Below are 144,179 nucleotides of genomic sequence, written 5' to 3'. Positions count from 1 at the left end.
CTTCAATGGGGTTCGGGTTCGGGACGAAGTTCGGATCGGGTTCGGATCCCGAACCCGAACATTTCCGGGATGTTCGGCCGAACTTCTCGAACCCGAACATCCAGGTGTTCGCTCAACTCTAGTGACTACCTCTTGAAGCTCATCAAGAGAATGCCAAGAGTGTGCAAAGCAGTAATCAAAGCAAAAGGTGGCTACTTTGAAGAACCTAGAATATGACATATTTTCAGTTGTTTCACACTTTTTTGTTATGTATATAATTCCACATGTGTTAATTCATAGTTTTGATGCCTTCAGTGTGAATCTACAATTTTCATAGTAATGAAAATAAAGAAAATTCTTTGAATGAGAAGGTGTGTCCAAACTTTTGGTCTGTACTGTAGTTGTAGTCATACGTTAGTATTCCTAGTATATAGTCTTAGTTATACGTTAGTGTTCCTAGTATATAGTTGTAGTCATATGTTAGTATTCCTAGTATATAGTCGTAGTTATACGTTAGTGTTCATCGTATATAGGCCTTATTTGACTATTTTTTATGTACAGATTTTGAAATTTATACCTGTTCCTTTCATGTCTTTATATTACCAGTTGAAGAGGTCAAGAATAGTTGGCGGAGCTGCCATGACCAGTTCCGCAAAGAAATGAAACACCGTGGGTGGAGCGGGGCTGGTCCTCCCAAGAAAAGGCCCTATCTTTTCCAGGAGCAACTGATATTCCTGCGCGATGTCATGGATCTGCGTCCGTAAGTCCATTTAACTGATACTGAAATGGTCATTGGAGTTATATTTATGGTATGGACATCTAGGTTACAGATATAATAGGGTCAACACACATGCTTTATGAGACATGCGATGCTAACTAAATGCTAATAAATGCATTATGCAATAGCTTATCTATGCATTTTACTTAAAGATAACATGATGATTATAGACATTCAAGTTAAAGAGTGTGTGTGTTATTCCTGCTACATCTGTACTTATAATGTAAATAAGGGCTCTTTCACACTTGCGTTGTCCGGATCCGGCGTGTACTCCACTTGCCGGAGGTACACGCCGGATCTGGAAAAACGCAAGTGAACTGAAAGCATTTGAAGACGGATCCGTCTTCAAAATGCTTTCAGTGTTACTATGGCAGCCAGGACGCTATTAAAGTCCTGGTTGCCATAGTAGGAGCGGGGAGCGGGGGAGCGGCATACTTACAGTCCGTGCGGCTCCCGGGGCGCTCGCCCCAGAGTGACGTCAGAGCGCCCCAGGCGCATGGATGACGTGTACATGCGATCACGTCATCCATGCACCTGGGGCGCCCTGACGTCACTCTGAAGCGCCCCGGGAGCCGCACGGACGGTAAGTATACTGCTCCCCCACTCCCCACTACACTTTACCATGGCTGCCAGGACTTTAGCGTCCCGGCAGCCATGGTAACCATTGAGAAAAAGCTAAACGTCGTATCCGGCAATGCGCCGAAACAACGTTTAGCTTAAGGCCGGATCCGGATCAATGCCTTTCAATGGGCATTCATTCCGGATCCGGCTTTGCGGCAAGTGTTCAGGATTTTTGGCCGGAGCAAAAAGTACTGCATGCTGCAGTATTTTCTCCGGCCAAAAAAGTTCCGTTCCGGAACGGAAGACATCCTGATGCATCCTGAACGGATTTCTCTCCATTCAGAATGCATTAGGATAATCCTGATCAGGATTGTTCCGGCATAGAGCCCCAACGACGGAACTCTATGCCGGATCCGGCCAACGCAAGTGTGAAAGGGCCCTAAAGTAGTGAAATTGCAACATATGCTTTTTTATTTTATAATTTTTTTAGAACTGAGGGCAACCTAGAGGAGGAAGGTGATGAGTCGGCCCGCACCATTCAAGTGCATGTGAGGAGGACACCACATCAGCACAGCATGATAGTGGAGCTGGACCAAGCACAGCACCATCAAGGCCTCCTGCAGCATCTGGTGCCGATTCCCCCCCCCCCCCCCTCTGGCTCTACCCGGCAGGGCCAGACAATGGTCAATGCCTCCTGCCGAATCCAAGATTAATATGCAAGTTCTAGATTATTTATCTAGAGCACGGCAGGAGGATCATCATGACATGTTTGCCCGTAGTCTGGCCAATTTTATGCGTCAGCTACATCTAGATCGACTTATGAGAATGCAAACTGCTATTGAAATCGTTTTGGAGGTAGCTAATCACCCACAAGAGCCAACAGAAATGTATGATGCGCTCGAAAGCCTGTGCTGTCATGGGAACATGTTTAGCCCCCACCACCCCCCAGGTAGTCAGCCCTCACAGGGCCCCCAACACTTTCCTCCCCAAAGAGATCAGTATGGGCCACCAATTGCGCCATATGTGCCCCAGTATCAGGGGGAACCCAGCTATAGTCCGCAGGGCCCATCGTCCAGTCAACATGGCCCTAGCCAATACTCTGGGCCCCCTTCCCAGCAACATTTTTCAGGCCCTCATTATCAGGGACCCTCATCCAGTCAACCTGGCCCTAGCCAATACTCTGGGCCCCCTTCCCAGCAACAAATTTCAGGCCCTCATTATCAGGGACCCTCGTCGCCATCAAGGCGTTATGTAAATTTATAATTTATATTGGTTTACAGATTTTTTTTTACTTTGAAAAGCCAGAGTATATTTAAATATAGTGTGCAATAAAACACTTTTATTTTTTAAGTTTATAATTGTTAACATCTGTGTTTATGTTGCAGCAACACACACAATACAATATAGATTTATGATTTGTGTAAAACATCATTAGCCACAAAAGAGCCATACATTTTTAATTTTGTAATCACAATCAGTAAACACACATTAATGTATCGGATTTTCAGGTCCTAGATTAAAATGTTTAGAAAACAGATTTATGGACATCATGCTTTAACCACTTCAGCCCCGCTAGGTGAAACCCCCTTCATGACCAGGCCACTTTTTACACTTCGGCACTACACTACTTTCACCGTTTATCGCTCGGTCATGCAACTTACCACCCAAATGAATTTTACCTCCTTTTCTTCTCACTAATGGAGCTTTCATTTGGTGGTATTTTATTGCTGCTGACATTTTACTTTTTGTTATTAATCAAAATGTAACGATTTTTTTTGCAAAAAAATGACATTTTTCACTTTCAGCTGTGAAATTTTGCAAAAAAAACGACATCCATATATAAATTTTTCGCTAAATTTATAGTTCTACATGTCTTTGATAAAAAAAAATGTTTGGGCAAAAAAAAAATGGTTTGGGTAAAAGTTATAGCATTTACAAACTATGGTACAAAAATGTGAATTTCCGCTTTTTGAAACGGCTCTGATTTTCTGAGCACCTGTCATGTTTCCTGAGGTTCTACAATGCCCAAACAGTAGAAAAACCCCACAAATGACCCCATTTCGGAAAGTAGACACCCTAAGGTATTCGCTGATGGGCATAGTGAGTTCATAGAACTTTTTATTTTTTGTCACAAGTTAGCGGAAAATGATGATGATTTTTTTTTTTTTTTTTTTTCTTACAAAGTCTCATATTCCACTAACTTGCGACAAAAAATAAAAAATTCTAGGAACTCACCATGCCCCTCACAGAATACCTTGGGGTGTCTTCTTTCCAAAATGGGGTCACTTGTGGCGTAGTTATACTGCCCTGGCAATTTAGGGGCCCAAATGTGTGAGAAGAACTTTGCAATCAAAATGTGTAAAAAATGCCCTGCAAAATCCGAAAGGTGCACTTTGGAATATGTGCCCCTTTGCCCACCTTGGCAGCAAAAAAGTGTGACACATCTGGTATCGCCGTACTCAGGAGAAGTTGGGCAATGTGTTTTGGGGTGTCATTTTACATATACCCATGCTGGGTGAGAAAAATATCTTGGTCAAATGCCAACTTTGTATAAAAAAATGGGAAAAGTTGTCTTTTGCCAAGATATTTCTCTCACCCAGCATGGGTATATGTAAAATGACACCCCAAAACACATTCCCCAACTTCTCCTGAGTACGGCGATACCACATGTGTGACACTTTTTTGCTGCCAAGGTGGGCAAAGGGGCGCATATTCCAAAGTGCACCTTTCAGATTTCACCGGTCATTTCTTACACATTTTGATTGCAAAGTTCTTCTCACACATTTGGGCCCCTAAATTGCCAGGGCAGTATAACTACGCCACAAGTGACCCCATTTTGGAAAGAAGACACCCTAAGGTATTCCGTGAGGGGCACTGCGAGTTCCTAGAATTTTTTATTTTTTGTCACAAGTTAGCGGAAAATGATGATTTTTTTTTTTTCTCTTTTTTCCTTACAAAGTCTCATATTCCACTAACTTGCGACAAAAAATAAAAAATTCTAGGAACTCGCCATGCCCCTCACGGAATACCATGGGGTGTCTTCTTTCCAAAATGGGGTCACTTGTGGCGTAGTTATACTGCCCTGGCAATTTAGGGGCCCAAATGTGTGAGAAGTACTTTGCAATCAAAATCTGTAAAAAATGACCGGTGAAATCCGAAAGGTGCACTTTGGAATATGTGCCCCTTTGCCCACCTTGGCATCAAAAAAGTGTCACACATCTGGTATCGCCGTACTCAGGAGAAGTTGGGGAATGTGTTTTGGGCTGTCATTTTACATATACCCATGCTGGGTGAGAGAAATATCTTGGCAAAAGACAACTTTTCCAATTTTTTTATACAAAGTTGGCATTTGACCAAGATATTTTTCTCACCCAGCATGGGTATATGTAAAATGACACCCCAAAACACATTGCCCAACTTCTCCTGAGTACGGCGATACCAGATGTGTCACACTTTTTTGCTGCCAAGGTGGGCAAAGGGGCACATATTCCAAAGTGCACCTTTCGGATTTTGCAGGGCATTTTTTACACATTTTGATTGCAAAGTTCTTCTCACATATTTGGGCCCCTAAATTGCCAGGGCAGTATAACTACGCCACAAGTGACCCCATTTTGGAAAGAAGACACCCCAAGGTATTCCGTGAGGGGCACTGCGAGTTCCTAGAATTTTTTATTTTTTGTCGCAAGTTAGTGGAATATGAGACTTTGTAAGGAAAAAAGAAAAAAAAAAGAAAAATCATCATTTTCCGCTAAATTGTGACAAAAAATAAAAAATTCTAGGAACTCGCCGTGCCCCCCACGGAATACCTTGGGGTGTCTTCTTTCCAAAATGGGGTCACTTGTGGCGTAGTTATACTGCCCTGGCAATTTAGGGGCCCAAATGTGTAAGAAGTACCTTGAAATCAAAATGTGTAAAAAATGGCCTGCGAAATCTGAAAGGTGCCCCTTTGCCCACCTTGGCTGCAAAAAAGTGTCACACATCTGGTATCGCCGTACTCAGGAGAAGTTGGGGAATGTGTTTTGGGGGGTCATTTTACATATACCCATGCTGGGTGAGAGAAATATCTTGGCAAAAGACAACTTTTCCCATTTTTTTTATACAAAGTTGGCATTTGACCAAGATACTTTTCTCACCCAGCATGGGTATATGTAAAATGACACCCCAAAACACATTCCCCAACTTCTCCTGAGTACGGCGATACCAGATGTGTGACACTTTTTTGCAGCCTAGATGCGCAAAGGGGCCAAAATTCCTTTTAGGAGGGCATTTTTAGACATTTGGATCCCAGACTTCTTCTCACACTTTCGGGCCCCTAAAAAGCCAGGGCAGTATAAATACCCCACATGTGACCCCACTTTGGAAAGAAGACACCCCGAGGTATTCAATGAGGGGCCTGGCGAGTTCCTAGAATTTTTTTTTTTTTTGCATAAGTTAGCGGATATTGATTTTTTTTGTTTTTTTTCTCACAAAGTCTCACTTTCCGCTAACTTAGGACAAAAATTTCAATCTTTCATGGACTCAATATGCCCCTCACGGAATACCTTGGGGTGTCTTCTTTCCGAAATGGGGTCACATGTGGGGTATTTATACTGCCCTGGCTTTTTAGGGGCCCTAAAGCGTGAGAAGTCTGGAATATAAATGTCTAAAAATGTTTACGCATTTGGATTCCGTGAGGGGTATGGCGAGTTCATGGGAGATTTTATTTTTTGACACAAGTTAGTGGAATATGAGACTTAGTAAGAAAAAACGAAAACAAAAACAAACAAAAAATTTCCGCTAACTTGTGCCAAAAAAAATGGCTGAATGGAGCCTTACCAGGGGGGGAGTGATCAATGACAGGGGGGTGATCAATGACAGGGGGGTGATCACCCATATAGACTCCCTGATCACCCCCTGTCATTGATCACCCCCCCCTGTAAGGCTCCATTCAGACATCCGCATGATTTTTTTACGGATCCATGGATACATGGATCGGATCCACAAAACGCATGCGGACGTCTGAATGGAGCCTTACAGGGGGGTTATCAATGACAGGGGGTGATCAGGGTAATCACCCCCCTGTCACTGATCACCCCCCCTGTAAGGCTCCATTCAGACGTCCGCATGATTTTTACGGATCCATGGATACATGGATCGGATCCACAGAACGCATGCGGACGTCTGAATGGAGCCTTACAGGGGGGTTATCAATGACAGGGGGTGATCAGGGTAATCAGGGTGATCACCCCCCTGTCACTGATCACCCCCCCTGTAAGGCTCCATTCAGACATCCGCATGATTTTTTACGGATCCATGGATACATGGATCGGATCCACAAAACGCATGCGGACGTCTGAATGGAGCCTTACAGGGGGGTTATCAATGACAGGGGGTGATCAGGGTAATCAGGGTGATCACCCCCCTGTCACTGATCACCCCCCTGTAAGGCTCCATTCAGACATCCGCATGATTTTTTACGGATCCATGGATACATGGATCGGATCCACAGAACGCATGCGGACGTCTGAATGGAGCCTTACAGGGGGGTTATCAATGACAGGGGGTGATCAGGGTAATCAGGGTGATCACCCCCCTGTCACTGATCACCCCCCCTGTAAGGCTCCATTCAGACATCCGCATGATTTTTTACGGATCCATGGATACATGGATCGGATCCACAGAACGCATGCAGACGTCTGAATGGAGCCTTACAGGGGGGTTATCAATGACAGGGGGTGATCAGGGTAATCAGGGTGATCACCCCCCTGTCACTGATCACCCCCCCTGTAAGGCTCCATTCAGACATCCGCATGATTTTTTACGGATCCATGGATACATGGATCGGATCCACAAAACGCATGCGGACGTCTGAATGGAGCCTTACAGGGGGGTTATCAATGACAGGGGGTGATCAGGGTAATCAGGGTGATCACCCCCCTGTCACTGATCACCCCCCTGTAAGGCTCCATTCAGACATCCGCATGATTTTTTACGGATCCATGGATACATGGATCGGATCCACAGAACGCATGCGGACGTCTGAATGGAGCCTTACAGGGGGGTTATCAATGACAGGGGGTGATCAGGGTAATCAGGGTGATCACCCCCCTGTCACTGATCACCCCCCCTGTAAGGCTCCATTCAGACATCCGCATGATTTTTTACGGATCCATGGATACATGGATCGGATCCACAGAACGCATGCGGACGTCTGAATGGAGCCTTACAGGGGGGTTATCAATGACAGGGGGTGATCAGGGTAATCAGGGTGATCACCCCCCTGTCACTGATCACCCCCCCTGTAAGGCTCCATTCAGACATCCGCATGATTTTTTACGGATCCATGGATACATGGATCGGATCCACAGAACGCATGCGGACGTCTGAATGGAGCCTTACAGGGGGGTTATCAATGACAGGGGGTGATCAGGGTAATCAGGGTGATCACCCCCCTGTCACTGATCACCCCCCCTGTAAGGCTCCATTCAGACGTCCGCATGATTTTTACGGATCCATGGATCCATGGATCGGATCCGTAAAAATCATGCGGACGTCTGAATGGAGCCTGACAGGGGGGTGATCAATGACAGGGGGTGATCAGGGAGTGTATATGGGTGATCACCCCCCTGTAAGGCTCCATTCAGACGTCCGCATGATTTTTACGGATCCATGGATACATGGATCGGATCCGTAAAAATCATGCGGACGTCTGAATGGAGCCTGACAGGGCGGTGATCAATGACAGGGGGTGATCAGGGAGTGTATATGGGTGATCACCCGCCTGTCATTGATCACCCCCCTGTAAGGCTCCATTCAGACGTCCGCATGATTTTTACGGATCCATGGATACATGGATCGGATCCGTAAAAATCATGCGGACGTCTGAACGGAGCCTGACAGGGGGGTGATCAATGACAGGGCGGTGATCAATGACAGGGGGGTGATCAGGGAGTTTATATGGGGTGATCAGGGGTTTATAAGGGGTTAATAAGTGACCGGGGGGGGGGGGTGTAGTGTAGTGTAGTGTGGTGTTTGGTGGGACTGTACTGACCTACCTGAGTCCTCTGGTGGTCGATCCTAACAAAAGGGACCACCAGAGGACCAGGTAGGAGGTATATTAGACGCTGTTATGAAAACAGCGTCTAATATACCTGTTAGGGGTTAAAAAATTCGGATCTCCAGCCTGCCAGCGAGCGATCGCCGCTGGCAGGCTGGAGATCCACTCGCTTACCTTCCGTTCCTGTGAGCGCGCGCGCCTGTGTGCGCGCGTTCACAGGAAATCTCGCGTCTCGCGAGATGACGCGCCGATGCGTCCAGGAGGAGAAAAGCAACCACCTTCCGGACGCATCGGCGCGTTAGGCGGTCCGGAGGTGGTTAATACACATATATACATAACATGTTAGACATACCAAAATGTACTCAAAGTACACAATATAAACATTATTTCTAATGGATGTTATTCGCTCTTACACATATACTCATATTTGGTTACTAATGAGAATGAGACCCACCTATTATACTTGACAAATTGTGAAATTTAAAAACATGCATTCCTTTGGTAAGCAGCACTACACATGCCTTGATGACCACATTGACATTTTGTGGTGCCAGCTGTATTGCTGACTGGAAAACCCGCGATTTATTAGAAAAAATACTGAATGTGCACTCCACAAACCTTCTGGCTCTACTTAACCGATAATTAAAGTTGCGCCTCTTGGCATCCAAACCGCGTCGAGGAAAAGGACGCATCAGGTGGCTAGAAAGGGCAAATCCCTTGTCCCCTACAACCACATAAGGAAGGTTTGCTGGCTGTGGTACGTCCAGTTGGTGGGACTGAAGCCAGAGACCCATTCTGGAAGCCCTGAAGATGCGAGCATCTGCAGAACTTCCATAGGACCCAATATCTACAATTATAAACTTGTAGTTTGTGTCAGCCAAAGCCAACAAAACTACAGAGAAAAACTTCTTATAATTATAGTACTGGGACCCTGAGTTCGGTAGCTTCTTAACCCGTATGTGCTTCCCGTCAAGGGCACCAATACAATTTGGAAATTGAGCCCTCTCCTGGAAGCCATGGACTATAACAAGCCACTGCTGCCTGGTTGGTTGTGGCAGCACTGAAGCCTTCAGTGTCAACCAAATGGCGGCACATGTAGCCTGTACCATGCCAGCAATTGTGGAGGTGACCATTCGAAAATCAAAATGTAACAACGAAAAATAATTTCCAGTCGCCAGATATCTGTAAAGAAAAAAGAAATATTATTAAACACTTTCATAGCATATGTTTATAAATCTAGCACATTACTTGACATTATTTAATGGCGATGTGGCTGGTAAGTCTAAATGAAACAAGCACATAGTGGTATATATTTTAAACCTATGCTTTATATTCTTAGATTAAACTAAATAAGGAATAGCATTTAGCTTCATAAAGTTCTAGACAATTAACATATACACACACAGGTGAAGTGTCCTCATCATTACAGGCTGCATTTGAATTATTAACCCCTGCGGAACTGGATTCTGGTGTGACTATTCTAACCACACACAGTTTATCAATAAAAATAAATGAGTTTAAATACAGGTCTACTAAATTTACGTACTTAGGCATATAAGATGAAAAGTTTTGAACACATAGGCCATTGACCTAACAACTATGTATTTGACAGGGTGTCATTCAAGTATTAGTCAGAGAATATATGTAGTCTTACCTTAAAGTAATAATAAGCCGTTCTTCAGGTGACACACTCCGCCTCATATTGGTGTCCTGGAAAGTTAAGGAAGGCCTCACCTCCTCCAACAGCTGATCAAACGTAGACACCGACTTGCGGCAATAATTGAAGAACTTTGGAGGGTGCGCACGGAGATCAGCGTACAAGCCAACAAAGAGACCTTTGCTGGACCGCTGCAAAACTATAGGATGCACCCACATACGCTTCCTCCGCGGCTCCTCCTCAATCATTTCTGGCTTCTCTCCAAAACAGCGGGAGACCAGCCAGTGCAAAAAGACATGGTCAGTTGATGACAGGGTGAAAGTGGACATCCTGCAAAGGATAATCCAATAACAAACACACACACACACCAACCACACAAAAACCACTCCACAAAAAAATTGAGCTGTCCAACAAAACACTGCATGCTGGGGGTATTTATATTGTGTTTGCAGTTACAGGTGAATCTAGTAGATGGATCTGATTTTTTTCACGCAAGTGAAAAACGCATGCCATCCGCATGTCACGCGCGCGAGACGCAATTGCATACTAAACAGCACTCGGATGAAAAATCGCAAGCTTTTCGCTGAACGCACCCTGAAAGCATCCGGCCAAAAAACATGACGCCCGTGTGAAAGAGGTGTTAGATCAAGATTATAATTTTTTATTTTTACGTATTTTATGTTATTTAAAGTCATTTTCCTATCCACATTTGTTTGCAGAGCACTTGCCATGCTCTTAACCAAATTTTGATGCAATTACATTTTAGTGTTCAAAAGTTGCCTTTAATGCGGTTCGGGTTCGGGGTCAAGTTCAGGTGCCGAACTCGTCGAACCCGAACATCCAGGTGTCTGCTCAACTCTAATCACGGGTAATGGGGAATTAGGGTTCGATGCCGGATAGGGAGCTTGAGAAAGGGATACCACATCCAAGGGAGGTCTATGGCTGAAATCTGATTGGCTGTTGTTACCTTGCACCTTTTTTTCCTAATTGTGAACCACTCAGAGAGGGTGGGTCAAGTTATTGAAACAGAGGAATGCAAGGAAGGCAGCAGGTGCGCAGCAATTACCCACTCCTGACTCGGGTAGGTAGTGACGATAAATAACAATACAGCACTCCTAAGCGGCTCTGTTATTGGAATGAGTACACTTTCCGTTAACGAGGATCTATTGGAGAACAAGTCTGGTGCCAGCAGCCTCCACAATGTTCACCCAGTGTGCCATCATGGTGAGGATTGTGTTGACCAGACTCTTGGCTACTGAGACTGGACTTGTAGGTGAGGGCCCGCTGCCACTTTGCTGACTCTAGATAACTTCTAGGAGATCGAACGTCCCTGTGACGGAAACGATCCATTCTGATGTCTGCCCTATCAACTTTCAATGTTCTTTTCTGCACCTATATTGGTGATCACGGGTAATGGGGAATCAGGGTTCGATGCCGGAGAGGGAGTTTGAGAAAGGGATACCACATCCAAGGGAGGTCAATGGCTGAAATCTGATTGGCTGTTGTTGCCTTGCCACTTTACTTTCTTAATTGTGAACCACCCAGAGAGGGAGGGTCAAGTCATTAAAGTACAAGAATCCAAGGAAGGCAGCAGGCGCGCAGTAATTACCCACTCCCAACTCGGGGAGGTAGTGTTGATAAAAAAACAATACAGGATTCTTAAGATGCCCTGTTATTGGAATGAGTAATAAAAAATTACAGGGAATGTCACTGTGGTATTTTGGAGGAGAAAACGTTATACAGGAGAGGCCCTGCTGCCGCTTTGTTGACTTTAGATAACTTCTGCCTGATCGCAAGTCTCTGTGACGTCCACAATCTATTTTGATATCTTCCCTATCAACTTTCGATGTTCTTTTATGTGCCTAACATGGTGACCACCGGTAACGGGGAATCATTGTTTGATTTCAGAGAGGGAGCCTGATAAACGGCTACGGTACTACTTTAAAGCAAGGCAACATGAGTTGCGGGCCTGCAGATGAGCTGACCCTGTAAAAGATTTGAGTTGCGGGTCTGTAGATGAGCTGACCCAGTAAAAGATTTTAAGTGCGGGCCTGCTGGTGGGCTGACCCTGTAAAACATTATATGCAAGGGCCTGAAGTTGAGCTGGCCCTGTAAAACATTATATGCCAGGGCCTGCAGTTGAGCTGACCCTGTAAAACATTATATGCGAAGGCCTGCTCCTGAATTGACCCTCTAAAACATTAGGGGCGTAGGCCTGCTGGTGAGCCGACGCTCTAAGGCTACTTTCACACTAGCGTTCCGGTGTCCGCTTGTGAGCTCCGTTTGAAGGGGCTCACAAGCGGCCCCGAACGCATCCCTCCAGCCCTAATGCATTCTGACAGCGTTCAGCCTCCTCTCCGCTCAGCAAGCGGACACCTGAACGCTGCTTGCAGCGATCGGGTGTCCGCCTGGCCGTGCGGAGGCAAGCGGATCCGTCCAGACTTACAATGTAAGTCAATAGGGACGGATCCGCTTGAAGATGACACAATATGGCTCAATCTTCAAACGGATCCGTCCCCCATTGACTTTCAATGTAAAGTCTGGACGGATCCGTTCAGGCTACTTTCACACTTAGAATTTTTTTTACAGTATATTGCAGACGGATCCGTTCTGAACGGATCCACCGTCTGCATTATATGAGCGGATCTGTCTCAGACGGATCCGCTCTGAACGCAAGTGTGAAAGTAGCCTAAGACATTGTATTTAAAAAATTAGAGTGGAGGGAATATATGCAATCTGGATGATGAGGAGGAGAAAACAAGATTAAACCATATACTCTTTTTTTGTGGTGGAAAAGGTGCATGGGAATACACTACAGTAGATTGAGTACATTATAAATGATAGATTGAAATTGCCTTTTTATGTTCATCATCAGCTCAGCTCTCCTCTGGTGGAGTTGAGAAGTCAGGGGCAATCCAGGCCTTGTTCATTTTTATCTGAGGCAACCTGTCAGCCCGTGGGCAAGTGGATACGCTTATCTGTTATAATGACACCAGCAGCACTAAATACACACTCAGGCAAAATGCTGGCGGCAGGGCAGGCCAGCACCTCCAAGGCATAGAGCGCAAGTTTGTGCCACGTGTCCAGCTTGGACACCCAGTAGTTGTAAGGCACTGAGAGATCATTTAGGACGCTGACACGGTCTGCTATGTACTGTATTCCTTCATCATCTTCCAAAAAGTTTTCCTCCTTGTACCACTAGGCCGTGATTCAGGGTGAGGTTGCTGGCGGGATGTCATGAAAAGTGTCCCATGCCTTGGAGAGTGTTGCCCTGCCTTTGTTGGAACTGCTGTGTGTTCCCCTTGTCTCTCTTCCTCGGTTGCCTAAGGAAGTATGGACTCTGCCGCCAGCGTTATCAGATGGAAAATTTTGGAGCAATCTCTCAACAAGTAACTTCTAGTATTGCACCGTTTTACTCATCCACCACAGGAATGAGAGATGAGAAGTTATTTTTGTAGCGGGGGTCGAGAAGGGTGAACACCCAGTAATCCGTGTTGTCTAAAATGCGTATAACGCGAGGGTCGCGGGAAAGGCAGCCTAACATGAAGTCAGTCATGTGTGTCAGAGTACCAACAGGCAAGACGTTGATTAGTTAAGTTTGCCCTAAAGAAAAGTTTTCGGATGGCGTACTGTATATGTCACAGAAAGCCACACACTATGGACCGTAGATTAGGCCCAGATTATTGGAATTTGCAATATAAACTAAGTTTTAGGATGCAGGACAGTATATGTCATAGAAACACACAGAATATGGACACTATATTAGGTCCAAATTATTGGAATTTTCCCTAAAGAAACAGTTTTCGGATGCAGGACAGTATATGTCACAGAAACCCACAGAATATGGACACTATATTAGGTCCAGATTAGTTAAATTTGCCCTAAAGAAACTGTTTTCGGAAGGCGTACTGTATATTTCACAGAAAGCCACACACTATGGACACTAGATTAGGCCCAGATCATTTAAATTTACGCTAAAGAAACAGTTTTCGGGTGGAGTACTGTATATGTCACAGATGTGTATTACACGCACACACTAAAGAGACAGTAGATGAGGTTTGGCCCCTGATTATTAAAAATTTATGCCAAAGAAACAGTTTTTGGATGGCCTACTGTATATGTCACAGAACGCCACAGAATATGGACACTATGTTAGGCCCAGATTATTGAAATCTGCGGTACAGACACTGTTTTCTTATGTAGTTTATATTTATATTTTTCACTATATCTGGGCCTGACAAACACACAAGGTGTTGAATCGCAGTTCACACAATTCACGGATTACACCACTGACAGCAAAAATGTAGACAGATTGTGGGAGAAAAATTGTTTTCTGTATTTTAATTTTTTTCTCTATATGTGGGCCTGACAACCACACAAGGTATTGAAGCGCAGATCACACAATTCACAGATTACACCGTCAACAGCAAAAATGTGGATTATGGGAAAAAAAAATATTATTTTCACTAATATTCTTCCTATCTCTGCCCCTGACACACAGAAGGTATTGCTGCACAGATGTCACAAGTCAATGCAGACACCTTCTATATAGCAAAAGAATTGCTCTTTCGCAAAGTATAAAAAAAAAAAAAATCAAGTACAACTTTGCACAATTAAATTGCTGCCAGCAGACACAAAAGTCCTTAAAAGGACTTTTGGGTCTTTGAAACGTTATTCACTGGAAAATATTGTGATCACAATCTCCCTACACTATCTGTCCCTTCCTAAGAGCAGCTCTCCCTGACTCGGAATGAGGCAAACTCGCATTATCGGGTGCTATATAGCACCCGATGACGTGTTCCGGCCAGCCAATCACTGTAATGCCAGTAGCCAACCAATTTATGGTTTGTTCGTGACGCCAATTGCAGCTTGCGCAGGTACTGTAGCAGGCCCCTTTAAGATATTATAACTCACGTACCAGGTGAGGAATGCCAGAGGGGGATAATGTCTCTATGTAGTGTCAACGGTGTCTCCTAACTTGGTACGGCTGGACTCCTGGATCCTGGCTCACTTGCAATAAAATGAGTGTTGTTAATAGGAGTAACTGAGGATTTTGGTAGCAGTAAATGAGATCCAGACTGGCAATATAATCCAACTTGTCTTTACTGAATGGCAGCTTTAAATCCATACAAGTTACAGCAATAGTCTTGGGTCCCAGCAGGTATAGGCAATGTATGGCAGGGATCAGTATCTCTTCTGCTTCTATACTATGTGCCTGGGGAATCTGGCAGGTATTTATCTTCTGCTCTGTCTGTCTTCTGCTTGTAATGGGCCAGACTAGCTGAGGAGGAATTTGGCTTCTCCTGGACTCTGGATATGTACTCACAGCTTGGCTCACAGGGAATGCTTCTTCCTGGAGGCTTTTCTTGTCAACCAGCTGAGGCTGATGGCTCAGGCTGGGAAGAGTGATCTTTGCCTCAGCCGAGGCTGGATCCTAGGTTGAGATCCCTGTTTCTGGGAGCTCCTACCAACACAGCCTTCCCCAAGAAGGGAAGCTGGTACACTAACTAGAAATTTCTTTCCTCCCCATGAGGCAGGAAATGGGAACATTCCACACCTCCTCAAAGAGGGGGGGAGCTAGATTGGAATGTACTATTCCAGTCTAGATATGATAAACTGAACTAAACACATTGCTGCCACCTACTGGTGAACATGAAAATCACAGCAACTTTATGAAACAGGTATAGAAAATGCACATAATGGAGAATGCAGTGTTAGATGACAATAAATATACACCTGACATGTTTTAGCAGGGAAACAGAGTTTAGTAACATACTCTAGGATGTTACAATAGCACATACATATCATAAAGGTATCGAACTAGCTAGTGATATAGAATTATTTCACTGCAATTTTCCATGCAGTACTGCTATCGCGGTTTACCAAAAAATGAATACATACATACAGAGATCAATTTTCTGCTTGTTGTTTCATCTAGAGCTTATATGATTTGCATTCATTGTTCGTCATATGTCTATTACTCTGCTTATTCCCTAAGGCTAAATCATAGATCAAATATCTGTATTGGATGTCTAATCTACAGTAATCACATTCTTGGTGAGGCCTGGATGATCATTCGTGCAGTCCTATCATATTATGTAATCCATACAAATTTTAGACATACATATATAATAAACATAAAAAATATATATTAATATAAAAACTTGAAAGTTGATAAAAAAAAATTAATGCAATGGAACTTGTGTTTTCATACAGATAAAACCCATATATAAATGAGTAGAGATATATGTTTCATAAGTAATATACAGACAGGGAATTTATACCTATGTGGCTTACTTTTAAGGGATTTTTTAGGTGTGGGAGATGCAGCAATTGCCGCCTCACAAAATTTCCAAAGAAAACCACATACATTCAGTCCACCCAAAATTCCTTTACATTTATGATAAAGGATGGCCTGACATGCGATTCAACGGATGTAATCTATCTGCTTAAATCTCCCTGCCGCAGACAGTATATAGGCAGGACGAAGAGATCCCTCAAAACAAGAGTTTACGATCATATAGCTAAAATTAAAAAGGGTTTTGAATCACATACAGTATCATCACATTTTAAGATTTTTCAGAACAGTGATCCATCCTTGTTTTTTTTATTTTTTAGATTAATGTTTTATTTTCCAAAATACAAAAAGACAAATACATTAATAATAATGAACCGTCCAAAGGGCCCATGTTAAAACTATATCATATGTTAACATTCTCCCTTTGGATTAACATTCACATTAAACTTTTACCCCAATACCAAAACCCACCCCGTTGAGAAGAGAGAGAGGGAAAAAAAAAAAAAAAAAAAAAAAAAACATGTTAACTCAAACTTCTCGGCCCTGATTCAACCATTTCTTCCAAATGTTATCAATTTTTCTCTGTCTGTCACTCAATCTCTCTGTAACCTGTTCCATTCTGATCAGATTGAGCACAGCTTCCTGCCACTGTCCTGCTGTAGGGGGATCTTTATTTATCCATTTTCTGAAGTATCAACAATCTGGCCTGGAATAATACTTTATTCAACACCTCCCTTAGTTCTCTGTTTAGCCTAAGATGTGCAGTAGCACCCAGTATACAGACCATGGGGTCCTCCAAAACTTGAATGCCCAAAAATAGTGAGGTCGTCTCTACAATCTCCTTCCAATACCTCATCAATCTTGGGCATCTCCAAAAGCAATGTATAAGATCCGCCCTCTTACCCCTACATTTAGGACACTTATCCGAGGTTCTAACCCCAATTTTCTTTAGCCCCCAGGGAGATCGATGTAATCTATGGAGTATAAAAGATTGCGACATTTTATGTGAAGCCCTTTCTGAAACCCTAATATAACTTCTAAGGGCATCGTTCCATTTTTCCTCCGTAAAAAATAGGAGATCTTTTTCCCAATTTCCTCTAGCTGATATTATAATCCCTTCTTTTTTTGCCTCCATCAAATACCGTATCTTTTTTTCGTAGCTCCTTTTTCTTCCCCTCCATTAGTGAATTTATATATTCTATTTGATTGTTCTTTTCTATATTTATTTAAATTGACTGGTATCCTAACTGCATTTTTTAGCTGGAGATATTTAAAGCTATCTTTTTGAGGGATCCCAAACTCCATTGTCAAGGAAGAGAAGTCCTTCAAATTATCCCCCTCAAATATTTGTACTAAATATTTTACCCCCTTTTTTTCCCAATCTATATAGGATTTGATCCTTTGCACTTCCCTTAGGTTTATATTTTTCCAAATAGGTGTGTAGTGCAAATAACCCTTAATATCCATAATTTTTTTAAGTTCCACCCCCATGTGTTTCCCATTAAATTAATTATATTATTTCCTGTGCTATTTTTCCCCAATGTTCCTGACTCCAGAATCTCTAAATAATTTGTGTCCCCAATCCACCCTATTTTTATTAACTTCTCCCTCCCCACCATTCCTTTTAACGTTCCATTTATCTGAGTATATTGTGTTATTAAATAATAAAAAAAAACAATTTGGAACTGCTAAACCACCATCTCTTACTGGAAGCTGAAGAACCTCTCTCCTTAACCTGGGAGTATTACCTTTCCAGATAAACTCCCCCATTAAACTATCTAGCAACCTGAAGAGTTTTTTCGGCAGCCACATTGGGGAATTTTGTAGGACATATAATATTTTGGGAAGGAAAATTATTTTTATTAAATTCACTCGGCCCTGTATTGACAGTGGTAATTTTTTCCAAATATGTATTTTGGGTCTAAGTTCTTTTATTAAAGGGAGTATATTTAGTTTCTCATAATCTTGAATATTTGTAGAAATCTGTATACCCAAATATTTGAAGCTCTCCTGTTGTTCAAGCACATGCACCCTTGTAGAATTCTGTGCTAACCCCCTCCCCAATAACATCATATGGGACTTCTCCCAATTTATCTTTAACCCTGAAAAAAAAAAAAAACTTATCTATTATATCTATAACTCTATTAAACTCATCCGCTGTATTGTGCAAAAATAATAAAATATCATCGGCATACATTAATAATTTTTCCTTTCCATCCTTATACTTAAAACCATTATATTCCCTATTATTTCTTATCAAACATGCCAAAGGTTCTATTGCAATGGCGAATAATAATGGGGAGAGAGGGCATCCCTGCCTAGTGCCCCTATAAAGGGCAAAGGGCAGGGACAAGCTCCCATCCACCATCACCCTAGACCTTGGGTTGGAGTATATGAGTTGGATCCATCTTATGAATCCCTCCCCTATGCCAACCCTTTTCAATACTGTCCATAAATACTCCCACTCAATAGAATGGGAGTATTTACGGACAGTAAAGCTTTTTCAACAGCTTCTATTTTATTTGCCTCGATATTAAGATACAACCTTCTAATATTTGCGTATATAGTCCTTCCAGGTATAAAACCTGTCTGATCTTCTTGGATTATACCTTTAATCACCTTAGAAAGCCTACCTGCCAAAACCTTTGCTAGAATCTTCACGTCGTATTCAACAAAGATATTGGTCTATATGAGCCGGGATCTATATGTTCTTTACCCTTTTTAGGGATCAATGTTATTATTGCTTCTTTCATTGATTCTGGTAGATCTCGATTTTTTTGGGCCTCACACAATGTCGCTCTCAGTTCCGGTATTAATACCTGCGAGAAGGTTTTATATATTTCAAAGGGGAGTCCGTCACACCCTGGTGATTCTATTATTCTTAATTGCCCCTATACATGTTTTTCCTTTCTGATTTTTAACTATACCTGCTAAGATCTTTCCAACCTTTCCTCTCTCCGAAGCCAACTGGAACCCCTGGAAGAACAATTCCTTCCTTGTTTTATCCATATAATGTATTTTTAATTTTTAATGTTCTTGCTCCCATTTCTTCTTGTTATTTCCAGTCGGATTCATTACACATATTGATCTTGCTTCTTCTAGGTTTTTTTCCAATAGTTTACCCTTTTCTTTAGTGATTTTGTTATAGTAGTTCACCTTTTTAAACAAACATCCTCTCAAGTATGCCTTCGCCGTATCCCACACTATAGATCTTTTAGCAGACCCATTATTTTCTGAAAATTTTTTTTTTTAGTTCCAGCCCTATACTCTCTACCTCTGGGATATATGTTAACCAATGTTGATTGAACCTGAACAATGGCAAGTTTTTCTTCTTGTTCAGATCCAGATCCATTACAATGGCACTATGATCGGATAGAGCCATAGGTAAATACTTTATCTTTATCCCGGTTTGGGTCATTACATTTTTATTTCCTAGAACCATGTCTATTCTTGACCAGGTTTGGTGTGTTTTAGAGTAACAGGAATACATTTTTTCCTCTGTATTTAAATGACGCCAGACATCAATCCAGTTGAACTTCAAGACCGTTTTGCAAAAGTCTACATTTTGTATTCTTCCCCCTCCGCCAGAGACTCTGTCAATGAGTGGATCCATTACAGCATTATAGTCTCCTGTCACAATCATAATACAATCCTGTCTATTCAGCATAAATCTATGCAACTCATACAACACTTCTGACTTTTATGGTGGAGGAATATATACATTTGCGATTACCATTCTAACACCTTCGACATTACAATGTAAAAACAGGTACCTGCCACAGTCGCCCGCCTCACAAGTAACACATTCAAATTTCATCTTTTTATGCACCAAAATTGAAACCCCTCTGGAATAGGTAGTATATACCGAATGATATCCCTCAACTATCCATCCCTTCTCCATCCATATGAGGGACTCTTTAACTAAATGTGTCTCTTGGAGGCAGACGACGGCCGGCAAGAACCTCCTGATCCACTCAAAGACAGCATATCTCTTTGTCCTTTCCCGCAAACCTCTCACATTTAACTAGACAAACCTAACCATCTAGCGGAGGGGGAAGAAAAACAAACAACACCCCTCTCTCCCTTCTCCCCTCCACCCCCCCTTCTGAGTAGCTCCCCTGCCACAGGTCCGCAGACAAGGCAGCTCCATTACTCAGCATACTGGCTCCCCAACCTCCCCTGTACCCTACCTACTGTCCATCCTATCTAACCACTCCTCTTCATCCGCCGGTGTCTGAAAAAATTCAGCCTTTCCTTTGTATTCCACTCTTAACTTTGCAGGAAAGAGTAAACTATATTTCAAACCTAGTTCCCTTAATCTCTTTTTTACACTTATATACTCCTTCCTGTGAGCATTGGTGTCTGACGAGTAATCTGGGAAAAGTCTTATCTTCACCCCGTGTATTTGATGCTTATCAGAAACTCTGGCATCTGCTAGTATTGCATCCCGATCCTTGGAAAGTAGACATTTCACCAGCATATGTCTGGGGTAATCACCCGGGACCCTTTTTTTTTCCAGGAACCCTATGTGCTCTTTCAATAGCAAACATGGGAGACAGAATACCCTCAGTACAATTTCCTTTTATCCATCGCTCCATATAATCGATGCTGTTGTTCCCCTCCACATCGTATATATGTCCGCCTCGATCTATCTTCCTGATATATTATTTTTTTCTCCATCTTGGTATTTGCCTCTCTCAAGCCTAACACCTCTTTCTGTAACTTCTCTACCGAGTGCTCCAAAGCCGGAATCCTTTTTTCCATCTCGTGTAATCGCTCCCTTATTTTCTCCATATCCCCTCGAATTATACTAACGTCAGCTTGTACTGCCCCGATCTGGATCACTATACTCCATTATATTTTCCGTCCTAGAAACGGTCTGAAATATATCCTTCACCATCTTTACATCCATCTCTGGGGCCGGCTCGAGCGTACCTGGACCTCCCATAGCACCCTCATTTGCATTCTCCTGTGTCATAGTATATACTTCCGTGTCTGTCCTTTTTTCCCTTTGTAGAAGAGTAGTGGCTGGGGAACCAGGAGTCAGGTATTTACTTAGATTATGTTGTTTTTGCCCAGTCTCTACACCTGTTATTGATCTCCTAGTACTGGAATTAATGGGAGCACGCTGGTCATCTTTTTTCTTTGAGGGCATCTTTATATCTATATATGTGTATATAATATACACACATCCATATATTTTCCTCCTTTCGTCTTCTATCTCCCCTCCCTTCCACCTCCGTTCTACCTCTCTCCTCTTTCACCCCCTCCCCCACTCTCCTATCTCCTACCTCCCCCCACCCCAACTCTATACATCTCGTTCTCACAACTACTTCAATTATTCTCCCAACACTTCACTTAAATCCAAATTACAATTGCACCCCAGATAGAGGGAAAGGGAGAAACAAACAAGAAAAAAAAAAAGAAAAAAAAAGAAAAAAGAACCTCTATAGATATAGACGCCAAAGTGATACCAGAGATAGTCCGGGCAGTTCATCCAATCGCTCACCTCATACGTCGTGTTTTTCTCAGGCTACAAAAAAAAAAAAGAAAAAAAAAGAGGGACACACACCCGAGACAAAACAGTCCAGTTATTAAGTTGTTAATATTATAACAGTTCACACAGTCCACGTATCATGTAGTAGAGATGAACCAGAATCCCATGCTTGTTATCACTTGAGGACACGTACATAAGTTGGTTAATATAAGAAACGTTATGTCTTAGTAAATCCAAACATTTAGATGGTGTTAACAGGGGTTAGACCACATCGTGATTTTCTCAAGTTGTTTTCACTCGCAAGCAGGTACAAAAATTAGTTAATACAGGCAATATTAGTTCTTAGTAAGTCCAGACAATTAGATGGTGTTAGAAGGGGTTAAACCACCAAGATGTTTCTGTGTTTTTTTTTTTCCTTTTTCCCTTTCTTTTCCCAGGGGACTTATAACAAAAACCAAAGACCTGATACAGTACCAAGGTAATTGTATCACATCACTGTCCACCTAGTATGTCAGGCTAAGGTACCAGTGCCAGCACATCTTCACCCCTCACATCTATTTTACCCCCACTTTACTTTCCAGTGGGCGATTTTATTTCTTTTTTCCCCCTCTTTACAATACGCACTGGCTTCCTGGTGTCTTCAGTAACCCCTTCACCACATCTGTGATGGTACTTCTGTCTGTACCCAGCCTTGCTTTCCTCTAGCCTATAGAACACACGTTGGTAAAGAAATTTAGTGCCATACACCTGTCGCACTTGGGACTGAATTGTGCATAGGTACCAGCCCCCACACGGTACCAGCCCCTACTACAGTACTTCACGCTGCCAGCCACGGCAGGCCAGCTCTTATTTCAACAGGGCTCTCACCCCTCCTTGTCTCCAGTATCGGCGCTCTCACCGCCTCGGTGTCGGTACCCTCCTTAGCTGGCGTGGCGCACCGGGTCTCATCCCATCCAGCTCTCCCACCTCGGGATCTCAGTGTCAGCGCTCTCACCACCGCAACTTCAATACCTTTGGTGACCTTGACTGGCACAGTACCGTTAATAATCCGGCGTTCTCATATCCTGCGGGCGGCAACTCACATGCGGCGGCTAGCGAGCTAGCAAACCACACACCCAACGGACGGACGGACCAGCAGGGCAGGGGGGGCGGAGCCTAGCGTCCCGCATCAGACGCTCGCATGCTTCCTATGTTGATCCATCCTTGTTGAAGTTTGTGGCTTTTGAGAGGGTAAAGAAGCCATGGAGAGGCGGTCACCATATCGCCAAAATGTCACAAACCGAATCAAGGAGGATCTTTGAATTTAACACTATTATGCCACATGGTCTAAATGCCAAATTTGAATTGTTCGTTTTTTTGTAACCATAAAGGGGTATTTGTCTGGTGGTAATGGGGCATCGAGTGTCAGGCTGTTTACCAGCACCTCAATCCCCTTTTTCTACCAGCCCACTACCACCCATCATCACCACATGGATTACCGGCATTCTATCTATGATGACTCTTGCAACATATATTCATCCATACTACCACATAGGTATAAATACCCTGTCTGTATATTACTTATGAAACATATATCTCTACTCATTTATATATGGGTTTTATCTGTATGAAAATGCAAGTTCCATAAAATTCCATTTAAATATTTTATCAATTTTCAAGTTTTTATATTAATATATATTTTTTATGTTTTTTATATATGTATGCCTAAAATTTTAATGGATTATATAATATGATAGGACTGCACGAATGATCATCCAGGCCTCACCAAGAATGTGATTACTGTAGATTAGACATACAATACAGATATTTGATCTATAATTTAGCCTTAGGGAATAAGCAGAGTAATAGACATATGACGAACAATCATTCTTTGAGGGCTAAGTTACTCCGATATGGTGAATGCAAATCATAAGCTCTAGATGAAACAACAAGCGGAAAATTGATTTATCTCTTTATGTATTCATTTTTTGGTAAACTGCAATAGCAGTACTGCACGGAAAATTGCAGTGAAATAATTCTATACCACTAACTAGTTTGCTACCTTTATGATATGTATGTGCTATCTATTAACCCTTTTAATAGTATCTAGGACTCTATGATCATCTACATTATAATCTATTGTATATATTGAGGTATGACTTCTTCAAATGCTTTTTAGTGCCCTTTGGTTACTGTATCTAAAAGCCATTACACTATAATAACCTTTTGGGATATTCCAGAGACAAGTCATATCGGAATGGGCTAGCTCTGGTTCTGATTTTCAAGCATCCCTCCAGAAAAGAGACTCCTCCCTATTAGGGAAAAACCTCTATAAAAGAAGACATTTCTCATCATGTTGCTGACCACTGAGGAAGGGGCAAGTTCAGACCCCTAAACACGTCTGGCTATAGCAGCTAATATACCCAAGGGATCCCACAGATAAAAACATAGAAACATAGAATGTGTCGGCAGATAAGAACCATTTGGCCCATCTAGTCTGCCCAATATACTAAATACTATGGATAGCCCCTGACCCTATCTTATATGAAGGATGGCCTTATGCCTATCCCATGCATGCTTAAACTCCTCCACTGCATTTGCAGCTACCCCTTCTGCAGGAAGGCTATTTCATGCATCCACTACTCTCTCAGTAAAGTAATACTTCCTGATATTACTTTTAAACCTTTGCCCCTCTAATTTAAAACGATGTCCTCTTGTAGCAGTTTTTCTTCTTTTAAATATTCTTTCCTCTTTTACCTTGTTGATTCCCTTTATGTATTTAAAAGTTTCTATCATATTCCCTCTGTCTCGTCTTTCTTCCAAGCTATACATGTTAAGGTCCTTTAATCTTTCCTGGTAAGTTTTATCCTGCAATCCATGTACCAGTTTAGTAGCTCTTCTTGAACTCTCTCCAAAGTATCAATATCCTTCTGGAGATATGGTCTCCAGTACTGAGCGCAATACTCCAAATGAGGTCTCCCTATACACCCAAGCATTCTGCTAGCATTTCCTGCTGCTCTATGACATTGTCTGCCTACCTTTAAGTCTTCTGAAATAATGATCCCTAAATCCCTTTCCTCAGATACTGAGGTTAGGACTGTATCACTGATTTTATATTCTGCTCTTGGGTTTTTACGTCCCAGGTGCATTATCTTGCACTTATCAAAATAAAATTTTAGTTGCCAGATTTTTGACCATTCCTCTAGTTTTTCTAAGTCCTTTTCCATTTGGTGTATCCCTCCAGGAACATCAACCCTGTTACAAATCTTTATGTCATCAGCAAAAAGACACACCTTACCATTGAGGCCTTCTGCAAATTCGCTGATAAAGATATTAAACAATATGGGTCCCAGAATAGATCCCTGAGGTACCCCACTGGTAACAAGACCTTAGTCTGAATATATACTTTTATCTGCACTGAAAAATAAAGTTAACATTTTCATAGAGCTGGACCCTTTTCTCTTTTTACTTGGTCTGAATATAGTCCATTGACTACAACCCTCTGTTGCTTGTCCCTCAGCCACTGCCTAATCCATTCAACAATATGGGAGTCCAAGCCCAAAGACTGCACTTTATTGATAAGCCTTCTATGTGGGACAGTATCAAAAGCCTTACTAAAGTCTAGATAAGCAATGTCTACTGCACATCCTCCATCTATTATTTTAGTCACCCAATCAAAAAAATCAATAAGATTAGTTTGACATGATCTCCCTGAAGTAAACACATGCTGTTTTTCATCTTTCAATCCATGGGATTTTAGATGTTCCACAATCCTCTCCTTAAGTATGGTTTCCATTAATTTCCCCACTATTGATGTCAGGCTTACTGGCCTATAGTTGCCCGATTCCTCCCTACTACCTTTCTTGTGAATGGGCACAACATTTGCTAATTTCCAATCTTCTGGGACGACTCCTGTTGCCAGTGATTGGTTAAATAAATCTGTTAATGGTTTTGCTAGTTCACCGCTGAGCTCTTTTAATAGCTTTGGGTGTATACCATCAGGCCCCTGTGACTTATTTGTATTAATTTTCTTATCTGGCTACGAACTAATTTTTTTATATGGCTACGAAAGATCATATGTGGCTACGAATATTTCAAATATTGTAGTGTTTCTAGTGGAATAGGCGCGCGCCTAACTAATACAAACCTTGGAAGCAGACCCAGCCTCTGTAACCTCCCCATCTCCGATCACGTGTACAGATCCCGATCACGTGACTGGGGATAACGTGAACAAGGCAGAAGGTCATTGATACTCTACTCTGGCGTCCGACCGCATACAGACCTGACGTTCTAGGAGAAACCGGATTGGACCACACAACTGCTGGAGGGGTAAAGTACAAAGTTATCTGCGCACAAGTACTTATATCTATGCCCTATTTGAGTACCGTATGCTCAGTACAGTTTATGTTTGCAACGGAGCAATGACATATGAGGAGCAGGCTGCAGCGACCCCTATCCGTTACTAACATTACCCTACATCAAGGGTGGTAGCGTCACACGGACATCTTATACTTGGAGTTTCTGGTTACGCCTGTCATTGCGGACTTATTCTAACTTATATCCCTAAGGGATTCTGAGCTCTAACAACCAGTCTCCTACGTTGTCTTAACACTAGGCACATACAGTGAGTGTCCTTAGTCGTATTATATGTATTTTACATTTATTTAGTATATTATATGTATTTTATCTTCCTTTGGCGCCAATATATGTGTGATTTAATGTTTTTATAATATCGTATTGATAAATAAATCCACTACTGCACAATATTTTGTCCTATTGGTACCAGGTAGTTTAGTGCCCCCTACTATATTTATATTCCTTTCATAAAAATATGGCTGGTGTTTTGTTATTAAAATACTCACACTATATGTATCAAAGAGGATTTAAAACTCCAGGTCAATGGTAAGTGATAGATTTATTCAGTGTGGGCAGCAATCTTTCAGGAAAGCAATAATGTCCAATGAAGTGGACAGTTTAAAAGATTAATGTACATGTCGATGGCAAGTGCATTAACTGACCACACTGTCCTAAAAATGCACTCTGATATATACCCAGTAGCCTTGCTCCTCATCTATCATGTCATACAGTATTTCTCCATGTAGCCTTTTCTTTTCTAAAGCCACCTTGTACTGGCTACACTCTGCACAATAAGCAATGCACGCTTTTATTAAAATGTACACATGACATACATAAGAATATTTAATTCCATAGATTTGGTATGTCAGAAAATTAGGAAAATTCTTCTTCTTCTAGCTCTGTCATTGAGCTTCAGTAGCAATTAGAAATATCGCTTTTAACAGAATATCCAGTCCAACACCAATAGCAATAGTATGTCATCATAGCATGGTTGAACGTTTAAAGAAAACAGATGCAGCTCTTTTTCCAAAATTAAAGAACTGTGGGGTAGATTTACTATTTCAAATGTGTCAGAATTCTGGATCAGATTGTGACATATTTCTGGGACACATGACTTAAAACATATTTAAGGGTTTAATACATTTTATCTGCCATGCTTGGCAAGAAGCAAAGCTTAGCAGAAAGTGAGTGAGACTTGCCAGGACAGTCCAGTGGCTAAAGATGCAATATATGTGCAACTTGTCCCAAAAAAGGAGAGACAACCAGGTTCCCCTAAAAAAAAAAGTGATGGCCTTTATTCTTTAAAGAGATAAAATATCCAATCACACAGTACAGACATACAGCGTTAGCATCTACTCCTTTCGGAACTTAGAGTGTGACCCTTACACATGACAATGCTGTGTTAACATTACTGGAGGTAATTTATCATTCTGAAAGATGCCTACATTAGGCGTATTTTAGGCACAGATTGTGGCGCAAGAGCTAGTTGTGCTGCAATCTGTGACTTCTCCCAGCTCACGCCAGGTCTAAAATTGTGGGTGTGGCATGAGGAACAGGGTCAGCAGACTTTGCTCATTTACCACTTTCTGCGCCTGTAGGAAGCTATCTTACGTTTAGAACTGGCGGAGAATCCGACAAAGTTATGAAGAGGCCGGCGCCTCTTCGTAACTTTGGAGGAACCACAGACAGCTTAGGGGTAATATATACAGTAGAGACCAAAAGTTTGGACACACCTTCTCATTCAAAGAGTTTTCTTTATTTTCATGACTGAAAATTGTAGATTCACACTGAAGGCATCAAAACTATAATTTAACACATGTGGAATTATATACATAACAAAAAAGTGTGAAACAACTGAAAATATGTAATATTCCAGTTTCTTCAAAGTAGCCACCTTTTGCTTTGATTACTGCTTTGCACACTCTTGGCATTCAGTTGATGAGCTTCAAGAGGTAGTCACCTGAAATGGTTTTCACTTCACAGGTGTGCCCTGTCAGGTTTAATAAGTGGGATTTCTTGCCTTATAAATGGGGTTGGGACCATCAGTTGCGTAGTCCTACTGAATAGACTGTTAGAATTTGTATCATGGCAAGAAAAAAGCAGCTAAGTAAAGGAAAACGAGTGGCCATCATTACTTTAAGAAATGAATGCCAGTCAGTCCAAAAAACTGGGAAAACTTTGAAAGTGTCCCCAAGTGCAGTCACAAAAACCATCAAGCGCTACAAAGAAACTAGCTCACATGCGGACCGCCCCAGGAAAGGAAGACCAAGAGTCCCCTCTGCTGCAGAGTATAAGTTCATCCGAGTCACCAGCCTCAGAAATCGCAGGTTAACAGCAGCTCAGATTAGAGACCAGGTCAATGCCACACAGAGTTCTAGCAGCAGACACATCTCTAGAACAACTGTTAAGAGGAGACTGTGTGAATCAGGCCTTCATGGTAGAATATCTGCTAGGAAACAACTGCTAAGGACAGGCAACAAGCAGAAGAGACTTGTTTGGGATAAAGAACACAAGGAATGGACATTAGACCAGTGGAAATCTGTGCTTTGGTCTGATGAGTCCAAATTTGAGATCTTTGGTTCCAACCACCGTGTCTGGGCAACGCAGAAAAGGTGAACGGATGGACTCTACATGCCTGGTTCCCACCGTGAAGCATGGAGGAGGAGGTGTGATGGTGTGGGGGTGCTTTGCTGGTGACACTGTTGGGGATTTATTCAAAATTGAAGGCATACTGAACCAGCATGGCTACCACAGCATCTTGCAGCGGCATGCTATTCCATCCGGTTTGCGTTTAGTTGGACCATCATTTATTTTTCATCAGGACAATGACCCCAAACACACCTCCAGGCTGTGTAAGGGCTATTTGACCATGAAGGAGAGTGATGGGGTGTTGCGCCAGATGACCTGGCCTCCACAGTCACCGGACCTGAACCCAATCGAGATGGTTTGGGGTGAGCTGGACCGCAGAGTGAAGGCAAAAGGGCCAACAAGTGCTAAGCATCTCTGGGAACTCCTTCAAGACCATTTCAGGTGACTACCTCTTGAAGCTCATCAAGAGAATGCCAAGAGTGTGCAAAGCAGTAATCAAAGCAAAGGTGGCTACTTTGAAGAACCTAGAATATGACATATTTTCAGTTGTTTCACACTTTTTTGTTATGTATTTCCACATGTGTTAATTCATAGTTTTGATGCCTTCAGTGTGAATCTACAATTTTCATAGTCATGAAAATAAAGAAAACTCTTTGAATGAGAAGGTGTCCAAACTTTTGGTCTGTACTGTATATATATAATGAAAAATCTGAGACACACAGATATTAAGGCATTGAAAAGGATATTGCACTCAGAGAGTAGTTGAGGAGCGGTGTAGCTGACAGGATTGCAGAGCGCATCTGACTGAAACAGTGTGAGAAAAAAGGGTGCGCAGGCTGAGGACCAACCAGCGCTTGCTCACTGGAAAGAATGGAGCGGTGAGGTTAAGCGAAAGTAAACTGACGTCGCTATGGAGGTAAGGTTAGAAAAGGAAAATGTATGGAAAAAGAGGGGTGTATGGTTGGGAATATCGATAAATAAACTCCTCACAGTATATATAGAGAGAGAGATTTGTGAACAGATAGTGGGTCAATAAATATTCAAAAAAAAACATGGAATATTTATTGACCCAAAAAACATTTGAATGAGAAGGAGTGTCCAAACTTTTGGTCTGTACTATATATATATGAGAGATGGGCATATCTGTACTATATATATATATATATGAAGATAGGCAGTCTTTTGGAAATATACAAAATACAGAATTAAAAATCCAGAATAACATAAGAATAATTGTATTGCAGAGTAGTTTTTTTACGGTGGCCTCCCCCTCTAATGGGGGGACTGACCCGTATTACACATTGGGCTACAAATGATGTAGTGTCTCGTTTATGAACCGTGGAAAAGTATAAGGTAGCTGTGGATACATTTCTGGTACGATAGTGAGGGATGTCAGACAAATGTTTCCTTATATGTGTCTTGATGTAATTTGTACTGCAACCAACATATTGCAAGGGACATACACTGCAAGTTATTAGATATAGTGCATATTCAGTATTTAAACCTGAACATTTTAGTAAAAGTTCGGGTTCGGGTTTGGCGATTTAATGGCGCTTATTGAAAGGCTACAGACCAGCCAATCAACAAGCGTTTAACTCTGTGCCCTCAGAAGTCATCACAGCCATGCCTACTAATGGCATGGCTGTGATTGGCCAGTGCAGCATTTGACCCAGCCTCTATATATTTTCAGTTTAAATTAAAAAAAAATTGGGTGTGATGTACCACTGCTATACCTAGTAGACAGTTAAAAAAAAATTGTCAGTTACATTTTCTGATGAAATTCAACAATTTTTGGGTGTGATGCACCACACATATACCTATTAGACTGGTAAAAAAATAATAATTGTCAGTTACATGTTCTTGTGAAATTCAACAATTTTTGGGTGTGATGTACCACTGCTATACCGAGTAGAAAGGTAAAAAAATAATAATAATAATTGTCTGTTAAATTTTTGGGTGAAATTCACCAATTTTTGGGTGTAATATACCCCACCTCTACCTAGTTGACAGCTTAATAAATTTCAATAATTTTTCTTTAACATTTTCGGGTGACAATAAACATTTTTTTTCTGTCATAGACCCCTGCTCTACCAAGTAGATAGGTTTATAAATTTCTCACATTTTTCTGTTACATTCTTGGGTTGACATTATACAATTTTAAACGTGAATAAACTCCTGCTCTGCATAGGTGACAAGGAATAAAATTTTATAAATTCTTCAGTAACTAATGCGAGCCACATCCTTTCATTCAATGCTTAAACTTAAAAAAGTTGTCACACTTTTATGCTTTAAAAATTTCTCCCATTATTCAACTCTATCATTTTAAATTTGAAAAAATGAATCCTCCCTTGAATGTGGTCTCTCTTTCTCATGCTCCCTCTCCAGCGTGGAACCCTGATTCCCCGCCACCCGTGATCACCATTGTAGGCGCAGAAAAGAACATTGAAAGTTGATAGAGCAGATATCAAATTGCGACATGGTGGTAGTAAGTTTGCACACGCCTACACGAACTGACTGACAGGGGTCATCCCCTGCAACTTCTGGGTCTCCAAATTGGGCACATGGACTGAGCTTGCCCTTTACTCCTTGGAGGTGCTGGTCTGCCCTGCAGCCAGTGTATTGTCTGAATACACACGACTGTGCTAAAATTTAAAACCAAAAACCAGTGTAGGCTACCTTCTCCTCCACCGCCGCTTCCACTTACACCGCCACATCCACCTCCTACTCCATATGGACCTCGCCCTCCTAGATCAAGATTATATATTTTTTATTTTTACCTATTTTATGTTATTTAAAGTCATTTCCCTATCCACATTTGTTTGCAGAGCACTTGTCATGCTCTTAACCACATTTTGATTCCATTTGCAGCCCTCTAGCCCTTTCCATGACATTTTTACAGCCATTTTAGTGCTCAAAAATTCGGGTCCCCCCTGACTTCAATTGGGTTTGGGGTCAATTTCGGGTCAAGTTCGGGTCCCAAACATCCAGGTATCCGCGTATCCGCTCAACTCTATTAACGAATATAGAGAATATAGCGCTATATTCGTTATCTTCTTCAATTCTAGATAGCCAACCAATAGGAAAGTTGCCTTATACAGTTAAACGTGCAATACATGATTAATTAAATCACATATTATTCACGATAAATAGAATAATGATGAATATTCTATTTTGGCAAATATAAGGTGAGTATTGAATCGAATATTCACAAAATATTGTGAAATCGAATATGGCACCTCCCGCTCATCACTAATCATGTCACCTTAAAATGTTTCTCATGATAAAATTAATGCATTCCTTTTAAGATTTTATGTGTGAAACCAGTCTTCCCAAACCCTGCTCTCCTAGCTTTTTGAAACATGCTGTCTTACAGAATTTCCAACAGCTGAAGGTGGTACAGTGCTCATCTATCCACTGTATGGAAATCTAATTTGCAGTACAAAATACAAATCTTTTAAAAAGACCAACCCTTTGAGAAGACTCCACCAAGAATTATTTTTCTGTAATAGATTTTCAATTCCTTTGTCTTTGAGATGTTTTGATTGGTTTTCTCAAAGAGGTTTTACTGTATTTGCTAAATACAAGCAGCCATGCCTCAGTGAATGATCTCCACATCTAATCTTATTATAAATAACCGATTCAATTTTTTTTCCCCACATTTTGTCAATGGAAGCAAAAATGTACCTACCTTACTTGTCTTCACAGGTTCTCGGCGGCACTGAAGATTTTAATACATCTATATAACATTGTGCTATATATAACATAGCAAAAATTAATTGGGGAATAAAACTTCCACAGTTTCAACAGTAATTGGCGTTCAGTTCTAGATAGTTATTAACAGTATTTATAGTCCCATAATTCTCACCTTTTAAAATCATAATGACTTATTAATTACCTAAATGTGATACTGATATTAGTGCAAACCATAATTCTTAAGATACTTCCACACCTTTTGTAATGCTGAGACATAGTATTATTTAACTAGGGGCAAGCTGAGCCGATTGATATATAGATTTGTGGAAAAAGATTCATACATTTATACATTTACATTCCTGCTCATACTGGACTTTGAAGTCAAGGAGGAGATCCCAATAGTGACTGACATCCTTCCCTCTATGACAGTTGTTAATCACTGATAGGACAGCCTCCTTCATTTCAAAGTCCAGAATGATCAGGGGTAGAAACATATAAAATACAGGATATAATGAATTTTTTCTCACAAAACTATATATCAATCCGCTCAGCCCCTCCTTCTCTATTACATGCTGCCTGCAGCACAAACACCTTGTTCAATGAGCAGGATTCTCTTTAAGTTTAAGCATGTGGATATCATCAGTCGAAAGTCCTTCAGGGTACTTCAGGATGCTTAATTTTTTATTCATTGACCCATTGACTTGAATGGACATGTCTTGCATGAAAAATGGGTGAAGATAGAACATGCTGATATTTTCCTGAATGGAGAAACCCACTGATCTTGAGGGGTCAGTGTTCAGTCTGAATGTTATCCGTTGTAAAAACAGATAGAACCAGGACAGAAACATCACCCATGTAAAATGATACCGCTGTGCTGGGATAACATAATGGAAAAGACTCATGAGCTCTAAGAGGTGACAGCAGGATTAGGATGGCAGTAGCAAAATAAAAATGATGTGATCCTCATGTAGTACTACAGATAACAGTCTAAGATTGTGATGACAGATTTCCTTTAAGAACCAATTTTCTTCATCTCATTCCAAACAACCATAACTTTTATATTTTTATATCAATTTAGCTGCATGAGGGCTTTTGTTTTGCAGGACAACTTGTATTTTTCAAAGGCACCATTTTGAGTACACAATATATCTATTTTTCTTTTTTTAGAGAGGCAAAAAACAGCTCTTGTTTTTCTTTGTGGTTTTCACCATTGTTTATAGTGCAATAAAAATAACAACTTACTGTATATTTTTTCTACAGGTCAGTACAAATATGTCAATATTAAATATGTACAGCAATGCTGGAAAATTCACGAAAGTGCTAAAGGTAGATAAAGATAATCAAATCAAGCAAATAAGTCAAAATATATTACACTTGGTCATTTATTTATTGTGAAAAATTATCCAATATCATATGTCTGTGAATGTAAAATGTATGAGACCTTTAGGATTAGATAATTTGAAGGTGAAATTAGAGTCAGGTATTTACAATAAATCAGACGAAAATCAGGTGTCAGTCGGCAACCTGTTTTATTAAAAGAACAGGGATCTCTTAGCTATGATGTCACAATACAATATAGCCTTCATGTTGTGCGACACATGACGGCCTGTAGCCCCAGCATTATGCTAGAGATGTCCCGAACTATTCGTCGGCGAACATAGCTTGTTTGCGTTTGCCGCAGCAGGCGAACATATGCGATGTTCGGTCCGCCCCCTATTCGTCATCATTGTGTAAACTTTTACCCTTTACCTCACAGTCAGCAGACACATTCCAGCCAATCAGCAGCAGACCCTCCCTCCCAGACCCTCCCACCTCCTGGACAGCATCCATTTTAGATTAATTCGGAAGTTGCATTCTTAGTGAGAGGAGGGGCAGTGTAGCTGCTGCTGATTTAATAGGGAAATCGATAGCTAGGCTAGTGTATTCAGTGTCCACTACAGTCCTGAAAGACTCATCTGATCTCTGCTGTAAGGACAGCACCCCAAAAAGCCCTTTTTAGGGCTAGAACATCAGTCTGCTTTTATTTATTTATTAATTGCAGTTGCCTGCCAGCATGTGTGTCAGGCTCACAGTGTATATGTGCCCAAAAAAAAAACTAAAAACTTTTTTGACTGTAATAGAATAGCAGTCAGTTGCCTGCAAGCGTGTGTGTTTCAGGCTCTGCAAGTGCAGAGTGCCACCAGTGCAACTCCTATCTGGTGTCACAGTATATTACATAAAAAAATTAAAATCATTTTGACTGTAATTGAATAGTAGTCAGTTGCCTGCAGGCGTGTGTGTTTCAGGCCCTGCAAGTGCAGAGTGTCACCTCACCAGTGCAACTCCTATCTAGTGTCACAGTATATTACATAAAAAAAAAAAAGTTTTGACTGTAATAGAATAGCAGTCAGTTGCCTGCAAGCGTGTGTGTTTCAGGCCCTGCAAGTGCAAAGTGTCACCTCACCAGTGCAACTCCTATCTGGTGTCAGAGTATATTACATTTAAAAAAAAACAACAACAATTTGGACTGTAATAGAATAGCAGTCAGTTGCCCACTTGCCTGCAAGCGTGTGTGTTTCAGGCCCTGCAAGTGCAGAGTGTCACCAGTGCAACTCCTATCTGGTGTCAGAGCATATTACATTTAAAAAAACAACAATTTTGACTGTAATAGAATAGCAGTCAGTTGCCTGCAAGCGTGTGTGTTTCATGCCCTGCAAGTGCAGAGTGTCACCAGTGCAACTCCTATCTAGTGTCAGAGTATATTACATTTAAAAAAACAAAACAATTTTGACTGTAATAGAATAGCAGTCAGTTGCCTGCAAGCTTGTGTGTCAGGCCTACAGCGTCTACTCTGTAGACGGGGGGTGGTGGTTGGGCATCTTCCACTCGTCAGGTCCTGACCACAAGTGTTAAGGCTGGCCGCAGGCTAGCCTGGATTTGTGGGAGGGGCCATTACCTGTCTTAAGCGGTCCGCCTCTCCCAGGCAGCACGTCTGCATTCGGACGTCCCCTGCCCACCCATTCCCATTCTTCATTCAGTCATTCAACCATCACATTCAGGGTATGCCCCCTTTTTCAGGCATACCGACCTAGTGAGGCCAAGGCACACCTCAGGCCAATTAGGTAGGGGGGTGGTGGTTGGGCATCTTCCACTCGTCAGGTCCTGACCACAAATTACATTTAAAAAAACAAAACAATTTTGACTGTAATAGAATAGCAGTCAGTTGCCTGCAAGCTTGTGTGTCAGGCCTACAGCGTCTACTCTGCCAACTTCTGCCAGTGCACAGTGCCACTGGTGTCACAGTAGCTTGCACCCATAGTACAACTAAACTAATCTAAAAAAAATGACAGGCAGAGGCAGGCCACCCCGCAGGGGCCGTCGTGGTCATGGTGCTGTGATTCCCTTTGGCCCTAGAATAATGCCCAGTGTTCAGAGGCTGTTGACTGGCTAACACAGGACACCCAATCTTCTACAGCTTCCGCTCGGAACCTTGACGCTCCATCCTCCTCCAGCTCAGCTTCGGGGCACCTCTCAAGTTACCACTCGCCCGCCTGCAGCCACCACCAACACCAACCACAGCTGCTTTACTTGATCTGTCAGAGGAGTTATTTACACATCAGTTGGAAGAAATGAGTGATGCGCAACCATTATTGCCAGAGGATGTAGATAACAGGGATATGTCTCAGTCAGACAGTATTACACACATGGACGTACGGTGTGATGATGATGCTGGTTCCTTTGCTGAGTTGTCAGATACAAGTGAAGCGGTTGATGATGACGATGTGCCCATGGATGTCACGTGGGTGCCCACTCAAAGAGAAGAAGAACAGGGGGAAAGTTCAGATGGGGAGACAGAGAGGAGGAGGAGACGAGTTGGAAGCAGGGGGAGGTCCTCGCAAGGAGCTAGTGGCACAGTCAGACAGCATGTATCGGCACCCGGGGTCAGCCAGACAGCACGCCAATCAACGCATGCTGTTGCCAACACCAGAATGCCGTCATTGCATAGCTCAGCAGTGTGGCATTTTTTTTGTGTGTCTGCCTCTGATAACAGCGATGTCATTTGCAACCTGTGCCAAAAGAAACTGAGTCGTGGGAAGTCCAACACCCACCTAGGTACAACTGCTTTGCGAAGGCACATGATCTCACATCACAAACGCCTATGGGATCAACACATGAGTACAAGCAGCACACAAACTCAAAGCCACCATCCTCCTCCTGGTCCAGCATCTTCAGCTATGTCAACCACTGCTGTCCTCCTTGCCCCCTCTCAACCATCCTCCACTCGGCCTCTCGCCTTGAGCAGTTCCTGCTCATCTTCCCACAGCCAGGTGTCTGTCAAGGACATGTTTGAGCATAAGAAGCCAATGTCACAGAGTCACTCCCTTGCCCGGCGTCTGACAGCTGGCTTGTCGGAACTCTTAGCCCGCCAGATTTTACCATACAAGCTGGTGGAGTCTGAGGCCTTCAAAAAATTTGTAGCTATTGGGACACCGCAGTGGAAGGTACCCGGCCAAAATTTATTTTCACAAAGGGCAATCCCCAACCTGTACTCTATTGTGCAAAAGGAATTCATGGCATGTCTGGCACACAGTGTTAGGGCAAGGGTCCATCTGACTACTGATACCTGATCTGCAAATCACGGTCAGGGCAGGTATATCACCTACACTGCGCATTGGGTAAACCTGCTGATGGCTGCCAAGCATGGAATGCGTGGCTCTGCAGAGGAGTTGGTGACACCGCCACGACTTGCAGGCAGGCCTGCTGCCACCTCCTCTACTCCTCTACTCTATCATCTTGCTCCACATCAACTGCACCCCCCCAGCTCCCCAGGGGCTATTCCACATCCCAGATACGACAGTGTCACGCCGTCTTGGGGGTGACTTGCCTGAAAGCAGAGAGTCACAACGGACCAGCACTCCTGTCCGCCCTGAACGCACAGGTGGATCAGTAGCTGACTCCGCACCAACTGGAGATTGGCAAAGTGGTGTGTGACAGAAGCATTGAATTTGGGCAAGTTGACACATGTGCCGTGCATGGCACATGTGTGTAATCTGATCGTACAACGCTTTGAGCATAAGTACCTAAGCTTACAGGACGTCCTCAAGCAGGCCACGAAGGTCTGTGGCCATTTCAGGCGTTCCTACAAGGCCATGGCGCACTTTTCAGATATTCAGCGGCGAAACAACATGCCACTGAGGCGCTTGATTTGCGACAGCCCAACACGTTGGAATTCAACACTCCTAATGTTCGACCGCCTGCTATTTGTATGACCGGGTGCTAGGACAGCCTCTGCATAGCTGGGAATTTTTTTGCCACGTTAGCCTACTTTCACACTAGCGTTCAGAGCGGATCCGTTCTGAACAGATCCGCTCATATAATGCAGGCGGTGGCTCCGTTCAGAACGGATCCGTCTGCATTATATTTTATAAAATTTTCTAAGTGTGAAAGTAGCCTGAGCGGATCCGTCCAGACTTTTACATTGAAAGTCAATGGTGGACGGATCCGTTTGAAGATTGAGCCATAGTGTGTCATCTTCAAACGGATCCGTCCCCATTGACTTACATTGTAAGTCTGGACGGATCCGCTTGCCTCTGCACGGCCAGGCGGACACCCGAACGCAGCGTTCAGGTGTCCGCCTGCTGAGCGGAGCGGAGGCTGAACGCCGCCAGACTGATGCATTCTGAGCGGATCCGCGTCCACTCAGAATGCATTAGGGCTGGACGGAAGCGTTCGGGTCCGCTTGTGAGCCCCTTCAAACGGAGCTCACAAGCGGACAGCCGAACGCTAGTGTGAAAGTAGCCTTACTGGATGCTCATGCGCAATGCCTGTAGGCTCATGCGTCCTTTTGAGGAGGTGAAAAACCTAGTCACTCGCACCGAAGGCACCATCAGGCACCATCAGCGACATCATCCCACTTGTGGGGAATGTGGGGCTGTACTAATGACAGAACGTACCTGAAGACATGGTGGTGAGGTGGATGTCAGACCCTGAGCGCGAGACCACCATGTCTTCAGGTACGTTCTGTCATTAGTACAGCCCCACATTCCCTATAGGGTACCCCTATATATATTCATAGTGGGTCCCTCTGATCTAGGCGCATGTCATCTTTGTGATTTAGACAGTGATTCTTACCTGGGACTGTTTATTATATCTGTAGTCCAGGCACTTAGGCATTTTGGTATGTGGGTGATTGCTCACGGGTTACCAGGCATGGTCTTTTTGTACTCTGTGTACATAGCCTTATGAGGGCGACCTTTTTGTGTCACACTGCCTTGGTCATCCTTGAGCTTCACGCCTTGATTTATAGGCTGTACTTACCTGTGCTTTACATTGCACAGATATCTTGGTGGTTTTTTGGTGCCATTGGCCCTGCGCTTCTCCGTAAACTGTATACCATCCTGTCGTTTCCCCATATGTTGTATTTTATTAATAAATTACATTTTGATACATTACTTCCACTTGTTTGTTTTGGTCTAATGTCACAGCACAACAGGAATCTAACAGGGGAAGAGGTGAAAGTAATCCTCCTCCTACCACGACCACGCCAGCAAGGACAGGATGCTTTACAGACGTGTTGTTGATGGAGGACATGCAGAGCTTTTTTAAGTCCTACGCATCGCCACAGCCCTTCGGGGTCCACCTTCAGAGAACGACTCGAACGATAGGTAGCCGACTATCTCGCTTAACTGCAGATATCGACACTCTGAGTAGCGATGAACCCCTTGACTACTGGGTGTGGCCTGAGCTATCCCAATTTGCAATACAACTTCTGGCCTGCCCAGCTTCAAGTGTGCTGTCAGAAAGGACCTTCAGTGCAGCAGGAGGTATTGTCACTGAGAAGAGAAGTAAAAAAAGTCTAGAATACCTCACCTTTATTAACCGCCTCCGGACCGCCTAACGCAGGATCGCGTTCCAGAGGCGGCAGCGCTAGGCACAGTCACGCATATTCGCGTCATCTCGCGAGACGCAATATTTCCTGTGAATGCGCGCACACAGGCGCGCGCGTTCACAGGATCGGAAGGTAAGCAAGTGGATCTCCAGCCTGCCAGTGGCGATCGTTCGCTGGCAGGCTGGAGATGCAATTTTTTTTAACCCCTAACAGGTATATTAGACGCTGTTTTGATAACAGCGTCTAATATACCTGCTACCTGGTCCTCTGGTGGTCCCTTTTGCTTGGATCGACCACCAGAGGACACAGGCAGCTCAGTAATAAAGTAGCACCAAGCACCACACTACACTACACCCCCCCCCCCCCACTGTCACTTATTAACCCCTTATTAACCCCTGATCACCCCATATAGACTCCCTGATCACCCCCCTGTCATTGATCACACCCTTGTAAGGCTCCATTCAGACGTCCATATGTTGTTTTACGGATCCACGGATACATGGATCGGATCCGCAAAACACATACAGACATCTGAATGGAGCCTTACAGGGGGGTTATCACCCCCCTGTCATTGATCACCCCCCTGTAAGGCTCAATTCAAACGTCCGTATGTTTTTTACGGCTCCACGGATACATGGATCGGATCCGCAAAACACATACGGACATCTGAATGGAGCCTTACAGGGGGGTGATCAATGACAGGGGGGTGATCACCCCATATACACTCCCTGATCATCCCCCTGTCATTGATCACCCCCCTGTAAGGCTCTATTCAGACGTCTGTATGTTTTTTACGGATCCACGGATACATGGATCGGATCCACAAAACACATACGGACGTCTGAATGGAGCCTTACAGGGGGTGATCACCCCATATAGCCTCCCTGATCACCCCCCTGTCATTTATCACCCCCCTGTCATTGATCACCCCCCTGTAAGGCTCCATTCAGACGTCTGTATGTTTTTTATGGATCCACAGATACATGGATCGGATCCGCAAAGCACATACAGACATCTGAATGGAGCCATACAGGGGGGTGATCACCCCCCTGTCATTGATCACCCCCCTGTAAGGCTCCATTCAGATGTCCGTATGTTTTTTACGGATCCACGGATACATGGATCGGATCCACAAAACACATACGGATGTCTGAATGGAGCCTTACAGGGGGGTGATCAATGACAGGGGGGTGATCACCCCATATAGACGCCCTGATCACCCCCATGTCATTGATCACCCCCCTGTCATTGATCACCCCCCTGTAAGGCTCCATTCAGATGTCCGTATGTTTTTTACGGATCCACGGATACATGGATCGGATCCTCAAAAATGGAGCCTTACAGGGGGGAGCCCTACAGGGGGGTGATCAATGACAGGGGGGTGATCACCCCATATACACTCCCTGATCACCCCCTGTCATTGATCACCCCCTGTCATTGATCACCCCCCTGTAAGGGTCCATTCAGACATCCGTATGTGTTTTACGGATCCGATCCATGGATCCATGGATCAGCAAAACACATACGGACGTCTGAATGGAGCCTGAAAGGGGGGTGATCACCCCATATACACTCCCTGATCACCCCCCTGTCATTGATAACCCCCTTGTCATTGATCACCCCCCTGTCATTGATCACCCCCCTGTAAGGCTCCATTCAGACGTCCGTATGTTTTTGCGGATCCGATCCATGGATCCATGGATCCGCAAAACACATACGGACGTCTGAATGGAGCCTGACAGGGGGGTGATCACCCCATATACACTCCCTGATCACCCCCCTGTCATTGATCACCCCCCTGTCATTGATCACTCCCCTGTAAGGCTCAATTCAGACATCCGTATGTGTTTTGCGGATCCACGCATCCATGGATCGGATCCGCAAAACACATACGGACGCCTGAATGGAGCCTTACAGGAGGGTGATCAATGACAGGGGGGTGATCACCCTATATAGACTCCCTGATCACCCCCCTGTCATTGATCACCCCCCTGTAAGGCTTCATTCAGACATTTTTTTGGCACAAGTTAGCGGAAATTGAAAGAAGACACCCCAAGGTATTCCGTGAGGGGCATATTGAGTCCATGAAAGATTGAAGTTTTTGTCCCAAGTTAGCGGAAAGGGAGACTTTGTGCCAAAAAAAAAAAATTCTATGAACTCGCCATGCCCCTCATTAAATACCTTGGGGTGTCTTCTTTCCAAAATGGGGTCACATGTAAGGTATTTATACTGCCCTGGCATTTTAGGGGCCCTAAAGCGTGAGAAGAAGTCTGGGATCCAAATGTCTAAAAATCCCCTCATAAAAGGAATTTGGGCCCCTTTGAGCATCTAGGCTGCAAAAAAGTGTCACACATCTGGTATCGCCGTACTCAGGAGAAGTTGGGCAATGTGTTTTGGGGTGTCATTTTACATATACCCATGCTGGGTGAGATAAATATCTTGGTCAAATGCCAACTTTGTATAAAAAAATGGGAAAAGTTGTCTTTTGCCGAAATATTTCTCTCACCCAGCATGGGTATATGTAAAAAGACACCCCAAAACACATTGCCCAACTTCTCCTGAGTACGACAATACCAGATGTGTGACACTTTTTTGCAGCCTAGGTGGGCAAAGGGGCCCACATTCTAAAGAGCACCTTTCGGATTTCACAGGGCATTTTTTGCAGATTTTGAGTTCAAACTACTTCTCACGCATTAGAGCCCCTAGAATGCCAGGGCAGTATAACTACCCCACAAGTGACCCCATTTTGGAAAGAAGACACCCCAAGGTATTCCGTGAGGGGCATGGCGAGTTCCTAGAATTTTTTTTTTTGTCACAAGTTAGCGGAAAATGATGATTTTTTCATTTTTTTTCTTCTTACAAAGTCTCATATTCCACTAACTTGTAACAAAAAATAAAAACTTCCATGAACTCACTATGCCCATCACGAAATACCTTGGGGTGTCTTCTTTCCAAAATGGGGTCACTTGTGGGGTAGTTATACTTCCCTGGCATTCTAGGGGCCCTAATGTGTGGTAAGTAGTTTAAAATCAAAATGTGTAAAAAATGACCTGTGAAATCCGAAAGGTGCTTTTTGGAATGTGGGCCCCTTTGCCCACCTAGGCTTCAAAACAGTGTCACACATCTGGTATCGCCGTACTCAGGAGAAGTTGGGCAATGTGTTTTGGGGTGTCATTTTACATATACCCATGCTGGGTGAGATAAATATCTCGGCAAAAGACAACTTTTCCCATTTTTTTATACAAAGTTGGCATTTGACCAAGATATTTGTCTCACCCAGCATGGGTATATGTAAAATGACACCCCAAAACACATTCCCCAACTTCTCCTGAGTACGGTGATACCAGATGTGTGACACTTTTTTGCAGCCTAGGTGGGCAAAGGGGCCCACAATCCAAAGAGCACCTTTAGGATTTCACAGGTAATTTTTTACACATTTTGAGTTCAAACTACTTACCTCACATTAGGGCCCCTAGAATGCCAGGGCAGGATAACTACCCCACAAGTGACCCCATTTTGGAAACAAGACACCCCAAGGTATTTTGTGATGGGCATAGTAAGTTCATGGAAGTTTTTATTTTTTGTCACAAGTTAGTGGAATATGAGACTTTGTAAGAAGAAAAAAAATATAAAAAATCATCAATTTCCGCTAACTTGTGACAAAAAATAAAAAATTCTAAGAACTCGCCATGCCCCTCAAGGAATACCTTGGGGTGTCTTCTTTCCAAAATGGGGTCACTTGTGGGGTAGTTATACTGCCCTTGCATTCTAGGGGCCCTAATGCATGAGAAGTAGTTTGAAATCAAAATCTGCAAAAAATGCCCTGTGAAATCCGAAAGGTGCTCTTTAGAATGTGGGCCCCTTTGCCCACCTAAGCTGCAAAAAAGTGTCACGAATACATTAGGGTGTCTACTTTCCGGCCATTGTAGAACCTCAGGAAATATGACAGGTGCTCAGAAAGTCAGAGCTGCTTCAAAAAGCGGAAATTCACATTTTTGTACCATAGTTTGTAAACGCTATAACTTTTACCCAAGCCATTTTTTTTTTTTTTACCCAAACATTTTTTTTTTATCAAAGACATGTAGAATAATAAATTTAGAGAAAAATGTATATATGGATGTCGTTTTTTTAAAAAAATGTAACAACTGAAAGTGAAAAATGTAATTTTTTTGCAAAAAAATCGTTAAATTTCGATTAATAACAAAAAAAAGTAAAAATGTCAGCAGCAATGAAATGCCACCAAATGAAAGCTCTATTAGTGAGAAGAAAAGGAGGTAAAATTCATTTGGGTGGTAAGGTGCATGACCGAGCAATAAACGGTGAAATTAGTGTAGTGCAGAAGTGTAAAAAGTGGTCTGGTCATTAAGGGTGTTTCAGCTAAGGGGGCTGAGGTGGTTAACATGAATGAGGGATGGATCCCGAATGGACTGACAGTGGGCGATACATTCGACTAAAAAAGGCCTGATGAGATGAGCTGCCTTGGGCTAAAAATGGTCCACACACTGCTGTATTTTATCTCTGAATGCCGGATGACTTGCGTAACTTATCCACCACCACTAGGGTTCAAGCCGCAATGTTTTAGGGCACTTTCTGCCTAGAAAACATCAATTTTTCAGGCCGCTGCTACAGCAGTGGCTGCAATAATACCTAATTTTTCAGGCATGTGTACATGCCTAATTTTTCTGGCCTCTGGTGCTGCACTGTGGCTGCAAATAACAAACAAAAAAAAGGCACATACATGTGTTAATTCCCCTTCGCGATTGCTACCTTGTTGTGGTGAAGGGGCTTGCGTATCACAATGAAGCGACCACCTCTATGAGTGTGTTGGCAATGGCAATGTTGGCACACCCCGGATAATAAGGTCGTTGCTTCATTGTGAACAGACCAAAAGCAATCGGCTGGATAATTTTGCATAGAAAAAACATTAATTTTCTTTGTGATCATCTAAGGTGATCATTAAAGCCTACTAGGCCAACAATGGGCCCACACTGCAGAATCATTGTTTTCTGGGTCAATTAACTGTCACTGAACTACCTCAGCACGACCATAGGCTTTGAAAAACCTCCATCGCCTGCAATCTCCCAAACGTGCGCACGAGCACAGTCATCACTACACCAAGATTGACGCATAGAGGAATAAAATTTATGTCATGAGTGTGTCAACTATTGACAACTCTTTGCGGTTGTCTAAACTCTATTCCATACACGTCCCCTGATAGGGGATGTAACAGGGATTAAACTGATAGGAATAGTACTACTTAAAACACCACTCATATCTGGTGGCACAGTACATTGCCCGCGCAGTGCCCATAATTGGAAGTAGGAGGACCAACCAAGCATCTTTTTTCATCTCCCGATTCCTAAAATCTATTCCATAGGCTGGTCCCTGATAGGGGACGTAACAGGGATTACATTGATAGGAATAGTACTACTTAACACTCATATCTGGTGGCACAGTACATTGCATGTGCAGTGCCCCAAATTGGAAGTAGGAGGACCAACCAAGCATCTTTTTTCATCTCCCGGTTCCTAAAATCTATTCCATAGGCCAGCCCCTGATAGGGGACGTAACAGGGATTAAATTGATAGGAATAGTACTACTTAACACACCACTCATATCTGGTGGCACAGTACATTGCATGCGCAGTGCCCCAAATTGGAAGTAGGAGGACCAACCAAGCATCTTTTTTCATCTCCCGGTTCCTAAAATCTATTCCATACACGTCCCCTAATAGGGGATGTAACAGGGATTAAACTGATAGGAATAGTACTACTTAACACACCACTCATATCTGGTGGCACAGTACATTGCGCTGCGCAAGCGCAGTGCCCCAAATTGGAAGTTGGATGACCGACCAAGCAGCTTTTTCCCTCTCCCGGTTCCTAGAATCGATTCCATAGACCAGCCCCTGATAGGGGACGTAACAGGGATTAAACTGATAGGAATAGTAGTACTTAACACACCTAATAATAATAATAATAATACTAGGGGATGTAACAGGGATTAAACTGATTGGAATAGTACTACTTAACACATCACTCATATCTGGTGGCACACTACACTGCACGGCATACGTGCAGTGCCCCAAATTGGAAGTAGGAGGACCGACCGAGCATCTTTTTCCATCTCCCGGTTCCTAAAATCTATTCCATAGACCGGCCCCTGATATGGGACGTAACAGGGATTAAACTGATAGGAATAGTACTACTTATCACACCTTATAATAATAATAATAATAATAATAATAATAGGGGACATAACAGGGATTAAACTGATAGGAATAGTACTACTTAACACACCACTCATATCTGGTGGCACAGTACATTGCACGCGCAGTGCCCCAAATTGTAAGTAGGTGTCACGGATAGTGTTGCAGAAAACAAGAAGTAACAAATAAAGATCCAACTGACTTGATCTCAAAACTAAGGAACAAATGGGTGAGCCCTATTAAAGCCCTATAGCTCGCCCTGACTGCTCAGCCCATGCAAAGATCTCTCTGATAGAAAGTTGCATGTCCACGTACCTAGACTGAGTGACACCTGAAACCCCTATAATAGTGAGGGGATACGACCACTGGCTCCCTGCACTTAATATGGAGGGAGTCAGGGTCACCTAGGATCAAGCCAACAGGAAAACACAAATAAAGTTAGACTTATCTGAAGAGCCAGCAGTTGCAGCATCTAGCAGTGAGCACCATCCAGGAAGTTGTATAAACCGCAAAGTGAGGCCGCATGGGAGGGCATATAAAGGGAGGCAATCACTGCTAATAGATGACAGCTGGGAGAGGGATAAGAGATGTCAAAGTGAAACCAAAACACAAGAACATCATGCAGGAGGTACTGAAGAACGTCTATCAGAATTTCTCAGAGATCTGGTGGTGACGGTAGGAGGACCAACCAAGCATCTTTTTTCATCTCCCGGTTCCTAAAATCCATTCCATACACGTCCCCTGATAGGGGACGTAACAGGGATTAAACTGATAGGAATAGTACTACTTAACACACCACTCATATCTGGTGGCACAGTACATTGCATTGCGCACGTGCAGTGCCCAAAATTGGAAGTAGGAGGACCGACCGAGCATCTTTTTCCATCTCCCGGTTCCTAAACTCTATTCCATAGACCGGCCCCTGATATGGGACGCAACAGGGATTAAACTGATAGGAATAGTACTACTTATCACACCTTATAATAATAATAATAATAATAGGGGACGTAACAGGGATTAAACTGATAGGAATAGTACTACTTAACCTACCACTCATATTGGGATTGCACAGTACATTACACGGTGCACGCGCAGTGCCCCAAATTGGAAGTAAGAGGACCGACCAACCATCTTTTTCCATCTCCCGCTTCCTAAAATCTATTCCATACATGTCCCCTAATAGGGGACGTAACAGGGATTAAACTGATAGAAATAGTACTACTTAAACACACCACTCATATCTGGTGGCACAGTACATTGCAAGCCGTATGCGCAGTGCCCCAAATTAGAAGTAAGAGGACCGACCAAGCATCTTTTTTCATCTCCCGGTTCCTAAAATCTATTCCATACACCGGCCCCTGATAGGGGACAAAACAGAGATTAAACTGTTAAGAACAGATTTTTTAAATTTAAAAAAAAAAGAAGACAGCCTCTGCCTAGCTCATGGCCACGTTACTGAATGCTCATGCGCGATGGCTGTAGGCTCATGCGTCCTTTTGCGGAGGTGACAAACCTGGGCAGTCAAACCTAGGGCAGCATCATCGACCTCATCCCATATGTGTTTTTTTCTGGAGCGTGCCCTGCGAAGAGTGCTGGATCAGGCCGTAGATGAGCATGAAGAGGAAGCAGCCTTGTCGTCGTCGATTGCTGAACCTGCGGCAACGCAGAGAGAGGAGTCTGAAGAAGAGGAGTCAGAGGAGGAAGGTGGCTTTGAGGAGGTGGAAGACCAACCACAGCAGGCGTCCCAGGGGGCTTGTTGTCACCTTTCTGGGACCCTTGGTGTTGTACATGGCTTGGTGGAGGAAGAGACCTTCAATGACGTAAGTCAGGACAAGAAACAGGACATGGCTAGCTTGGTATCCAACCTTGCGCAAATGGGGAGTTTGCGGTTGTGCAAATGGACTGTTTGCGGTTGTTTGCGGTGCGTTAAACGGGGATTTTGGTCTGTCAGAGTTTGGTCTGTCACTGTGAAGCGGGTGTAACCCTTACACTACCTGATCGATACAACATCATACCTGATGTTTTAAAGCACGTTATTCCAAACAATTTAGGAATGTTAGGTGATTTATGCCCTTTATGGATTAAAACCTGACTCTGTGTCAACTACGTAATTTTCCATGGGAGTTTTGCCATGGATCCCCCTCCGGCATGCCACAGTCCAATTGTTAGTCCCCTTGAAACAACTTTTCCATCACTATTGTGGCCAGAAAGAGTCCCTGTGGGTTTTAAAATTTGCCTGCCTATTGAAGTCAATGGCCGTTCGCCCAGTTCGCCCGTTCGCGAACATTTGCAGAAATTTGAACGGAATATTTTATGTTCGCGACATCTTTATTAGGCCATACCTTTGGAATGACCTAAAAGGCAAATATTGATGGAAGACACAGGGGTCAAGGCCATGGTTAACAACGGCACATGACAATTGCATCACAAGGGGAGCCCCCTCCCTCTGTCAGACACAGACGATGGTGAATATCAGCGGCTCTTCTATTCTTCAACATTAGATGAAGGCCATGGCTATATATTACACTAGATGTGCCCTAGTGATCTGCAGTTAATATTCATAATTGTTGTTAATTTATTACTATTCCTGTTTAGGAAAGGCCAGGCTACATAACGCATATGATATCTATAGTAACTTAGTCTTATTGGCTAATCACTCCATTGTTCATTTTGAGATAGTGGTATCTGGCTTACCCACGTACTTCTATCAAATGAGGAATCATCAATCAATCTTCATTCTTGCAACTGTAAGCCACAATGGTTTCTGTAAACTACTAGTATAGAATACATAAAAATTCATCTGACATCATCAGAGGGTACTCTTTCCAGGAACATATGCACTATTCTTATCATAAGTGCATTCAGAAATCTTGCTAAAAGCTTTAAGTTATATCTGACAAGTTTACAAGAAATGGTGATGAATGAGAAAGTACAATATGATAATGAACTGAAAGATTTTTTACCGATATGAAACCTGACAAAGATCTTAGTAAATATCTCATACTGTATGTGTCCACTGCTGTAATTAACACAAATTTCTGCTACCAAGTGTTAGTCACATTTATTTGTTGAGTGAAAAAATGGATAGACATCAACCTTACATTTCCTAGTTACCACTGCAGACCACCATTATGGACCGTGCATGCAGGGATATACGTCCATCAGCTGTGGTGCGGGTCTCCTATTTACCAGACGCATTTCGGGGGTCTATACCTCGCCACTGACTCAGTGGTAACCACGTCTGGTAAATAGGAGACCCGCACATCAGCTGATGGACGTATATCCCTGCATGCACAGTCCACTACAATAAAGACAAGCTTTACCTCCCATTCGGCAGATAAGGAACGCTGCAATCCGGCTCTGAAAACAATTTAGAGTCACCACATGAACAACGGTCGACAACTGTCTACAAAGTGAAAGCGGGACAATGAAACCAAAGTCCGCCTAGTCAAGCGACCATCTGTTCAAGCAGCTCCTAGCTGACAATTCATAGTAAGACACCGCTGTACTCGATACTGCAGCCACGTGGGAGGCCACTGTGAGCATAGATCGCACAGCACATCATTTATTTCCTATTATACACTAGTGTTACATTGCACGCTGGGTGTAACTATATTTATACAGTCAGCATATACATGCCTTATCTCTTTGCGCAATATCGTTGCTTCTAATATATGGGAGAAGATACAACTGAGATTGCCATATGTGACATTCATAAACCACCTTCATAACTTAGGTTGTTATATGTGACATTCATAAACCACTATTGTAGAAACAATCCAGCCTCTATATCCCAGGATCTAACAGTCAACATTGGACAATTTATTGCTCTATACACACTGAGCCAGTGATTCAGCACAAACGCACTTTTTCTGCGCATCTTTTATTGTTGCTACATGTATTCAACTCAGAATTGCTATATATGAATATTTTTATTTATTTTTTACTATTCATTATAGTGGTCTTATAAGTTATTTATGTGTATTTTTTAAATAATAAATTACTCAGGTGTTTTATTCTAATATACAGTCCCACAGATAATGAGTGCTCAGCTTTAATTTATACTTTAATTTACAATATTTTTGATTGGATGAGTCAATAGGCTTTGCAGCACCCACTCCAGAGTTACTGACAGGGTGAGCCACCATTTTCCTTCAAATTTTTACCCTCCTAGGAATCCCTTAGATCTGGCCCTGACTCTTGTCAGTATGTTTAGACCCTGAAGATGGGAAAATACATACATTGTAACCTAAACCCTAGGAGCCCTGAGATGCCCTAGAGGTAGTGAAAGGGAATGAGACTACTGGTTCCTTCCCAGGTAAACAAACCAGCGTCTCCCTGAGGCCTAGTAACAACAAGCACAAGGGAACAACCAAATACAAAGAGCAATACAACTTATCTTATAGAAAATGGATATGCAGGAACACAGGTAAGGTCCACACACTAACTCTTTCAAATCCAAGCAGAGAATATCAACCGCATGGTATGAAGTGTGCAACCAAACTAAATAGGGAAGCAGTAATGACCGCCAGATGCACCTGAAAGAGGTGTAGTCATTAGCAAACAACAACACTGAGACTGTCAGTTAGCCTCACGTGCAGTCAGTCTCTTTAATATTCTAACCTCTGTCACAGAAGGTACCGTGACATTACCCCTCCCACTTCTACGGGTGACCTCCGGACACCCAGGAACAATCTTATCCAGATTAACCCCGTGAAAGGCTTTCACAAGGCGAATGGCATTAACGTCGGCTGCTGGAACCAACATTCTCTCCTCTGGACCGTAACCCTTCCAGTGAGCGAGATACTGAAGAGATCTACAGAGAATTCGGGAGTCTACTATCCTAGAGATCTGAAATTCAAGATTACAATCCACCATGACAGAAGGGGGTGGCAGGGAGAACAGTTCAGCAGGTTTGAATTATCAGTAATGATTTGTGGAAAAAATTATGAATCTTTAAAGCCTGTGGAAGTTCAAGATGAAAAGCTACCGGGTTAATAATAGCACAGATCCAAGAAGGTACTTTCAACTTAATGTTTCTTGTGGACAGCCACACAGAATAACCCAATCTTAGGTCCGGACCACACACACGTCCCTTGTCAGCCATACGTTTATACTTCTTGTCCAGGTTTTTTAAGAATATTTTGAATTTTCCACCAAATAGATGACAAAGAAGAGGAAAATCTTTCCTCTTCTAGTATACCAGAAGTCTCAGTACAGATGAAACCCATATTCCCCAAAAACGGCAACTTATCAGTGGACTCCTGTCTACGGTTATTTATGGCAAACTCGGCCAAAGACAAAAATGAAGACCACTCCTCCTGATTCTCTGAGACAAAACATCTCAGATAAGTCTCAGATTCTGATTAGTGTGCTCAGTCTGTCCATTCGACTGAGGGTGAAAGGCTGAAGAGAAGGACAATTGAACCCCAGGAGAGTACAGAATGCCTTCCAGAATCTGGAAACAAACTGAGTCCCCCTATCAGACACCACATCGGAGAGAATGCCATGTAGCTTCACAATGTTGTCAACAAACACTTGTGCAAGAGTTTTGGTAATGCTATAAAGTGTGACATTTTACTGAAGTGATCAACAACCACCAGAATCACAGTTTTTCCTGAGGAAATAGGTAAATCTGTGATAAAGTCCATGGACAAATGAGTCCAAGGTCTGGACGGGTGGACAACGGAAGTAGAGAGCCTGAAGGCCGAGTATGTGTCACCTTAGCACGTGCACAAGTACTACAGGCTGACACATAGCCCTCCACACATTTACGCAACCCCAGCCACCAGAATCTACAGATGTACCAGAATTAGCACTCAAGCTCTTAACTCAAATTTCTTAACTCATCGTGTTATCTTGAAACAAAAGCCATTGAAAAGCAATTGAAGGTGTTTGCTTAACGCATTTAGTTTAGATAACACGTCTCATAAATCATGAGTGTTAACTCTACTACAACCGTACAAGAGATAAGATCGACCGTGGATCTGCTCCCAGGGTGTCCTGTAAGAACAGTACAGTGATGTTCCTCGAATACCTTGTGCCGTAATTCCAAAGGAACAAACAACTTTCCCTGAGGACAAGCATCTGGTGCATCTTGCTAGGCCTCCAACACCTCTATTTCGAGGTCGGGATAAAGGGCAGATATTACTACCCATTCAGACTAGATAGGACCAGGATCTTATGAATCACCCCCCCCCAAGGAAAGCTAGGCGACAAGGCATCCACCTTGACATTCTTAATCCCAGGGCGATAGGTGACAGTGATATTAAATCTGATAAAAACCAACAACCATCTGGCCTCCCTTGGGTTCAGACGTTTAGCTGACTCCAAGTAAGACAGATTTTTGTGATCATAAATTACCATAATAGGATGCATCGCTCGTTCCAACCAATGACGCCATTCCTCAAAAGCCAACTTAATAGCCAGCAATTCTCTTTTGCCTACATCATAATTTCTTTCAGCAGCCGAGAGTTTCTTAGAGAAGAATGCACATGGGCGACATTTACTAGGTGAAGGACCTTGTGACAAGACTGCTCCAACCCCTACCTCAGATGCATTAACTTCAACAATGAATGGCTGTAACACATCAGGTTGTGCCTGTATAGGAGCAGAACCAATCACTCCTTCACCACTGAAAAGGCATGTAATGCCTCATTAGACCAGACTGAGAGATCCTTACCTTTCTTAGTCATATCTTTTAATGGTTTAACAACAGTTGAGTGATTCAAGATACATTTATGGTAGTTGGTGAACCCCAAAAATCGCATGAGCACTTTCGAATTTTTAGGTAGATCCCAGTCCAACACAGCACAGACTTTTTCCAGATCCATACGAAAACCTGAAGATAAGAGTAGCTAACCCAGGAATTGCACTTCCGGAACTGCAAATACACACTTCTCCATCTTAGCATACAATTTATTCTCTCTTAGGATCTGTAACACTTGTCTAATGTGATCCTGATGAGTTTCCATGTCTGGAGAATAAATTAGTATATCATCAAGATACAGCACAACAAACCTGCCCAACAGATGATGAAAGATGTCATTAATGAAATGTTGAAAAACCACAGGAGCATTGGTCAACCCAAAAGGCATGGCCAAATATTTAAAATGACCTTCAGGGGTATTAAAGGCCATCTTCCATTCACCCCCCTCCTTGATTCTTACCAGATTATATGCACCCCTCAAATCCAAGTTAGAGAATACCTTGGCACCGACAATCTGATTGAACAAATCCGGGATCAAAGGAAGAGGATAAGGACCACGGACAGTAATGCAATTAACCTCACGGAAGTCCAAATGTGGCCTAAGAGTTCCATCCTTTTTCTTAACAAAGAAGAACCCTGCATCCACTGGGGATTTGGATGGTCTAATATGACCTTTAGCCAAACTCTCAGTGATATATTCTCGCATGGCTACTTTTCGGGTTCAGAAAGATTATACAACTGAAACTTGAGCAACCTAGCTCTGGGAATAAGGTTGACGGGAAAATCATACTCCAGATGTGGAGGTAGCTCCTGGTCGCCAATTTCACAGAATACATCAGAAAAATAAAAAATAAACAAAGGTATAACTTTTGTGGTTACAACAGAAAGCGATGTTGTCTATGCAATAATCACTCCAAAAAGAATCTGTCTCACTTGCCAATTAATGGTAGGATAATGTTTGCTTAATCATGGTAAACCTAGCACCAAGGGAGTAGGCAGACCCTCCAGCACAAAACACAAATTTGATTCTTGATGAAAATCACTCACCATTAAAGGAATGTCAGGCACCATTTTTAATAAACATTTTTGTGTGAGAGGAGCGGAATAAATTGCAAACACTGAAATATTTTTATCCAATGCACTTGTTGTCAACCTATGCATACGAACGATCTGACCATCAACTAGGTTAACCCCTGCCCCACTGTCAATAAATATTTCAATTCTTACAGTTTGGAGTCTAGCGCCACCATGGCAGGCAGGAGAAATTGAGTACTACTGACAAAAGACAAAACTCATTTCTCAGATTCCCCAACCACACCACCAAGAGTGAGATAAGGACTAAACACGTTTTTGTTTTGTTTTTTCACCTTGACATTTAACATAAGGACATACATTAACAAAGTGTCCCCCTTTTCCACAGAAAAGCAGAGTCTCATCTTAAGCCTAAAGTTCTTATTACCAGATCCAGGGGTAGCTCCCTCCAGCTGCATTGGCTCATCACCAGACATGTGCTCAAGTGTCTCCTTACCTAATGTGTCGTAAGAGGCCGCCACCTTATATGATCGTATGTCCTGAGTGTGAGAAGCCTTAGATCTCTCCCTCAAGTGTCCCACAATATGTATAGCAAGGGACATAGCCGCCTCCAATGACTCAGGATATTTGTGAAACACCAATGCGTCCTTCAGGCTCTCGGAAAGCCCTTGACAGAATTGACTACGGAGAGCAGGATCATTCCACTCTGTATCAATAGTCTATCTCCTGAATTCAGAGCAATAGGTCTCCGCAGAACGCCCTCCCTGCCGTAAGCCGCACAACTTGGTCTCGGCCAGGGAGATCCAATCATGTTCACCATAGATTAGCACTAGACCTCTGAAAAATGCATCTACCGACCGGAGGGACTGTGATCCGGTAGGCAATGAAAAATCCCAAGACTGATCGTCACCTTTTAGCAAAGAAATGATTATACCCACTCTTTGGCTCTCGTTCCCAGAAAAGCGTGGACGCAGTTTAAAATATAATTTGCACGATTCCCTGAACCGATTAAAATTGTCACTTCCCCCCGGATAATCTGTCCAGAACCTTGGGTTCAAGGCAGACCTGGTTCCCCTTGTCGGAACCAGCCACCTGTGGTCTCTGCATCCATGAGACGGCCGTGCATCCAAGAGACAGCCCCTGGAATTGTCTGACCAATGAAGAAATAGGATCCATTGCCGCACTGATACAACCAAAATTGAGGTTTTTGGGAGGTTGATAATGTCACGAATAATGGAGATGGGAGGGACACCAGAAAGACAACAGAAGGGAGAAGACAAAGAACTAGGCTTCAAGGCTAGGGAGAAACATAGAAAACATAGAAACATAGAATGTGTCGGCAGATAAGAACCATTTGGCCCATCTAGTCTGCCCAATATATCTGAATCCTATGAATAGCCCCGGCCCTATCTTATATGAAGGATGGCCTTATGCCTATCCCATGCATGCTTAAACTCCTTCACTGTATTTGCAGCTACCACTTCTGCAGGAAGGCTATTCCATGCATCCACTACCCTCTCAGTAAAGTAATACTTCCTTATATTACTTTTAAACCTTTGCCCCTCTAATTTAAAACTGTGTCCTCTTGTGGTAGTTTTTCTTCTTTTAAATATGCTCTCCTCCTTTACCGAGTTGATTCCCTTTATGTATTTAAAAGTTTCTATCATATCCCCTCGGTCTCTTCTTTCTTCCAAGCTATACATATTAAGGTCTTTTAACCTTTCCTGGTAAGTTTTATCCTGCAATCCATGGACCAGTTTAGTAGCTCTTCTCTGAACTCTCTCTAGAGTATCTATATCCTTCTGGAGATATGGCCTCCAGTACTGCGCACAATACTCCAAGTGAGGTCTCACCAGTGTTCTGTACAGCGGCATAAGCACTTCACTCTTTCTACTGCTTATACCTCTCCCTATACATCCAAGCATTCTGCTTGCATTTCGTGCTGCTTTATTACATTGTCTTCCCACCTTTAAGTCTTCTGAAATAATTACTCCTAAATCCCTTTCCTCAGATACTGAGGTCAGGACTGTGTCGAATATTCTATATTCTGCCCTTGGGTTTTTACGCCCCAGGTGCATTATCTTGCACTTATCCACATTAAATTTCAGTTGCCAGAGTTCTGACCATTCTTCTAGTTTTCCTAAGTCCTTTTCCATTTGGCGTTTCCCTCCAGGAACATCAACCCTGTTACATATCTTTGTGTCATCAGCAAAAAGACAAACCTTACTATCGAGGCCTTTTGCAATATCACTTATGAAGATATTAAACAAAATTGGTCCCAGTACAGATCCCTGTGGAACCCCACTGGTAACATGACCTTGTTTTGAATGTTCTCCATTGACTACAACCCTCTGTTGCCTGTCACTCAGCCACTGCCTAATCCACTCAACAATATGGGAGTCCATGCTCAATGACTGCAGTTTATTGATAAGTCTTCTATGTGGGACAGTGTCAAAAGCCTTACTAAAATCTAGATATGCGATGTCTACTGCACCTCCACCGTCTATTATTTTAGTCACCCAGTCAAAAAAATCTATAAGATTTGTTTGACATGATCTCCCTGAAGTAAACCCATGCTGTTTTTCATCTTGCAATCCATGGGATTTTAGATGTTCCACAATCCTATCCTTTAATAGGGTTTCCATTAATTTGCCTACTATTGATGTCAGACTCACTGGTCTACAGTTGCTCGATTCCTCCCTACTACCTTTCTTGTGAATGGGCACGACATTTGCCAATTTCCAATCTTCCGGGATGACTCCTGTTACTAATGATTGGTTAAATAAATCTGTTAACGGTTTTGCCAGCTCACCACTAAGCTCTTTTAATAATTTTGGGTGTATCTCATCAGGCCCCTGTGATTTATTTGTCTTCACTTTAGACAGCAAACTTAGAACATCTTCCTCTGTAAAGACACATGCATCAAACGATTTATTAGTCATCCTTTCTAGTGGAGGTCCTTCTCCTTCTTTTTCTTTTGTAAAAACTGAACAGAAGTATTCATTAAGGCAGTCGGCTAGCCCTTTATTCTCTTCTACATACCTTCCGTCCTTTGTTTTTAATTTAGTTATTCCTTGTTTTAATTTCCTTTTTTCATTTATATATCTGAAGAATGTCTTATCCCCTTTTTTCATAGACTGAGCTAGTTTTTCTTCTGCCTGCGCTTTAGAAGTTCTTATAACTTGCTTGGCCTCTTTCTGCCTAATCTTGTAGATTTCCTTATCTTCATTGCTCTGGGTTTTTTTATAATTACAAAATGCTAGCTTTTTATTTTTAATGATTTGGGCCACTTCTGCCGAGTACCACAGTGGTCTCTTCCTTTTTTTGCTTTTACTGACAAGTCTAATTGAATTTTCTGTTGCCTTCAATAATGCACCTTTTAAGTAGTCCCATTTCTCCTGGACTCCATGTAATCCGTTCCAGTCTGATAAGGACTCATTTATGACTAATTTCATTTTTGAAAAGTCTGTTTTTCTAAAATCTAAAACTTTTGTTTTTGTGTGGTGGGACTCTTTCACAGTTCTTATATTAAACCACACTGACTGGTGATCACTAGATCCCAAGGTTTCGCCTACAATGACATCATATACCGAATCCCCATTTGTGAATATCAAATCCAAAATGGCCTCCCTCCGGGTTGGCTCCTCAACCATTTGTTGTAGGGATAACCCCAGTAGGGAATTTAGAATATCTGTACTCCTGGTAGAACTTGCTATTTTGGTTTTCCAGTTTATATCTGGAAGATTGAAATCTCCCATAATGATAACTTCTCCTTTCATTGTCATTTTAGCTATTTCTTCAACTAGTAGATCATCTAGTTCTTTAACTTGATCAGGTGGTCTATATATCACACCTACACGAGTTACTGCATGATTAGCAAACTGCAACGTAACCCAAACTGACTCTATGTTGGCCTCACCAACTTGTATTAGGTTAGATTTAATGCTATCTTTCACATACAGGGCCACTCCTCCTCCTTTCTTGCCTTCTCTGTCTCTTCTGTATAAAGAGTACCCTGGTATGGTTATGTCCCAGTCATTTCTTTCCTAGAAGGAAAAGGTCACCTTCTAGGAAACCCCCAGATCTAGCAATGACTCCTGTCAGCATGTATAGACCCTGAAGGTGGGAAAATAAATGCGCTGGAACCTAAACCCTAGGAGCCCTGAGATGCCCTAGAAGTAGTGAAAGGGAATGAGACTACTGGTTCCTTCCCAGGTGAACGAACCAGCATCTCCCTGAGGCCTAGTAACAACAAGCACAAGGGGACAACCAAATACAAAGAGCAATACAACTTATGTATAGAAAATGGATAAGCAGGAACACAGGTAAGGTCCACACACCAACACTTCCAAATCCAAGCAGAGAATATCAACTGCATGGTATGAAGTGTGCAACCAAACTAAATAGGGAAGCAGTAATGACCGCCAGCTGCACCTGAAAAAGGGAGACAACCAGGCACCCCCTGCTCTGAAGAGGGGAGGGTGCCTGGTCCATTGGAAATGATCAGAAAGTGACAGAAACACCACCAAAATGGATCGGGAACACCATGGGGATGATGACTGAATGCATCTTGGACTCCCAGGTCGCTGCTGGGAACCATGTTGACCGAGTTGTACGCCACTTTTACAGACTGGCAAAAATATGCACAAAACCCCCCAAAAAATACATTTTTAGGAAACATTCTTTCCTGTATATTCAATTGTATATAAAGTGCAAGTGCTGCAATAAAATCACAAGCAAGAGGCACTCCAAAACAGCCTGTATATCACATAAAGGAGGGCCTCATTCACATTGTGGTACAATTGTTTAGGTAGTGGGACTCCTACACTGATAAAGCCTATGCACTAAGTGAAAGGGCTGCCAAAAATTACAAGGAACCAGCACTCCAAAACACCTTTTGCTACACATAAAGGAGGGCATTATACACACCCTTGAAAAATTATGATTGATGGCCTGCAGGTGACCCTCAAAAACATTTGGAGCAAGGGCCTGCTGATCTGACCATCTAAAACCTTAGGGATAAGGGCCTGCTGCCGCATTGGTGATTTTAGATAACCTCTGGGCGATTACACATCCCCGGGATGGCGATGATAAATCCTATCAACTTTAGATGTTCTTTTCTGCGCATACCATGGTGATCACGGTTAATGAGGACTCAGGTTTTGATGCTGGATAGGGAGCCTGAGAAAGGGATACCATATCCAAGGGAGGTCAATGGCTGAAATCTGACTGGGTAGAGATAAGTCAATGTTATTAAAGCAGAAAAATTTAAGGAAGGCAGCAGGCGCGCGGCAATTGCCCACTCTCGACTTAGGGAGGTAGTGACGATAAATAACAATACAGGACTCTTAAGATGCCCTGTTATTGGAATGAGTAATAAAAAATTACAGGGAATGTCACTGCGGTATTTTGGATGAGGAAACGTTATACAGGAGAGGCTCTGCTGCCGCTTTGTTGACTCTAGATAACTTCTGCCTGATCGCACGTCCCCATGACGTTCATGATCCAATTGGATATCTTCCCTCTCAACTTTCGATGTTATTTTATGAGCCTACCATGGTGATCACGGGTAACGGGGAATAAGGGTTCCATGCCGGAGAGGGAGTCTGATAAATTGCTACGGCTACTACTTCAAAGCAAGGCAGCATGAGTTGCGGGCCTGCATGTGAGCTGACCCTGTAAAAGATTTAAGTCGCAGGCCTGCATGTGAGCTGAACTAGTAAAAAGATTTTAGGTGCGGGCCTGCTGGTCAGCTGAGGTGGAACCGACAAACCCAACTTGAATTTGATGGCTGCATTAATCTACAGGTGGTGGTGATACAGCTCTACAGATTGTTTCCATCTGCATCTTTCTAAGCAATCTGTGGCCCTAGTCTTTTATCAAGACTCAGGCATAGTGCCACTATGTGGCCTCATCATGCTGCCATCTCCACATCATGTCATCTTGCCACTAATTTTTATCACCATGCTGCTGCTGCTGCTGCTGCTTAAAAGGACTTAAACTGATCACCAGGCCCACAATTAAATTAAGGTTTTGGAATCAATAAACCCAACTTGCATTTGTGGGCTGCATCAGTGGCATAGCTAGAATTGACTGGGCCCCACAGTAAATTTTTGAATTGGACTGCATCCCACAGTAATTTTTTAAAGACCCCTTCCTTTCATGCCGCCCTCATTCCTGTGGCTAGTAAAGATCTCTCTCTCAGACCAGGGCCGGCTGCTGTTTCATCAGTCTATACTGTCACTGTATCTAATTTCATTGTGTAATACTGTTGAGGGGATCCTGACCAAATCCTTTAGTCCTCCTCCTCCTGGATGTGCCCCTTCTGAATCAAGGCCCCTAAGCTGCAGCTTCCCCTGATTCCCCTATACCTACGGCCCTGGTCAGCATTAATCTGCAGGTGACGGTGATACAGCTCCACAGAATGATTTAATCTGCATCTTTCTAAGCAATCTGTGGCCTCAGTCTTTTATCCAGACTCCCACAATCCAATTAAGGTTTTACGCACAAAAAGTAAAAAAATCAATTTTATAGGAAAAATTGATTGGAAACCTTTTTTCCTGTATATTTACTTGTACATAAAGTGCAAGTCCTGCCAAAAATTACAATGAAGAGGCATTCCGATACCACCTGTATATCACATAAAAGAGGGCCTCATTCACATTGAGTTGTGGGCCTGTAGGTGAGCTGACCAAGTAATAGATTTTAGGTGTGCGGCTGCTGCTGATTTGACCCTCTAAAACATTATGGGCGAGGGCCTGCTGCTGAACTGACCCTCTAAAACATTAGAAGCAAGGGCCTGCTGCTGAGCTGACGCTCTAAAACCTTATACTGTATGTGATTGCCTGCTGCTGAGCTGACCCTCTAAAACATTATGGGTGAGGGCCTGCTGCTGAACTCACCCTCTAAAACCTTTTGGGGGCGAGGGCCTGCTGCTGAACTGACCCTCTAAAACATTATGGGCAAGGGCCTGCTGCTGAGCCGATGCTCTAAAGCATTATATGTGATGGCCTGCTGTTGAGCTGACCCTCTAAAACATTATGGGCAAGGGCCTGCTGCTGAACTGAGCCTCTAAAACATTATAGTCGAGGGTCTGCTGCTGAGCTGACCCTCTAAAACATTAGGCGTGAGGGCCTGCTGGTGAGCTGACCCTTTAAAAAAAAATAGAGTGGAGGGAGATATAGACAATCTAGATGAGGAGGAGGAGGAGGACGAGACTGTAAAACATTATATTTGAGGGCCTGCAGTTGAGCTGACCCTGTAAAACATTATATGCGAGGGCCTGCTGCTGAGTTGACCCTCTAAAACATTAGGGGCGAGGGCCTGCTGGTGAGCCGACGCTCTAAAACATTGTATTAAAAAAATTAGAGTGGAGGGAATATATGCAATCTGGATGAGGAGGAGGAGAAAACAAGATTCGACCATATACTCTTTTTTTTGTGGTGGAAAAAGTGCATGGCAATACACTACAGTAGATTGAGTACATTATAAATGATAGATTGAAATTACCTTTATGTTCATCATCAGCTCAGCTCTCCTCTGGTGGAGTTGAGAAGTCAGGGGTAATCCAGGCCTTGTTCATTTTTATCTGAGTCAACCTGTCAGCTTTGCCATTGGACAAGTGGATACGCTTATCTGTTATAATGCCACCAGCAGCACTAAATACACGCTCAGACAAAACGCTGGCGACAGGGCAGGCCAGCACCTCCAAGGCGTAGAGCGCAAGTTCGTGCCACGTGTCCAGCTTGGACACTCAGTAGTTGTAAGGTACTGAGGGATCATTTAGGATGCTGACACGGTCTGCAATGTATTCCTTCACCATCTTCCAAAACTTTTCCCTCCTTGTACCACTAGGCCGCACTTCAGGGTGAGATTACAGGTGGGGTAACATGAAAGTGTCCCATGCCTTGGAGAGTGTTGCACTGCCTTTGTTGGAACTGCTGTGTATTACCCTTGTCTCCCTTCCTCGGTTGGCCAAGTACGGGCTCTGCCGCCAGCGTTGTCAGATGGAAAAATTTTTAGCAATTGTTCTACGGGGACCTTCTGGTATTGCACTATTTTGCTCATCCTCTCCACCAGAGGAATGAGAGATGAGAAGTTCTCTTTGTAGCGGGGGCCGAGAAGGGTGAACACCCAGTAATCCGTGTTATCTAAAATGAGTATAATGTAAGGGTCGCTGGAAAAGCAGTCTAACATGAAGTCAGCCATGTGTGCCAGAGTACCAACAGGCAAGATGTCGATGTCGACATCAGGATGACTCTCCATCTCCTCATCCTCCTCCTCTTCAGCCCATCCACGCTGAACAGATGTAATTAAAGTTCCATGGGTACTACCCTCTGCAGCAGATGCAACTCTCTCCAGCTCCTCCTCATCCTCGTCCTCTTCCTCCTCTTTATTGTCTAATTCGCGCTGAGAAGACAAACTGAGGGTGGGCTGGCTATCACCCTGTGTAATGTCCTCCACCATTTCCTCATTTGACACATTCAGAGCTTTGTCCTTAATTGTGAGCAGCGATCGTTTGAGTAGACAGAGCAGTGGGATGATTACTCTGAAAATAGCGTTATTGCCACTAACCATCTGTCTGGATTCATCAAAGTTTTTTAAAACCTCATGGAGGTCTGACATCAAAGCTCACTCCTCGCTTGTGAATAGTGGCAGTTGACTCTAAAGGCGATGACCATTTTCCAGCTGGTATTTATTGATGAGCGGCAGGGGTCATATTTGAATTCACAATATTTTGTGAATATTTTGTAGAATTCATATTCGCAAATTTGAGTGATCGTTAGGAGGAGTGTTGATTGCGAATTTTCGAAATGAGAATTTTCATGAGATCCGATGGTATATTCGTATATAGCACTATATCGAATATATTCGTTTTTTAGAATATTTGTCTTTTCTTCCATCTGAAGTCATGATTCCTCCCTGCTTACGTTACTTAAGCAGGGAGGAATGATGACTTCAGATGGAAAAAAGATGAATATTCTAAAAAACAAATATATTCGATATAGTGCAATACATTCGTTTTTCGAATATTCGTAATATTCTAAAACAAGAATATATAGATATATAGCAAATATTCGAAAAAAACTAATGTAGAACAATTTAACTAATATAGTGCTATAATCTTTTTTTTTTATAGTTGTAATTTTTTTCCAATTTGTACTTCAGATGAGAAAAAAATCACAACTATTTGACAAAGAAGATTATAGCACCATATTAGCTAAATTGCTCTATATTTTTTTTTTAATATTCACTATATTGCTATATATTCTTGTTTTTGAATATTACAAATATTCTAAAAAACTAATATATTTGTTTTTCTTAGAATATTAGTCTTTTTTATATCTATACAGTTGTTCCACTTTGGAATACTCCTCCCCGACAAGATTCTCCGTCACTATAGGAATGCCTGGGGGTTAGAATATACCATCGGATCTGAGTTTTCACAATCTCATTGATTTTCATGCAGAAAATTTGCATTACAAAAATTCTCATTACAAAAATGTGCATTATGAAAATTCACAAACAACACTACTCTTAAAGTCAAAGATATTGCAGCATTCTCATTGGCCCGCAGTCTAGAAACAGGGAGGAATCATGTGTACCGATTAAAAAAAAATCTTGAATATTCGAAATTACGAATATATATCACTATATTCTAAATATTCTCGAAGTGCCGATATTCGAGATAAAATTTCACATTTCAAATATTCATTATCAACAGTACCCACAAGGTGGAACTCCACCTTGCACATGCTAGCCTGACTGTGCAAGCAGCAGAAGGCGATAGTGGAGTTTCAGCCACAGCATGCACGAGTCGCTCGGCAGAACAGCACCACTTCACCACCAATGAGTGGGCCTCATGCGAGACCTGTGTGCCTTGTTGCGCTGTTTTGAGTACTCCACCAACATGGCCAGTGCCGATGACACCGTTCTCAGCGTTACTATCCAACTTCTTTGCCTCCTTGAAAAAATGCTTTGGGCGATGATGGAAGAGGATGTGGCACAGGAGAAGGAGAAAGAGGGATCATTTACAAGGGTTTCAGGCCAGTCATTCACAAGTGGCTCCGAGGGTGGGTTTCTGCACGAACATACACCAGGTACACAATTGTCCAGCCAGGGTACAGTTCTGGAGGATGAGGAGGTGGAGGATGAGGAGGAGGAGATGGAGGAGAAGGAGGAGCTGTGCTCACAGCAGGGTGGCACAAAAACCAGCTCATGGCCATCACTGGTGTGTGGCTGGGGGCATACAGAGGACACAGACGACACACCTCCTGGCACACATGAGCGATTACATGCTGCAGTGTCTCCGCAACGACTGCCGAGTTGGCCACATTCTAACTTGTGCTGATTACTGGGTGGCCACGCTGCTGGATCACCATTTCAAGGACAATGTACCGTCCTTATTTCCGCCACTGGATCGTGATCGTAAGATGTGCGAGTACAAGCACAGGCTGGTAGACATGCTGCTGATGGAATTCCCATCTCATAGCGAGGGCACAGTGGAAGCACAAGGCAAAGGCAGAGAAGGAGGAAGATGTCACCAATGCAGCTGGGGCACCGACAGCACCTAAGAAGGCAGGTTTAGCATTGCTCGAAATGTGGAAAAGCTTTGTCAGCAAGCCACAACAACCAGCACCACCAGCTGGTATGGAACATCTTTTGAGCAACTTGGTAGAGCAGTATGTGTGCACACGCCTACACTTACTGAATGATGGGTCTGCGCCCTTCTACTTCTGGGTCTCCAAATTGGGCAGATGGCCTGAGCTTGCCCTTTATGCCTTGGAGGTGCTGCCTACCCTGCAGCCAATGTATTGTCTGAACGTGTGTTTAGCACGGCAGGGGGCGTTATCACAGACAAGCGCAGCTGCCTGTCCACAGCCAATGTGGACAAGCTCACGTTCATTTAAATTAATCAGGCATGGATCCCACAGGATATGTCGGTACCTTGTGCAGAAAAGACATGTATACCGGCATTACCCAGCCATTGTTATACTCCGGCTCACTTTCTCATTGTTTATTATTTTAATATTTTCCAATGTTTTGAGGTGTACCCTAATTTAATTAATAAATAAATAAAAAACAAAAACCAGAGTTGGCTACCACCTCCTCCTCCACCGCTGCTTCCACCTACATCGCTACATACACCGACTCCTCAACCTCCTACTCCATATGGACCTCCACCTCTTAGATCAAGATTATTATTTTTTTATTTTTATGTATTTTGTTATTTTAAGTCATTTCAAACCACATTTGTTTGCAGAGCACTTGCCGTGCTCTTAACCCCATGTTGCTGCCATTTGCAGCCATCTAGCCCTTCCCATTACTTTTTTAGAGCCTTTTTAGTAGTCCAAAGTTCGGGTCCCCATTGACTTCAATAGGACTCGGGTTCGGGGTCAAGTTTGGGTCAAGTTCCGGTCCCGAAATCAAACTTTTTTGTGAAGTTCGGCCGAACCTGTCGAACCCGAGCATCCGGGTGTCCGCTCAACTCTAATACTAACCTTTTATGCTTTACAGTGTCAAATGCTTTGGAGAAGTCCAGATATACGACATCCATTGATTAGCCCCTGTCAAGTCTAGAATTTACCTCCTCATAGAAACTGATCAAATAATTTGACATGACCAGTCCCTCATAAAGCCATGCTAATCTGGCATTATTTACTTATTTTCCTTGAGGTACTCCAAGATAGCATCTCTTAGAAAACCTTCAAACAGTTTACCCACGACAGATGTTAAACTTACCGGCCTATAGTTTCCAGGCTCTGTTTTTGGACCCTTTTTAAATATTGGCACTACATTTGCTATGCGCCAATCGTGTGGAACACTCCCTGTCAGTATAGAGTCCTTAAATATCAGAAATAAGGGTTTGGCTATGACATTACTTAATTCTCTTAGGATATATGCCATCTGGTCCTGGCAATTAGTCTATTTTAACCTTTTTAAGATGCCGCTGAACTACTTCCTGGCTCAGGCAGGGCACTTTTAATGGGGAATTAGCTTTGACATTCTGCATTTCATCTGACAGTTTATTTTCTTCAGTGAATACAGTGGAGAAAAAAAACGTTTAATAGCTTTGCTTTGCCCTCATCGCTCTCTGCAACTCCCCCCTCATTACCCTGTAGAGAGCCAAGACCTTCAGATTTATTCTTTTTACCGTTTATATAATTGAAAAACATTTTAGGGTTAGTTTTGCTCTCTGGCAAATATTATCTTGGTCTCTAGTTTGGCTGCTTAGTTTCTTACATATTCTATTTTTTTCTTTATAGTTTTTCAGTGCTTCATTGTTTCCCTCCTGTTTTAGTGATTTAAATGCTTTCTTTTTGTCATGTATTGCTTTCTTTACAGTTCTATTTATCCACACAGTTTTTTTCTTGTTCCTTAACCTTTTATTCCCATAAGGTATGTACCTCTCACAATTAGATTGTAGGATGCTTTTAAAAATATCCCATTTTGTGGCTGTATTTTTTAAAATTTTGCTTTTTTGAAGTTTAGTATTTTTGTTCCCCCCTGAAGACACACTCTTTGGAATGATAATTGGAAGGTTATTACTTTATGGTCACTATTTCCCAGGTGTCCCCTGACCTGCACATCTGTTGTTCTGTCAGGTCTATTGGTTAATACTAAGTCCAGTATGGCCGTCCCTCTAGTCGGGTTCTGAACCAGTTGGGAAAGGTAATTGTCTTTGGTTATTGACAAGAACCTGTTGCCTTTATGAGATATACAGGTTTTCCAGTCTATAGCTGGGTAGTTGAAGTCCCCCATAATAACCACCTCATTATGATTTACCGCCTTGTCTATCATCGTTTAGTAGCAGATTTTCTGTGGACTTTGGTATATTGGGTGGTTTATAATAAACTCCTATTAGTAATTTATTATTGTTTTTGCCTCCATGTATTTCTACCCACAGTGACTCCACATGTTCATGTCCCTAACTTATATCTTCCCCGAGTGTGGGCTTTAGACAGGACTTTACATAAAGGCAGACCCCTCCCCCTCTCCATTTTTGGCAATCCTTTCTAAACAGAATGTAATCCTGTATATTAGCCGCCCAGTCATAACTATGATCCAGTCATGACTTAGTTATTCCCACTATGTCATAGTTCTCCTCACTCATCACTAATTCCAGTTCCCCAGTTTTTTCTTAGTCAGGCTTCTGGCATTAGTATACATACATTTAAGAGTTTTATGTATATTTTGTACCCTACACTTTTCCTTCTGAGCTGTTTTAGTCCCTCCTTCCATTTCTCCACCAGTCCCATTACCTTGCCCACTGTCTCTCTCTGCACCTTACCATCCTATAACGTAATTTACCCTCCCTCTCAGTCCCTAGTTTAAATACTCCTCCAACTTTCTAGCCATCTTCTCCCCCAACACAGATGCCTCTTCGCCATTGAGGTGCAGCCCATCCGTATGATAGAGCCTGTCAGTTGGCCAAGTTTTCCATTAACCCAAACCCCTCCTTCCTACACCAGTTCTTGAGCCACTTGTTAACCTCCCTAATCTCCTACTGTCTTTCTTGTGTGGCTCATGGTACCAGTAGTATTCTGGAAAATAATACCTTTGAGGTCCTTGCCATTTTGGCCAAAATACTTAAAATTATTTTTAAGGACAATCCACCTACCTCTAACTTTGTCATTGGTTCCAATATGGACCATGACTGTTGGATCTTCTCCAGACCATCCTAATAATCTGTCAACCCAATCCATGATGTGTTGAACTCAAGCGCTAGGAAGACGATGCCGGTTTTTGTGACAGATTGCCCTATCTGTACCCCTAATAATTGAGTCTCCCACTACCAGCACCTGTCTCCCATGCCCTGCTCTCCTGGTCCCCTGCTTACTGGAGCTGACATTTCCCTGACTGGCAGAGGAGGTGTCTGGCTGCAGCAGTCCTCTCCCTGAACTGACATCCCCCTCATCTGCCAACTGTGCAAACTTGTTGGGGTGTGTCACATCAGGGCTAGCCTCCCTGGCACTCTTCCCTCTACCCCACTTTCTAACTGTTACCCAGCTAGATATCTCACTTTCCTGAGCCTCCTCGCTACCACCCTCCCCCATAGAGTGCTTGCTCAGTGAGCATCAAACTCTTTTCCAAATTGTCAACACTTCTCAGTGTTGAAATTTGCTTGTTTAGATACTCAATGTGTGATTCCAAACGGGCAATTTCCTTACGTTTTGAACAAAGATATGCACCCTCAAACGGCTGTTCCAGGACTGCATACATTACACAAGATGCGCTGTCAATAATGGAACACATACTAAGTGGGGATTAGAAAAGAGAAAAATACAACATAGTGCAGTGATGAATACAATATAGTGCAGTGATAAGAGTGGCCTAGTGACAGAGTGGGAAGGTGTCAGCAGCATGAGGTGACCACAGAGTGATAAGGTGGCAGCAGCATGAGGAGACCACAGAGTGGCCCAGTGGCAGAGTTTTGATGTGGCAGCTGCATGAGGAGACCACAGAGGGGTAAGGTGGCGGCAGCATGAGGAGCCCACAGAGTGACCCAGTGACAGAGTGTTGATGTGGAGCAGCATGAGAAGACCACAGAGTGGTGAGGTGGCAGCAGCATGAGGAGAATACAGAGTGTTGAGTTGGCAGCACCATGAGGAGACCACAGAGTGTTGAGGCAGCAGCAGCATGAGGAGACCACAGAGTGGAGAGGTGGCAGCAGCATGAGGAGACCACAGAGTGGCACAGTGACAGTGTTGATGTGGAGCAGCATGAGAATACCACAGAGTATTGAGGTGGCAGCAGCATGAGGAGACCACAGAGTGGTCAGGTGGCAGCAGCATGAGTGATGAGGTAAGGGGAAAAAGCCTTGTGGTAACTAAGGTCCCCTGCCGCACTAAACACCCGCTCTAATGCCACACTACTGGCCATGCAGGAAAGCTTGTCCATGGCAAAGTCGGACAGTTGCAGCCACAAAACAAATTTGGCTGCCCAGTAGTCAAGGGGATATTTGATGTGGGGTGGCAGGGTGCTGTCCAAGTATGTCACCACTTGTTGGTTCAGATTCTGCTCCATGTCTAGCTGCTGCTGCTGGTGAGTTTCTTCACTAGGTGGGTAATGAGAAAACTGTTCATCAGAGACTCTAGACTTAAGTTGCTGCTGATGGAGCTGGTACTGCTTTTGCCCATGACCCTCCCCCCAGCAGCCATGGCACTGGAACGTGAGTGCAGAGGGCCCCCCCGGTCAGACCTGCATGAGGATGGGCAATGGCGCACATAGGCAGCGGCCAACTGACTACATAGTATGTCTCAATAATAGTTGAGTTTGTCCTTCCTGTCACCGGGTGGACCGGTAAAGAGGGTCTAACATGGTGGAGGGTCAGTAGTCTTCCCTCTGCTGAATAGTGACAATTTGTCTGTCACTACGCAAGCAACTCAGCATGCATCGGGCCATTTGCGCAAGTGACTCGGAGGGACTCTTTGCCTCCATCTCCACTGCATACTGCTACCGTGTGTCTGGGTCATCTACCTCATCTTCCTCTTCGTCCTGTAGCTCCTCCGGCTGCTCCTGCTCCTCCTCTAGTGTCACCTGTGCATAAAAACCAACATTTCTCTAGACATTGCTTGTGCGTGAATATCCTCCTCCTCCAGTTCAGCCTCCACAGCCGTGAGATATAGTTGCCATGTCGCCTATCCCTTGGCCAGCCAGATTTAGCGGCATCTGTTCCAGGACATGAATCAGTGGAGTGACGCTGTTCACCCCGTAGTCCTGGCGACTGACAAATACAGTGGCCTCCTCAAAGGGGCTGAGCAGATGGCAGGTGTCACGCATGAGCTGCCATTGGATAACATCGAAGTTACACAGGGGACTACCTCTGTTTGCCAGTATCATCAAGAAATCGTTTATGGCCTTTCTCTGTTCATATAGTCTGTCCAACATATGGAGGGTGAAGTTTCAATGGGTGGAAACATTGCATATCAGCCTATGTTGGAGAATGCCATTCTACTTTTGCAGCTCAAGGAGGGTGTGCTTTGCAGTGTAAGAGTGGCTGAAGTGCATGCACAGTTTCCTGGCCATTTTCAGGATGTCTTGCAGATGGGCGGAAAACTTCAGGAACCTCTTTACATCAGATTAATCACATGCGCCATGCAGGGGGCATGGATCAGCCCTCCTTGATGCAGTGCCAACACCATGTTCTTTTCGTTGTCGATCATGGTTCTGATTTTGAGTTGTCAAGGAGAAAGCCAGGATTCGATTTTTTGATGAAGGACGCACAGCAGTTCCTCTACTGTGTGACTCTGTTCGCCCCAGGCAAACTAGGTGCAGAGCAGTGGGACACCACCGTGCCCTGCACATGTGGTACGATGGATGAGCACTGTGGAGGATGAGGAGGCAGAGGCGGACATTGGCGCAGGACCCACAGCTTGAGAGCATGGAGGCGTTGGTGGTGTCACTTGGCCAAGCTGCTGGTGTGACTAGGCAGAAAACACATTTACCCAGTGGGCCGAAAAGGACATATATTGTCCTTGACCGTAGTTACAGCTCCATACATCGGCGCTGCAGTGAACTTGACTGGCCCACTTTCTGTTTAACATATGTGTGCAGGGCTGGTACTCCCTTTTTCACAAGAAATTATGGTTTGGGACTCTCCACCTCGGCTCGCCACAAGCCATCAGTTCTCTGAAAGGTGCAAAGTCCACCACTTGGAAAGAAAGAGACTGCAGTACCAGCAATTTGGCCAGAAGCCCATTCAGTTTCTGTGCCGTTGGATGAGTGCACGTGTACTGCTGTCTTTTTGCAATCACTTTGGTGATTGATTGCTGACAAAATGACTGATGAGGAGGAGGAAGAGCAGGAGCATCAGGACCAGTAGATGATGGGAAGAAAAGACAGCTCCCTTTGGCTGAGGTCATGGAGCCTTGACTGCAGGAAAGGAGATGCGTGCCACTGGGTGATGCAGCGGTTGCTGCGGCAGGCTGGACCACTGCATCAGAGCCACAGTTCTCCCAGGCCACTCTGTGGTGACACTGCATGGGTTGATGCAGGGAGGTGGTGCCAACATTGGCACCCTGGCCACGCTTCACCTCCCCACAGATTCAGCAAATGGCCATGTTCACCTTATCCTCGCGGAAAAGTGGAGCCTACGGCATATAATACTTCTGACAGAGGCATGTTGAGGACAGTTGGGGGCACAGGGCCTGCTCCCCGGCCATGCCAACTAAGCATTGTGTCTGAGAAACCCGCCGACGCTTGGATGAGGGTGTCTGATGTCCCTTGCGACAAAGTCAAAGACCGAGTCAACCATTCAAGCACTGCTAGTTTGCTGGTCAAGACACCACCAAAAGATGACATTGGGAGCTCAGGCCTGTCACTGAGATTTCTGCTGCAACTCCCGATTCTTCTGCTGCTACTTCTACCTGTGCCAGAAACATTTTGCCCACTGCCTGTTCCCTTTGAAGAGCCTGTCACTTGTATGTCTGACATACTGTAAAATAAATAAATTAAATTAAATTAAAATTAAATTAATACACCCCAAAAATGGCTGTATAACAGTGTAAGTTCACCGCAGAATGACTAATAAGCCGTAATTATATTTCTTATTGATACACCCCAAAACAGGCTGTTTCCCCCAAAAAAGTCACAGCTAAATGGTGAATAGACGCACTTAGATTTCCTATTTGTACACCTTAAAATAGGCTGTATCCCAAAAAAAGTTTAACTGCAGAATGGCTATTAGACGATTCGGCAGTCCCTACGGAAGAAACTCAACATTCACCTGTCAATTTGCGCAAAAAAGGCTGTATCCCCAAAAAAATTCACTGCAGAACGGCGAATGGACATACTTTTATTTCCTATAAATACACCCCAAAAATGGCTATATCACAAGGTAAATTCACCACAGAACGGCTAATAAGCAGTAATTGTATTTACTATAAATAAACCCCAAAAGTGGCTGTATAACAATGTAAGTTCACAGCAGAATGGCTTATAAGATATACTTGTATTTACTAAAAATATACCCCAAAAACGGCTACATAACAATGTAAGTTCACCGCAGAACGGCTAATAAGACTAACTTGTATTTACTATGAATAAACCCCCAAAATGTCTGTATAATGATGTGAATTTACCGCAGAACCGATAATAAGACATACAGTACTTGTACAACAATGGCTGTACAACAATGTAAGTTCACCGCAGAAAGGATAATAAGTAGTGATGATCGAGCATGCTTGGCTGAACACCAATTCGGCTCGAGCATTGCGATGCTTGGCACATTGCGGTGTTCGGTCGAATACCCTGTGTGCTCGAGTGCCATACTTGAATCTCCTACCCATCCGTTTATTGGATGCTACGCAGCCAATAGATGACCAGGTGAGTACTGCCACTCACTCTATTGCAATAGCCATTTTGGTTACTGGCATTGCAGTGATTGGCTGGCCGGAACACGTCATCGGGTGCTATAAAGCACCCGATGACACTTGGTTCGGCCAGTCTTAGGCTTCCTGGGCCGCAATCTACGAACACAGTTCGTGGGGCAGCCGCAGTGGATAACACAGCTCTAAGTTGAAATCGCAATTCGACTAATATAACTTGAAGTAATGGCATTGCAATTTCAACTTAGACCTGGTTTACTATGGTTGGCTTGGTAGAATTAGCGAAGATGACGAAGATGACGAATGTATTCGTCATATTCCTCAAAACTAAGATAACAAAGGATTCTCCATCTTCGTTTTAGCTCCATATTTGTCAACTGTCTCTAGTCAACTTTCCTATTTGATTTCTAGAATTAGCGAAGTTGATAAATATGGAGCTAAAACGAAGATGGAGAATACTTTGTTATCTTCGTTTTGAGGAATATGACGAATACATTCGTCATATTCATCAAGTTCGCTAATTCTTTTTTTTTTGTAAATTCTTTATTTTTCAAGAATTTTCATAATAAAAGTAACAGTGGTACTTAGCGTAACATTGATACATATACTTTTGGTCAGTTTTATACAGGGTAGTACATTAGAGTATTTTCGGCATGTCATATTAAGGCACAAGTATCAATTTCAGGTAATGCGTACTTAAAGTCCATTCCTGTGAATGTGAAAATCCAGGTCAGGGAAGTCAAACTCGTGGCCCTCCAGCTGTTGCAAAACTACAACTCCCATCATGCCTGGGCATACTGCAGCTATCAGGGAATGATGGGAGTTGTAGTTTTGCAACAGCTGGAGGGCCATGAGTTTGACATCCATGATCCAGGTCAATACACATAAACCTAATACATTTATGGTGGTATTGCATATAGCCTGAGGAGGCCTTTGAATGGAATCACATTTTTATAATGGATGCCACTTGGGGGGGTTACCAAAAGGTACATGCACCGTGGAATAATAGATGCAAGGAATCTAAGATGAAAACAAAGTAGAACAGGAACAGGAACAAGGGTCAATATACAGTACAGACCAAAAGTTTGGACACACCTTCTCATTCAAAGAGTTTTTTTTTATTTTCATGACTGTGAAAATTGTAGATTCACACTGAAGGCATCAAAACTATGAATTAACACATGTGGAATTATATACATAACAAAAAAGTGTGAAACAACTGAAAATATGTCATATTCTAGGTTCTTCAAAGTAGCCACCTTTTGCTTTGATTACTGCTTTGCACACTCTTGGCATTCTCTTGATGAGCTTCAAGAGGTAGTCACCTGAAATGGTCTTCCAACAGTCTTGAAGGAGTTCCCAGAGATGCTTAGCACTTGTTGGCCCTTTTGCCTTCATTCTGCGGTCCAGCTCACCCCAAACCATCTCGATTGGGTTCAGGTCCAGTGACTGTGGAGGCCAGGTCATCTGGCGCAACACCCCATCACTCTCCTTCATGGTCAAATAGCCCTTACACAGCCTGGAGGTGTGTTTGGGATCATTGTCCTGTTGAAAAATAAATGATGGTCCAACTAAGCACAAACCGGATGGAATAGCATGCCGCTGCAAGATGATGTGGAAGCCATGCTGGTTTAGTATGCCTTAAATTTTGAATAAATCCCCAACAGTGTCACCAGCAAAGCACCCCCACACCATCACACCTCGTCCTCCATGCTTCACGGTGGGAACCAGGCATGTAGAGTCCATCCGTTCACCTTTTCTGCGTCGCACAAAGACACTGTGGTTGGAACCAAATATCTCAAATTTGGACTCATCAGACCAAATCACAGATTTCCACTGGTCTAATGTCCATTCCTTGTGTTCTTTAGCCCAAACAAGTCTCTTCTGCTTGTTGCCTGTCCTTAGCAGTGGTTTCCTAGCAGATATTCTACCATGAAGGCCTGATTCACACAGTCTCCTCTTAACAGTTGTTCTAGAGATGTGTCTGCTGCTAGAACTCTGTGTGGCATTGACCTGGTCTCTAATCTGAGCTGCTGTTAACCTGCGATTTCTGAGGCTGGTGACTCGGATGAACTTATCCTCCGCAGCAGAGGTGACTCTTGGTCTTCCTTTCCTGGGGCGGTCCGCATGTGAGCCAGTTTCTTTGTAGACTGCACTTGGGGACACTTTCAAAGTTTTCCCAATTTTTCAGACTGACGGACCTTCATTTCTTAAAGTAATGATGGCCACTCATTTTTCTTTACTTAGCTGCTTTTTTCTTGCCATAATACAAATTCTAACAGTCTATTCAGTAGGACTGAAGCTGTGTATCCACCTGACTTCTCCACAACGCAACTGATGGTCCCAACCCCATTTATAAGGCAAGAAATCCCACTTATTAAACCTGACAGGACACACCTGTGAAGTGAAAACCATTTCAGGTGACTACCTCTTGAAGCTCATCAAGAGAATGCAAAGAGTGTGCAAAACAGTAATCAAAGCAAAAGGTGGCTACTTTGAAGAACCTAGAATATGACATATTTTCAGTTGTTTCACACTTTTTTGTTATGTATATAATTCCACATGTGTTAATTCATAGTTTTGATGCCTTCAGTGTAAATCTACAATTTTCATAGTCATGAAAATAAAGAAAACTCTTTGAATGAGAAGGTGTCCAAACTTTTGCTCTGTACTGTATAGCCACTAAGACCTTCCTAATTAAAAAGCGTTAATATATCTATATTTCTCTGGAAGGGTGTGCTAGCGAAAAAGTTACGAGTGATTATTGCTTGACAAGTATGGGCCATCTTATAGTGAGTCAAAAATTAGACAAGTTTCATATCATGGGTGCTAGTGTAGGTACATAGGTAGAATTAAAAAGGTAAGAAAGAGTGAAAAAATAAACATACAGGTATACAAACAAATATCATGAACCTGAGTCATTGTAAATTTGGTAAGTTTCCTTTTTATAAAAGTCTAGCCAAGGTTGCCATGTTGATAGAAAGGTTTTTCTGCATCCCCTATCCCAACCCACCAATTCTTCCATAAGACAGATTTGGTGGACTCTATCTATCCACTCCTTTAGGGTAGGGGGTTCTACATCCCTCCATTTGGTGGGTATGATATAGCAGCTCCAATGAAGTGTGTTATTAGGCAATTGGCTCTGGGCTTAAAATCCTTCTGTGGTTTCCAAAGCAAAACCAGTTTCGGTGTAAGGGATAAGGACTTCTTACAGATTTTATTGATCGTATCTTCAACACTCTTCCAAAACACTTAGATTTTATTGCATAGCCACCAAATGTGGGACATAGTTCCTGATTCCGCCATACACCTCCAGCATTCATCAGTGGGTGCAAGTCTAATGCCATAAAGAAAGCTAGGGGTTCTATACCATCTTGAAATAATCTTATATGAATTTTCCTGTAGGCGAACACATTTGGAAAAACCATGTGAGTGTCTAAGAATAAAGTTAATATCCTCTTCAGACAAGGATATCCGAATTTCTCTTTCCTATATTCGAAGAAAGTAGGGCTGGGTATGAGAGATATCTAAAGTTAATTTAGAGTATAGTTGAGAAAGTATCTTGGGCCGGGGGGAGGGGAGTAAGGTATAATTTTCTATCCAGGTTGGATCTGGAAGAGTTGCAAAGAATTTCTTAAATTTTTTACATGTGATGTCCATGTCAACAAGGTCTGACCTTATGTGCCTAGGGATACGCCTTAAAGTATTCTGAAGAATATTAATTTTGGGAGGAGCCCTGCGACACGACGGCTCAACAGCTTAGCCCAAAGCTTAACATCTACGTTAAGTAGGGAAATTGGCTTGTAGCTACTACATTTGGTGGGGTCTTTCCCTTCTTTGGGGATAATTGAAATATGGGCCTTAAGTGATTGTGTGGGGAGTGAGCCTCCTTTTAATTAAAAGTTACACATATTTGTAAAATGCGGGATGAGAGATTCCTGGAATTTACTATAATATATAACAGGGAGTCCATCTGGGCCTGGGCATTTCCCGGGGGGAACACTTGCTAGTGTTTCTGTTACTTCATTTACTGTTATTGGTGCCAATAATATATTTCTATCATTTTCAGTTAGTTTCGGAACATGAACCGACTTAAGGAATGAGTCTATTTTTCTGGCTATTTGGGAAGGATCATCTTGTTTTAAATTGTAAAGTTGCTAGTAGAAATTGGCAAATTCTAGGGATGAGCGAACTCGAACTGTATAGTTCGGGTTCGTACCGAATTTTGGGGTGTCCGTGACACGGACCCGAACATTTTCGTAAAAGTCCGGGTTCGGGTTCGGTATTCGTCGCTTTCTTGGCGCTTTTGTGACGCTTTCTTGGCGCTTTTTGAAAGGCTGCAAAGCAGCCAATCAACAAGTGTCATACTACTTGCCCCAAGAGGCCGTCACAGCCATGCCTACTATCACCATGTGACCCAGCCTCTATTTAAGCTGGAGTCACATAGCGCCGCCCGTCACTCTGCTCTGATTAGCGTAGGGAGAGGTTGCGGCTGCGACAGTAGGGCGAGATTAGGCAGATTAACTCCTCCAAAGGACTTGATTAATCGATCGATCTGCAGCTGTGCATCATTGAGCTGCTGAAATTCAATTGCTCACTGTTTTTAGGCTGCCCAGACCGTTTGTCAGTCACTTTTTTCTGGGGTGATCGGCGGCCATTTTGTGTCTTGTGCGGTGCTGCGACCAAGTGCATCCAAGCTGCGACCAAGTGCATTTAACCCTCAATGGTGTGGTTGTTTTTTGGCTAAAGCCTACATCAGGGTGAAGCTGTCACACCAAGTGCATTTAACCAGCAATAGTCTGTTTATTTTTTGGCCATATACTACATCAGGGGCAAGCTGCGCCTGTCACCAAGTGCATTTAACCCTCAATGGTGTGGTTGTTTTTTGGCTAAAGCCTACATCAGGGTGAAGCTGTCACACCAAGTGCATTTAACCAGCAATAGTCTGTTCATTTTTTGGCTATATACTACATCAGGGGCAAGCTGCGCCCGTCACCAAGTGCATTTAACCCTCAGTAGTGTGGTTGGTCAAGCTGTCACACCAAGTGCATTTAACCAGCAATAGTCTGTTCATTTTTTGGCCATATACTACATCAGGGGCAAGCTGCGCCTGTCACCAAGTGCATTTAACCCTCAATGGTGTGGTTGTTTTTTGGCTAAAGCCTACATCAGGGTGAAGCTGTCACACCAAGTGCATTTAACCAGCAATAGTCTGTTCATTTTTTGGCCATATACTACATCAGGGGCAAGCTGCGCCCGTCACCAAGTGCATTTAACCCTCAGTAGTGTGGTTGGTCAAGCTGTCACACCAAGTGCATTTAACCAGCAATAGTGTGGTTATTTTTTGGCCATATCCCAGTCTAATTCTGTCACTAAATCCATACCGGTCACCCAGCGCCTAAATACTAGGCCTCAAATTTATATCCCGCTAAATCTGTCGTTACCGCTGTACTGTTGTGGCTGGGCAAGTTATTTAGTGTCCGTCAAAGCACATTTTTTGTTCAGGGTTGAAATACAATTCCCAATTTAGCAATTTCATAATTTAGTGGTTTCTGCTATATCAGAGCTATTTGAAATCTATCCCTAAAAGGGTATATAATATTCAAGGTGCACATAGGGTCATTCAGAATAACTTCACACACACGCTACTGTGCATTTCCAAGTCTAATTCTGTCACTAAATCCATACCGGTCACCCAGCGCCTAAATACTAGGCCTCAAATTTATATCCCGCTAAATCTGTCGTTACCGCTGTTCTGTTGTGGCTGGGCAAGTTATTTAGTGTCCGTTAAAGCACATTTTTTGTTCAGGGTTGAAATACAATTCCCAATTTAGCAATTTCATAATTTAGTGGTTTCTGCTATATCAGAGCTATTTGAAATCTATCCCTAAAAGGGTATATAATATTCAAGGTGCACATAGGGTCATTCAGAATAACTTCACACACACGCTACTGTGCATTTCCAAGTCTAATTCTGTTAGTAAATCCATACCGGTCACCCAGCGCCTAAATACTAGGCCTCAAATTTATATCCCGCTAAATCTGTCGTTACCGCTGTACTGTTGTGGCTGGGCAAGTTATTTAGTGTCCGTCAAAGCACATTTTTTGTTCAGGGTTGAAATACAATTCCCAATTTAGCAATTTCATAATTTAGTGGTTTCTGCTATATCAGAGCTATTTGAAATCTATCCCTAAAAGGGTATATAATATTCAAGGTGCACATAGGGTCATTCAGAATAACTTCACACACACGCTACTGTGCATTTCCAAGTCTAATTCTGTCACTAAATCCATACCGGTCACCCAGCGCCTAAATACTAGGCCTCAAATTTATATCCCGCTAAATCTGTCGTTACCGCTGTTCTGTTGTGGCTGGGCAAGTTATTTAGTGTCCGTTAAAGCACATTTTTTGTTCAGGGTTGAAATACAATTCCCAATTTAGCAATTTCATAATTTAGTGGTTTCTGCTATATCAGAGCTATTTGAAATCTATCCCTAAAAGGGTATATAATATTCAAGGTGCACATAGGGTCATTCAGAATAACTTCACACACACGCTACTGTGCATTTCCAAGTCTAATTCTGTTAGTAAATCCATACCGGTCACCCAGCGCCTAAATACTAGGCCTCAAATTTATATCCCGCTAAATCTGTCGTTACCGCTGTTCTGTTGTGGCTGGGCAAGTTATTTAGTGTCCGTTAAAGCACATTTTTTGTTCAGGGTTGAAATACAATTCCCAATTTAGCAATTTCATAATTTAGTGGTTTCTGCTATATCAGAGCTATTTGAAATCTATCCCTAAAAGGGTATATAATATTCAAGGTGCACATAGGGTCATTCAGAATAACTTCACACACACGCTACTGTGCATTTCCAAGTCTAATTCTGTCACTAAATCCATACCGGTCACCCAGCGCCTAAATACTAGGCCTCAAATTTATATCCCGCTGAATTTGAATACAATACATTGGGCCAAATAATATTTTTGTTGTTGTGGTGAACCATAATAATGAGGAAAACATCTAGTAAGGGACGCGGACGTAGACATGGTCGTGGTGGTGTTAGTGGACCCTCTGGTGCTGGGAGAGGACGTGGCCGTTCTGCCACATCCACACGTCCTAGTGTACCAACTACCTCAGGTCCCAGTAGCCGCCAGAATTTACAGCGATATATGGTGGGGCCCAATGCCATTCTAAGGATGGTAAGGCCTGAGCAGGTACAGGCATTAGTCAATTGGGTGGCCGACAGTGGATCCAGCACGTTCACATTATCTCCCACCCAGTCTTCTGCAGAAAGCGCACAGATGGCGCCTGAAAACCAACCCCATCAGTCTGTCACATCACCCCCATGCATATCAGGGAAACTGTCTGAGCCTCAAGTTATGCAGCAGTCTCTTATGCTGTTTGAAGACTCCGCTGGCAGGGTTTCCCAAGGGCATCCACCTAGCCCTTCCCCAGCGGTGGAAGACATAGACTGCACTGACGCACAACCACTTATGTTTCCTGATGATGAGGACATGGGAATACCACCTCAGCATGTCTCTGATGATGACGAAACACAGGTGCCAACTGCTGCGTCTTTCTGCAGTGTGCAGACTGAACAGGAGGTCAGGGATCAAGACTGGGTGGAAGACAATGCAGGGGACGATGAGGTCCTAGACCCCACATGGAATGAAGGTCGTGCCACTGACTTTCACAGTTCGGAGGAAGAGGCAGTGGTGAGACCGAGCCAACAGCGTAGCAAAAGAGGGAGCAGTGGGCAAAAGCAGAACAGCCGCCGCCAAGAGACTCCGCCTGCTACTGACCGCCGCCATCTGGGACCGAGCACCACAAAGGCAGCTTCAAGGAGTTCCCTGGCATGGCACTTCTTCAAACAATGTGCTGACGACAAGACCCGAGTGGTTTGCACGCTGTGCCATCAGAGCCTGAAGCGAGGCATTAACGTTCTGAACCTGAGCACAACCTGCATGACCAGGCACCTGCATGCAAAGCATGAACTGCAGTGGAGTAAACACCTTAAAACCAAGGAAGTCACTCAGGCTCCCCCTGCTTCCTCTTCTGCTGCTGCCGCCTCGGCCTCTTCCTCCGCCTCTGGAGGAACGTTGGCACCTGCCGCCCAGCAAACAGGGGATGTACCACCAACACCACCACCACCTCCGTCACAAAGCGTCTCAACCATGTCACACGGCAGCGTTCAGCTCTCCACATAAACATTTGAGAGAAAGCGTAAATTCCCACCTAGCCACCCTCGATCCCTGGCCCTGAATGCCAGCATTTCTAAACTACTGGCCTATGAAATGCTGTCATTTAGGCTGGTGGACACAGACAGCTTCAAACAGCTCATGTCGCTTGCTGTCCCACAGTATGTTGTTCCCAGCCGCCACTACTTCTCCAAGAGAGCCGTGCCTTCCCTGCACAACCAAGTATCCGATAAAATCAAGTGTGCACTGCGCAACTCCATCTGTAGCAAGGTCCACCTAACCACAGATACGTGGACCAGTAAGCACGGCCAGGGACGCTATATCTCCCTAACTGCACACTGGGTAAATGTAGTGGCAGCTGGGCCCCAGGCGGAGAGCTGTTTGGCGCACGTCCTTCCGCCGCCAAGTATCGCCGGGCAACATACTTTGCCTCCTGTTGCCACCTCCTCCTTCTCGGCTTCCTCCTCCTCTTCTTCCACCTGCTCATCCAGTCAGCCACACACCTTCACCACCAACTTCAGCACAGCCCGGGGTAAACGTCAGCAGGCCATTCTGAAACTCATATGTTTGGGGGACAGGCCCCACACCGCACAGGAGTTGTGGCGGGGTATAGAACAACAGACCGACGAGTGGTTGCTGCCGGTGAGCCTCAAGCCCGGCCTGGTGGTGTGTGATAATGGGCGAAATCTCGTTGCAGCTCTGGGACTAGCCAATTTGACGCACATCCCTTGCTTGGCGCATGTGCTGAATTTGGTGGTGCAGAAGTTCATTCACAACTACCCCGACATGTCAGAGCTGCTGCATAAAGTGCGGGCCGTCTGTTCGCGCTTCCGGCGTTCACATCCTGCTGCTGCTCGCCTGTCTGTGCTACAGCGTAACTTCGGCCTTCCCGCTCACCGCCTCATATGCGACGTGCCCACCAGGTGGAACTCCACCTTGCACATGCTGGACAGACTGTGCGAGCAGCAGCAGGCCATAGTGGAGTTTCAGCTGCAGCACGCACGGGTCAGTCGCACTACAGAACAGCACCACTTCACCACCAATGACTGGGCCTCCATGCGAGACCTGTGTGCCCTGTTGCGCTGTTTCGAGTACTCCACCAACATGGCCAGTGGCGATGACGCCGTTATCAGCGTTACAATACCACTTCTATGTCTCCTTGAGAAAACACTTAGGGCGATGATGGAAGAGGGAGGTGGCCCAGGAGGTGGAGGAGGAGGAGGAGGAGGAAGAGGGTTCATTTTTAGCACTTTCAGGCCAGTCTCTTCGAAGTGACTCAGAGGGAGGTTTTTGGCAACAGCAGAGGCCAGGTACAAATGTGGCCAGCCAGGGCCCACTACTGGAGGACGAGGATGAGGAGGAGGATGAGAATGAAGCATGGTCACAGCGGGGTGGCACCCAACGCAGCTCGGGTCCATCACTGGTGCGTGGCTGGGGGGAAAGGCAGGACGATGACGATACGCCTCCCACAGAGGACAGCTTGTCCTTACCCCTGTGCAGCCTGGCACACATGAGCGACTACATGCTGCAGTGCCTGCGCAACAACAGCAGAGTTGCCCACATTTTAACCTGTGCGGACTACTGGGTTGCCACCCTGCTGGATCCACGCTACAAAGACAATGTACCCACCTTACTTCCTGCACTGGAGCGTGATAGGAAGATGCGCGAGTACAAGCGCACGTTGGTAGACGCGCTACTTAGAGCATTCCCAAATGTCACAGGGGAACAAGTGGAAGCCCAAGGCCAAGGCAGAGGAGGAGCAAGAGGTCGCCAAGGCAGCTGTGTCACGGCCAGCTCCTCTGAGGGCAGGGTTAGCATGGCAGAGATGTGGAAAAGTTTTGTCAACACGCCATAGCTAACTGCACCACCACCTGATACGCAACGTGTTAGCAGGAGGCAACATTTCACTAACATGGTGGAACAGTACATGTGCACACCCCTCCACGTACTGACTGTCGGTTCGGCCCCATTCAACTTCTGGGTCTCTAAATTGTCCACGTGGCCAGAGCTAGCCTTTTATTCCTTGGAGGTGCTGGCCTGCCCGGCGGCCAGCGTTTTGTCTGAACGTGTATTCAGCACGGCAGGGGGCGTCATTACAGACAAACGCAGCCGCCTGTCCACAGCCAATGTGGACAAGCTGACGTCCATAAAAATGAACCAGGCATGGATCCCACAGGACCTGTCCGTCCCTTGTCCAGTTTAGACATTAACTACCTCCGTTTAACCATATATTATTGGACTCCAGGGCACTTCCTCATTCAATCCTATTTTTATTTTCATTTTACCATTATATTGCGAGGCTACCCAAAGTTGAATGAACCTCTCCTCTGTCTGGGTGCCTGGGCCTAAATATATGCCAATGGACTGTTCCAATGTTGGGTGACGTGAAGCCTGATTCTCTGCTATGACATGCAGACTAATTCTCTGCTGACATGAAGCCAGATCCTCTGTTACGGGACCTCTCTCCTCTGCCTGGGTGCTGGGCCTAAATATCTGACAATGGACTGTTGCAGTGTTGGCTGACGTGAAGCCTGATTTTCTGCTATGACATGCAGACTGATTCTCTGCTGACATGAAGCCAGATCCTCTGTTACGGGACCTCTCTCCTCTGCCTGGGTGCTGGGCCTAAATATATGCCAATGGACTGTTGCAGTGGTGGCTGACGTGAAGCCTCATTCTCTGCTATGACATGCAGACTAATTCTCTGCTGACATGAAGCCAGATTGTCTGTTACGGGACCTCTCTCCTCTGCCTGGGTGCTGGGCCTAAATTTATGAAAATGGACTCTTACAGTGGTGGGTGACGTGAAGCCTGATTCTCTGCTATGACATGCAGACTGATTCTCTGCTGACATGAAGCCAGATCCTCTGTTACGGGACCTCTCTCCTCTGCCTGGGTGCTGGGCCTAAATTTATGAAAATGGACTGTTGCAGTGGTGGGTGACGTGAAGCCTGATTCTCTGCTATGATATGAAGACTGATTCTCTGCTGACATGAAGCCAGATCCTCTGTTACGGGACCTCTCTCCTCTGCCTGGGTGCTGGGCCTAAATATCTGACAATGGACTGTTGCATTGGTGGCTGACGTGAAGCCTGATTCTCTGCTATGACATGCAGACTAATTCTCTGCTGACATGAAGCCAGATTGTCTGTTACGGGACCTCTCTCCTCTACCTGGGTGCTGGGCCTAAATTTATGAAAATGGACTCTTACAGTGGTGGGTGACGTGAAGCCTGATTCTCTGCTATGACATGAAGACTGATTCTCTGCTGACATGAAGCCAGATTGTCTGTTACGGGACCTCTCCCTCTGCCTGGGTGCTGGGCCTAAATTTATGAAAATGGACTCTTACAGTGGTGGGTGACGTGAAGCCTGATTCTCTGCTATGACATGAAGACTGATTCTCTGCTGACATGAAGCCAGATTGTCTGTTACGGGACCTCTCTCCTCTGCCTGGGTGCTGGGCCTAAATTTATGAAAATGGACTCTTACAGTGGTGGGTGACGTGAAGCCTGATTCTCTGCTATGACATGAAGACTGATTCTCTGCTATGACATGAAGACTGATTCTCTGCTGACATGAAGCCTGATCCTCTGTTACGGGACCTCTCTCCTCTGCCTGGGTGCTGGGCCTAAATTTATGAAAATGGACTGTTGCAGTGGTGGGTGACGTGAAGCCTGATTCTCTGCTATGATATGAACACTAATTCTCTGCTGACATGAAGCCAGATTGTCTGTTACGGGCCTCTCTCCTCTGCCTGGGTGCTGGGCCTAAATTTATGAAAATGGACTCTTACAGTGGTGGGTGACGTGAAGCCTGATTCTCTGCTATGACATGAAGACTGATTCTCTGCTGACATGAAGCCAGATTGTCTGTTACGGGACCTCTCTCCTCTGCCTGGGTGCTGGGCCTAAATTTATGAAAATGGACTGTTGCAGTGGTGGGTGACGTGAAGCCTGATTCTCTGCTATGATATGAAGACTGATTCTCTGCTGACATGAAGCCAGATCCTCTGTTACGGGACCTCTCTCCTCTGCCTGGGTGCTGGGCCTAAATATCTGACAATGGACTGTTGCATTGGTGGCTGACGTGAAGCCTGATTCTCTGCTATGACATGCAGACTAATTCTCTGCTGACGTGAAGCCAGATTGTATGTTACGGGACCTCTCTCCTCTGCCTGGGTGCTGGGCCTAAATTTATGAAAAGGACTGTTGCAGTGGTGGGTGACGTGAAGCCTGATGCTCTGCTATGACATGAAGACTGATTCTCTGCTGACATGAAGCCAGATTGTCTGTTACGGGACCTCTCTCCTCTGCCTGGGTGCCGGGGCCTAAATATCTGAGAATGGACTGTTCCAGTGGTGGGTGACGGGAAGCCAGATTCTCTGCTATGGGACCTCTCTCCAATTGATTTTGGTTAATTTTTATTTATTTAATTTTTATTTTAATTCATTTCCCTATCCACATTTGTTTGCAGGGGATTTACCTACATGTTGCTGCCTTTTGCAGCCCTCTAGCCCTTTCCTGGGCTGTTTTACAGCCGTTTTAGTGCCGAAAAGTTCGGATCGGGTTCGGATCCCGAACCCGAACATTTTCGGGAAGTTCGGCCGAACTTCTCGAACCCGAACATCCAGGTGTTCGCTCAACTCTAGCAAATTCTTTAGCTATGGATGGGGTGTTGGAAACAGTAAGCCCTTTATCAGTTTTTATGTTAGGTATGAAAGCCTTTTTTCTTTGTCCCTTTATCATTTGTGTGAGGAGTTTTGAACCTCTATTGCCATGAAGATATTGTTTGAACTTGGCTACTCTAAGGGCTTTGACTGATTTTATGTTTAGGAGATCTCTCAGTTGACTTCTAAGTTTGGTGATATCTTCGTAGTTGGCGTCCGTGGGGGAAAGCTTGTTAATATTTTCAATGGCTGAGATTTGGGCAATTATAGAGTCTATTTTTGCAGTTCTTTGTTTACCCAAGCTCCTAGGGCTATGAGTTCTCCTCTAATGTAGGCTTTGTGTGATTCCCACACTATAGCCTCACTCATAGATGGAGAGGGATTAATCTCAAAGAAAGTTCTTAGTTTATTCTCTAGCTTAAGCCTATCATGTTCGTTCTCCAAAAGAGTCTCGTTTAGTCTCCAGGACCACTCCCTGGGGGGAATACCTTTCAACTGTATCACCAAAGAGACCGGGGCATGGTCTGAGACCAATATTTCACCAATAGTTGTTTGCTTAATCCTTTTCAGGATATGATTAGATAGAAATAAGTAGTCTAAATGTTGGTAAGTTCTGTGTACTGCAGAATGAAAGGTAAAATCTTTCATATTGGGGTGAGTTAGTCTCCAAGCATCAGAGATTTGGTGGGAAGTCAGCATTCTCTTTAACTTGCCAATTTGTTTTGTTGTAAATTTAGGAACAGCTGAGGTAGAGTCCAGGGAATGGTCCAGAGCTAGGTTTAAGTCTCCCCCAAATATTAACAAACCTTCCCTGAAATCTTGTAAGGACTGTAAAAGTTTGGTAAGCCACGGTATCTGTTTGGTGTTAGGAGCGTATACATTAACAAGTGTGACCTTATTTTCATGCAACATTCCCTTAAGAAATATATAGCGTCCACTAGGATCTATATAGTGAGCCTGTTCTTTAAAAGGAACATCAGTTCCAATTCCTATTGAGGCCCCTCTAGAAGCAGAGGAGTGTGTGCTATGGTACAATTTTTTTTATATCTTTTAGTAAACAGGTTAGGGACATGGTTGTGTTTAAAGTGGGTTTCCTGCAGGAATAGAATATCTGCCTTCTCCTTTTTGAGTACCTGGAAAATTTGACTCCTCTTTTGAGGTATATTAAGCCCCTTAACATTAAAGGAGACTATCTTCAATGAACCCATAATGTTATCAGTAGAGCAAATGCTAAGCAGTTGTTACCCAACTTATCAGGGAGAGATATATATTTGACCCAAATAAAGAACTTAAATACATAATAACCAATCAAAAAATTAAACTGACGGTCCATCAGACCAACAATACTGTTTAGTAGGGTGTTTCACTAACAGTGAGGTACCCAACCACCCCTTATTTAAGAGCGTGGTTTAGGTAATGTAAATAATGGAGGGATGGAGAGGAAAGAGACAGGATACTCAATTATAGAAGTAAGAAAGTAAGTACAGAGGAAAGGGAGGGGGTGTAAAGGGAGGGGAGGGAGAGACTGTGTATCACACAAAGCCTGTTTGGGGTCACACAGCGCAGTCTAATTGTAAATGTGTTGACTGAGGTTAACTTTAATTCTAGCTTCACCACACATGTCAAACATATCGTTTTCCCCAGCCAACACGTCTTCAGACATTCCCAGCTCGGTACATATATGAACTACATGTTACTTCTCCTAAGGGGAGAGCTACAGGATAGAGTTATAGTATAGAAACTTGTTACTAAGGTTGATGCGGTATATAGAGTAGGTATTACTCGCATTAAGACACCCAAGTTGTGGGGGTGTGTGCATCCTACAGCTCTGTATGTGTAAGTATGTGTAAATTACCCAGCCAGTACCAGCACATCAACTGTGACTCAGTAGGACTCAATTACAGGAACTGCCTGGGGAATTGTGAACATATATACCACTACGATATTGAAAACGCAGCATGTTCAAGTTCATTAACGTGTGAAAGTATTATTAATGTAAGCACACATGTTAATAAGCAGACAGCCAGTTAAAGCAGGTCAGGAGATCTGGAACGTGTCTCCTTGTAGCTGCTCATTTATCAGACTAAGCTAAATAAGATTAAGAGATGGCAAAGACAGAGATGATCCGAATGATCAATCTAAACATATATGAATGCTTAGAAATTAAATGAAATGTCCCCAACAATATATTCGGGTGGACAACTGTAGCTCATACCATACTCCTACTACATAGGGTACAGACATCTTTAGAGCTGGGCTTCATCTTCAGGTGTCCTTTAATTCAGTTTGGCGCTTCTTGGCGGCAGGCGATTTTAATTTTCTGACTTTCTGCCAGTCTGTCTCTGATGGTAATGGTGGGATCTTTGTTCTTCCAGCGAGCGGCAGCCAAGAAGGGATGTCCAGAGGTTCCATCTTCAAAATATTCCATACTTTATTGAGGTCAGTCGGGTGGCGAATGATGACTTGCTTGCCATTTATAGAGGTGTATAGGCCAAATGGGAAGAGCCATCTTAGCGGGTGTACTTTAGCTCTCACCAGGTCAGTCAACGGCTTTAGCGCTCGTCGTTTGGCTAGTGTGCTGGCAGCCAGATCTTGGAAGATCTGTATCTTGGTATTATCCAGGAGTATTTCACCCTTCTTCCTGGCTGCGCTTAAAATGGCGGCGGTATCTAAATAGTTAAGTAGTCCGCAAATAATATCTCGTGGCGGGGCCTCTGTTTAGGGCTTAGGTCTTAGGGCCCTGTGAGCTCTCTCTACTATCACCGCAGCAGCTCTTTCTTGGTCCAGGATAGAGGAAAAGATGTTACTGACCATGGTATGTATCGCCTCTGTTGGTATGTCTTCTGGGACACCACGTATGCGAATATTCTTCCTCCGACTCCTGTTCTCTTGATCCTCGAGGTGCAGGAAGGCGGAATTCAGTTGGTCTTGCATTTCTTCTATGTTGGTCTGCAGGGCGCCACTGTGTTTAGCAATCGCCATTTGTGTCTCCTCTAGAGCTGCAACCCGTTGGCCGGTTTGTTTGATGTCAGCTTTAACCACTTCAACCCCGCTAGCTGAAACCCCCTTCATGACCAGAGCACTTTTTACACTCCGGCACTACACTCCTTTCACCGTTTATCGCTCGGTCATGCAACTTACCACCCAAATGAATTTTACCTCCTTTTCTTCTCACTAATAGAGCTTTCATTTGGTGGTATTTTATTGCTGCTGACATTTTAACTTTTTTTGTTATTAATCAAAATGTAACGATTTTTTTGCAAAAAAATGACATTTTTCACTTTCAGCTGTAGAATTTTGCAAAAAAAACGACATCCATATCTAAATTTTTCGCCAAATGTATTGTTCTTTGATAAAAAAAAAATGTTTGGGCAAAAAAAAAATGGTTTGGGTAAAAGTTATAGCGTTTACAAACTATGGTACAAAAATGTGAATTTCCGCTTTTTGAAACAGCTCTGATTTTCCGAGCACCTGTCATGATTCCTGAGGTTCTACAATGCCCAAACGGTAGAAAAACCCCACAAATGACCCCATTTCGGAAAGTAGACACCCTAAGGTATTCGCTGATGGGCATAGTGACTTCATAGAACTTTTTATTTTTTGTCACAAGTTAGCGGAAAATGATGATGATTTTTATTTTTATTTTTTTCTTACAAAGTCTCATATTCCACTAACTTGCGACAAAAAATTAAAAATTCTAGGAACTCACCATGCCCCTCACAGAATACCTTGGGGTGTCTTATTTCCAAAATGGGGTCACTTGTGGCGTAGTTATACTGCCCTGGCAATTTAGGGGCCCATATGTGTGAGAAGTACTTTGCAATCAAAATCTGTAAAAAATGACCGGTGAAATCCGAAAGGTGCACTTTGGAATATGTGCCCCTTTGCCCACCTTGGCATCAAAAAAGTGTCACACATCTGGTATTGCCGTACTCAGGAGAAGTTGGGGAATGTGTTTTGCGGTGTCATTTTACATATACCCATGCTGGGTGAGAGAAATATCTTGGCAAAAGACAACTTTTCCCATTTTTTTATACAAAGTTGGCATTTGACCAAGATATTTTTCTCACCCAGCATGAGTATATGTAAAATGACACCCCAAAACACATTCCCCAACTTCTCCTGAGTACGGCGATACCAGATGTGTCACACTTTTTTGCTGCCAAGGTGGGCAAAGGGGCACATATTCCAAAGTGCACCTTTCGGGTTTCGCCGGTCATTTTTTACACATTTTGATTGCAAGGTACTTCTCACACATTTGGGCCCCTAAATTGCCAGGGCAGTATAACTACGCCACAAGTGACCCCATTTTGGAAAGAAGACACCCCAAGGTATTCCGTGAGGGGCACTGCGAGTTCCTAGAATTTATTTATTTTTGTCACAATTTAGCCGAAAATGATGATTTTTTTTTCTTTTCTCTTTTTTCCTTACAAAGTCTAATATTACACTAACTTGCGACAAAAAATAAAAAATTCTAGGAACTCGCCATGCCCCTCATGGAATACCTTGGGGTGACTTCTTTCCAAAATGGAGTCACTTGTGGCGTAGTTATACTGCCCTGGCAATTTAGGGGCCCATATGTGTGAGAAGTACTTTGCAATCAAAATGTGTAAAAAATGGCCTGCGAAATCCGAAAGGTGCACTTTGGAATATGTGCCCCCTTGCCCACCTTGGCATCAAAAAAGTGTCACACATCTGGTATCGCCGTACTCAGGAGAAGTTGGGGAATGTGTTTTGGGTTGTCATTTTACATATACCCATGCTGGGTGAGAGAAATATCTTGGCAAAAGACAACTTTTCCCATTTTTTTATACAAAGTTGGCATTTGACCAAGATATTTATCTCACCCAGCATGGGTATATGTAAAATGACAACCCAAAACACATTCCCCAACTTCTCCTGAGTACGGCGATACCAGATGTGTGACACTTTTTTGCAGCCTAGATGCGCAAAGGTGCCCAAATTCCTTTTAGGGGGGCATTTTTAGACATTTGGATCCCAGACTTCTTCTCACGCTTTAGGGCCCCTAAAAAGCCAGGGCAGTATAAATACCCCACATGTGACCCCACTTTGGAAAGAAGACACCCCAAGGTATCCAATGAGGGGCCTGGCAAGTTCATAGAAATTTTTTTTTTTCGCATTAGTTAGCGGAAATTGATTTTTTTTTTTTTTTTTCTCACAAAGTCTCACTTTCCGCTAACTTAGGACAAAAATTTAAATTTTTCATGGACTCAATATGCCCCTCAGCAAATACCTTGGGGTGTCTTCTTTCCAAAATGGGGTCAGTTGTGGGGTGTTTGTACTGCCCTGGCATTTGAGGATCTCCGCAATCATTACATGTATGGCCAGCATTAGGAGTTTCTGCTATTCTCCTTATATTGAGCATACAGGTAATGAGATTTTTTTTCCCGTTCAGCCTCTGGGCTGAAAGAAAAAAATGAACGGCACAGATTTCTTCATTCGCATCGATCAATGTGGATGAAAAAATCTCTGCCAAAAAAAAAAACAGGAGGGGAAAGGCGTCTGCCAGGACATAGGAGCTCCGCCCAACATCCATACCCACTTAGCTCGTATGCCCTGGCAAACCAGATTTCTCCATTCGCATCAATCGATGTGGATGAATAAATCATTGCCGGGATTTTTTTATTTTTATTTTTTATATATATACAAAGTGTTTGCCAAAGCATAGGAACGCCGCCTCCTCCTCAGCTCGTATGCCTTGGCAAACGTATCTGTCACTGCAGAGGAGAAAATCTCGTCTTGCAGCGCCCCATACACCGACTTGCGTGTAATCTGACAGCAGCGCAATGCTTCTGTCAGAATGCACCGGTGCTGCAGCTAGTAGATCGGTTGGTCCACCTGGAAGGTAAAAAAAGAAAAAAAAAAAAAAAAAAAGAAAAAACCAGGCCACAACGCAATAATTTTATTAACTTTGGAACACAATATGTAAACTTTAACTTTTTGACTTACTGGTGTTTTTTTTTTTTTTTTTTTTTTTTTTACCTTTATAGAACAAACCTCTCCTTCCCCATGGGTCAATGTGCAAAGCACAAATCGCCCAAAGATGTGGCGAAGTGCGTTATGCACTTTGTCCCATGTGAAAGGAGACATTTGCAGCAGCTGTGAGTGAATGGGCCCTAATAGCCCTGTGTGCCTGTCCTGGTGAGATGATCCCTATGCTAGGTGTACCTGTGTGGTACTTCCGGAAACACTCCCCTAAGCATAGGGCAGGGTGGTCAGGACAGTCAGGACAGAAATAGCAGGTGTCACGCCTTATTCCACTCCTGCTACAGACACGTCATCTTTTTCGGGGTGACGGGTGGGTTGAGGTACCAGCAACGACATTGGGGAAATGTCGCTCGTGTAGACGGCTAACTACACTGGTGGATGGGGCCACGGAACCTCCTGGATACAGGAGGTTCTTGATGATCTCTTCCTGAAATTTGAGGAAGGATCCAGTTCTCCCAGCCTTACTGTAGAGAACAAAACTATTGTACAGAGCCAATTGAATTAAATATACAGACACCTTCTTATACCAGCGTTTGGTTCTGCGGGAAACTAAATACGGAGACAACATCTGGTCATTGAAGTCCACCCCTCCCATGTGAAGGTTATAGTCGTGGACTGAGAGGGGCTTTTCAATGACACGGGTTGCTCGCTCAATTTGTATTGTCGTGTCTGCGTGAATGGAGGAGAGCATGTAAACGTCACGCTTGTCTCTCCATTTCACCGCGAGCAGTTCTTCGTTACACAGTGCGGCCCTCTGCCCCCTTGCAAGACGGGTGCTAACGAGCCGTTGGGGGAAGCCCGCGCGACTAGTTCGCGCGGTACCACAGGCGCCAATCCGTTCTAGAAACAAATGCCTAAAGAGGGCCACACTTGTGTAAAAATTGTCCACATAAAGATGGTACCCCTTGCCGAATAAGGGTGACACCAAGTCCCAGACTATCTTCCCACTGCTCCCCAGGTAGTCAGGGCAACCAACCGGCTCCAGGGTCTGATCTTTTCCCTCATAGACACGAAATTTGTGTGTATAGCCTGTGGCCCTTTCACAGAGCTTATACAATTTGACCCCATACCGGGCGCGCTTGCTTGGGATGTATTGTTTGAAGCCAAGGCGCCCGGTAAAATGTATAAGGGACTCGTCTACGCAGATGTTTTGCTCTGGGGTATACATATCTGCAAATTTCAGGTTGAAATGGTCTATGAGGGGCCGAATTTTGTGGAGCCGGTCAAAAGCAGGGTGGCCTCTGGGACGGGAGGTGCTGTTATCACTAAAGTGCAGGAAACGCAGGATGGTCTCAAATCGTGTCCTGGACATAGCAGCAGAGAACATGGGCATGTGATGAATCGGGTTCGTGGACCAATATGACCGCAATTCATGCTTTTTAGTTAGACCCATGTTGAGGAGGAGGCCCAAAAAAGTTTTAATTTCGGAAACTTGGACTGGTTTCCACCGGAAAGGCTGGGCATAATAGCTTCCCGGGTTAGCGGTTATAAATAGTGTGGCATACCGGTTTGTCTCTGCCACAACTAAGTCTAAGAGCTCCGCAGTCAAGAACAGCTCAAAAAATCCCAGGGCCGAACCGATCTGAGCTGTCTCAACCCGAACTCCAGACTGGGCGGTGAAAGGGGGAACTACAGGTGCGGCTGAAGTTGGGGACTGCCAATCAGGGTTTGCCAGCACCTCTGGGATTCTAGGGGCTCTATGGGCACGTCTTTGCGGTGGCTGCGACGGGGTCACTACTGCACGTGCCACCGTACCAGCTTCAACTGCCCTTCTGGTGCTCGCTACTTCACCATGTTCTACGGCAGTGCTGTTACTAGGTCCAGGAAGGGCTGGGCTGCTGGTGTATGCCTCACCACGTAATCCGACAGCACCAGCCCCACTCTGCTGCTCTTGAAGCGGATCCTGCGCAACCTGCAGTCTCAGCCTCCTCGTCCGAACTTTGGGTCAGAGAGCCACTGCTTTCTACAGGTTCGTATTCTGACCCGCTGGATTCATCAGATGAGGGTTCCCACTCCTCATCCGACTGGGTCAGAAGCCTGTAGGCCTCTTCAGAGGAATACCCCCTGTTTGACATGTGGGCAACTAAATTTAGGGGTATTCCCTGAGACTACCCAAGAAAAAAAAAGCAAGCCTGTCTTACAAAGGGGAGGCTATGAAGTACCGGAGGCCGCTGCGGTTGATAAAAAATATCAAAACTGATTTTTTTATCGCCGCAGTGCGTGTAAAGTGAATGTGCAGCGATCAAAAAAAAAAATGTTTTTTTGTCACTGCGGTGGGGCGGGAGTGGGCGAACGCACGTGTGGGCGACCGATCAGGCCTGATCGGGCAAACACTGCGTTTTGGGTGGAGGGAGAACTAAAGTGACACTAATACAATTATAGATCTGACCGTGATCAGTTTTGATCACTTCCAGATACTATAAAAGTACAAATGCTGATTAGCGATACGCTAATCAGCGAATAACAGACTGCGGTGCGGTGGGCTGGGCGCTAACCGATCCCTAAACTACCTAACCAAGGGGCCTAAACTATACTGAAACCTAACGGTCAATACCAGTGAAAAAAAAAAAAAAGGGACAGTTTGCACTGATCACTTTTTTCCTTTCACTAGTGATTGACAGGGGCAAGAAGGGGGTGATCAAAGGGTTAATAGGGGTGATCTGGGGGCTAAGTGTGGTGTAGTGGGTACTCACAGTGATGTGTGCTCCTCTGCTCCTCTTCTGGAACCAACCGACCAAAAGAAGGAGCAGAGGAGCACAGCAGCCATATAACCCCATCATATTTATTAATATGATGGGTTAAATGGCTGCTGATTGTTTTTTTTTTAAATCAGCAACCTGCCAGCCAATGATCGTGACCGGCAGGTTGCTGACGAAATACTCTGCTGCGAAATGCCGGCCCGCGATGCGCATGCGCGGGCCGGCTGTGACGTAATCTCGCGTCTCGCGAGATGACGCGCCGTTGCGTCCAGGAGGAACAAATCAACCACCTCCCGGACGCTTCGGCGCGTTAGGCGGTCGGGAGGTGGTTAATGGCGGACAGTTCCTTCATAACCGGTTCAAAGGATAATGCCAAGGACTCTTTAAGAAAGGTCCTAGTAATCGGCATTAAGTCGCATTCACAATGGGCTTCCGACATAGCGCAGGAGCCTTCATCATCCGAGTCTTCTGTGTAACTTTGTGCAGCAGCGGCGTCCAGTGCCATCTTAGGTCTGCATGCCGGCGATGACATCTTCTTTTTCAGATATTTATCCATGTCTGACTGACCCCTGTTATGCTTAGGGGTTCCCTGGGACTCTCTGGCTTTGTCTTTCGTCGGTTTCCCCATAGTTTAGGGTAAAGGGAACGCTGTAAAAGGCTATTAAGTGCGCTGTGGACCGGAGCACACGAGTCAAGCAGCCATTCCCTGACGCGGCTAGCTCCGTCCCCCCATCTTCGCTAATTCTGGATATCAAACCAATAGGAAAGTGACCTTAAGTTAAAATAGCAATGCGTGATTATTTAAATCACATATTAATCGCGATAACTAGAATAATGACGAATATTCGATTTCGACGAATGTGAGGTGAATATTCAAGCGAATTTTGTCGAAATCTAATATGGCACCTCCCGCTCATCACTATTCAGTACAGATAATACAACCGCATGCATCGGTTCAGAACGGACCCGTTTGTATTATCTGTAACATAGCCAAAACGGATCCGTCTTGAACACCATTAAAAGTCAATTCAGGACGGATTAGTTTCTATTGTGCCATATTGTGTCAGTGAAAACGGATCCATCCCCATTGACTTGCATTGTGTGTCAGGAACGATCCATTTGCTTCCACATCGTCAGGCAGACATCAAAACGCTGCAAGCAGCGTTTTGGTATCCTCCTCCAGAGTGAAATGGAGCCGGAATGGAGGCAAACTGATGCATTCTGAATGGTTCCTTATCTATTCAGAATGCATTAGGGCAAAACTGATCAGTTTTGGACCGATTGTGAAAGCCCTAAAACGAATCTAACAAACGGAAACCAAAATGCCAGTGTGAAAGTAGCCTAACTGAGGTTGTTGTTAGGTCAAGTCAGGCGGATGACCAGAGTGAGGAAGTGGAAGAGGAAGTGGTGGACAATGAAATCACTGACCCAACCTGGTAAGGGGGCAAGCCGAGCAAGAACAGCAGTACAGAGGGGGAGGGATCCTCAGCACCGCAACAGGCTGGAAGAGGCAGTGGGGTGGCAAAAGGGAGAAGGCGGGCCACACCAAACAGGCCTGCAACTGTACCCTGGAGCACCCCCTTGCGGCAATATACATTGCCAATGGGTAGGTGTTCCACAGTCTGGCGCCTATTTTAGGAAAGTGCAGACGATAAAAGAATTGTCATTTGCAACCTGTGCCATACCAAAAAGAGCAGAGGCGTGAACACTAGCAACCTCACCGCCACCAACATGATCAGCCACATGGCATCAAAGCACCCTAATAGGCCAAATTGCTAGCCCTGGAAATGTTGACATTTGGATATGTTGACACTGAGGCTTTCCGTAGCCTGATGGCAGAGGCGGTACCTCGTTACTCAGTCCCCAGCCTCCACTATTTTACCCTTGTGTGCCATCCCTGCATGTGTCCCGTAACATCACCCGTGCCCTGACCAATGCAGTTATTGGGAAGGTCCACTTAATAACTGACACGTGGACAAGTGCTTGTGGCCAGGGAAGCTACATTTCCCTGACGGCACACTGGGTGAACATTGTGGAGGCCGGGAGCGAGTCGTACCCTGGGATGGCACAGGTGCTACCAACGCCAAGGATTGCAGGCCCTACTTCCATCAGGATTTCGACCACCACCTACATTAGTGGCTGCAACCCCCCTTTCTCCTCCTCCACCTCCTCCTCCACTTCCACCTCTAAATTATCATCTTGCAGCAACAGTCAGCCATCAGTCAGTAGCTGGAAGCAGTGTAACACTGCAGTGGTGAAGCGGCAACAGGCTGTGCTTAAACTAATATGTTTAGGTGACAAACAGCACACCGCCGCAGAGGTGCGGCAGGGTATAAAGGACCAGACTGAGCTGTGGCTCTTGCCACCCAACCTACAACCATGCATGGTTGTGTCTGATAATGGCCGTAACTTGGTGGCGGCTTTGGGGCTCGGCAAGCTCACACACATACCATGCCTAGCCCACGTCTTCAACTTAGTGGTTCAGTGGTTTCTCAAAACTACACCAATTTGCCTGAGCTACTGGTGAAGGTGCGCCGCGTCTGAGCCCATTTCTAAAAGTCATCTACAGCCGCCGCCGGTCTGGCAAATCTGCAGCAGCACTTGAAATTGCCAGCTCACCGACTGTTATGCAACATGAGCACGCACTGGAACTCTACATTACACATGTTGGCCAGGCTTTGTGAGAAGAAATGGGCAGTAGTGGAATATCAGTTGCAACATAGTCATCGCCAGTCAGCTTCCGCTCTTCACAAGTGATGAGTGGGCATGGATGTCTGACCTCTGTGATGTTTTACGCAACTAGGAGGAATCAACACAGATGGTGAGCGATGATGCAGCTATTATCAGCGTAACCATCCCCACTTCTGTGTGTACTGAAACGCTTGCTGCTCACAATGAAGGAGGATGCTTTGCATGTGGAAGAGGTGGAAATGGGGGAAGACAGTACACAGGGTGATAGCCAGACCACCCTCAGTTTGTCTTTTCAGCGCGAATTGGATGATGATGAGGAGCAGGAGACGGTTGCCTCCGCTACATAGGGTAGTACCCACAGCAGTTTCATTCCATCTGTTCAGCGTGGATGGGCTGAAGAGGAGGAAGAGGATGAGGAGATTGAGAGTCATCCTCCTGATGAGGACAGCGAAGTCTTGTCTTTTGGAACTCTGGCACACAAGGCTGACTTTAAGTTATGCTGTGTTTCCCGTGACCCTCACGTTGTACGCATTTTGACCAACACCGATTGCTGGTTGTTCACCCTTCTCGATCCCTGCTACAGAGATAACTTCTAATCTCTCATTCCTGTGGTGTAGAGGAATAGCAAAATGGTGCAATACCAGAAGGTCCTTGTGGAAAAAGTACTCCAAAAATCTCCAGCTGACAACGCTGGCAGCAGAGTACGCAGTTACTTGGGCAACCGAGGAGGGGAGATGAGGGGAACACACAGCAGTTCCAACAGAGGCAAGGCAACACTCTCCAAGGCTTGGAACAGTTTCATGATACCGGGCCAGCAACCTCACCCTGATGCGTGGCCTAGTGTCACAAGGAGAGAAAAGTTTTGGAAGATGGTGAAGGAGTATGTAGCAGACGGTGTCAACGTCCTGAATGATCCCTCTGTGCCTTACAACTATTGGGTGTCCAAGCTGGGCAAGTGTCACGAACTGGCGCTCTATGCCTTGGAGGTTCTGACCTGCCCTGCCACCAGTGTTTTGTCAGAGCGGGTATTTAGTCCAGCCGGGGGTATAATAACTGATAAGCACATCTGACTGTCAACTGAAAATGCTGACAGGTTGACTCCTATTAAAATGAACAAGGCCTGGATTGCCCCTGACTTCTCTACTCCACCAGAGGAAAGCGGCTGAACATAAAGGCACTTAAAATGTGGCTTTTATGGTGTATTAAATACAGTGTATTCCCATGCACCCCTTCCACCACAAAAAAGGGTATATGGTTCAATCTTCCTTTTCTGCAGCAGACCCTCAACCCTAATGTTTTAGATGGTCATCTCAGAAGCAGGCCCTTGCCCATAATGTTTTAGATGGTCATCTCGGCAGCAGGCCCTCGCCCCTAATGTTTTAGATGGTCAGCTCAGCAGCAGGCCCTCGTCCATAATGTTTTAGATGGTCAGCACAGCAGCAGGCTTTCGACCATAATGTTTTAAATGGTCAGGTCAGCAGCAGGCCCTTGCCCATAATGTTTTGGATGGTCAGCTCAGCAGCAGGCCCTTGGCCATAATTTTTTCCATGGTTATATCAGCAGCAGGCCTCGCCACTAATGTTTTAGAGAGTCAGATCAACAGCAGACCCTCAACCATAAATTTTTTCATGGTCAGCTCAGCAGCAGGCCCTTGCCCATAATTTTTTCCATGGTCAGATCAGCAGCAGGCCCTCGCCCCTAATGTTTTAGAGGGTCACCAGCAGGCCCTCGCTCATAATGTTTTTGAGGGTCACCAGCAGGCCATCAATCATAATTTTTCAAGGGTGTGTATGATGCCATCATTTATATATAATAAAGTGCCCTTTCCTTGTAATTTTTGGCAGCCATTTCACTTAGTGCATATGAGTGTAGGAGTCCCACTATCTGAACAATTGTACCGCAATGTGAATGAGGCCCTGCTTTATGTGATATACAGGTTGTATCCGAGTGCCTCTTCCTTCTAATTTTTGGCAGCAGTTGCACTTTATATACAAGTAAATATACAGGAAAGAATGTTTCCTAACAATTTTTCCTCTAAAATCGATTTTATCTTCAGTTTTGAGCGTATTATTGTCAATCTGTAAAATTGGCGTACTACTCGGACAACATCGTACCCAGCAGCGACCTGGGAGTCCAAGATTCATCCAGATATCCTCCCCATGATCCCCCCCACCTATTTCAGTGGTGTTTCCATCAATTTCTGTCCTTTTCATGTGAACCAGACACCCTCCCCTCTACAAAGCAGGGGGTGCCTGGTTTAATACTCGGGCTCTCCCATTGATTTCCATTGTGCTCGGGTGCTCGATAGAGCACCCGAGCATCCTGAGGTGTTCTACTCAAGCACCCGAACACTTTGGTGCTCGATCGACACTACTAATAAGAAGTACTTATATTTTCTATTTAAAAAAATGGCTGTATAACAATGTAAGTTCACCACAGAACGGCTAATAAGACGTACTCAGATCCCTATTTATACACCCCAAAACTCGTTGTATCACACTGCACTTTCACCCTAATAACAAGCACTGTTTGCTGGAATTACTGAGCTTTCATATAGTGCAAAACATAAAAGCAGCAGTATAACAGCAATTTAGATCCCCAATTAGTTCAGCAAGGTATAATAGAATTGCTCCTATTACCCAGGCTATACACTTCCCTATTGGGCCCTGTTCCCCTTTTATAGTGTAGATAATGCCTCCCTATTTGTGTTGGGCGAGCATGCTCGGCCGAACACTAATTTTACTCAAGCATTGCAATGCTCAGCACATCGCAGTGTTCGGAGGAATACCGCGTGTGCTCGAGCGCCATGCTCGAGTCTCCTCCCTGCACGTTTGTTGGCTGCTACGCAGCCAATAAACATGCAGGTATGTACTGCCATTCACTGTAATGCCATGTTGGCTACTGGTATTACAGTGATTGGCTGGCCGGAACGCGTCATCGGGTGCTGTATAGCACCTGAGGACACGTGTTTGGCTGAGTCTTAGGCCTCATGCACATGACCGTTGTGTGCACCCGTGGCCGTTGTTCCATTTTCCGTGATTTTCTGCGGACCCATTGACTTTCAATGGGTCAGTTGAAAACTCGGAAAAAATGCACCGTTTGTCATCCGCCTCCGTGATCCGTGTATCCTGTCCGTCAAAAAAATAGGACCTGTCCTATTTTTTTGACGGACAGCGGTTCACGGACCCATTCAAGTCAATGGGTCCGTGAAAAAACACGGATACACACAAGATTGGCATCCGTGTCCGTAGGCTACTTTCATACAGACGGATCCAAAGATCCGTCTGCATAAAAGGTTTTTCAGAGCTGAGTTTTCACTTCGTGAAAACTCAGATCCGACGGTATATTCTAACACAGAGGCGTTCCCATAGTGATGGGGACGCTTCAAGTTAGAATATACTACGAACTGTGTACATGACTGCCCCCTGCTGCCTGGCAGCACCCGATCTCTTACAGGGGGCTGTGATCCGCACAATTAACCCCTCAGGTGCCGCACCTGAAGGGGTTAATTGTGTGTATCATAGCCCCCTGTAAGAGATCAGGGGCTGCCAGGCAGCAGGGGGCAGACCCCCCTCCCTCCCCAGTTTTAATTTCATCGGTGGCCAGTGCGTCCCCCCTGGCCCCTCCTCCCTCTATTGTATTAATATCATTGGTGGCCAGTGTGCGGCCCCCCCCGGCCCCCCTCCCTCTATTGTATTAATATCATTGGTGGCCAGTGCGGCCCCCCTCCCTCCCTTTATTGTATTATCATTGGTGGCCAGTGTGCGGCCCCCCCCTGGCCCCCCCTCCCTCCCTCTATTGTATTATCATTGGTGGCCAGTGTGCGCCCCCCCAGGCCCCCCTCCCTCCCTCTATTGTATTAATATCATTGGTGGCCAGTGTGCGGCCTCCCCTTCCCCCACATCATTGGTGGCAGTGGAGAGTTCCGATCGGAGTCCCAGTTTAATCGCTGGGGCTCCGATCGGTAACCATGGCAACCAGGATGCTACTGCAGTCCTGGTTGCCATGGTTACTTAGCAATATTAGAAACATCATACTTACCTACTGCGCTGTAAGTGACAGGTCTGTGCGGCGCATTGCTTAATGATCTGTCACTTACCAGTAGGAGGAGCTCCCGGCCGGGGGGGCCGCACACTGGCCACCAATGATAATACAATAGAGGGAGGGAGGGGGGTCTGCCCCCTGCTGCCTGGCAGCCCCTGATCTCTTACAGGGGGCTATGATATGCACAATTAACCCCTTCAGGTGCGGCAACTGAGGGGTTAATTGTGCGTATCACAGCCCCCTGTAAGAGATCGGGTGCTGCCAGGCAGCAGGGGGCAGTCACGTACACAGTTCGTAGTATATTCTAACTTGAAGTGTCCCCATCACCATGGGAACACCTCTGTGTAAGAATATACTGTATAAGAATGTTTCCTAACAACTTTTCCTCTAAAATCGATTTTATCTTCAGTTTTGAGCGTATTATTGTCAGTCTGTAAAATTGGCGTACTACTCGGACAACATCGTACCCAGCAGCAACCTGGGAGTCCAAGATTCATCCAGATATCCTCCCCATGATCCTCCCCACCTATTTCAGTGGTGTTTCCATCAATTTCTGTCCTTTTCATGTGAACCAGACACCCTCCCCTCTACAAAGCAGGGGGTGCCTGGTTTAATACTCGGGTTCTCCTATTGATTTCCATTGTGCTCGGGTGCTCGATAGAGCAACCGAGCATCCTGAGGTGTTCTACTCAAGCACCCGAACACTTTGGTGCTCGATCGACACTACTAATAATTTTCTATTTAAAAAAATGGCTGTATAACAATGTAAGTTTACCACAGAACGGCTAATAAGACGTACTCAGATTCCCTATTTATACACCCCAAAATTAGTTGTATCACACAGCACTTTCACCCGAACCTGCACTAAATTGCTAAAACTTGTTAGAGACCCAAAAGTCCTTTTAAGGACTATAGTTGTATCTAGCAGCAATATATATTTTTAGCGCAACCTGGGCTAAATAGCTTGCAATTGTTTGGCCGCTGCAGACACCGACATTTTCTGGTGCAACCAGATGTGTCACCGCCATTCATTGTGGAAGTTGACGCATCCGAGGTTGGGGTAGGAGCTGTCTTGTTGCAGGGTCCTTCACCCAGTAAACAGCACCCATGTGCATTTTTCTCTAAGTAACTCTCGACTGCTGAAACAAATTATGACATGGGTAATAGGGAATTGCTGGCCATTAAGTAAGCTTTTGAAGAATGGCGTCATTGGTTGGAGGGAGCAATCCATCCTATTACTATGCTTACTGATCATAAAAATCTGGCTTACTTGTAGTCAGCTAAACGACTGAACTAAGACAGGCCAGATGGTTGTTGTTTTTTGCCAGATTTAATTTCATTGTCATCTATCACAGCTTTCCTGGGGGTGGTGATTCGGAAGATCCTGGTCCGATATTGTCCGAAGGGGTAGTTATATCCGTCCTATATCCCGACGTGGAGGCAGAGGTGTTGGAGGCTCAGGGAGATGCACCGGATTCTTGTCCTCCGGGGAAGTTGTATGTTCCAACTGAATAACATCACAAGGTGTTCGAGGAACATCAATGTACTGTTCTCACAGGACACCCTGGGAGAAGATCCACTATTGATCTCATATCTCATAGATTCTGGTTGCCAGGGTTGCGTAAGTGTGTTGAGGACTATGTGTCAGCCTGTAGTACTTGTGCACGTGCTAAGGTGACACATACTCTGTCTTCCGGGTCTTTGCTTCTGCTGCCCATCCCGTCCAGACCATGGACTCATTTATCCATGGATTTTATCACAGATTTACCTAATTCTTCAGGGAAAACTGTGATTCTGGTTGTTGATCGATTCAGTAAGATGGCACACTTTATAGCAGTGGTGCCCAACCATTTTTCGGCTGAGGGCCGCACTAGACTTGGTATAAATTTTGCGGGCCGGAACCAGGTAGCTTTGCCAGAAAGAAATGCAAACGCTGTGAGGGGGCACGTGTGAGCATTACTACTGGGAAGAGGGCACATATCTGGCATAACTACTGTGAGGAGCGCACATATCAGGGTATAACTACTGTGAGGAGGGCATATATCAGGGCATAGGTACTGTGAGGGGGCACAAGTGAGCATTACTACTGTGAAGAGGGCACATATCTGGCATAACTACTGTGAGGGGGCACATATCTGGGCATAACTACTGTGAGGGGGCACATATCAGGGTATAACTACTGTGAGGGGGGCACATATCAGGGCATAACTACTGTAAAGAGGGCACATATCTGGGCATAACTACTGTGAGGGGACACATATCTGGGCATAACTACTGGGAGGGGGCACATATCTGGGCATAACTACTGTGAGGGGACACATATCTGGGCATAACTACTGTGAGGGGACACATATCTGGGCATAACTACTGTGAGGGGGGCACATATCAGGGCATAACTACTGTAAAGAGGGCACATATCTGGGCATAACTACTGTGAGGGGACACATATCTGGGCATAACTACTGGGAGGGGGCACATATCTGGGCATAACTACTGTGAGGGGACACATATCTGGGCATAACTACTGGGAGGGGGCACATATCTGGGCATAACTACTGTGAGGGGACACATATCTGGGCATAACTACTGGGAGGGGGCACATATCTGGGCATAACTACTGTGAGGGGACACATATCTGGGCATAACTACTGGGAGGGGGAACATATCTGGGCATAACTACTGTGAGGGGACACATATCTGGGCATAACTACTGGGAGGGGGCACATATCTGGGCATAACTACTGTGAGGGGACACATATCTGGGCATAACTACTGTGAGGGGACACATATCTGGGCATAACTACTGTGAGGGGGGCACATATCAGGGCATAACTACTGTAAAGAGGGCACATATCTGGGCATAACTACTGTGAGGGGACACATATCTGGGCATAACTACTGGGAGGGGGCACATATCTGGGCATAACTACTGTGAGGGGGCATGTGTGAGCATTACGTCTGTGAAGAAGACACATATCTTGGCATTATTACTGTGAGGGGGCATGTGATGTATACATGTGTGTAATGTATGTAGTGCAGTATGTGATGATCACACACTGCACTACATACATTACACACATGTATACATAACATACTGCACTGTCACCTTCTTCTGCAGGTCTACCTTGATGTCTGGTCTTTAGGCTTCAGTCAGATCCTCCACCGCCATGCTTGCGCCGTGTGCCCGACACCACCAGGAGCTGGCCCCTCCTCCTTTCATCTCCCGCCGGCTTCTCCTACAGCAGGGCTTTGGAGCTCGGCAAGCTTACACATATACCATGCCTAGCCCAAGTGTTCAACCTAGTGGTTCAGTGGTTTCTCAAAACCTTCCCCAATTTGCCTCAGCTACTGGTGAAGGTGCGCCACGTGTGTGCTTATTTCCGCAAGTCATCAACAGCTTCCACCAGTCTGGCAATGCTGCAGCAGCGCTTGCATTTGCCAGCTCACCGGCTGCTGTGCAACGTGAGCACATGCTGGAATTAAACGTTCCATATGTTGGCCAGGCTTTGTGAGCAGCAGAGGGCAGTAGTGGAATACCAGCTGCAACATGGTCTTTGCCTTTCCAGTCAGCTTCCGCTCTTCACAAGAGATGAGTGGACATTGATGTCTGACCTCTGTGAGGTTTTACGCAATTTTGAGGAATCAACACAGATGGTGATCAGCGATAACGCTATTATCAGCATAACTATCCCACTTCTATGTCTATTCAAACGCTCGCTGCTCACAATTATGGAGGATGATTTGCATGTGGAAGAGGTGGAAATGGGGGAAGAAAGTACACAGGGTTATAGCCAGTCCACCCTCAGTTCATCTTCTCAGAATTGGATGATGAGGAGGAGGAGCAGGAGATGGTAGTACCCATGGAAGTTTTATTTCATCTGTTCACCGTGGATAGGCCGAAGAGGAGAAAGATGATGAGGAGATTGGGAGTTATCCTCCTGATGAGCTCTGTAGTTGGGCAACTTTCGCTAGAAAAGCAAAAGTAAAGTGTGCACCATCTCGGGTAGTATGTTCACAACTTAAGTAGAGTGATTAGAGCAAACAAAATGAATGCTCACCTTCTCAAGTTGTGCTAGAAATAGGCACAACTCTACCGTGCGTTTATGAGAAAAGGCTTGTCCGGTTGGGTGGATGCTGCCACTGTATCCAGAAGCTTCAGGAGATAGAGCCCAAGACTTCTCTAAAGGGATATATGGTATATAGTCGGCTGGATCACAAATGGCGCAATAAACCACCTCACCATGTAGAGAATTAAAATTCTTCTTCTTTATTACATATTCTTTTTTCCATGTAAAAACAACGCGTTTTGGGAGTCTAGAGCCCCCTTCATCAGGTTAAAAGGCTTAATAAGGAATGGAACATGTTTCATAGATATTTAAACACAAAAGGGACACCAAAAGACACCCCTGGGCAGTCTTCTGCGAGTAGATCTCTCCCAGGGAATTAACTAATTTGCATACAATAAAACAATCATTGATATATAAAACAAAACACATGAACCTACTTAGAGGCTCAGGAGAACTGGCAATAGAAATTGCAACTCTTTTTTATACAATTTTATTTGTACATTCTCGTATCTAAACACACTTAAAGAGGACCTTTCACTCGTATACAAACTAAAAACTAACTATACCTGTGGGCAGAGCGGCGCCCAGGGGTCCCCCTGCACTTACTAGTATGCCTGGGCGCCGCTCCGTTCGCCCGGTATAGGCTCCGGTGTCTCAGCTCCGTCTGTTGAATTGGACTGATTTTTTGTAGGAGGCGTGTCCCTTGCTGCAGTGCTGGCCAATCGCGGCACACAGCTCATAGACTGGCTATGAGCTGTGTGCTGCGATTGGCCAGCACTGCAGCAAGGGACACGCCTCCTACAAAAAATCAGTCCAATACAACAGACGGAGCTGAGACACCGGAGCCTATACCGGGCGAACGGAGCGGCGCCCAGGCATACTAGTAAGTGCAGGGGGACCCCTGGGCGCCGCTCTGCCCACAGGTATAGTTAGTTTTTAGTTTGTATACGAGTGAAAGGTCCTCTTTAAATGTTTGTCTTATAGTCATGATCACATGGTCCCGTTGCCTAGCAGCAGTGAATGCTGCTCATGTCAAGATTGGGCAGTGTGGGAGGATATGGGCCAGACAAGGGTCACATGGTCTAGCCCATACCACATGACCACACTGACATGGAGACGTCGGGACGCCAATGAAGAAGAGCGGGCAACCGGTGTTCCGTTAGATTTCCCTACCTCGTGAGATTTCCCTATCCTTGTCACTTCCGGCCGCACCGGACATGATGTGAGGAGGTGTGCCACGCCGCGCAGGCGCACAATGACGGTGAAGGAAAATTTCACAGCAGAGTTAGCTGGACACTGGCCGACACTGCACATGCACTGGGAGCCTCACCAGCGGTTAGGGTAGGATAAAATTATAGGCCAGTGCGCAGGCGCGGTGATCGGATCATAAGGAGCAGTTCAACCTTACCGCAGAGCTGAGTGCAGAATATCGAGGTCACCACATAGCAGACCTGATTTGTACACTGTATATCACAGATATTTTAGGGATACGCACACTTTGAACAGGAGATTTGGCGCGGATAATTTAAAGGGATTCTGTCACCTCCCCTAAGGCAAAAAACGATTTAAAACCAGCCATGCAGCACAGCTTACCTGGATTAGGCTGTGCTGTTCAATCTTGAAATCCGTCCAGCAGTTAGTTCAAAAAACGAGTTTGATCAATGAGGAAATGCATCCTGAAGGTGCCCAGAGGGGCGTTTTTTTCTTCAGAGAGAGCCCAGTCCCGCCCCTTTTTCAGTGCCCAGCCCGCCTTCCTTTTACTTCCTAACTGCCGCCTCCAGCCTGCCACAGCCTCCCCTTCCTCTCCTCCCCCTCCCTCTTGCCGAACGAAGTCTCGCACAGGCGCAGTACCCACTGAGGGCTGCGCCTGTGCGATCATCAGGAGACTGAGGGCGGCAGCTTCATCTTCGTCACTGGGCATGCGCCGAGCCCAGTGACGTCCGATGCTCGCTCTTCCCTCAGCGAGCATCGGACGTCACTGGGCTCGGCGCATGCCCAGTGACGAAGATGAAGCTGCCGCCCTCAGTCTCCTGATGATCGCACAGGCGCAGCCCTCAGTGGGTACTGCGCCTGTGCGAGACTTCGTTCGGCAAGAGGGAGGGGGAGGAGAGGAAGGGGAGGCTGTGGCAGGCTGGAGGCGGCAGTTAGGAAGTAAAAGGAAGGCGGGCTGGGCACTGAAAAAGGGGCGGGACTGGGCTCTCTCTGAAGAAAATAACGCCCCTCTGGGCACCTTCAGGATGCATTTCCTCATTGATCAAACTCGTTTTTTGAACTAACTGCTGGACGGATTTCAAGATTGAACAGCACAGCCTAATCCAGGTAAGCTGTGCTGCATGGCTGGTTTTAAATCGTTTTTTGCCTTAGGGGAGGTGACAGAATCCCTTTAACTGTCCGCAGCAGACACCGTCTACGGAAAAAGTGCACTGGATGTCACTGATATTTTAGGGATGTGCACACTTTAAACAGGAGATGTGGCGCAAATAATTTAAAGGGAACCTGTCATCTGGAATTTAGGTATAGAGCTGAGGACATGGGCTGCTAGATTGCCACTAGCACATCTGCAATATACAGTCCCCATAGCTTTCTGTGCTTTTATTGTGTCAAAAAAACAATTTTATAGATATGTAAGCTAACCTTAGATGAGTCATGTCAGAGATGAGTCCAGAGTTCTCTGACTCTGAGCCCAGCCACACCCACTGTGAAGGAGCCCAGCACCGCCCCGCATCCTCTGAATCTTCTCCTTGCTCCCTGACGTCACAAAGCTAGAGCGACGTAATCTCACAATGTGCAGTTCATTCCCTGAGGCTGATGCCAGCACAGGGAGCAAACACTATGCCGACACTGCGCATGCGTTAGATCGCGCATCGCAAGATTACGGCGCTCTAGCTTTATGACATCGGGGAGCAAGGAGAAGATTCGGAGGATGTGGGCGGTGCTGGGATCCTTCAGAGTGGGTGTGGCTGGGCTCAGAGTCAGAGAATGCTGAACTCATCTCTGACAGGACTCATCCAAGGACATTTACATATCTATAAAGTAGGTTTTTTTGACACATTAAAACACAGAGAGCTATGGGGACTGGGTATAGCGGATGTGCTAGCGGCAATCTAGCAGCCCATGTCCTCAGCTCTATACCCAAAATCCAGGTGACAGGTTAACTATCCGCAGGGGACACCGTCTACGGGAAAAGTATACTGGATGTTACTAATATTTTAGGGATGCACACAATTTGCACAGGAGGTGTGGCACAGATAATTTATCTGTCCCCAGCGGACACTGTCTACAGAAAAAGTGCACTGGATGTCACAGATATTTTAGGGATGTGCACACTTTACACAGAAGATGTGTCGCGGATAATTTAAGTGTCCGCAGCGGCCTATTACACAGTATTTGTGCTCGGATCGGCTATCAGAAAGGTGTCCCTAACCTATCTAACCCTATCTTGCAACAAGCAGTAGAATTGTGCCATAACTGCTGCGATAGGGCAGCCTAAAGGGGGCCACCCCTATATGAAGTGACTGTAAGATGGCGTGGGTGGGTGGGTGAAATCAGCTGAATCATCATCAGCCTAGGCCTGCAGGAGCCTATAAATAGCCTAGTACCCACCCAGCCTGGCCTCACAGGTGCAAGTAAGTAGCCGTGTAATCAGCCTCTCCTCTCACAAATACAGCAAAATACTTTTGCTTAACACTTGTGCTCGGATCGGCTATCAGAAAGGTGTCCCTAACCTATCTAACCCTATCTTGCAACAAGCAGTAGAATTGTGCCATAACTGCTGCGATAGGGCAGCCTAAAGGGGCCAAAAAGCATAGACCTTATTTAGAGTAAACATATACATACCATTAAGACACCCGCTTTGAACGCAGAAGACTCTACCCGATGAAGGTGCGGAATATACCGTACATATCAGCGACTTCTATATACCTTACCTCTTTGTCACGTGCCGTTGTTTTTGGAGGTAGCTAAAGTTGATGTTTTGAAAGAGCGGTCGGTAGTCAAAACGATTTACCCCTATGTTGACGATCATATGAACATATTACGAGAAGGTCTGAACCCGGGAGCTGCGGACTGAAATAACAATGGTGAATGTGATAGAAGACTTAATGAAGTCCAACCATTCGCTAAGGGCCCTGCTCGGACACCAACTATTGCTGGTAGCAAATACTTCACCTATACTTCTTCCCCAGGCCACTGCTTAAATTATTTCTTATTATTTATAAAGGACCCAAAAGTTAGAAGATGGCATATGCCGCTTAACTCTGATAATGGATCGGGACTTCGTAACCGCCTGTAGTCGTGACAGGACTTCGTAACCGCCTGTAGTCGTGACAGGACTTCGTAACCGCCTGTAGTCGTGACAGGACTTCGTAACCGCCTGTAGTCGTGACAGGACTTCGTAACCGCCTGTAGTCGTGACAGGACTTCGTAACCGCCTGTAGTCGTGACAGGACTTCGTAACCGCCTGTAGTCGTGACAGGACTTCGTAACCGCCTGTAGTCGTGACAGGACTTCGTAACCGCCTGTAGTCGTGACAGGACTTCGTAACCGCCTGTAGTCGTGACAGGACTTCGTAACCGCCTGGCGCGAGAGACCCTAATGGCGGGGCCAGGCGCCAGTGAGGGAAGAAACGTAAACCTGAAAGAAAGCTGCTATGTTCATCAGGGGAACGGTGTCAGAGCGGTGCACTGACTCCCCCAGAAAAATACTGAGTAAACATGATGTAGCAATGAAAAGGAAAATGCAGCCTTAAGTGGAAGCCTATAAATAGCCTAGTACCCACCCAGCCTGGCCTCACAGGTGCAAGTAAGTAGCCGTGTAATCAGCCTCTCCTCTCACAAATACAGCAAAATACTTTTGCTTAACACTTATCGCAGGATGCGCTAAAAATATAAATTGCTGCTGTCACACACAATAGTCATTAGGACTAAAGACTTTTGGGTCTCTGAACAGTTTTTTGTATAAACATCTTCCTATTACACTGTCACTTCCTATGCACAGCTCTCCCTAACACTGAGCAATTTAGCGCAGGTTGCGCTACAAACATATTTTGCTGCTGTCACACACAATAGTCCTTACAAGGACTTTTGGGTCTGTCAAACTGTTTTGTACAAACAAATATTCAATTACACTCCCAACACTCTCCTGTCCCTTCCTATGCTACGCTCTCCCTGACTACGAATGAGCCGAACATGCATCATCGGGTGTAGCACCCGATGATGCGTTCCGGACAGCTAATCACTGCAATGCCAGTAGCCAACATGATTACTGGTATTACAGTGAGGGCAGCACCTACCTGCACGTTTATTGGCTGTGTAGCAGCCAAGAAATGTGGGGGGGGGGGATTCGAGCATGGCGCTCGAGCACATGCGGTACTCAGCCGAGTACCGCCATGTGCCTAGCATCTAAATGCTCAAGCCGAACAGGTGTTCGGCCAAGCATGCTCGATCTTCACTACTCATCTCTACTTATGTTCTTCTACTTGTTTTATGATCAGTGCAGAAAAGAATATTGGGGTGCCTTAAAATTTTCGATATCCCCAGACCCCAAATACCTTCTTGAACAGAATGTTAGAGACGTATCACAGCTTTCATCTCACAACTCCACCCACAATGTTATCTGTGCTTTGATCCAACAATGGGCACAGAAGAGACATAAATAGTTATTATGTCAGTACGGAAGGAGAAATATTTTCTGACTTGAAAAAGCCATTTAAATATTGAAAAACCTTTGACTGACTTTATCTTTTACTTCTTTTTAAATGTATTGCATTTCCAGTCTCATCTGTCTGATAAATGAGTGACTGTATATCAAAATGATATATCGAGATAAGGAAATATTAGCAATTTATTAATTGAAGTAAAATCATTAATGACATCTGTGAACATATTTAAGCTGATGCCTGCTGTTTAACTTATTACTATTTCTACTGGCTGAGTACTCCCAGAAGATACCTTTAACTGAAATGACAATTATTTTTAATTGTGTTCATTTGAATAAAGATGACCTTTCCGTCTGTGGAGGGAAGACATGGAAAGCACAAATTTATGACATATCTGCTTTGCTACTGTAGAAATGCTATGTGATGAGCTGATTTGTTGTCCTTTCCAAAAGGCATTTAGCTTTGTAACTTTCATTCAATTGTCTGAACTGATCCAAGGATGAATATATTTTTGATACTACGGTTTAAATAAATAAAAAGTGCTGCCACTTTAAGGAAATACTCTTACACAATTCTTATTATGTGATTAACTCATTTTTATACCATTTTATTTAATTAAGAAATGTACAATAATAAATTGGAAATTCATTCCAGGCACTGTTTTATATTTTTTTCTATTTTTTTATATAAATGACATTTGCAGTACTCTCTTTACTTCCTTTTTAGATCCTTACAAAGCGTCTTTAGCCTTCACTCATATGATTCATGATTAAAAAAAAATCACTGATTCATTCATTATAAGGGCTGTGAAAGAAATTAAGTGGTTAATGAACATGAATTGTGCTAATTTAACTTAATTGTGAAGTATTCTCCATTTTTAAGATTTATGCTTTAATGTCTTATGCTAATGTAAAATCTATGAAGAGCATGAATTTTAAGTTGAATTGGGAAATATATAGAAAAGTATATAGAAAAGTTCAGACGGCTCACTCCTTGTAATCAGGGTCAGGTGCTCTGGTCTGATTTGAATCACCCTATTCAAAAGCAGATATGTATAAAGAAAATACGACCCGCATTCTACCAATGGGAGTAATGTGGGGCAACTAAAATGATGTTAACACTATTTAATAACATTTATAACATACAATAATAAAATTGCAATACATAGATAAAAAGATACATATAAAATAAATGTAGCAATAAGAATCTACTAGATGGGATTATAAGTCCAAGTATATACTATTGGCGTCCTCCTGAGGTAGCTTTCAGTATAATACGGCTTTTATTCAATTATGGAGTGAATAAAAAAAGCGCATGATTTATATCGCATAGATAGTAATTAGAGTTGAGCGAACACCTGGATGTTCGGGTTCGAGAAGTTCGGCCGAACTTCCCGAAAATGTTCGGGTTCGGGATCCGAACCCGATCCGAACTTCGTCCCGAACCCGAACCCCATTGAAGTCAATGGGGACCCGAACTTTTCGGCACTAAAAAGGCTGTAAAACAGCCCAGGAATGGGCTAGAGGGCTGCAAAAGGCAGCAACATGTAGGTAAATCCCCTGCAAACAAATGTGGATAGGGAAATGAATAAAAATAAAAATTAAATAAATAAAAATTAACCAAAATCAATTGGAGAGAGGTCCCATAGCAGAGAATCTGGCTTCCCGTCACCCACCACTGGAACGGTCCATTCTCAGATATTTAGGCCCCGGAACCCAGGCAGAGGAGAGAGGTCCCGTAACAGAGAATCTGGCTTCATGTCAGCAGAGAATTAGTCTGCATGTCATAGCAGAGAATCAGGCTTCACGTCACCCAACATTGGAACAGTCCATTGGCATATATTTAGGCCCAGCACCCAGGCAGAGGAGAGAGGTCCCGTAACAGACAATCTGGCTTCATGTCAGCAGAGAATCAGTCTGCATGTCATAGCAGAGAATCAGGCTTCACGTCAGCCACCAGTGCAACAGTCCATTGGCATATATTTAGGCCCAGCACACAGGCAGAGGAGAGAGGTCCCGTAACAGAAGATCTGGCTTCATGTCAGCAGAGAATTAGTCTGCATGTCAAAGCAGAGAATGAGGCTTCACGTCAGCCACCACTGCAACAGTCCATTGGCATATATTTAGGCCCAGCACCCAGGCAGAGGAGAGAGGTCCCGTAACAGACAATCTGGCTTCATGTCAGCAGAGAATCAGTCTTCGTGTCATAGCAGAGAATCAGGCTTCACGTCACCCACCACTGTAAGAGTCCATTTTCATAAATTTAGGCCCAGCACCCAGGCAGAGGAGAGAGGTCCCGTAACAGAGGATCTGGCTTCATGTAAGCAGAGAATCAGTCTGCATGTCATAGCAGAGAATCAGGCTTCACGTCAGCCACCAGTGTAACAGTTCATTGGCATATATTTAGGCCCAGCACACAGGCAGAGGAGAGAGGTCCCGTAACAGACAATCTGGCTTCACGTCAGCAGAGAATTAGTCTGCATGTCATAGCAGAGAATGAGGCTTCACGTCAGCCACCAATGCAACAGTCCATTGGCATATATTTAGGCCCAGCACCCAGGCAGAGGAGAGAGGTCCCGTAACAGACAATCTGGCTTCATGTCAGCAGAGAATTAGTCTGCATGTCATAGCAGAGAATCAGGCTTCACGTCAGCCACCAGTGTAACAGTTCATTGGCATATATTTAGGCCCAGCACACAGGCAGAGGAGAGAGGTCCCGTAACAGACAATCTGGCTTCACGTCAGCAGAGAATTAGTCTGCATGTCATAGCAGAGAATGAGGCTTCACGTCAGCCACCAATGCAACAGTCCATTGGCATATATTTAGGCCCAGCACCCAGGCAGAGGAGAGAGGTCCCGTAACAGACAATCTGGCTTCATGTCAGCAGAGAATTAGTCTGCATGTCATAGCAGAGAATCAGGCTTCACGTCAGCCACCAGTGCAACAGTCCATTGGCATATATTTAGGCCCAGCACACAGGCAGAGGAGAGAGGTCCCGTAACAGACAATCTGGCTTCACGTCAGCAGAGAATTAGTCTGCATGTCAAAGCAGAGAATGAGGCTTCACGTCAGCCACCACTGCAACAGTCCATTGGCATATATTTAGGCCCAGCACACAGGCAGAGGAGAGAGGTCCCGTAACAGACAATCTGGCTTCACGTCAGCAGAGAATTAGTCTGCATGTCATAGCAGAGAATGAGGCTTCACGTCAGCCACCACTGCAACAGTCCATTGGCATATATTTAGGCCCAGCACACAGGCAGAGGAGAGAGGTCCTGTAACAGAGGATCTGGCTTCATGTCAGCAGAGAATCAGTCTGCATGTCATAGCAGAGAATCAGGCTTCACGTCAGCCACCACTGCAACAGTCCATTGTCAGATATTTAGGCCCAGCACCCAGGCAGAGGAGAGAGGTCCCGTAACAGAGAATCTGTCTTCATGTCAGCAGAGAATTAGTCTGCATGTCATAGCAGAGAATCAGGCTTCACGTCACCCAACATTGGAACAGTCCATTGGCATATATTTAGGCCCCGGCACCCAGACAGAGGAGAGGTTCATTCAACTTTGGGTAGCCTCGCAATATAATGGTAAAATGAAAATAAAAATAGGATTGAATGAGGAAGTGCCCTGGAGTCCAATAATATATGGTTAAGGGGAGGTAGTTAATGTCTAATCTGGACAAGGGACGGACAGGTCCTGTGGGATCCATGCCTGGTTCATTTTTATGAACGTCAGCTTGTCCACATTGGCTGTAGACAGGCGGCTGCGTTTGTCTGTAATGACGCCCCCTGCCGTGCTGAATACACGTTCAGACAAAACGCTGACCGCCGGGCAGGCCAGCACCTCCAAGGCATAAAAGGCTAGCTCTGGCCACGTGGACAATTTAGAGACCCGGAAGTTGAATGGGGCCGAACCATCAGTCAGTACGTGGAGGGGTGTGCACACGTACTGTTCCACCATGTTAGTGAAATGTTGCCTCCTGCTAACACGTTGCGTATCAGGTGGTGGTGCAGTTAGCTGTGGCGTGTTGACAAAAGTTCCACATTTCTGCCATGCTAACCCTGCCCTCAGAGGAGCTGGCCGTGACACAGCTGCCTTGGCGACCTCTTGCTCCTCCTCTGCCTTGGAATGGGCTTCCACTTGTTCCCCTGTGACATTTGGGAATGCTCTCAGTAGCGCGTCTACCAACGTGCGCTTGTACTCGCGCATCTTCCTATCACGCTCCAGTGCAGGAAGTAAGGTGGGCACATTGTCTTTGTAGCGTGGATCCAGCAGGGTGGCAACCCAGTAGTCCGCACAGGTTAAAATGTGGGCAACTCTGCTGTCGTTGCGCAGCATGTAGTCGCTCATGTGTGCCAGGCTGCCCAGGGGTAAGGACAAGCTGTCCTCTGTGGGAGGCGTATCGTCATTGTCCTGCCTTTCCCCCCAGCCACGCACCAGTGATGGACCCGAGCTGCGTTGGGTGCCACCCCGCTGTGACCATGCTTCATCCTCATCCTCCTCCACCTCCTCCTCATCCTCGTCCTCCTCGTACTCCAGTAGTGGGCCCTGGCTGGCCACATTTGTACCTGGCCTCTGCTGTTGCCAAAAACCTCCCTCTGAGTCACTTCGAAGAGACTGGCCTGAAAGTGCTAAAAATGACCCCTCTTCCTCCTCCTCCTCCTCCTGGGCCACCTCCTCTTCCATCATCGCCCTAAGTGTTTTCTCAAGGAGACATAGAAGTGGTATTGTAACGCTGATAACGGCGTCATCGCCACTGGCCTTGTTGGTGGAGTACTCGAAACAGCGCAACAGGGCACACAGGTCTCGCATGGAGGCCCAGTCATTGGTGGTGAAGTGGTGCTGTTCTGAAGTGCGACTGACCCGTGCGTGCTGCAGCTGAAACTCCACTATGGCCTGCTGCTGCTCGCACAGTCTGTCCAGCATGTGCAAGGTGGAGTTCCCCCTGGTGGGCACGTCGCATATGAGGCGGTGAGCGGGAAGGCCGAAGTTACGCTGTAGCGCAGACAGGCGAGCAGCAGCAGGATGTGAACGCCGGAAGCGCGAACAGACGGCCCGCACTTTATGCAGCAGCTCTGACATGTCGGGGTAGTTGTGAATGAACTTCTGCACCACCAAATTCAGCACATGCGCCAAGCAAGGGATGTGCGTCAAATTGGCTAGTCCCAGAGCTGCAACGAGATTTCGCCCATTATCACACACCACCAGGCCGGGCTTGAGGCTCACCGGCAGCAACCACTCGTCGGTCTGTTGTTCTATACCCCGCCACAACTCCTGTGCGGTGTTGGGCCTGTCCCCCAAGCATACGAGTTTCAGAATGGCCTGCTGACGTTTACCCCGGGCTGTGCTGAAGTTGGTGGTGAAGGTGTGTGGCTGACTGGATGAGCAGGTGGAAGAAGAGGAGGAGGAAGCTGAGAAGGTGGAGGTGGCAACAGGAGGCAAAGAATGTTGCCCTGCGATCCTTGGCGGCGGAAGGAAGTGCGCTAAACAGCTCTCCGCCTGGGGCCCAGCTGCCACTACATTTACCCAGTGTGCAGTTAGGGAGATATAGCGTCCCTGGCCGTGCTTACTGGTCCACGTATCTGTGGTTAGGTGGACCTTGCTACAGATGGCGTTGCGCAGTGCACACTTGATTTTATCGGATACTTGGTTGTGCAGGGAAGGCACGGCTCTCTTGGAGAAGTAGTGGCGGCTGGGAACAACATACTGTGGGACAGCAAGCGACATGAGCTGTTTGAAGCTGTCTAGTGTCCACCAGCCTAAATGACAGCATTTCATAGGCCAGTAGTTTAGAAATGCTGGCATTCAGGGCCAGGGATCGAGGGTGGCTAGGTGGGAATTTACGCTTTCTCTCAAATGTTTGTGAGATGGAGAGCTGAACGCTGCCGTGTGACATGGTTGAGACGCTTGGTGACGGAGGTGGTGGTGGTGTTGGTGGTACATCCCCTGTTTGCTGGGCGGCAGGTGCCAACGTTCCTCCAGAGGCAGAGGAAGAGGCCGAGGCGGCAGCAGCAGAAGAGGTAGCAGGGGGAGCCTGAGTGACTTCCTTGTTTTTAAGGTGTTTACTCCACTGCAGTTCATGCTTTGCATGCAGGTGCCTGGTCATGCAGGTTGTGCTCAGGTTCAGAACGTTAATGCCTCGCTTCAGGCTCTGATGGCACAGCGTGCAAACCACTCGGGTCTTGTCGTCAGCACATTGTTTGAAGAAGTGCCATGCCAGGGAACTCCTTGAAGCTGCCTTTGGGGTGCTCGGTCCCAGATGGCGGCGGTCAGTAGCAGGCGGAGTCTCTTTTCGGCGGGTGTTCTGCTTTTGCCCACTGCTTCCTCTTTTGCTACGCTGTTGGCTCGGTCTCACCACTGCCTCTTCCTCCGAACTGTGAAAGTCAGTGGCACGACCTTCATTCCATGTGGGGTCTAGGACCTCATCGTCCCCTGCATCGTCTTCCACCCAGTCTTGATCCCTGACCTCCTGTTCAGTCTGCACACTGCAGAAAGACGCAGCAGTTGGCACCTGTGTTTCGTTATCATCAGAGACATGCTGAGGTGGTATTCCCATGTCCTCATCATCAGGAAACATAAGTGGTTGTGCGTCAGTGCAGTCTATGTCTTCCACCGCTGGGGAAGGGCTAGGTGGATGCCCTTGGGAAACCCTGCCAGCGGAGTCTTCAAACAGCATAAGAGACTGCTGCATAACTTGAGGCTGAGACAGTTTCCCTGGTATGCATGGGGGTGATGTGACAGACTGATGGGGTTGGTTTTCAGGCGCCATCTGTGCACTTTCTGCAGAAGACTGGGTGGGAGATAATGTGAACGTGCTGGATCCACTGTCGGCCACCCAATTGACTAATGCCTGTTCCTGCTCAGGCCTTACCATCCTTAGAACGGCATTGGGCCCCACCATATATCGCTGTAAATTCTGGCGGCTACTGGGACCTGAGGTAGTTGGTACACTAGGACGTGTGGATGTGGCAGAACGGCCACGTCCTCTCCCAGCACCAGAGGGTCCACTAACACCACCACGACCATGTCCACGTCCGCGTCCCTTACTAGATGTTTTCCTCATTGTTATGGTTCACCACAACAACAAAAATATTATTTGGCCCAATGTATTGTATTCAAATTCAGCGGGATATAAATTTGAGGCCTAGTATTTAGGCGCTGGGTGACCGGTAAGGATTTAGTGACAGAATTAGACTTGGAAATGCACAGTAGCGTGTGTGTGAAGTTATTCTGAATGACCCTATGTGCACCTTGAATATTATATACCCTTTTAGGGATAGATTTCAAATAGCTCTGATATAGCAGGAACCACTAAATTATGAAATTGCTAAATTGGGAATTGTATTTCAACCCAGAACAAAAAATGTGCTTTGACGGACACTAAATAACTTTCCCATCCACAACAGGACAGCGGTAACGAGAGATTTAGCGGGATATAAATTTGAGGCCTAGTATTTAGGCGCTGGGTGACCGGTATGGATTTACTAACAGAATTAGATTTGGAAATGCACAGTAGCGTGTGTGTGAAGTTATTCTGAATGACCCTATGTGCACCTTGAATATTATATACCCTTTTAGGGATAGATTTCAAATAGCTCTGATATAGCAGGAACTACTAAATTATGAAATTGCTAAATTGGGAATTGTATTTCAACCCAGAACAAAAAATGTGCTTTGACGGACACTAAATAACTTTCCCATCCACAACAGGACAGCGGTAACGAGAGATTTAGCGGGATATAAATTTGAGGCCTAGTATTTAGGCGCTGGGTGACCGGTATGGATTTACTAACAGAATTAGACTTGGAAATGCACAGTAGCGTGTGTGTGAAGTTATTCTGAATGACCCTATGTGCACCTTGAATATTATATACCCTTTTAGGGATAGATTTCAAATAGCTCTGATATAGCAGAAACCACTAAATTATGAAATTGCTAAATTGGGAATTGTATTTCAACCCTGAACAAAAAATGTGCTTTGACGGACACTAAATAACTTGCCCAGCCACAACAGTACAGCGGTAACGAGAGATTTAGCGGGATATAAATTTGAGGCCTAGTATTTAGGCGCTGGGTGACCGGTATGGATTTACTAACAGAATTAGACTTGGAAATGCACAGTAGCGTGTGTGTGAAGTTATTCTGAATGACCCTATGTGCACCTTGAATATTATATACCCTTTTAGGGATAGATTTCAAATAGCTCTGATATAGCAGAAACCACTAAATTATGAAATTGCTAAATTGGGAATTGTATTTCAACCCTGAACAAAAAATGTGCTTTGACGGACACTAAATAACTTGCCCATCCACAACAGTACAGCGGTAACGACAGATTTAGCGGGATATAAATTTGAGGCCTAGTATTTAGGCGCTTGGTGACCGGTATGGATTTAGTGACAGAATTAGACTGGGATATGGCTAAAAAATAACCACACTATTGCTGGTTAAATGCACTTGGTGTGACAGCTTGACCAACCACACTACTGAGGGTTAAATGCACTTGGTGACGGGCGCAGCTTGCCCCTGATGTAGTATATGGCCAAAAAATGAACAGACTATTGCTGGTTAAATGCACTTGGTGACGGGCGCAGCTTGCCCCTGATTTAGTATATGGCCAAAAAATGAACAGACTATTGCTGGTTAAATGCACTTGGTGTGATAGCTTGACCAACCACACTACTGAGGGTTAAATGCACTTGGTGACAGGCGCAGCTTGCCCCTGATGTAGTTTATGGCCAAAAAATAAACAGACTATTGCTGGTTAAATGCACTTGGTGTGACAGCTTCACCCTGATGTAGGCTTTAGCCAAAAAACAACCACACCATTGAGGGTTAAATGCACTTGGTGACAGGCGCAGCTTGCCCCTGATGTAGTATATGGCCAAAAAATAAACAGACTATTGCTGGTTAAATGCACTTGGTGTGACAGCTTCACCCTGATGTAGGCTTTAGCCAAAAAACAACCACACCATTGAGGGTTAAATGCACTTGGTCGCAGCTTGGATGCACTTGGTCGCAGCACCGCACAAGACACAAAATGGCCGCCGATCACCCCAGAAAAAAGTGACTGACAAACGGTCTGGGCAGCCTAAAAACAGTGAGCAATTGAGTATCAGCAGCTCAATGATCCACAGCTGCAGATCGATCAATTAATCAAGTGCTTTGGAGGAGTTAATCAGCCTAATCTCGCCCTACTGTCGCAGCCGCAACCTCTCCCTACGCTAATCAGAGCAGAGTGACGGGCGGCGCTATGTGACTCCAGCTTAAATAGAGGCTGGGTCACATGGTGCTCTGGCCAATCACAGCCATGCCAATAGTAGGCATGGCTGTGACGGCCTCTTGGGGCAAGTAGTATGACGCTTGTTGATTGGCTGCTTTGCAGCCTTTCAAAAAGCGCCAAGAAAGCGTCACAAAAGCGCCAAGAAAGCGACGAACACCGAACCCGAACCCGGACTTTTACGAAAATGTCCGGGTTCGGGTCCGTGTCACGGACACCCCAAAATTCGGTACGAACCCGAACTATACAGTTCGAGTTCGCTCATCCCTATAGCTCAACCATTCGCCTAATTTCCACATATGACATAGCTAACAGCGAAGTCACTGCCATTTTAAAAACCCACTGGCCAATCCTAATGATGGACAAAGATCTGTCCAAAGCCATCTCTAACTACCCCCAAATAACATATCGCAAGGGGAGGAGCCTCAGAGACAGCTTCGTGCATAGCCACTACACCGGCATGAAAAAGGAGGGAACATGGCTGGACAGACAACCGAAAGGGACATTTAGATGCGGTAGCTGTAAGGCTTGTAAATATATACGTATTTCTAAAACGGTCACTTGTTCCACAACCAACATTGTCCAAACTTTAGGCTCCTTCGCTAACTGCAAAACACAGGGAGTTGTCTATATATGTCAGTGTACCTGTCCGAAAGATTACATCGGCAAGACTTTCAGGGAATTTAGACGTAGAGTCTGCGAACACATCAATGACATAGTAAAGAAAAAAAGACACCCCTGTCGCCAACCATATTAACGATCAACACGGGGGAGACCTAAGCACCCTTAAGTTTTCAGTACTTGAGGTCATTCCCAAACCTCTAAGAGGGGGTGACTGGGACCGGAAGATACTCCAAAAAGAATCCGAATGGATTTATTGATTCCGGTCACAGTCACCAAGCGGTCTCAATGAGCGACTCACATATACATGTTTTATTTGACTTATAATATCTTGTCACAAACCCCTTAATTCCTTTGTCAGAGACTATTCCTCTGTTTTACCCTATATCAATATCCCTAGTTGTTCGTCCCCCCTTTTGTCCATGCCGGTGCGTGAAGCACCATATCTTAGGAAAGATGACATACATCATTGTCACTCCAATTTGTCCTTCTCACGTTTATATGGCCCCAGTAATCTCTGCCATATACTCGTGATGATGTTTATACTGTGTTATCATTAGAATCCCTCCTACTGAGAGGTATTTTTTTGGGGGCTCAAAATATAGGATATAGTCCTCCCATCGCTTATTTTATGCGAGCAGGGGACTACAGAACCATTTTGACCCAATTACTGTAAATAAATTAACAGTTAGTGAGAAGCACATACAGACCAGGAACTTCCAGCATTATTGGCCGCTCATGCGTTCCAATATGCGTTCCAAAGACCGGAAGTGACGCATCGCGTCACTGCGATGCGTTCCATCTACCGGAAGTGCCCTCTCTTCGGCGTCCGGAAACACATGCCGGCACCAGCGCTCAAATAGCAAGCGCTGATACACTGTTATGAGCCCTCCAGCCTCCCAGCATATGAGCTGTGCTTTCTACAGGGCCCCCCTCTGTCTGGTGAGTACACTATACCGTTTACACCACTGACTTGTCCCTTTATGCTAATGAATGACTGGCATATGGTATGCTTTGATTATTGATTAGTATACTATTGCAATATATGAATACCTGATACTAAGTACCTTATTCTTTCAGACTCACATATGAATGTCAGATACAGAGTACTTTGTTCTTGAGACCTATATAAATGTCTGACATATAGTTTTTTTACCCTCAGAGTTCATCATACATACGGACAAGAGGTACATATCTGTATACACAGCACCATCAAGTATGCTAAGGAGCTAAGTACCATCTCATCCTTCTAAGCACAATTTTTTATATAAAAAATGTTTTGCTTACTTTATTCCCTACGTTGACTACACTGTCATCACCTCCTGATGAGCTGCTGTATGCAGCCGAAACGCGTCGGGGTTGTGTCTTTTTATTATTTATATTAGATTTATTCTTTTTGTTTAGTTTCACTGGATTAATATTTCCCGATCCAGCTTTGCTAAGTAGGGCATCACTAGGGCCACATCTAGGCTTAGGTACGGGGGCAGGGTGTCTCCACCATTAGGGGACATCCCTGTGCTTCAGGACATAGTTCCGTAGGGTCGTCTAGGGAGAGAATTTTTCCCACAGACTTACCCACAACCATCCCCGTTCCTACAGTGATTTATTATTGTACCACCTATCTATAATAGGAGGTTCGTCGTTTGCCTTTTTTTATATCAGAGCATCTGAGTATATTGATCACTCTTGCTCATACCCACTCATTAATAAAGGTATCAAGTTTCCTAATTAAGCACGTCAATTCTCAATTTTCTTCTGACCTATTTCCTACGTGTAACCTATCAATAGATATCTGGTTAAGTGTCTTTAAGCAAGTGAATGTATCTCTGGCACAGTGTCGGTGCCAAGATACATCTGACCACAGACAGGAGGTCTAGAAAACACGGGCAGGGAAGGTACATAACTTTTACTGCCCACTGGGTGAACCTTCTGACAGCTGTCAAACATGCAACCCGTGGCACCTGTGTGGATTTGGTGTTACCGTCACGGATTGCATGCAGGCCTGCCTCTTCTTCTCCTCCTCCTACTCCATCCTCCGTCTCCTCCTCGGCTGACTCCTCCTTTTCCACTGGTACCGCCTCTTCCGCTGCACCCTCCCAGCTCCCCAGAACCTATTTGACATGCCAGGTGAGAGGTTGCCATGCTGTGCTGTGGCTGTTGCGCCTGGAAGCCAAGAGCCACACTGGTCCTGCACTGCTTTCAGCTCTGCGGTCACAGGCTGATCATTTACTAACCCTGTTCAATTTGACAGTTGGTAAAGTTGTCATGGATGGTGTTGCAGAAAGCTGGAACTTATAAATAAATATCCGACTGGCTTGATCCCAAACTAAGGAGCATATGGGTGAGCCCTATAAAACCCCTAGAGCTCTCCCTGACTGCTATGCACATGCAAAGATCTTTATGGTAGACGATTGCATGCCCACGTACCTAATACTGTGTGACACCTGAAAACCCTATAATAGGGAGTGGACACGACCACCGGCTCCCTGCACTTAATACGGACGGAGTCAGGGTCACCTAGAATCAAGCCAGCAAGGAAACACAAAGGAAGAATACTTATCTGAGGAATCAGCAGCAGCAGCCTCCAGCAGTGAACACAATCCAGGAAGTAGTATGAACCGCAAAGTGAGGCAGTATGGGAGGGAATATAAAGGGAGGCAATTAATGTAAATAGGTGACAGCTGGGAGAAGGAAAGGAGATGACAAAGTGAAACCAAAACAAAGAACATCATGCGAGAGGTAGAGAAGAACGTCTGCCAGACCTTCTCAGAGAACTGGCGGTGATAAAAGTGGTGTGCGACAACCGTGCCAATCTGCTGGTTGAGCTGAAACAGGGCAAAATGACACACATGCCGTGGGGTCCAGGAGATCACGCGGCAGGCCAGGAAAAACTATGACTTGCACGTCAGAATTCTGATTTGTGACTGCCCGATGCGCTTGAACTCAACATTGCATATATGCAACACGCCAGACCTGCAGGGTATAGCGAAGTGAGGTCACGGTTATGGGCAATCGAGGGTTATTCACTATATTTTGGAGAACCCTGGGTAGGCATGTGGCAGTGAAGGAGAGGTAGACACGGTTCCTCTGGGGCACACTCTGTATATAGGGACCAGGCCTGATGGTGGATGAGGTGCCCTGGATGTTACAGGTATTTTGAGTGCCTGGGGCAAGGTCCCTGTTGGATTCGTGACGCCAGTGCCTTTGGACGGTGGCACGCTTGTTAGTGGTTGGAATGATGTAGGTACACAGGTAGAATAATGAACCAAACGTACTTTTACTGAACAGTTCAACTTTGTACAGCAGGTGGTAACACAGTCTTTCAATCACAGTTCCACAAGTAGGCTTATTCACAGAATGGCAGGTATGAATTATGCAAGATACGCAGAGGGTAAATTCACAAGCACTCAGCAGCAGGTTGTACCTTTCCTCAGAATCAATGTACACTGTCCTTTCTAGAACTCCTGCTCTGGCTTTATCTCCCAAGGCCCGGATGCCTAAAGGGTGGCTTAAATCCTTGGTAATTATATCTTCCTCAGGTATTAGATTCTTGCTGCACTTTCTATTTGCATCTGCCCATCAGGGCTACTTAGCTTACCCTAGAGTTTCCTCACTTGGCTGTTGATTGACTGTGGGTTTCTCCCAGGAGGTTGGGTCCTGCAACTGGGGTGTCTTCAGAGCTAACTAAGGCTCTCTTGGTTTCAGGCAGGCTGGATCTTCTCACTAGCCTCCTGGACATCACTAGCAGCCAGGGCTATCAAGCTGCATGTCAGGAGCAGGCTTTCTAGCCTCTGTCTTCTCAGACTCCTGACTCTGCACACACTGCACTGCACAGTACTGCACTAACTCTCCCTGTCTGGGCCTGGACATTTATACTAGGGGCTCCCTATCTCCCTCTAGTGTCTGGGATGTCTAACTACACCCAACTAGGCCTGCTGTTGCATCATACAGGGGTACATTGCATGTAAAAACACATTAGAACATACATTAAATGCACAATTAAATATGACATTTCTGTTCCTTGTGAGTAGGAGTAACGCGCACACCAATTGACCCTTGTGTAGTGCCCACCCCTACCTAGTGGGACACTACATACCCCCACGCTATAACGTTGCCCGTCCTCGGCGCAACATGGAAGGGCCCTGCCCAGCTGGATACTGCACCTGAAAAAGAGGAAATAATGCAAAGCAGGAAAATTCCATCTACATTTGCAAAAATACATTATATGCATAAATCAGGCAGTTCCACTGGCTTAGGAACAAATAATGGTGAAAAGGGGCGTCGTTCTCTTCTCTCAGGATAACACAATGGGAACAGGGGTGCTGACCTGGCACAGCGTAACAGTAAATACCAGGATAGTCCATAATAATACTTTTAAGTGCAAATTGTCCATGATAGAACAGTTGTAGTCCATGGAAAATGTAAAAACATTAAATAACAATTCTTGGAGGCTCAAAGCATATAAAATGAGTCCGTACCCAGGTTATTTTCTTGTAAAATTGTTCAGTACCAGTGACAAAGATAAGTAAGGGCAAAAGTACAAGGATCACAGAGGTTTGCACCTGGTGGAGTCCATCTCTGGGCACATTTCTTTAAAATAGTAGCAAAATCTCAGAGGCTCATGTGCGTTTGAGTCTATCCCTGGGCCCAATTCTTGAAATTTGAGTTGCATAATAAAATAGCAGCACATAAAATAGTCCACATTATTCAAATGGCATCCATAAAACAAGTGCTGTAATACCCTTAATCAACCTGAAAAGGGGGTGAAAGGGTTAAAGGTGCAACTAATGAAAACAGGCACAACTGGGTTTTCACTCTGAGAAAGCAGGCAGGAGGTCCTGTAAACAAGATGGCCTTGCTGCACGTGGTATTTCAGTGGTTTGCCGCCTCCACTGAGCCGTGGGTAACTGGCAGCAGCAACAGAGGGCCAAAACAACGAAGGACTCCTGTCCTGAAAGGGTTACATCTTCTTTAGGATCCCTTGGCAAAATAAATCCAACATCAAGGGCCTAGCAGGCCAATTCACAGGGGCAAGTCATATCCACTTTGCATTTCAGTGGTGCTCCCTGGCTCCATTTGTATATTGGGCCTGTACTGAGGTTCAATAGACGGATGTGCCCACAACACAGTATTGGGGGGCAACTGCAACATAAACGGACCCCTAATAGGTATAGGCCCCATAGGCCTAGGGGTTATCAAAGTTGCTGACCGCACCGGTGCAGGGATGACAATAGCGGGCTGCTGCATTGGCCTGGGTACCGCTGCCGCAACCGGTCCGGTGGGTTCTGGGACGACTGGCTCTGTGCGCCGGTGCACAGCGTAAGAAGACCTCACCACAGGTGCCGATACTAAGGAGGGACGACTGGAAGGGACAGGTACTCTCACCTTAGACCCGGAGACGTCCGAGTCCTTACGTCCACTTTCTTTTAGGTCAGGTGAAGTCCGTATCCTGGCGGAGGCAATCTGGCGTAGCTCCCGTAGTTTCAACTCCAGCCGCACAATCTGGTCGTCCAGGCTTTCGGAGTCGGGATCGCTGGTCTCCGCTGTCGCCGTCGGCACTTGGAAGGTGGGTGGTTCGTCCTGCGCAGCCGCTGCAGGCTCAGGTGAGGCGTCCGCTTTCCTCCCTCTTCGGATATTCTCCAGGGTAGCTCGGAATCTCTCGGCATCTTGAAGCTCACGTACGGTTTTCTCCCTGCGAGGCAGCTCAGGTGAGGGCCATGGGCTAACCCTCTTCTCCACCACCGTCGGTTGCCAAAATACATTCGGGCCAATAAAGGAGCCCCGTTCTTGGAAGGCATGATGGGCCGGTTCTGGAGAGCACGCAGGTTCGCGCTCGCAGCCAGGGTGGTCCTCATCAAGGTCCCAGTCCTCCGATTTCTTTTTAGGACGGGACACGGCAGTGGCGTAGGGGCCTCGCAGGCCCTCAGCAGGGGTGAACTCAACCTCCTCTCCCTCGCGGAGGTTATGCAAATGTTCTGGGAGGTAGCTCCGCTTGACGGACCTCCGATTGACATACAAGTCTCTTCCAGTAAGGTAGTCTTTTATGAAACCGAAGCCTCGGTCCTTGTCAAAGGCCACAACCAACCCCATTCTCCTTTCCAGGCGGGGTTGGGTGTCAGTGTGGTACTATTTTTGACAAACAAATGGATCCCACAGGAGGTTGCCACGCTAATCAATCGAACAGGAAAGGAAAAATCAGGTGGTCTCTAGGACCTTAGCGTGTTTTTGCAACCTCACCGGCAGTACATTAAAACTAATCTTTATTGTTTATACTAAAAAGAACATATAAGTCTGGGGATCAAACAATTAAAACGATCAGGAAGCGGTCATGAACGGGATATCAGTCTTTGTGGCTAAGATGTACTTCACTTCTTACACTAATGTGACCCTAAAAGGGTTTAATCGCACACTTAATGCCAGTATATGTCATTTCAAAATCCCTACACAGCCTTCCTGCCTAAAAACTGAAGCCTGCTTCCCTACATGTTTCGCCGAGCGATTCGGCGTCTTCAGGGGAAACTCACAGGTTCAAGTGTTGGGGGCGGGGTCTGGGCATTTAAACCTTCGGTTTCACTTACTATCATTATCAGCCAATCACTGTGGCTGTCTCTCATCAGGGGCGTGTCTGCATCATCTATGCCTTACTTAATCGCTGCCGGGATTCGCTATGATCGTATCAGATGTCTATGACATCACACGGGGTGCGCGGCGCTTGCGCCTTTCAGGTGCTGATGTCCGTAGCTAGTCGCGTCCTTTCGCGCATGCTCAGTACTTCTTATTGTCCCGATCTGTTGCCAGGTCATCGCGCATGCTCAAGGTGATAGCTCCTCGCATTCTGACAAGGCTCTATACTTCATCCAGACTTGCATTCTTGTATAGATCTATGCATTTCTCTGTTCTATATGTTAAGTTCATTCAGGGGCATATTACACACTAAGTAGGAGTGAGTGGATTGTTTATAGCCCTAGACCTATTATCCATTATGTGGATATTACATTGTATTGATTAATGTGTAAATTATATATGTTGCAAATTATATTGCTTGGTCAATAGCTGTATGTAATTTTAAACCTAACAATGAACGATTAACACTAATACACCAGGGTGTCAGTGTGGCACTCGTGAACGGTCTTTGCCAGTTCCTCATAGTAGATTTTTGTCTTGGTCGTTTTCTTTATTGCGGCCTCCCGGATCTCTGCCATCAACGCTGACCACTTGAACGAGGGCTGGAAGAAGTCTCTCCAGGAGCCATAGTAGGTCTCCGGTTGCGTCCTCGGTGGCGGGCAGGCGGGTCTCTCCGGTCCCAGAGAGTAGGCCGGTGGAGCGTCATCTTGCTCTACACCAGTCACATTCATGGTTAACAAATCAGGCGCGGACATCTCAGCAGAACAGTCCTCACCCCTCAACATGCTCGATCCTTCTCTGGAGAGCGACAGGGTGGCGCCAACAAGTTCAGACAGATCCTCCCATTGCACTGGGAGGCCGCCCCCCAGGTACTCCAGTATGGGGGAGGCGGAGTCCATTTCCGCAGACATGCAAATGTCCAGACAGGGTGGTGGCGCCAGCATACAGCCTTCCCGCACTTTCAGCAGAAGGCGCCAATTTTTACCGCCAATTCAGGATGAAGATGACGCAGCAATAAATCCAAGCAAGCTAAGCGGCCATCTTTGAGCAAAATAGCTGTCTATTCATTGACAGCAAGCGGTGGCTTAAATAAGTAGAAAACAGTCCACACAATGCTATTTTCACACCGCAATTATTACAGTTCACTTTGGCCCAGCAATTTTCAATAAAACAATTGTGGCATGTCACTTTAAGACAATTTACAGCACACAGTTTTTAAATCCGCAATGGCGCAGGAATATTCGGATCCTGTTCGTGACGCCAATTTATGCAACACGCCAGACCTGCAGGGTATAGCGAAGTGAGGTCACGGTTATGGGCAATCGAGGGTTACTCACTATATTTTGGAGAACCCAGGGCAGGCGTGTGGCAGTGAAGGAAAGGTAGACACGGTTCCTCTGGGGCACACTCTGTATATAGGGACCAGGCCTGATGGTGGATGAGGTGCCCTGGATGTTACAGGTATTTTGAGTGCCTGGGGCAAGGTCCCTGTTGGATTCGTGACGCCAGTGCCTTTGGACGGTGGCACGCTTGTTAGTGGTTGGAATGATGTAGGTACACAGGTAGAATAATGAACCAAACGTACTTTTACTGAACAGTTCAACTTTGTACAGCAGGTGGTAACACAGTCTTTCAATCACAGTTCCACAAGTAGGCTTATTCACAGAATGGCAGGTATGAATTATGCAAGATACGCAGAGGGTAAATTCACAAGCACTCAGCAGCAGGTTGTACCTTTCCTCAGAATCAATGTACACTGTCCTTTCTAGAACTCCTGCTCTGGCTTTATCTCCCAAGGCCCGGATGCCTAAAGGGTGGCTTAAATCCTTGGTAATTATATCTTCCTCAGGTATTAGATTCTTGCTGCACTTTCTATTTGCATCTGCCCATCAGGGCTACTTAGCTTACCCTAGAGTTTCCTCACTTGGCTGTTGATTGACTGTGGGTTTCTCCCAGGAGGTTGGGTCCTGCAACTCGGGTGTCTTCAGAGCTAACTAAGGCTCTCTTGGTTTCAGGCAGGCTGGATCTTCTCACTAGCCTCCTGGACATCACTAGCAGCCAGGGCTATCAAGCTGCATGTCAGGAGCAGGCTTTCTAGCCTCTGTCTTCTCAGACTCCTGACTCTGCACACACTGCACTGCACAGTACTGTACTAACTCTCCCTGTCTGGGCCTGGACATTTATACTAGGGGCTCCCTATCTCCCTCTAGTGTCTGGGATGTCTAACTACACCCAACTAGGCCTGCTGTTGCATCATACAGGGGTACATTGCATGTAAAAACACATTAGAACATACATTAAATGCACAATTAAATATGACATTTCTGTTCCTTGTGAGTAGGAGTAACGCGCGCACCAATTGACCCTTGTGTAGTGCCCACCCCTACCTAGTGGGAAACTACATATATTTGATAGGCTTCTCCAGCAGAAACGTGCCATTAACGACTTCCTGTACGAACTCTGCGACAGGGCAGGTTCTGGGGAGCTTTTTTTTTTTCACAGCGCCAGTGGCTGCTCATGCGTGACGCATGCAGACGTCTGCGGCCATTTGATGAGATCACCAAACAGGTCAGTTGCAACCAGGGCGCAATCAGTGACATCGTACCTTACGCCTTTTTCTGGAGCATGCATTGTGTCGTGTCATTGTCATTGTGTCGTGTCATTGATCAAGTTTTGGAGAAGCAGGAGCTGGAAGATGAGGACGTCTCAATGCTGAATGAATTCCCAGTGGGGGCTACTCCATCTGAGACATGTCAGCAGGAGTCTGAAGAGGAGTCAGAGGAGGATGGTGCCTGGGGTGAGGAGGAGGGCGACATTCTCCTGGGCGATGAGCGGGAGCAAGGCCGCTCCACCGCTTCCAATTTAGTGCAAATGGGGGCCTTCATGCTCCAGTGTTTGAAGAGGGACCTCCATATAAAAAGCATAAATGGAAAGGACCAGTACTGGGTGGCAACGAACTTAGACCCCCGATACAAACACAAAATGGCAGAAATGTTACCAGCATCACAGAGGGTTTTCAGAATGCAGCACTTCCAGGCCTTGCATTGAGAGATGCTGCATTCTGCTGTTGCTGGCACTGGCAGAGGAATTTCCACCCACAGAGAAACAGTTGCGAGTACCAATCCTACAGCTCATGCAAGAAGAGGGCGGGTTGAAGAAGTGAGATCATTCTTGCAGCCAACCCATCGACAGCTGCCCTCCGGATTTAGCCTCAGGAACTCCTAGACCGACAGGTGTCTGACTACATTGAGTTAACGGCCGATGTGGACGCTCTGAGAAGTGAGGAATCTCTGGACTACTGGGTGTGCAGGCTTGACATGTGGCCAGAGCTGGCACAATTTGCCATGGAACTCTTGGTTGCCCCTCATCAAGTGTCCTGATCGAAAGGACGTTCAGTGCAGCAGGGGGGATCGTAACTGAAAAGCACACTCGCTTAGCTAACAACAGTGTTGACTACTTCACATTTCTAAAAATGAATGAGGCATGGATCTCGGAGGAATTCAACACCTGTGATGACCACGTTTAATTTAATTTCCTCATGACAGCCCACAAATATCCGCTACCTCCCAGAACAAATAATGGTCCCTGTCTTAGAGAAATATATTGGAATAAAAGGCCTATTCTGTCCGGTGAATGCCTAATGTTTGGGATCTCGGAGGAATTCAACAACTGTGATGACCACATGTTATCGAATTTCAACTATTATAATTTGTTTTCATTAGCCATGTTTTTAATCCATTTTTTTTTTTTTTTTTTAAACATACGTATTTGACATCTATTTGTACTGGCCTGCAGTAAAATTAATATCTATTGACTGTCTAATATACCTCCAGCTACATAATTACTTGTTCTTTTCTGTCCGGTGAATGCCTAATGTTTAGGGCCTTTACTATACTGGCCTGCAGTAAAATTTATATTGAATGGCCGTCTAATATACCTCCAGCCACATAATCACTTGACCATTTATGTACGGTGAATGCATAATTTTTGGGGCCTGTAATCTAACTGGCAAACAGTAAAATTGTTATACAGTGACCACCTAATTTACCTCCAGCCACATTATCAATTGTGCTTTTCTGTACAGTGAATTAACATTTTTTTGGGCCTGTAGTCCACTGGCGTGCTGTAAAATTGATATCCATTGACCATCTAATATACCTCCGGCCACATAATCACTTGATTATTTATGTGCTTTGAATGCATAATTTTTGGGGCTTGTAATCTAACTGGCCAACATGGACCTCCAGCCACATTATCAATTGTTTTTTTTCTGTCCGGTGAATGCCTAATGTTTGGGGGCCTGTACTCCACTGGCCTACAGTAAAATTGGTATTGAATGACCTTCTAATATACCTTCAGCCACATAATTCCTCTGAGGAATTCAACACCTGTTGACCACGACCACTTGTTATCGAATTTCAACTATCATTTGTTTTTTTTCAATAGGGGGATTTCGATAGCTACGTTTTTAATCCAATTTTATATTTTTTGTTATTTTAAACATGTGTTTGACATCTATTTGTACTGGCCTGCAGTAAAATTGATATCTGATGATCGACTAATATACCTCTAACCACATAATCACTTGATGTTTTCTGTCAGGTGAATGCCTAATTTTTGGGGCCTGTACTGCCATGGCCTAAAATAAAACATTTCTAGGCTCCAGCAGGCCACATTTTTGACAGTTTCCCTTTAAGATGCATACAAATGGCGGGAATTTGCAATATTTTTTGCGGGAATTTTTGCCATTGATCCCCCTCTGGTATGCCACTGTCCATGTTGTGGGACGATTTGTGCACTTCTTGGAAGTATTTGGAGGCTGAAAATATGACCTGAAGGTTTTTCAGGTTCGTCTGCCATTAAAGTGAATGGGGCCCGTTGCAAATTAGCGATTTGCGAACATTTGATTGCATTCGCGCGATCGTGTTCGCGAATCGTCCCGGACGATGTTTGTCCATCAGTAATTACTGTTAACCATATCATCTAAGGAGTTAAACTGCCGTGATCAGAGCTATCTCACATTCTACTGGTGAGAGCGGGGTGCCCTCTGGATGTTAAGTTAGTGACCACAAAATAGTTAGGATATCCAAGACACATGGAGAAGTGCCCGCTGGGTGCTGCTCTCTGACTTATTCCTGCCTGCTGACTAACCTCTAACCTGTCAAGCTGGATAGGAGATGCTATATACTAGTCATCTTTCAATCCCTATTTTTAAGAATCATCTATTGTTATAACCAGTGTTGAGCAAATAAAGTTAACAAAGTGGATTTGATCTGAATTTCAGGAAAAATTTCCTTTTGTCACAAAGCAAATTTCCACTTCGTGGTAATGAATCCATTTTTCCTGAAATGGCAGTAAAAAAAAAACAAAAACATACTCTTCACATCAATCTGCTCATCGCAGCCATCCTGATTGAAGAAAATGCAGCAAATCTCTCTCGCGCTAACGTGTGACATCACCACGTCATCACGCTGACCGGGCACGGTGACGTCATCAGTGAGATGCCGTGGTGATGTCATCAGTCAGCGAGGGTGAGATTTGGTGTGTTTATTCAATCAAGATGGTCGCGACGGCCTCTCCGCGAGCAAATGGATGAGGTATGTATTTTTTGTTATTAAGTCCTGAATAACTCCTGAAAAGACTCAATGTGTCAGATGTCACGATCAGCGCTGAAAGCAGCATCTGAGAGGCTCAATGACGGGGGCGGCTCGATTGCCGTTCCCCGTCATTGTGCCCGCTACATAGAATGCAATGCGATTCTTGACAAAGTAATTTATAACTGATCGAATTTCTTTGTGAACTTCGGCAAAACAACCAAATCGAATTTTTGCTAACTTAGCTCATTTCTATTTATAACCTTCTCATTTGGCCTTATGCACACGACCGTTTTTTTTTTAAGGTCCGCAAAAACGGGGTCCGTAGGTCCGTGATCAGTGTCCATTTTTTCTTCCGTGGGTCTTCCTTGATTTTTGGAGGATCCACGGACATGAAGAAAAAATCGTTTTGGTGTCCGTCTGGCCGTGCAGACCCAAACGGATCCGTCCTGACTTACAATGCAAGTCAATGGGGACGGATCCGTTTGACGTTGACACAATATGGTGCAATTGCAAACGGATCCGTCCCCCATTGACTTTTAGTGTAAAGTCAGGAGTCCCTATTATACCATCGGATTGGAGTTTTCTCCAATCCGATGGTATATTTTAACTTGAAGCGTCCCCATCACCATGGGAATGCCTCTATGTTAGAATATACTGTCGAGATCGTGAAACTCAGATCCGACAGTATATTCTAACACAGAGGCGTTCCCATGGTGATGGGACGCTTCAAGTTAGAATATAATAAGAACTGTGTACATGACTGCCCCCTGCTGCCTGGCAGCACCCGATCTCCTACAGGGGGCTGTGATCAGCACAATTAACCCCTCAAGTGCCGCACCTGAAGGGGTTAATTGTGCGTATCATAGCTGCCTGTAAGAGATCAGGGGCTGACAGGCAGCAGGGGCAGACCCCCCTCCCTCCCCAGTTTTAGTTACATTGGTGGTCAGTGCGGCCCCCCCCCATGGCCCCCTCCCTCCCTCTATTGTATTAATTTCATTGGTGGCCAGTGTGCGGCCCCCCCCGGCCCCCCCTCCATCTATTGTATAAGTTTCTTTGGTGGCCAGTGTGCGTCCCCCCTGGCCCCCCCTCCCTCCCTCTATTGTATTCTTTTCATTGGTGGCACAGTGTGCGGCCCCCCCGGCCCCTCCTACCTCCCTCTATTGTATTATTTTCATTGGTGGCACAGTGTGCGGCCTCCCCTCTCCCCCCCCCCCATTCATTGGTGGCAGCGGAGAGTTCTGATCGGAGTCCCAGTTTAATCGCTGGGGCTCCGATCGGTAACCTTATGCAGGTGCGGCACCTGAGGGGTTAATTGTACAAATCACAGCCCCCTGTAAGAGATCGGGTGCTGCCAGGCAGCAGGGGCAGTCATGTACACAGTTCGTAGTATATTCTAACTAGAAGCGTCCCCATCACTATGGTAACACCTCTGTGTTAGAATATACTGTCGGATCTGAGTTTTCACGAAGTGAAAACTCAGCTCTGAAAAAGCTTTTATGCAGACGGATCTTCGGATTTGTCTGTATGAAAGTAACCTACGGCCACGGATCACGGACGCGAATGCCAATCTTGTGTGCATCCGTGTTCTTTCACGGACCCATTGACTTGAATGGGTCCGTGAACCGTTGTCCATCAAAAAAATAGGACAGGTCCTATTTTTTTGACGGACAGGAAACAAGGATCACGGCCGCTGATGAACAACGGTGCATTTTCCGAGTTTTCAATGGACCCATTGAAAGTCAATGGGTCTGCAGAAAATCACAGAAAACGGAACAACGGCCACGGATGCACACAACTGTTGTGTGCATGAGGCCTTACCTTGAACTACCTTGCAGATTTCAAAAATATGCTTTGAGTATCCAGTATCACTACAATACTGCTTCATGTATTAGAGTTGCAAAAGAATCTACAGTATAGTTGTGCTTAATCCCACAAGCATGCAATTTACATATTATGGCCTTCAGGTTGCAATCCCATTTTTTTAATCTGGCATGTGTAAATGTATGTGCTAAAAACTTTAGAACTCTTTAATTTATCAAGCGATTTTGATCATGCTTTTTTTTTATTACACATTGTACATTATATTAAAATACAGTGGTACGTTTTGTCAATAGGTTTCATTTTTATACCAAAAAAAATCTAAAATGTTTATAAATTTGCAATCTTCTTCAAAAATTCTAATTTCTCCTTTTAAAACATATAATAACGAATGGTAAAAGGTACTACAAATCCCAGCATGGGAAAAATCATACCAATAGTCCAGGTACCCGCCGTTCAGGTCCAGAGTAGTGGTGCCCACGGAAGGAGATCCAGGCTGGGGGTCTCTTCAAATAGCAAAATGGTAAAGAATCCGCAGCACTCTCCAATTTGTTAAAAAAAATACAGTTTTTTTATTCCATCAGCAGTTTACAATGCAACGTTTCGACTTTCTACACTCGCGTTTAATGCGGATCTGTCATGGATCTGCATAAACGCATCCGTTCAGATAATACAACTGCATGCATACGTTCAGAATGGATCCATTTGTATTTACTTTAACAAAGCCAAGACGGATCAGTCTTAAACACCATTGAAAATCAATGGGGACGGATCCATTTTCTATTGTGCTATATTGTGTCAGTGAAAACAGATCCGTCCCCATTGACTTACATTGTGTGTCAGGACGTTTGGCACAGTTTCGTCAGATGGACACCAAAACGCTGCAAGCAGCGTTTTGGTGTCCGCCTCCAAACCGGAATGGAGGCAGAGCGGAGTGAAATTGAGCCAAACTGATACATTCTGAGCGGATCCTTATCCTTTCAGAATGCATTAAGGGCAAAACTGATCCGTTTTGGACCGCTTGTGAGATCCCTGAACGGATCTCACAAACGGAAACCAAAATGCCAGTGTGAAAGTAACCTAAAACAAGTCTTTATCAATCAAGCATTTTTCTTTTAAAACATAGTCATATCTCACAAATGTTTCTAAATTAATTTTTTATAGAAACCTGTTAGGTTTAGCAGCGATTTTTTACATTTTCCAGACAGTTTCCAAAACCAATTTTCAGGAGATTCACTTAAGTGGGCTTGAATGTCCCATAAATCATCCGATTTTTGAAACTGCACTCCTAAAGAGCATTTAGGAAGTTTGTTAACCCTTAAGGTGTTTTACAGGAATTGCTGCAAAATGGAGGTAAAGTTTAAAAATGTCTTTTTTTTGAAGATTTTTTCAGTCTTAATCTATTTTTAAAATGACAGGTGTTCAAAAACCAATACAGCTTGATATTTATTAGATTCTGCAGTTTTTAGAAACATTACATATTAGGTCATAGTATGGTGCTTGACTCAAATGTCAGAATCAGAAATGAAAGTATACCTTGGATTTTGGGGCCTTCATTTTTTTAAGGATATATTTTAGGCACCATTTGAAAGGCTTGAGGTGAAAAACATAAGAAATATCCCAGTTTGGAAACTAGAAAACTCATGGAATTCAACTACTGGTATAGTGAACATTTTGTCCCCTTCCCCCTCAAGTTGGACATGAAATTAAAAAATAAAACATTTCCAATATACAGTTGCAAGAAAAAGTATGTGAACCCTTTGGAATGATATGGATTTCTGAACAAATTGGTCATAAAATGTGATCTGATCTTCATCTAAGTCACAACAATAGACAATCAGAGTCTGCTTAACTAATAACACACAAATAATTAAATGTTACCATGTTTTTATTGAGCACACCATGTAAACATTCACAGTGCAGGTGGAAAAAGTATGTGAACTCTTGGATTTAATAACTGGTTGAACCTCCTTTGGCAGCAATAACTTCAACCAAACATTTCCTGAAGTTGCAGATCAGACGTGCACAACGGTCAGGAGTAATTCTTGACCATTCCTCTTTACAGAACGGTTTCAGTTCAGCAATATTCTTGGGATGTCTGGTGTGAATTGCTTTCTTGAGGTCATCCCACAGCATCTCAATTGGGTTGAGGTCAGGACTCTGACTGGGCCACTCCAGAAGGCATATTTTCTTCTGTTTAAGCCATTCTGTTGTTGATTTACTTCTATGATTTGGGTCGTTGTTCTGCTGCAACACCCATCTTCTGTTGAGCTTTAGCTGGTGGACAAATGGCCTTAAGTTCTCCTGCAAAATGTCTTGATAAACTTGGGAATTCATTTTTCCTTCGATCATAGCATTCCGTCCAGGCCCTGACTCAGCAAAGCAGCCCCAAAGCATGATGCCCCCACCACCATACTTCCCAGTTGGGATGTGGTATTAATGTTGCTGTGCTGTGCCTCTTTTTCTCCACACATAGTGTTGTGTGTTTCTTCCAAACAACTTAACTTTGGTTTCATCTGTCCACAGAATATTTTGCCAGTACTGCTGTGGAACATCCAGGTGCTCTTGTGCAAACTGTAAGCGTGCAGCAATATTTTTTTGGGACAGCAGTGGCTTCCTCTGTGGTATCCTCCCATGAAATCCATTCTTGTTTAGTGTTTTACGTATCGTAGATTCGCTAACAGGGATTTGAGCATATGCCAGAGACTTTTGTAAGTCTTTAGCTGACACTCTAGGATTCTTCTTCACCACATTGAGCAGTCTGCGCTGTGCTCTTGCAGTCATCTTTACAGGACGGCCACTCCTAGGGAGAGTAGCAGCAGTGCTGAACTTTCTACATTTATAGACAATTTGTCTTACCGTGGACTGATGAACACCAAGGCTTTTGGAGATACTTTTATAACCCTTTCCAGCTTTATGCAAGTCAACAGTTCTTAATCATAGGTCTTCTGAGAGCTCTTTTGTGCGAAGCATCGTTCACATCAGGCAATGCTTCTTGTGAAAAGCAAACCCAGAACTGATGTGTGTTTTTTATAGGGAAGGGCAGCTGTAACCAACACCTCCAATCTCATCTCATTGATTGGACTCCAGTTGGCTGACACCTCACTCAAATTAGCTCTTGGAGAGATCATTAGTCTAGAGGTTCACATACTTTTTCCACCTGCACTGTGAATGTTTACATGGTGTGTTCAATAAAAACATGGTAACATTTAATTCTGTGTGTGTCATTAGTTTAAGCAGACTGTGATTGTCTATTGTTGTGACTTAGATCAAGATCAGATCAGATTTTATGACCAATTTGTACAGAAATCCATATAATTTCAAAGGGTTCACATACTTTTTCTTGCAACTGTATAGTTTTGGGATTAAATTATGTTATATTCAAAAGGGTCAACAGGAAAAAAAAAAAAACAGGCCACAATTTATATAGAGTATGACGATATCCCATATCTGCTCATCAACAGCTGCTCTCGCACATGGCAGTGCAGAAATAGAGCACTATAAGGCTTTTGGAGCATGGATTTGCTGAAATGAGCCAGAACCTTTTGTGGAATGAGCTGTGTGAGGGTTTGTTTTCTGTGGGACAAGCAGTAGATAGCTTTAACGGCTCTATTCTGCCAGTGTTTTTATTTTTTGAAAGAATTCACCATCTGATATAAATAACATTTTAGCTTTGATAAATGTATATGTTTTTAATGGGATTCTATTTTTACACCATAAAATCACTTTCTTTTAGCTGGACAAGTTTTAGTTTTTACTGGTGCCATTTTGGGGTACATGTCACTTTTTTTATTTTGTTGACCAAAAATTGCAAATCTGAGGTATTTTTTTTTTATGACAGTCACCAAGCTGGATAAGTAAGATCTTTGCAGATGTGGTGATACCAAATCCATAATCCAGGACAAGGTGAAAGGCAATTTTCAATTTTTTTTTTACTTTTTCTTTTCCAAAATAATTTTTTTGTATTTTTCTTTTTGGGACTAGGGCACTTGAGTTTACAATTTTTTTTAGCACTATACAACTGTAATATATTTTATCTGTCAGTATTACACTGAAAGTTTGCCTACTAAATTCTCCTAAATTATCTCATCAGCTTCCATACATGGCAACCATCAGGACCCTGCCATTGCATCATACCAGTAGGGTACAGAGGAAGTTATTCCCTTTTTTAACCACTTACTTTAAATTAACCATTTCATTTAAACAGTTAATAACCAATGATCTTCATTACCATTGATCAAGGGTGTTACAACAGGGTGTTATCAGTACGTTACAGTTGACACTTGATGCTAAAGGCACAAACTTAGCTCCTAAGATGGTGACTAGAGTTGAGCGAACACCTGGATGTTCGGGTTCGAGAAGTTCGGCCGAACATCCCGGAAATGTTCGGGTTCGGGATCCGAACCCGATCCGAACTTCGTCCCGAACCCGAACCCCATTGAAGTCAATGGGGACCCGAACTTTTCGGCACTAAAACGGCTGTAAAACAGCCCAGGAAAGGGCTAGAGGGCTGCAAAAGGCAGCAACATGTAGGTAAATCCCCTGCAAACAAATGTGGATAGGGAAATTAATTAAAATAAAAATTAAATAAATAAAAATTAACCAAAATCAATTGGAGAGAGGTTCCATAGCAGAGAATCTGGCTTCCCGTCACCCACCACTGGAACAGTCCATTCTCAGATATTTAGGCCCCGGCACCCAGGCAGAGGAGAGAGGTCCCGTAACAGACAATCTGGCTTCATGTCAGCAGAGAATCAGTCTTCATGTCATAGCAGAGAATCAGGCTTCACGTCACCCACCACTGTAAGAGTCCATTTTCATAAATTTAGGCCCAGCACCCAGGCAGAGGAGAGAGGTCCCGTAACAGACAATCTGGCTTCATGTCAGCAGAGAATCAGTCTTCATATCATAGCAGAGAATCTGGCTTCCCGTTACCCACCACTGGAACAGTCCATTCTCAGATATTTAGGCCCCGGCACCCAGGCAGAGGAGAGAGGTCCCGTAACAGACAATCTGGCTTCATGTCAGCAGAGAATCAGTCTTCATATCATAGCAGAGAATCAGGCTTCACGTCAGCCACCACTGCAACAGTCCATTGTCATAAATTCAGGCCCAGCACCCAGGCAGAGGAGAGAGGTCCCGTAACAGACAATCTGGCTTCATGTCAGCAGAGAATCAGTCTGCATGTCATAGCAGAGAATGAGGCTTCACGTCACCCACCACTGCAACAGTCCATTTTCATAAATTTAGGCCCAGCACCCAGGCAGAGGAGAGAGGTCCCGTAACAGAGGATCTGGCTTCATGTCACCAGAGAATCAGTCTGCATGTCATAGCAGAGAATCAGGCTTCACGTCACCCACCACTGCAACAGTCCATTTTCATAAATTTAGGCCCAGCACCCAGGCAGAGGAGAGAGGTCCCGTAACAGAGGATCTGGCTTCATGTCACCAGAGAATCAGTCTGCATGTCATAGCAGAGAATCAGGCTTCACGTCAGCCACCACTGCAACAATCCATTGGCATATATTTAGGCCTAGCACACAGGCAGAGGAGAGAGGTCCCGTAACAGACAATCTGGCTTCATGTCAGCAGAGAATCAGTCTTCATATCATAGCAGAGAATCAGGCTTCACGTCAGCCACCAATGCAACAGTCCATTGTCAGATATTTAGGCCAAGCACCCAGGCAGAGGAGAGAGGTCCCGTAACAGAGGATCTGGCTTCATGTCAGCAGAGAATCAGTCTTCATGTCATAGCAGAGAATCAGGCTTCACGTCACCCACCACTGTAAGAGTCCATTTTCATAAATTTAGGCCCAGCACCCAGGCAGAGGAGAGAGGTCCCGTAACAGACGATCTGGCTTCATGTCAGCAGAGAATCAGTCTGCATGTCATAGCAGAGAATGAGGCTTCACGTCACCCACCACTGCAACAGTCCATTTTCATAAATTTAGGCCCAGCACCCAGGCAGAGGAGAGAGGTCCCGTAACAGAGGATCTGGCCTCATGTCACCAGAGAATCAGTCTGCATGTCATAGCAGAGAATCAGGCTTCACGTCACCCACCACTGCAACAGTCCATTTTCATAAATTTAGGCCCAGCACCCAGGCAGAGGAGAGAGGTCCCGTAACAGAGGATCTGGCTTCATGTCACCAGAGAATCAGTCTGCATGTCATAGCAGAGAATCAGGCTTCACGTCAGCCACCACTGCAACAATCCATTGGCATATATTTAGGCCTAGCACACAGGCAGAGGAGAGAGGTCCCGTAACAGACAATCTGGCTTCATGTCAGCAGAGAATCAGTCTTCATATCATAGCAGAGAATCAGGCTTCACGTCAGCCACCAATGCAACAGTCCATTGTCAGATATTTAGGCCCAGCACCCAGGCAGAGGAGAGAGGTCCCGTAACAGAGGATCTGGCTTCATGTCAGCAGAGAATCAGTCTTCATGTCATAGCAGAGAATCAGGCTTCACGTCACCCACCACTGTAAGAGTCCATTTTCATAAATTTAGGCCCAGCACCCAGGCAGAGGAGAGAGGTCCCGTAACAGACAATCTGGCTTCATGTCAGCAGAGAATTAGTCTGCATGTCATAGCAGAGAATCAGGCTTCACGTCAGCCACCACTGCAACAGTCCATTGTCATAAATTCAGGCCCAGCACCCAGGCAGAGGAGAGAGGTCCCGTAACAGACAATCTGGCTTCATGTCAGCAGAGAATCAGTCTGCATGTCATAGCAGAGAATGAGGCTTCACGTCACCCACCACTGCAACAGTCCATTTTCATAAATTTAGGCCCAGCACCCAGGCAGAGGAGAGAGGTCCCGTAACAGAGGATCTGGCTTCATGTCAGCAGAGAATCAGTCTGCATGTCATAGCAGAGAATCAGGCTTCACGTCAGCCACCACTGCAACAGTCCATTGTCATAAATTTAGGCCCAGCACCCAGGCAGAGGAGAGAGGTCCCGTAACAGACAATCTGGCTTCATGTCAGCAGAGAATTAGTCTGCATGTCATAGCAGAGAATCAGGCTTCACGTCAGCCACCACTGCAACAATCCATTGGCATATATTTAGGCCTAGCACACAGGCAGAGGAGAGAGGTCCCGTAACAGACAATCTGGCTTCATGTCAGCAGAGAATCAGTCTTCATATCATAGCAGAGAATCAGGCTTCACGTCAGCCACCAATGCAACAGTCCATTGTCAGATATTTAGGCCCAGCACCCAGGCAGAGGAGAGAGGTCCCGTAACAGACAATCTGGCTTCATGTCAGCAGAGAATCAGTCTGCATGTCATAGCAGAGAATGAGGCTTCACGTCACCCACCACTGCAACAGTCCATTTTCATAAATTTAGGCCCAGCACCCAGGCAGAGGAGAGAGGTCCCGCAACAGAGGATCTGGCTTCATGTCAGCAGAGAATCAGTCTGCATGTCATAGCAGAGAATCAGGCTTCACGTCAGCCACCACTGCAACAGTCCATTGTCATAAATTCAGGCCCAGCACCCAGGCAGAGGAGAGAGGTCCCGTAACAGACAATCTGGCTTCATGTCACCAGAGAATCAGTCTGCATGTCATAGCAGAGAATGAGGCTTCACGTCAGCCACCACTGCAACAATCCATTGGCATATATTTAGGCCTAGCACACAGGCAGAGGAGAGGTTCATTCAACTTTGGGTAGCCTTGCAATATAATGGTAAAATGAAAATAAAAATAGGATTGAATGAGGAAGTGCCCTGGAGTCCAATAATATATGGTTATGGGGAGGTAGTTAATGTCTAATCTGGACAAGGGACGGACAGGTCCTGTGGGATCCATGCCTGGTTCATTTTTATGAACGTCAGCTTGTCCACATTGGCTGTAGACAGGCGGCTGCGTTTGTCTGTAATGACGCCCCCTGCCGTGCTGAATACACGTTCAGACAAAACGCTGGCTGCCGGGCAGGCCAGCACCTCCAAGGCATAAAAGGCTAGCTCTGGCCACGTGGACAATTTAGAGACCCAGAAGTTGAATGGGGCCGAACCATCAGTCAGTACGTGGAGGGGTGTGCACACGTACTGTTCCACCATGTTAGTGAAATGTTGCCTCCTGCTAACACGTTGCGTATCAGGTGGTGGTGCAGTTAGCTGTGGCGTGTTGACAAAAGTTTTCCACATCTCTGCCATGCTAACCCTGCCCTCAGAGGAGCTGGCCGTGACACAGCTGCCTTGGCGACCTCTTGCTCCTCCTCTGCCTTGGCCTTGGGCTTCCACTTGTTCCCCTGTGACATTTGGGAATGCTCTCAGTAGCGCGTCTACCAACGTGCGCTTGTACTCGCGCATCTTCCTATCACGCTCCAGTGCAGGAAGTAAGGTGGGCACATTGTCTTTGTAGCGTGGATCCAGCAGGGTGGCAACCCAGTAGTCCGCACAGGTTAAAATGTGGGCAACTCTGCTGTCGTTGCGCAGGCACTGCAGCATGTAGTCGCTCATGTGTGCCAGGCTGCCCAGGGGTAAGGACAAGCTGTCCTCTGTGGGAGGCGTATCGTCATCGTCCTGCCTTTCCCCCCAGCCACGCACCAGTGATGGACCCGAGCTGCGTTGGGTGCCACCCCGCTGTGACCATGCTTCATCCTCATCCTCCTCCACCTCCTCCTCATCCTCGTCCTCCTCGTCCTCCAGTAGTGGGCCCTGGCTGGCCACATTTGTACCTGGCCTCTGCTGTTGCCAAAAACCTCCCTCTGAGTCACTTCGAAGAGACTGGCCTGAAAGTGCTAAAAATGACCCCTCTTCCTCCTCCTCCTCCTCCTCCTCCTGGGCCACCTCCTCTTCCATCATCGCCCTAAGTGTTTTCTCAAGGAGACATAGAAGTGGTATTGTAACGCTGATAACGGTGTCATCGCCACTGGCCATGTTGGTGGAGTACTCGAAACAGCGCAACAGGGCACACAGGTCTCGCATGGAGGCCCAGTCATTGGTGGTGAAGTGGTGCTGTTCTGTAGTGCGACTGACCCGTGCGTGCTGCAGCTGAAACTCCACTATGGCCTGCTGCTGCTCGCACAGTCTGTCCAGCATGTGCAAGGTGGAGTTCCACCTGGTGGGCACGTCGCATATGAGGCGGTGAGCGGGAAGGCCGAAGTTACGCTGTAGCGCAGACAGGCGAGCAGCGGCAGGATGTGAACGCCGGAAGCGCGAACAGACGGCCCGCACTTTATGCAGCAGCTCTGACATGTCGGGGTAGTTGTGAATGAACTTCTGCACCACCAAATTCAGCACATGCGCCAAGCAAGGGATGTGCGTCAAATTGGCTAGTCCCAGAGCTGCAACGAGATTTCGCCCATTATCACACACCACCAGGCCGGGCTTGAGGCTCACCGGCAGCAACCACTCGTCGGTCTGTTGTTCAATACCCCGCCACAACTCCTGTGCGGTGTGGGGCCTGTCCCCCAAACATATGAGTTTCAGAATGGCCTGCTGACGTTTACCCCGGGCTGTGCTGAAGTTGGTGGTGAAGGTGTGTGGCTGACTGGATGAGCAGGTGGAAGAAGAGGAGGAGGAAGCCGAGAAGGAGGAGGTGGCAACAGGAGGCAAAGAATGTTGCCCTGCGATCCTTGGCGGCGGAAGGACGTGCGCCAAACAGCTCTCCGCCTGGGGCCCAGCTGCCACTACATTTACCCAGTGTGCAGTTAGGGAGATATAGCGTCCCTGGCCGTGCTTACTGGTCCACGTATCTGTGGTTAGGTGGACCTTGCTACAGATGGCGTTGCGCAGTGCACACTTGATTTTATCGGATACTTGGTTGTGCAGGGAAGGCACGGCTCTCTTGGAGAAGTAGTGCCGGCTGGGAACAACATACTGTGGGACAGCAAGCGACATGAGCTGTTTGAAGCTGTCTGTGTCCACCAGCCTAAATGACAGCATTTCATAGGCCAGTAGTTTAGAAATGCTGGCATTCAGGGCCAGGGATCGAGGGTGGCTAGGTGGGAATTTACGCTTTCTATCAAATGTTTGTGAGATGGAGAGCTGAACGCTGGCGTGTGACATGGTTGAGACGCTTGGTGACGGAGGTGGTGGTGGTGGTGTTGGTGGTACATCCCCTGTTTGCTGGGCGGCAGGTGCCAACGTTCCTCCAGAGGCGGAGGAAGAGGCCGAGGCGGCAGCAGCAGAATAGGCCGAGGCGGCAGCAGCAGAAGAGGTAGCAGGGGGAGCCTGAGTGACTTCCTTGGTTTTAAGGTGTTTACTCCACTGCAGTTCATGCTTTGCATGCAGGTGCCTGGTCATGCAGGTTGTGCTCAGGTTCAGAACGTTAATGCCTCGCTTCAGGCTCTGATGGCACAGCGTGCAAACCACTCGGGTCTTGTCGTCAGCACATTGTTTGAAGAAGTGCCATGCCAGGGAACTCCTTGAAGCTGCCTTTGGGGTGCTCGGTCCCAGATGGCGGCGGTCAGTAGCAGGCGGAGTCTCTTGGCGGCGGGTGTTCTGCTTTTGCCCACTGCTCCCTCTTTTGCTACGCTGTTGGCTCGGTCTCACCACTGCCTCTTCCTCCGAACTGTGAAAGTCAGTGGCACGACCTTCATTCCATGTGGGGTCTAGGACCTCATCGTCCCCTGCATCGTCTTCCACCCAGTCTTGATCCCTGACCTCCTGTTCAGTCTGCACACTGCAG

This window comes from Bufo gargarizans, chromosome 2 (assembly GCF_014858855.1).
Source record: "Bufo gargarizans isolate SCDJY-AF-19 chromosome 2, ASM1485885v1, whole genome shotgun sequence".
In the NCBI taxonomy this organism is placed as follows: Eukaryota; Metazoa; Chordata; class Amphibia; order Anura; family Bufonidae; genus Bufo; species Bufo gargarizans.
The sequence above is the reverse complement of the archived record's forward strand: the minus strand, read 5'-3'. Positions refer to the sequence as shown.